Source organism: Manis pentadactyla, chromosome Y, assembly GCF_030020395.1.
Source record: "Manis pentadactyla isolate mManPen7 chromosome Y, mManPen7.hap1, whole genome shotgun sequence".
NCBI classification, from domain to species: Eukaryota; Metazoa; Chordata; class Mammalia; order Pholidota; family Manidae; genus Manis; species Manis pentadactyla.
Window position 1 is genome coordinate 2796071 of NC_080039.1, and position 144179 is coordinate 2940249.

Here is a 144179-nt window from a genome sequence, read left to right on the forward strand (position 1 = left end):
TCTTGTTGAACTGCGCACTTCATCATTATGTAATGTCCTCCTTTATCTTTTTTTTTTTCTTTCTTTTTTTAAAATTTTTTGTGCTTTATATATGATTTGTATGTTTATCCCACTTTTCCCGTTATTCTGTTTATAATTGTTATTAATTTTTTTTAATATAAAGGTGAAGTGGTTGGTAGATGCAAGATAAAAGTAGAATACACGGTTTAGTGTTGTAAGAGAGCACATGTAGATGATCAGGTGTGTGCCTGTAGACTAAGTGTTAGTCCAAGCTAGACAAGGGCAATAAAACATCCACGGATGCAGAGATCCCTCAAAACAAGGACATTGAGGTTTTAAGCCTCACCTCTGTAGATTCCCAATTTCTCACCTGATGGCCGCCCTGCGACTGTGCCTCTCTTATGTTGTTCCTCCCTTGAGGAATCTACCCATCTCTGGCTAACCAGTCATCTTATGGGACCATACAGGGAAGTTTAAATTTGATAAGTGAGATAGAAGAAATATTGTTTGAAAGGGTTAGCTTTTTACTTCTTTGCAGTTTTATGCCATGTGGTTTCTGTGCCCAGCATTTTTCAGGAAGTATCTTTACCACTTGGAAGAATTATCTTACTTGGTAAATTATATATGGGGGACGACTTCTATTTCAGGGATGTAATTAGCAAGGAAGAAGAAAAGCTATAGAAGTAGCAGACGGACGAAATCATGGGAAGATTGTTTATTTCTTTGAAATATCTTCTTGTAGAGTAACTTAAGCATGTGTAGGTTTTAAACTACTAATTAAATTGCGCACACACATTAACATAGAAGGAATACACGTACATAACCAAAGCAGAACTACAATTACCAGCCATCTCCAGTGAAACCAAGAAAAACCAGTTAGGCATCCTAGGCATTTGTGAAAATTTATCTACCATATGATGGATATTGTCCAACTGAACTTGAACGGTCTGAGAGAAATCAGACAAATTAAAACATCCGATTCCTGGGAACTGTTCACATCCCATATGCTCTATTAACAGTAGATAATTTGTAGTTGTAATATTTTGGAGTGCTACAACTTGCACTTCTCCTAATTCTTGGTTGAGTTCCAAAAGTATAGACACAGTCAAATTGATGTTTTACTCTATGCACAGGCCAGCTTAGATATTTCCTTCTCTGTTTAGTTGACAAGTACAGGAACTGGTGAGACGAATGCAGCTCCAACTGTAGCAGTGCCTGAATCTTTGTTGAGGTTTTTTGATGATCTTCTTCTGGAATGACTCTTCCAGAGTTTGCTGATGTGGGAAGTTCTTCTTCATATCGTGTCTTAGTTCATTTTGTGGTTAGCCCAATTAGGCTTTGATCCTCTATATAAGCACAAAGAGACCTTTTTCCCCTCCTATTTTTATGCCAATTATACCATTGTGTAGAACTCAATGGATGTCAACACATAGGAACTGCTCTTTTATCAATAGAGAGGAATATTATCAGAAAACAGTACCTCCACACCGATCATCTGCAAATCTTTAACTGATCAAAATTAAGGATATTTTAGGCATGACTTAATCCTTGATGTACAGTTAACTTTATTCTATCAGGGAGTTATCCCCCTTTTCTTTCTTTATTTTCTTTTTCTTTTTCTTTCTCGTTATCATTAATCTAAACTTACATGAAGAATATTCTGTTTACTAGTCTCTCCCCTATAGCTGGTCCCCACTATTAACCCCTTTCCAGTCACTGTCATTCAGCAGAGCAAAATGTTGTAGAATCACTACTTGTCTTCTCTGTGTTGTACAGCCTACCCCTTTCTCCCACCCACCCCCATTAGCATGCTAATCTTAATATCCTCCTTCTACTTCCCCCCTTATCCCTCCCTAACCACCCATCTTCCCCACTCCCTTTACCTTTGGTACCTGTTACTCCATTCTTGCGTTCTGTGAATACGCTTCTGCTTTGTTCGTTCAGTATTTCCTTCATTCTTACACTCCACAGATCAGTGAAATCATTTGGTATTTCTCTTTCTCTTCTTGGCTTTTTCACTGAACATAATTCCCTCCAGCCCCTTCCATGGTGCTGCCAATGGTAGGATTTGCCCTTTTCTTATGTCTGAGTAATATACTATTTTGTATATGTACCACATCTTCTTTATCCATTCATCTACCAGTGGACATTTAGGTTGCTTCCAGTTCTTTGCTATACTAAACAGTGCTGCAATAATCATCGGGGTGCATCTGTCTTTTTCAAACTGGATTGCTGCTCTCCTGGTATATATTCCTTAAAATGGAATTCCTGGGTCCAGTGGTGAATCTTTTCTGAGCATTTTGAGGAACCTCCATACTCCTTTCCACAAAGGTTGAACTAATTTACATTCCCACCAGCAGTGTAGGAGGGTTCCCCTTTCTCCACAGCCGCAACAACATTTGTTGTTGTTTGTCTCTTGAATGATAGCTATCCTTTGTGGAGTGAGGTGATAACTCATTGTAGTTTTCATTTGCCTTTCTCTGATAAAAAGAGATGTGGAGCATCTTTTCATGTGTCTGTTGGCCATCTGTATTTGTTATTTGGAGAACCGTCTTTTCAGTTCCTCTGCCCATTTTTAATTGGATTATTTGTTTTTAGTTTGTTGAGGCATGTGAGCTATTTATATATTTTGGGCGTCAAGCCTTTATCGGATGTGTCATTTACAAATATATTTTCCCATCCCGTAGGGCTCCTTTCTGCTGTATTGTTGGTGTCTACTGCTCTACAGAAGCTTTTCACCTTAATATATTCCCACTTTTCATTTTTGCTGTTGTTTTCCTTACCCGGGAGATATTGTCAAGAAGAGGTCACTCATGTTTATGTCTAAGAGGTTTCTGCCTATGTTTTCTTCCAAGAGTTTAATGGTTTCATGACTTACCTTCCGGTCTTTGATACATTTTGGATTTACTTTTGTATATGGGGTTAGAACGCAGTGCAGTTTCATTCTCCTTCATGTAGCTGTCCAGATTTGCCATCACAATCTGTTGAAGAGACTGTCATTTCGCCATTGTATGTCCATGGCTCCTTTATCAAATATTAATTGTCCACATATATTTGGGTTAATGTCTGGAGTGTCTAGTCTGTTCCACTGGTGTGTGGCTCTGTTCTTGTGCCAGTACCATATTGTCTTGATTACTATGGCTTTATAGTAGTGCGTGAAGTTGGTGAGTGAGATCACCCCTACGTTATTCTTCTCTCTCAGCATTGCTATGGCTATTCGGTGTCTTTGGTGTTTCCGTGTGAATTTTTCATTTATTTGTTCCAATTCATTGAAGAATGTTGCTGATGATTTCATAGGAAAACTTCAAATCTGTATATTGCTTTGCTCAGGATGGCCATTTTCATGATATTAATTCTTCCTAGCCTCGTGAATGTGTGAGTTTCCATTTGTTAGTGTCGCCTTTAATTTCTCTTAAGTGTGACTTGTTGTTTCCTGAGTATATGTCTATCACCTCTTTGCTTAGGTTTATTCCTAGGTATTTTATCCTTTCTGCTGCAATTGTGAACGGAATTTTTTTCCAGATTTCTCTTTCTACTGGTTCATTGTTCGTGTACAGTAAAGCTACAGATTTCTGTGTGTTAATTTTCTATCGTGCGACTTTGCTGTATCCCGATATGAGCTCTAGTAGTTTTGGTGTGGAGTCTTTAGGGTTTTTTATGTACAATTTCATGTCATCTGCAAATAGAGACAGTTTAACTTCTTGTCTACCAATATGGATTCCTTGTGTTTCTTTGTTTTGTCTAATTGCTGTGGCCAAGACCTCCAGTACTGTGTTGAATAACATTGGGGAGAGTGGCATCCCTGTCTTGTATCCAATCGCAGAAGGAAAGCTTTCAGCTTCTCGCTGTTCACTATGATGTTGGCTGCGGTTTTATCATATGTGGGCTTTATTATGTTGAGGTACTTGCCCTCTATACACATTTTGTTGAGAGTGTTTATCATGAATGGTTGTAGAACTATGTCAAACGATTTTTCAGCATCTATGGAGATGATCATGTGGTTTTGTCTGTCTTTATGTTGATGTGCTGGATGATGTTGATGGATTATCAAATGTCGTACTATCCTTGCATCCCTGGGATGAATCCCACTTTGTCATGGGGTATCATCCTTTGGATGTATTTTTGAATTCGTTTTGCTAATACGTTGTTTTGTATTTTTACATCTACGTTCATCAGGGATAATCGTCTGTAGTGTTTCTTTCTTTGGTGCCATCTTTATCTGGCTTTTCCATTAGAGTGATATCGGTTTCATAGAGTGAGTTTGGGAGAAATCCCTCCTCTTCTATTTTTTGGAAAAGTTTATGGAGTATGGGTATTATGTCTGATCTGTATGTCTGTTAAAATTCCGAGGAAAATCCATCTGTCCCGGGAATTTGTTCTTTTTTAGTTTTTCGCTTACTGATTCAATTCCGTTGCTGGTAATTGGTGTGTTAAGATTTTATGTTTTTTTCTGGGTCAGCCATGGAAGGTTTTATTCTCCTAGGAATTTGTCCATTTCTCCTTGGTTTCCCAGCTTATCATCGCATAGGTTTTCATAGTACTCTCTTATAATTCTTTGGATTTCTGTGGTGTCCGTCGTGGTTTTTCCTTTTTTATTTCTGATTCTGTTGATGTGTGTTTTAACTCTCATTTCCTCTTAATATGTCTGGCAAGACGCTTATCTATATTGTTTATTTTCCCGAAGAAAGAGCTTTTGCTTTCGTTGACATTTGCTAATGTTTTCTTCTCAACATTATTTATTTCTTCTCTGGTCTTTATTTATTCCATCGTTCTGCTGACCTTAGGCCACATTTGTTCTCCTTTTTCCAACTTCGATAATTGAGACTTTAGACCATTCATTTGGGATTTTTCTTCCTTCTTTACATGTGACTGGATTGCTATATATTTAACTCTTAAGACTGCTTTTGCCATACCCACAGTAGTTTTAGCTTTCTGTTGTTGTCATTTGTTTAAATATAATGCTGAATCTCCATTTTAATTTGGTCTTTGAGTAATTGATTATTTAGGAGCATGTTGTTAAGCCTCCAAGTGTTTGTGAGCCTTTTTGCTTTCTTTGTCCTATTTATTTGTAGTTCTAAGCATTTGTGGTCTGAAAAGTTGGTTGATAGGATTTCAATCTCTTGGAATTTACTGAGACTCTTTTTGTTGCCTACTATGTGGTCTACTCTGGAGAATATTTCATGTGCACGTGAGAAGAATGTGTGTCCTGTTGCTTTTGGAGGTAGAATTGTGTAGATATCTAATAGGGCCATCTGTTCTAGTGTGTTGTTCAGTGCCTCTGTGTCCTTACTTCTTTTCTGTCTCTTGGATCTGTCCTTTGGAGTGAGTGGTGGGTTGAAGTCTCCCAATGTGTATGCATTGCATTCTATTTCCTACTTTAATTCTGTTAGTATTTGTTTCACATATGCTGGTGCTCCTGTGTTGTATTCATATATACTCATAAAGGTTATATCCTCTTGTTGAACTGCGCACTTCATCATTATGTAATGTCCTCCTTTATCTTTTTTTTTTTCTTTCTTTTTTTAAAATTTTTTGTGCTTTATATATGATTTGTATGTTTATCCCACTTTTCCCGTTATTCTGTTTATAATTGTTATTAATTTTTTTTAATATAAAGGTGAAGTGGTTGGTAGATGCAAGATAAAAGTAGAATACACGGTTTAGTGTTGTAAGAGAGCACATGTAGATGATCAGGTGTGTGCCTGTAGACTAAGTGTTAGTCCAAGCTAGACAAGGGCAATAAAACATCCACGGATGCAGAGATCCCTCAAAACAAGGACATTGAGGTTTTAAGCCTCACCTCTGTAGATTCCCAATTTCTCACCTGATGGCCGCCCTGCGACTGTGCCTCTCTTATGTTGTTCCTCCCTTGAGGAATCTACCCATCTCTGGCTAACCAGTCATCTTATGGGACCATACAGGGAAGTTTAAATTTGATAAGTGAGATAGAAGAAATATTGTTTGAAAGGGTTAGCTTTTTACTTCTTTGCAGTTTTATGCCATGTGGTTTCTGTGCCCAGCATTTTTCAGGAAGTATCTTTACCACTTGGAAGAATTATCTTACTTGGTAAATTATATATGGGGGACGACTTCTATTTCAGGGATGTAATTAGCAAGGAAGAAGAAAAGCTATAGAAGTAGCAGACGGACGAAATCATGGGAAGATTGTTTATTTCTTTGAAATATCTTCTTGTAGAGTAACTTAAGCATGTGTAGGTTTTAAACTACTAATTAAATTGCGCACACACATTAACATAGAAGGAATACACGTACATAACCAAAGCAGAACTACAATTACCAGCCATCTCCAGTGAAACCAAGAAAAACCAGTTAGGCATCCTAGGCATTTGTGAAAATTTATCTACCATATGATGGATATTGTCCAACTGAACTTGAACGGTCTGAGAGAAATCAGACAAATTAAAACATCCGATTCCTGGGAACTGTTCACATCCCATATGCTCTATTAACAGTAGATAATTTGTAGTTGTAAGATTTTGGAGTGCTACAACTTGCACTTCTCCTAATTCTTGGTTGAGTTCCAAAAGTATAGACACAGTCAAATTGATGTTTTACTCTATGCACAGGCCAGCTTAGATATTTCCTTCTCTGTTTAGTTGACAAGTACAGGAACTGGTGAGACGAATGCAGCTCCAACTGTAGCAGTGCCTGAATCTTTGTTGAGGATTTTTGATGATCTTCTTCTGGAATGACTCTTCCAGAGTTTGCTGATGTGGGAAGTTCTTCTTCATATCGTGTCTTAGTTCATTTTGTGGTTAGCCCAATTAGGCTTTGATCCTCTATATAAGCACAAAGAGACCTTTTTCCCCTCCTATTTTTATGCCAATTATACCATTGTGTAGAACTCAATGGATGTCAACACATAGGAACTGCTCTTTTATCAATAGAGAGGAATATTATCAGAAAACAGTACCTCCACACCGATCATCTGCAAATCTTTAACTGATCAAAATTAAGGATATTTTAGGCATGACTTAATCCTTGATGTACAGTTAACTTTATTCTATCAGGGAGTTATCCCCCTTTTCTTTCTTTATTTTCTTTTTCTTTTTCTTTCTCGTTATCATTAATCTAAACTTACATGAAGAATATTCTGTTTACTAGTCTCTCCCCTATAGCTGGTCCCCACTATTAACCCCTTTCCAGTCACTGTCATTCAGCAGAGCAAAATGTTGTAGAATCATTACTTGTCTTCTCTGTGTTGTACAGCCTACCCCTTTCTCCCAATCACCCCCATTAGCATGCTAATCTTAATATCCTCCTTCTACTTCCCCCCTTATCCCTCCCTATCCACCCATCTTCCCCACTCCCTTTACCTTTGGTACCTGTTACTCCATTCTTGCGTTCTGTGAATACGCTTCTGCTTTGTTCGTTCAGTATTTCCTTCATTCTTACACTCCACAGATCAGTGAAATCATTTGGTATTTCTCTTTCTCTTCTTGGCTTTTTCACTGAACATAATTCCCTCCAGCCCCTTCCATGGTGCTGCCAATGGTAGGATTTGCCCTTTTCTTATGTCTGAGTAATATACTATTTTGTATATGTACCACATCTTCTTTATCCATTCATCTACCAGTGGACATTTAGGTTGCTTCCAGTTCTTTGCTATACTAAACAGTGCTGCAATAAACATCGGGGTGCATCTGTCTTTTTCAAACTGGATTGCTGCTCTCCTGGTATATATTCCTTAAAATGGAATACCTGGGTCCAGTGGTGAATCTTTTCTGAGCATTTTGAGGAACCTCCATACTTCTTTCCACAAAGGTTGAACTAATTTACATTCCCACCAGCAGTGTAGGAGGGTTCCCCTTTCTCCACAGCCGCAACAACATTTGTTGTTGTTTGTCTCTTGAATGATAGCTATCCTTTGTGGAGTGAGGTGATAACTCATTGTAGTTTTCATTTGCCTTTCTCTGATAAAAAGAGATGTGGAGCATCTTTTCATGTGTCTGTTGGCCATCTGTATTTGTTATTTGGAGAACCGTCTGTTCAGTTCCTCTGCCCATTTTTAATTGGATTATTTGTTTTTAGTTTGTTGAGGCATGTGAGCTATTTATATATTTTGGGCGTCAAGCCTTTATCGGATGTGTCATTTACAAATATATTTTCCCATCCCGTAGGGCTCCTTTCTGCTGTATTGTTGGTGTCTACTGCTCTACAGAAGCTTTTCACCTTAATATATTCCCACTTTTCATTTTTGCTGTTGTTTTCCTTACCCGGGAGATATTGTCAAGAAGAGGTCACTCATGTTTATGTCTAAGAGGTTTCTGCCTATGTTTTCTTCCAAGAGTTTAATGGTTTCATGACTTACCTTCCGGTCTTTGATACATTTTGGATTTACTTTTGTATATGGGGTTAGAACGCAGTGCAGTTTCATTCTCCTTCATGTAGCTGTCCAGATTTGCCATCACAATCTGTTGAAGAGACTGTCATTTCGCCATTGTATGTCCATGGCTCCTTTATCAAATATTAATTGACCACATATATTTGGGTTAATGTCTGGAGTGTCTAGTCTGTTCCACTGGTGTGTGGCTCTGTTCTTGTGCCAGTACCATATTGTCTTGATTACTATGGCTTTATAGTAGAGCGTGAAGTTGGTGAGTGAGATCACCCCTACGTTATTCTTCTCTCTCAGCATTGCTATGGCTATTCGGTGTCTTTGGTGTTTCCGTGTGAATTTTTCATTTATTTGTTCCAATTCATTGAAGAATGTTGCTGATGATTTCATAGGAAAACTTCAAATCTGTATATTGCTTTGCTCAGGATGGCCATTTTCATGATATTAATTCTTCCTAGCCTCGTGAATGGGTGAGTTTCCATTTGTTAGTGTCGCCTTTAATTTCTCTTAAGTGTGACTTGTTGTTTCCTGAGTATATGTCTATCACCTCTTTGCTTAGGTTTATTCCTAGGTATTTTATCCTTTCTGCTGCAATTGTGAACGGAATTGTTTTCCAGATTTCTCTTTCTACTGGTTCATTGTTCGTGTACAGTAAAGCTACAGATTTCTGTGTGTTAATTTTCTATCGTGCGACTTTGCTGTATCCCGATATGAGCTCTAGTAGTTTTGGTGTGGAGTCTTTAGGGTTTTTTATGTACAATTTCATGTCATCTGCAAATAGAGACAGTTTAACTTCTTGTCTACCAATATGGATTCCTTGTGTTTCTTTGTTTTGTCTAATTGCTGTGGCCAAGACCTCCAGTACTGTGTTGAATAACATTGGGGAGAGTGGCATCCCTGTCTTGTATCCAATCGCAGAAGGAAAGCTTTCAGCTTCTCGCTGTTCACTATGATGTTGGCTGCGGTTTTATCATATGTGGGCTTTATTATGTTGAGGTACTTGCCCTCTATACACATTTTGTTGAGAGTGTTTATCATGAATGGTTGTAGAACTATGTCAAACGATTTTTCAGCATCTATGGAGATGATCATGTGGTTTTGTCTGTCTTTATGTTGATGTGCTGGATGATGTTAATGGATTATCAAATGTCGTACTATCCTTGCATCCCTGGGATGAATCCCACTTTGTCATGGGGTATCATCCTTTGGATGTATTTTTGAATTCGTTTTGCTAATACGTTGTTTTGTATTTTTACATCTACGTTCATCAGGGATAATCGTCTGTAGTGTTTCTTTCTTTGGTGCCATCGTTATCTGGCTTTTCCATTAGAGTGATATCGGTTTCATAGAGTGAGTTTGGGAGAAATCCCTCCTCTTCTATTTTTTGGAAAAGTTTATGGAGTATGGGTATTATGTCTGATCTGTATGTCTGTTAAAATTCCGAGGAAAATCCATCTGTCCCGGGAATTTGTTCTTTTTAGTTTTTCGCTTACTGATTCAATTCCTTTGCTGGTAATTGGTGTGTTAAGATTTTATGTTTTTTTCTGGGTCAGCCATGGAAGGTTTTATTCTCCTAGGAATTTGTCCATTTCTCCTTGGTTTCCCAGCTTATCATCGCATAGGTTTTCATAGTACTCTCTTATAATTCTTTGGATTTCTGTGGTGTCCGTCGTGGTTTTTCCTTTTTTATTTCTGATTCTGTTGATGTGTGTTTTAACTCTCATTTCCTCTTAATATGTCTGGCAAGACGCTTATCTATATTGTTTATTTTCCCGAAGAAAGAGCTTTTGCTTTCGTTGACATTTGCTAATGTTTTCTTCTCAACATTATTTATTTCTTCTCTGGTCTTTATTTATTCCATCGTTCTGCTGACCTTAGGCCACATTTGTTCTCCTTTTTCCAACTTCGATAATTGAGACTTTAGACCATTCATTTGGGATTTTTCTTCCTTCTTTACATGTGACTGGATTGCTATATATTTTCCTCTTAAGACTGCTTTTGCCATAGCCACAGTAGTTTTAGCTTTCTGTTGTTGTCATTTGTTTAAATATAATGCTGAATCTCCATTTTAATTTGGTCTTTGAGTAATTGATTATTTAGGAGCATGTTGTTAAGCCTCCATGTGTTTGTGAGCCTTTTTGCTTTCTTTGTTCAATTTATTTGTAGTTCTAAGCATTTGTGGTCTGAAAAGTTGGTTGATAGGATTTCAATCTCTTGGAATTTACTGAGGCTCTTTTTGTTGCCTACTATGTGGTCTACTCTGGAGAATATTTCATGTGCACGTGAGAAGAATGTGTGTCCTGTTGCTTTTGGAGGTAGAATTGTGTAGATATCTAATAGGGCCATCTGTTCTAGTGTGTTGTTCAGTGCCTCTGTGTCCTTACTTCTTTTCTGTCTCTTGGATCTGTCCTTTGGAGTGAGTGGTGGGTTGAAGTCTCCCAATGTGTATGCATTGCATTCTATTTCCTACTTTAATTCTGTTAGTATTTGTTTCACATATGCTGGTGCTCCTGTGTTGTATTCATATATACTCATAAAGGTTATATCCTCTTGTTGAACTGCGCACTTCATCATTATGTAATGTCCTCCTTTATCTTTTTTTTTTCTTTCTTTTTTTAAAATTTTTTGTGCTTTATATATGATTTGTATGTTTATCCCACTTTTCCCGTTATTCTGTTTATAATTGTTATTAATTTTTTTTAATATAAAGGTGAAGTGGTTGGTAGATGCAAGATAAAAGTAGAATACACGGTTTAGTGTTGTAAGAGAGCACATGTAGATGATCAGGTGTGTGCCTGTAGACTAAGTGTTAGTCCAAGCTAGACAAGGGCAATAAAACATCCACGGATGCAGAGATCCCTCAAAACAAGGACATTGAGGTTTTAAGCCTCACCTCTGTAGATTCCCAATTTCTCACCTGATGGCCGCCCTGCGACTGTGCCTCTCTTATGTTGTTCCTCCCTTGAGGAATCTACCCATCTCTGGCTAACCAGTCATCTTATGGGACCATACAGGGAAGTATAATTTGATAAGTGAGATAGAAGAAATATTGTTTGAAAGGGTTAGCTTTTTACTTCTTTGCAGTTTTATGCCATGTGGTTTCTGTGCCCAGCATTTTTCAGGAAGTATCTTTACCACTTGGAAGAATTATCTTACTTGGTAAATTATATATGGGGGACGACTTCTATTTCAGGGATGTAATTAGCAAGGAAGAAGAAAAGCTATAGAAGTAGCAGACGGACGAAATCATGGGAAGATTGTTTATTTCTTTGAAATATCTTCTTGTAGAGTAACTTAAGCATGTGTAGGTTTTAAACTACTAATTAAATTGCGCACACACATTAACATAGAAGGAATACACGTACATAACCAAAGCAGAACTACAATTACCAGCCATCTCCAGTGAAACCAAGAAAAACCAGTTAGGCATCCTAGGCATTTGTGAAAATTTATCTACCATATGATGGATATTGTCCAACTGAACTTGAACGGTCTGAGAGAAATCAGACAAATTAAAACATCCGATTCCTGGGAACTGTTCACATCCCATATGCTCTATTAACAGTAGATAATTTGTAGTTGTAAGATTTTGGAGTGCTACAACTTGCACTTCTCCTAATTCTTGGTTGAGTTCCAAAAGTATAGACACAGTCAAATTGATGTTTTACTCTATGCACAGGCCAGCTTAGATATTTCCTTCTCTGTTTAGTTGACAAGTACAGGAACTGGTGAGACGAATGCAGCTCCTACTGTAGCAGTGCCTGAATCTTTGTTGAGGTTTTTTGATGATCTTCTTCTGGAATGACTCTTCCAGAGTTTGCTGATGTGGGAAGTTCTTCTTCATATCGTGTTTTAGTTCATTTTGTGGTTAGCCCAATTAGGCTTTGATCCTCTATATAAGCACAAAGAGACCTTTTTCCCCTCCTATTTTTATGCCAATTATACCATTGTGTAGAACTCAATGGATGTCAACACATAGGAACTGCTCTTTTATCAATAGAGAGGAATATTATCAGAAAACAGTACCTCCACACCGATCATCTGCAAATCTTTAACTGATCAAAATTAAGGATATTTTAGGCATGACTTAATCCTTGATGTACAGTTAACTTTATTCTATCAGGGAGTTATCCCCCTTTTCTTTCTTTATTTTCTTTTTCTTTTTCTTTCTCGTTATCATTAATCTAAACTTACATGAAGAATATTCTGTTTACTAGTCTCTCCCCTATAGCTGGTCCCCACTATTAACCCCTTTCCAGTCACTGTCATTCAGCAGAGCAAAATGTTGTAGAATCACTACTTGTCTTCTCTGTGTTGTACAGCTTACCCCTTTCTCCCACCCACCCCCATTAGCATGCTAAACTTAATATCCTCCTTCTACTTCCCCCCTTATCCCTACCTAACCACCCATCTTCCCCACTCCCTTTCCCTTTGGTACCTGTTACTCCATTCTTGCTTTCTGTGAATCCGCTTCTGCTTTGTTCGTTCAGTTTTTCCTTCATTCTTACACTCCACAGATCAGTGAAATCATTTGGTATTTCTCTTTCTCTTCTTGGCTTTTTCACTGAACATAATTCCCTCCAGCTCCTTCCATGGTGCTGCCAATGGTAGGATTTGCCCTTTTCTTATGTCTGAGTAATATACCATTTTGTATATGTACCACATCTTCTTTATCCATTCATCTACCAGTGGACATTTAGGTTGCTTCCAGTTCTTTGCTATACTAAACAGTGCTGCAATAATCATCGGGGTGCATCTGTCTTTTTCAAACTGGATTGCTGCTCTCCTGGTATATATTCCTTAAAATGGAATTCCTGGGTCCAGTGGTGAATCTTTTCTGAGCATTTTGAGGAACCTCCATACTCCTTTCCACAAAGGTTGAACTAATTTACATTCCCACCAGCAGTGTAGGAGGGTTCCCCTTTCTCCACAGCCGCAACAACATTTGTTGTTGTTTGTCTCTTGAATGATAGCTATCCTTTGTGGAGTGAGGTGATAACTCATTGTAGTTTTCATTTGCCTTTCTCTGATAAAAAGAGATGTGGAGCATCTTTTCATGTGTCTGTTGGCCATCTGTATTTGTTATTTGGAGAACCGTCTGTTCAGTTCCTCTGCCCATTTTTAATTGGATTATTTGTTTTTAGTTTGTTGAGGCATGTGAGCTATTTATATATTTTGGGCGTCAAGCCTTTATCGGATGTGTCATTTACAAATATATTTTCCCATCCCGTAGGGCTCCTTTCTGCTGTATTGTTGGTGTCTACTGCTCTACAGAAGCTTTTCACCTTAATATATTCCCACTTTTCATTTTTGCTGTTGTTTTCCTTACCCGGGAGATATTGTCAAGAAAAGGTCACTCATGTTTATGTCTAAGAGGTTTCTGCCTATGTTTTCTTCCAAGAGTTTAATGGTTTCATGACTTACCTTCCGGTCTTTGATACATTTTGGATTTACTTTTGTATATGGGGTTAGAACGCAGTGCAGTTTCATTCTCCTTCATGTAGCTTTCCAGATTTGCCATCACAATCTGTTGAAGAGACTGTCATTTCGCCATTGTATGTCCATGGCTCCTTTATCAAATATTAATTGACCACATATATTTGGGTTAATGTCTGGAGTGTCTCGTCTGTTCCACTGGTGTGTGGCTCTGTTCTTGTGCCAGTACCATATTGTCTTGATTACTATGGCTTTATAGTAAAGCGTGAAGTTGGTGAGTGAGATCACCCCTACGTTATTCTTCTCTCTCAGCATTGCTATGGCTATTCGGTGTCTTTGGTGTTTCCGTGTGAATTTTTCATTTATTTGTTCCAATTTATTGAAGACTGTTGCTGATGATTTCATAGGAAAACTTCAAATCTGTATATTGCTTTGCTCAGGATGGCCATTTTCATGATATTAATTCTTCCTAGCCTCGTGAATGGGTGAGTTTCCATTTGTTAGTGTCGCCTTTAATTTCTCTTAAGTGTGACTTGTTGTTTCCTGAGTATATGTCTATCACTTCTTTGCTTAGGTTTATTCCTAGGTATTTTATCCTTTCTGCTGCAATTGTGAACGGAATTGTTTTCCAGATTTCTCTTTCTACTGGTTCATTGTTCGTGTACAGTAAAGCTACAGATTTCTGTGTGTTAATTTTCTATCGTGCGACTTTGCTGTATCCCGATATGAGCTCTAGTAGTTTTGGTGTGGAGTCTTTAGGGTTTTTATGTACAATTTCATGTCATCTGCAAATAGAGACAGTTTAACTTCTTGTCTACCAATATGGATTCCTTGTGTTTCTTTGTTTTGTCTAATTGCTGTGGCCAAGACCTCCAGTACTGTGTTGAATAACATTGGGGAGAGTGGCATCCCTGTCTTGTATCCAATCGCAGAAAGAAAGCTTTCAGCTTCTCGCTGTTCACTATGATGTTGGCTGCGGTTTTATCATATGTGGGCTTTATTATGTTGAGGTACTTGCCCTCTATACACATTTTGTTGAGAGTGTTTATCATGAATGTTTGTAGAACTATGTCAAACGCTTTTTCAGCATCTACGGAGATGATCATGTGGTTTTGTCTGTCTTTATGTTGATGTGCTTTATGATGTTGATGGATTATCAAATGTCGTACTATCCTTGCATCCCTGGGATGAATCCCACTTTGTCATGGGGTATCATCCTTTGGATGTATTTTTGAATTCGTTTTGCTAATACGTTGTTTTGTATTTTTACATCTACATTTTTTCATCAGGGATAATCGTCTGTAGTGTTTCTTTCTTTGGTGCCATCTTTATCTGGCTTTTCCATTAGAGTGATATCGGTTTCATAGAGTGAGTTTGGGAGTAATCCCTCCTCTTCTATTTTTTGGAAAAGTTTATGGAGTATGGGTATTATGTCTGATCTGTAGGTCTGTTAAAATTCCGAGGAAAATCCATCTGTCCCGGGAATTTGTTCTTTTTTAGTTTTTCGCTTACTGATACAATTCCGTTGCTGGTAATTGGTGTGTTAAGATTTTATGTTTTTTTTCTGGGTCAGCCATGGAAGGTTTTATTCTCCTAGGAATTTGTCCATTTCTCCTTGGTTTCCCAGCTTATCATCGCATAGGTTTTCATAGTACTCTCTTATAATTCTTTGTATTTCTGTGGTGTCCGTCGTGGTTTTTCCTTTTTTATTTCTGATTCTGTTGATGTGTGTTTTAACTCTCATTTCCTCTTAATATGTCTGGCAAGACGCTTATCTATATTGTTTATTTTCCCGAAGAAAGAGCTTTTGCTTTCGTTGACATTTGCTAATGTTTTCTTCTCAACATTATTTATTTCTTCTCTGGTCTTTATTTATTCCATCTTTCTGCTGACCTTAGGCCACATTTGTTCTCCTTTTTCCAACTTCGATAATTGAGACTTTAGACCATTCATTTGGGATTTTTCTTCCTTCTTTACATGTGACTGGATTGCTATATATTTTCCTCTTAAGACTGCTTTTGCCATACCCACAGTAGTTTTAGCTTTCTGTTGTTGTCATTTGTTTAAATATAATGCTGAATCTCCATTTTAATTTGGTCTTTGAGTAATTGATTATTTAGGAGCATGTTGTTAAGCCTCCATGTGTTTGTGAGTCTTTTTGCTTTCTTTGTCCAATTTATTTGTAGTTCTAAGCATTTGGGGTCTGAAAAGTTGGTTGATAGGATTTCAATCTCTTGGAATTTACTGAGGCTCTTTTTGTTGCCTACTATGTGGTCTACTCTGGCGAATATTTCATGTGCACGTGAGAAGAATGTGTGTCCTGTTGCTTTTGGAGGTAGAATTGTGTAGATATCTAATAGGGCCATCTGTTCTAGTGTGTTGTTCAGTGCCTCTGTGTCCTTACTTCTTTTCTGTCTCTTGGTTCTGTCCTTTGGAGTGAGTGGTGGGTTGAAGTCTCCCAATGTGTATGCATTGCATTCTATTTCCTCCTTTAATTCTGTTAGTATTTGTTTCACATATGCTGGTGCTCCTGTGTTGTATTCATATATACTCATAAAGGTTATATCCTCTTGTTGAACTGCGCACTTCATCATTATGTAATGTCCTCCTTTATCTTTTTTTTTTTCTTTCTTTTTTTAAAATTTTTTGTGCTTTATATATGATTTGTATGTTTATCCCACTTTTCCCGTTATTCTGTTTATAATTGTTATTAATTTTTTTTAATATAATGGTGAAGTGGTTGGTAGATGCAAGATAAAAGTAGAATACACGGTTTAGTGTTGTAAGAGAGCACATGTAGATGATCAGGTGTGTGCCTGTAGACTAAGTGTTAGTCCAAGCTAGACAAGGGCAATAAAACATCCACGGATGCAGAGATCCCTCAAAACAAGGACATTGAGGTTTTAAGCCTCACCTCTGTAGATTCCCAATTTCTCACCTGATGGCCGCCCTGCGACTGTGCCTCTCTTATGTTGTTCCTCCCTTGAGGAATCTACCCATCTCTGGCTAACCAGTCATCTTATGGGACCATACAGGGAAGTTTAAATTTGATAAGTGAGATAGAAGAAATATTGTTTGAAAGGGTTAGCTTTTTACTTCTTTGCAGTTTTATGCCATGTGGTTTCTGTGCCCAGCATTTTTCAGGAAGTATCTTTACCACTTGGAAGAATTATCTTACTTGGTAAATTATATATGGGGGACGACTTCTATTTCAGGGATGTAATTAGCAAGGAAGAAGAAAAGCTATAGAAGTAGCAGACGGACGAAATCATGGGAAGATTGTTTATTTCTTTGAAATATCTTCTTGTAGAGTAACTTAAGCATGTGTAGGTTTTAAACTACTAATTAAATTGCGCACACACATTAACATAGAAGGAATACACGTACATAACCAAAGCAGAACTACAATTACCAGCCATCTCCAGTGAAACCAAGAAAAACCAGTTAGGCATCCTAGGCATTTGTGAAAATTTATCTACCATATGATGGATATTGTCCAACTGAACTTGAACGGTCTGAGAGAAATCAGACAAATTAAAACATCCGATTCCTGGGAACTGTTCACATCCCATATGCTCTATTAACAGTAGATAATTTGTAGTTGTAAGATTTTGGAGTGCTACAACTTGCACTTCTCCTAATTCTTGGTTGAGTTCCAAAAGTATAGACACAGTCAAATTGATGTTTTACTCTATGCACAGGCCAGCTTAGATATTTCCTTCTCTGTTTAGTTGACAAGTACAGGAACTGGTGAGACGAATGCAGCTCCTACTGTAGCAGTGCCTGAATCTTTGTTGAGGTTTTTTGATGATCTTCTTCTGGAATGACTCTTCCAGAGTTTGCTGATGTGGGAAGTTCTTCTTCATATCGTGTCTTAGTTCATTTTGTGGTTAGCCCAATTAGGCTTTGATCCTCTATATAAGCACAAAGAGACCTTTTTCCCCTCCTATTTTTATGCCAATTATACCATTGTGTAGAACTCAATGGATGTCAACACATAGGAACTGCTCTTTTATCAATAGAGAGGAATATTATCAGAAAACAGTACCTCCACACCGATCATCTGCAAATCTTTAACTGATCAAAATTAAGGATATTTTAGGCATGACTTAATCCTTGATGTACAGTTAACTTTATTCTATCAGGGAGTTATCCCCCTTTTCTTTCTTTATATTCTTTTTCTTTTTCTTTCTCGTTATCATTAATCCAAACTTACATGAAGAATATTCTGTTTAGTAGACTCTCCCCTATAGCTGGTCCCCACTATTAACCCCTTTCCAGTCACTGTCATTCAGCAGAGCAAAATGTTGTAGAATCACTACTTGTCTTCTCTGTGTTGTACAGCCTACCCCTTTCTCCCACCCACCCCCATTAGCATGCTAAACTTAATATCCTCCTTCTACTTCCCCCCTTATCCCTACCTAACCACCCATCTTCCCCACTCCCTTTCCCTTTGGTACCTGTTACTCCATTCTTGCGTTCTGTGAATCCGCTTCTGCTTTGTTCGTTCAGTTTTTCCTTCATTCTTACACTCCACAGATCAGTGAAATCATTTGGTATTTCTCTTTCTCTTCTTGGCTTTTTCACTGAGCATAATACCCTCCAGCTCCTTCCACGGTGCTGCCAATGGTAGGATTTGCCCTCTTCTTTTGTCTGTGTAATATACCATTTTTTATATGTACCACATCTTCTTTATCCATTCATCTACCAGTGGACATTTAGGTTGCTTCCAGTTCTTTGCTATACTAAACAGTGCTGCAATAAACATCGGGGTGCATCTGTCTTTTTCAAACTTGATTGCTGCTCTCCTGGTATATATTCCTTAAAATGGAATTCCTGGGTCCAGTGGTGAATCTTTTCTGAGCATTTTGAGGAACCTCCATACTCCTTTCCACAAAGGTTGAACTAATTTACATTCCCACCAGCAGTGTAGGAGGGTTCCCCTTTATCCACAGCCGCAACAACATTTGTTGTTGTTTGTCTCTTGAATGATAGCTATCCTTTGTGGAGTGAGGTGATAACTCATTGTAGTTTTCATTTGCCTTTCTCTGATAAAAAGAGATGTGGAGCATCTTTTCATGTGTCTGTTGGCCATCTGTATTTGTTATTTGGAGAACCGTCTGTTCAGTTCCTCTGCCCATTTTTAATTGGATTATTTGTTTTTAGTTTGTTGAGGCATGTGAGCTATTTATATATTTTGGGCGTCAAGCCTTTATCGGATGTGTCATTTACAAATATATTTTCCCATCCCGTAGGGCTCCTTTCTGCTGTATTGTTGGTGTCTACTGCTCTACAGAAGCTTTTCACCTTAATATATTCCCACTTTTCATTTTTGCTGTTGTTTTCCTTACCCGGGAGATATTGTCAAGAAGAGGTCACTCATGTTTATGTCTAAGAGGTTTCTGCCTATGTTTTCTTCCAAGAGTTTAATGGTTTCATGACTTACCTTCCGGTCTTTGATACATTTTGGATTTACTTTTGTATATGGGGTTAGAACACAGTGCAGTTTTTATTCTCCTTCATGTAGCTGTCCAGATTTGCCATCACAATCTGTTGAAGAGACTGTCATTTCGCCATTGTATGTCCATGGCTCCTTTATCAAATATTAATTGACCACATATATTTGGGTTAATGTCTGGAGTGTCTAGTCTGTTCCAATGGTGTGTGGCTCTGTTCTTGTGCCAGTACCATATTGTCTTGATTATTATGGCTTTATAGTAGAGCGTGAAGTTGGTGAGTGAGATCACCCCTACGTTATTCTTCTCTCTCAGCATTGCTATGGCTATTCGGTGTCTTTGGTGTTTCCGTGTGAATTTTTCATTTATTTGTTCCAATTTATTGAAGAATGTTGCTGATGATTTCATAGGAAAACTTCAAATCTGTATATTGCTTTGCTCAGGATGGCCATTTTCATGATATTAATTCTTCCTAGCCTCGTGAATGGGTGAGTTTCCATTTGTTAGTGTCGCCTTTAATTTCTCTTAAGTGTGACTTGTTGTTTCCTGAGTATATGTCTATCACTTCTTTGCTTAGGTTTATTCCTAGGTATTTTATCCTTTCTGCTGCAATTGTGAACGGAATTGTTTTCCAGATTTCTCTTTCTACTGGTTCATTGTTCGTGTACAGTAAAGCTACAGATTTCTGTGTGTTAATTTTCTATCGTGCGACTTTGCTGTATCCCGATATGAGCTCTAGTAGTTTTGGTGTGGAGTCTTTAGGGTTTTTATGTACAATTTCATGACATCTGCAAATAGAGACAGTTTAACTTCTTGTCTACCAATATGGATTCCTTGTGTTTCTTTGTTTTGTCTAATTGCTGTGGCCAAGACCTCCAGTACTGTGTTGAATAACATTGGGGAGAGTGGCATCCCTGTCTTGTATCCAATCGCAGAAGGAAAGCTTTCAGCTTCTCGCTGTTCACTATGATGTTGGCTGCGGTTTTATCATATGTGGGCTTTATTATGTTGAGGTACTTGCCCTCTATACACATTTTGTTGAGAGTGTTTATCATGAATGTTTGTAGAACTATGTCAAACGCTTTTTCAGCATCTATGGAGATGATCATGTGGTTTTGTCTGTCTTTATGTTGATGTGCTGGATGATGTTGATGGATTATCAAATGTCGTACTATCCTTGCATCCCTGGGATGAATCCCACTTTGTCATGGGGTATCATCCTTTGGATGTATTTTTGAATTCGTTTTGCTAATACGTTGTTTTGTATTTTTACATCTACGTTCATCAGGGATAATCGTCTGTAGTGTTTCTTTCTTTGGTGCCATCTTTATCTGGCTTTTCCATTAGAGTGATATCGGTTTCATAGAGTGAGTTTGGGAGTAATCCCTCCTCTTCTATTTTTTGGAAAAGTTTATGGAGTATGGGTATTATGTCTGATCTGTAGGTCTGTTAAAATTCCGAGGAAAATCCATCTGTCCCGGGAATTTGTTCTTTTTTAGTTTTTCGCTTACTGATTCAATTCCGTTGCTGGTAATTGGTGTGTTAAGATTTTATGTTTTTTTTCTGGGTCAGCCATGGAAGGTTTTATTCTCCTAGGAATTTGTCCATTTCTCCTTGGTTTCCCAGCTTATCATCGCATAGGTTTTCATAGTACTCTCTTATAATTCTTTGTATTTCTGTGGTGTCCGTCGTGGTTTTTCCTTTTATATTTCTGATTCTGTTGATGTGTGTTTTAACTCTCATTTCCTCTTAATATGTCTGGCAAGACGCTTATCTATATTGTTTATTTTCCCGAAGAAAGAGCTTTTGCTTTCGTTGACATTTGCTAATGTTTTCTTCTCAACATTATTTATTTCTTCTCTGGTCTTTATTTATTCCATCTTTCTGCTGACCTTAGGCCACATTTGTTCTCCTTTTTCCAACTTCGATAATTGAGACTTTAGACCATTCATTTGGGATTTTTCTTCCTTCTTTACATGTGACTGGATTGCTATATATTTTCCTCTTAAGACTGCTTTTGCCATACCCACAGTAGTTTTAGCTTTCTGTTGTTGTCATTTGTTTAAATATAATGCTGAATCTCCATTTTAATTTGGTCTTTGAGTAATTGATTATTTAGGAGCATGTTGTTAAGCCTCCATGTGTTTGTGAGCCTTTTTGCTTTCTTTGTCCAATTTATTTGTAGTTCTAAGCATTTGTGGTCTGAAAAGTTGGTTGATAGGATTTCAATCTCTTGGAATTTACTGAGGCTCTTTTTGTTGCCTACTATGTGGTCTACTCTGGAGAATATTTCATGTGCACGTGAGAAGAATGTGTGTCCTGTTGCTTTTGGAGGTAGAATTGTGTAGATATCTAATAGGGCCATCTGTTCTAGTGTGTTGTTCAGTGCCTCTGTGTCCTTACTTCTTTTCTGTCTCTTGGATCTGTCCTTTGGAGTGAGTGGTGGGTTGAAGTCTCCCAATGTGTATGCATTGCATTCTATTTCCTACTTTAATTCTGTTAGTATTTGTTTCACATATGCTGGTGCTCCTGTGTTGTATTCATATATACTCATAAAGGTTATATCCTCTTGTTGAACTGCGCACTTCATCATTATGTAATGTCCTCCTTTATCTTTTTTTTTTTCTTTCTTTTTTTAAAATTTTTTGTGCTTTATATATGATTTGTAAGTTTATCCCACTTTTCCCGTTATTCTGTTTATAATTGTTATTAATTTTTTTTAATATAAAGGTGAAGTGGTTTGTAGATGCAAGATAAAAGTAGAATACACGGTTTAGTGTTGTAAGAGAACACATGTAGATGATCAGGTGTGTGCCTGTAGACTAAGTGTTAGTCCAAGCTAGACAAGGGCAATAAAACATCCACGGATGCAGAGATCCCTCAAAACAAGGACATTGAGGTTTTAAGCCTCACCTCTGTAGATTCCCAATTTCTCACCTGATGGCCGCCCTGCGACTGTGCCTCTCTTATGTTGTTCCTCCCTTGAGGAATCTACCCATCTCTGGCTAACCAGTCATCTTATGGGACCATACAGGGAAGTTTAAATTTGATAAGTGAGATAGAAGAAATATTGTTTGAAAGGGTTAGCTTTTTACTTCTTTGCAGTTTTATGCCATGTGGTTTCTGTGCCCAGCATTTTTCAGGAAGTATCTTTACCACTTGGAAGAATTATCTTACTTGGTAAATTATATATGGGGGACGACTTCTATTTCAGGGATGTAATTAGCAAGGAAGAAGAAAAGCTATAGAAGTAGCAGACGGACGAAATCATGGGAAGATTGTTTATTTCTTTGAAATATCTTCTTGTAGAGTAACTTAAGCATGTGTAGGTTTTAAACTACTAATTAAATTGCGCACACACATTAACATAGAAGGAATACACGTACATAACCAAAGCAGAACTACAATTACCAGCCATCTCCAGTGAAACCAAGAAAAACCAGTTAGGCATCCTAGGCATTTGTGAAAATTTATCTACCATATGATGGATATTGTCCAACTGAACTTGAACGGTCTGAGAGAAATCAGACAAATTAAAACATCCGATTCCTGGGAACTGTTCACATCCCATATGCTCTATTAACAGTAGATAATTTGTAGTTGTAAGATTTTGGAGTGCTACAACTTGCACTTCTCCTAATTCTTGGTTGAGTTCCAAAAGTATAGACACAGTCAAATTGATGTTTTACTCTATGCACAGGCCAGCTTAGATATTTCCTTCTCTGTTTAGTTGACAAGTACAGGAACTGGTGAGACGAATGCAGCTCCTACTGTAGCAGTGCCTGAATCTTTGTTGAGGTTTTTTGATGATCTTCTTCTGGAATGACTCTTCCAGAGTTTGCTGATGTGGGAAGTTCTTCTTCATATCGTGTCTTAGTTCATTTTGTGGTTAGCCCAATTAGGCTTTGATCCTCTATATAAGCACAAAGAGACCTTTTTCCCCTCCTATTTTTATGCCAATTATATCATTGTGTAGAACTCAATGGATGTCAACACATAGGAACTGCTCTTTTATCAATAGAGAGGAATATTATCAGAAAACAGTACCTCCACACCGATCATCTGCAAATCTTTAACTGATCAAAATTAAGGATATTTTAGGCATGACTTAATCCTTGATGTACAGTTAACTTTATTCTATCAGGGAGTTATCCCCCTTTTCTTTCTTTATATTCTTTTTCTTTTTCTTTCTCGTTATCATTAATCTAAACTTACATGAAGAATATTCTGTTTAGTAGACTCTCCCCTATAGCTGGTCCCCACTATTAACCCCTTTCCAGTCACTGTCATTCAGCAGAGCAAAATGTTGTAGAATCACTACTTGTCTTCTCTGTGTTGTACAGCCTACCCCTTTCTCCCACCCACCCCCATTAGCATGCTAAACTTAATATCCTCCTTCTACTTCCCCCCTTATCCCTACCTAACCACCCATCTTCCCCACTCCCTTTCCCTTTGGTACCTGTTACTCCATTCTTGCTTTCTGTGAATCCGCTTCTGCTTTGTTCGTTCAGTTTTTCCTTCATTCTTACACTCCACAGATCAGTGAAATCATTTGGTATTTCTCTTTCTCTTCTTGGCTTTTTCACTGAACATAATTCCCTCCAGCTCCTTCCATGGTGCTGCCAATGGTAGGATTTGCCCTTTTCTTATGTCTGAGTAATATACCATTTTGTATATGTACCACATCTTCTTTATCCATTCATCTACCAGTGGACATTTAGGTTGCTTCCAGTTCTTTGCTATACTAAACAGTGCTGCAATAAACATCGGTGTGCATCTGTCTTTTTCAAACTGGATTGCTGCTCTCCTGGTATATATTCCTTAAAATGGAATTCCTGGGTCCAGTGGTGAATCTTTTCTGAGCATTTTGAGGAACCTCCATACTCCTTTCCACAAAGGTTGAACTAATTTACATTCCCACCAGCAGTGTAGGAGGGTTCCCCTTTATCCACAGCCGCAACAACATTTGTTGTTGTTTGTCTCTTGAATGATAGCTATCCTTTGTGGAGTGAGGTGATAACTCATTGTAGTTTTCATTTGCCTTTCTCTGATAAAAAGAGATGTGGAGCATCTTTTCATGTGTCTGTTGGCCATCTGTATTTGTTATTTGGAGAACCGTCTGTTCAGTTCCTCTGCCCATTTTTAATTGGATTATTTGTTTTTAGTTTGTTGAGGCATGTGAGCTATTTATATATTTTGGGCGTCAAGCCTTTATCGGATGTGTCATTTACAAATATATTTTCCCATCCTGTAGGGCTCCTTTCTGCTGTATTGTTGGTGTCTACTGCTCTACAGAAGCTTTTCACCTTAATATATTCCCACTTTTCATTTTTGCTGTTGTTTTCCTTACCCGGGAGATATTGTCAAGAAGAGGTCACTCATGTTTATGTCTAAGAGGTTTCTGCCTATGTTTTCTTCCAAGAGTTTAATGGTTTCATGACTTACCTTCCGGTCTTTGATACATTTTGGATTTACTTTTGTATATGGGGTTAGAACGCAGTGCAGTTTCATTCTCCTTCATGTAGCTGTCCAGATTTGCCATCACAATCTGTTGAAGAGACTGTCATTTCGCCATTGTATGTCCATGGCTCCTTTATCAAATATTAATTGACCACATATATTTGGGTTAATGTCTGGAGTGTCTCGTCTGTTCCACTGGTGTGTGGCTCTGTTCTTGTGCCAGTACCATATTGTCTTGATTACTATGGCTTTATAGTAAAGCGTGAAGTTGGTGAGTGAGATCACCCCTACGTTATTCTTCTCTCTCAGCATTGCTATGGCTATTCGGTGTCTTTGGTGTTTCCGTGTGAATTTTTCATTTATTTGTTCCAATTTATTGAAGACTGTTGCTGATGATTTCATAGGAAAACTTCAAATCTGTATATTGCTTTGCTCAGGATGGCCATTTTCATGATATTAATTCTTCCTAGCCTCGTGAATGGGTGAGTTTCCATTTGTTAGTGTCGCCTTTAATTTCTCTTAAGTGTGACTTGTTGTTTCCTGAGTATATGTCTATCACTTCTTTGCTTAGGTTTATTCCTAGGTATTTTATCCTTTCTGCTGCAATTGTGAACGGAATTGTTTTCCAGATTTCTCTTTCTACTGGTTCATTGTTCGTGTACAGTAAAGCTACAGATTTCTGTGTGTTAATTTTCTATCGTGCGACTTTGCTGTATCCCGATATGAGCTCTAGTAGTTTTGGTGTGGAGTCTTTAGGGTTTTTATGTACAATTTCATGACATCTGCAAATAGAGACAGTTTAACTTCTTGTCTACCAATATGGATTCCTTGTGTTTCTTTGTTTTGTCTAATTGCTGTGGCCAAGACCTCCAGTACTGTGTTGAATAACATTGGGGAGAGTGGCATCCCTGTCTTGTATCCAATCGCAGAAAGAAAGCTTTCAGCTTCTCGCTGTTCACTATGATGTTGGCTGCGGTTTTATCATATGTGGGCTTTATTATGTTGAGGTACTTGCCCTCTATACACATTTTGTTGAGAGTGTTTATCATGAATGTTTGTAGAACTATGTCAAACGCTTTTTCAGCATCTACGGAGATGATCATGTGGTTTTGTCTGTCTTTATGTTGATGTGCTTTATGATGTTGATGGATTATCAAATGTCGTACTATCCTTGCATCCCTGGGATGAATCCCACTTTGTCATGGGGTATCATCCTTTGGATGTATTTTTGAATTCGTTTTGCTAATACGTTGTTTTGTATTTTTACATCTACATTTTTTCATCAGGGATAATCGTCTGTAGTGTTTCTTTCTTTGGTGCCATCTTTATCTGGCTTTTCCATTAGAGTGATATCGGTTTCATAGAGTGAGTTTGGGAGTAATCCCTCCTCTTCTATTTTTTGGAAAAGTTTATGGAGTATGGGTATTATGTCTGATCTGTAGGTCTGTTAAAATTCCGAGGAAAATCCATCTGTCCCGGGAATTTGTTCTTTTTTAGTTTTTCGCTTACTGATTCAATTCCGTTGCTGGTAATTGGTGTGTTAAGATTTTATGTTTTTTTTCTGGGTCAGCCATGGAAGGTTTTATTCTCCTAGGAATTTGTCCATTTCTCCTTGGTTTCCCAGCTTATCATCGCATAGGTTTTCATAGTACTCTCTTATAATTCTTTGTATTTCTGTGGTGTCCGTCGTGGTTTCTCCTTTTTTATTTCTGATTCTGTTGATGTGTGTTTTAACTCTCATTTCCTCTTAATATGTCTGGCAAGACGCTTATCTATATTGTTTATTTTCCCGAAGAAAGAGCTTTTGCTTTCGTTGACATTTGCTAATGTTTTCTTCTCAACATTATTTATTTCTTCTCTGGTCTTTATTTATTCCATCTTTCTGCTGACCTTAGGCCACATTTGTTCTCCTTTTTCCAACTTCGATAATTGAGACTTTAGACCATTCATTTGGGATTTTTCTTCCTTCTTTACATGTGACTGGATTGCTATATATTTTCCTCTTAAGACTGCTTTTGCCATACCCACAGTAGTTTTAGCTTTCTGTTGTTGTCATTTGTTTAAATATAATGCTGAATCTCCATTTTAATTTGGTCTTTGAGTAATTGATTATTTAGGAGCATGTTGTTAAGCCTCCATGTGTTTGTGAGTCTTTTTGCTTTCTTTGTCCAATTTATTTGTAGTTCTAAGCATTTGGGGTCTGAAAAGTTGGTTGATAGGATTTCAATCTCTTGGAATTTACTGAGGCTCTTTTTGTTGCCTACTATGTGGTCTACTCTGGCGAATATTTCATGTGCACGTGAGAAGAATGTGTGTCCTGTTGCTTTTGGAGGTAGAATTGTGTAGATATCTAATAGGGCCATCTGTTCTAGTGTGTTGTTCAGTGCCTCTGTGTCCTTACTTCTTTTCTGTCTCTTGGATCTGTCCTTTGGAGTGAGTGGTGGGTTGAAGTCTCCCAATGTGTATGCATTGCATTCTATTTCCTCCTTTAATTCTGTTAGTATTTGTTTCACATATGCTGGTGCTCCTGTGTTGTATTCATATATACTCATAAAGGTTATATCCTCTTGTTGAACTGCGCACTTCATCATTATGTAATGTCCTCCTTTATCTTTTTTTTTTTCTTTCTTTTTTTAAAATTTTTTGTGCTTTATATATGATTTGTATGTTTATCCCACTTTTCCCGTTATTCTGTTTATAATTGTTATTAATTTTTTTAAATATAATGGTGAAGTGGTTGGTAGATGCAAGATAAAAGTAGAATACACGGTTTAGTGTTGTAAGAGAGCACATGTAGATGATCAGGTGTGTGCCTGTAGACTAAGTGTTAGTCCAAGCTAGACAAGGGCAATAAAACATCCACGGATGCAGAGATCCCTCAAAACAAGGACATTGAGGTTTTAAGCCTCACCTCTGTAGATTCCCAATTTCTCACCTGATGGCCGCCCTGCGACTGTGCCTCTCTTATGTTGTTCCTCCCTTGAGGAATCTACCCATCTCTGGCTAACCAGTCATCTTATGGGACCATACAGGGAAGTTTAAATTTGATAAGTGAGATAGAAGAAATATTGTTTGAAAGGGTTAGCTTTTTACTTCTTTGCAGTTTTATGCCATGTGGTTTCTGTGCCCAGCATTTTTCAGGAAGTATCTTTACCACTTGGAAGAATTATCTTACTTGGTAAATTATATATGGGGGACGACTTCTATTTCAGGGATGTAATTAGCAAGGAAGAAGAAAAGCTATAGAAGTAGCAGACGGACGAAATCATGGGAAGATTGTTTATTTCTTTGAAATATCTTCTTGTAGAGTAACTTAAGCATGTGTAGGTTTTAAACTACTAATTAAATTGCGCACACACATTAACATAGAAGGAATACACGTACATAACCAAAGCAGAACTACAATTACCAGCCATCTCCAGTGAAACCAAGAAAAACCAGTTAGGCATCCTAGGCATTTGTGAAAATTTATCTACCATATGATGGATATTGTCCAACTGAACTTGAACGGTCTGAGAGAAATCAGACAAATTAAAACATCCGATTCCTGGGAACTGTTCACATCCCATATGCTCTATTAACAGTAGATAATTTGTAGTTGTAAGATTTTGGAGTGCTACAACTTGCACTTCTCCTAATTCTTGGTTGAGTTCCAAAAGTATAGACACAGTCAAATTGATGTTTTACTCTATGCACAGGCCAGCTTAGATATTTCCTTCTCTGTTTAGTTGACAAGTACAGGAACTGGTGAGACGAATGCAGCTCCTACTGTAGCAGTGCCTGAATCTTTGTTGAGGTTTTTTGATGATCTTCTTCTGGAATGACTCTTCCAGAGTTTGCTGATGTGGGAAGTTCTTCTTCATATCGTGTCTTAGTTCATTTTGTGGTTAGCCCAATTAGGCTTTGATCCTCTATATAAGCACAAAGAGACCTTTTTCCCCTCCTATTTTTATGCCAATTATACCATTGTGTAGAACTCAATGGATGTCAACACATAGGAACTGCTCTTTTATCAATAGAGAGGAATATTATCAGAAAACAGTACCTCCACACCGATCATCTGCAAATCTTTAACTGATCAAAATTAAGGATATTTTAGGCATGACTTAATCCTTGATGTACAGTTAACTTTATTCTATCAGGGAGTTATCCCCCTTTTCTTTCTTTATATTCTTTTTCTTTTTCTTTCTCGTTATCATTAATCTAAACTTACATGAAGAATATTCTGTTTAGTAGACTCTCCCCTATAGCTGGTCCCCACTATTAACCCCTTTCCAGTCACTGTCATTCAGCAGAGCAAAATGTTGTAGAATCACTACTTGTCTTCTCTGTGTTGTACAGCCTACCCCTTTCTCCCACCCACCCCCATTAGCATGCTAAACTTAATATCCTCCTTCTACTTCCCCCCTTATCCCTACCTAACCACCCATCTTCCCCACTCCCTTTCCCTTTGGTACCTGTTACTCCATTCTTGCGTTCTGTGAATCCGCTTCTGCTTTGTTCGTTCAGTTTTTCCTTCATTCTTACACTCCACAGATCAGTGAAATCATTTGGTATTTCTCTTTCTCTTCTTGGCTTTTTCACTGAGCATAATACCCTCCAGCTCCTTCCACGGTGCTGCCAATGGTAGGATTTGCCCTCTTCTTTTGTCTGTGTAATATACCATTTTTTATATGTACCACATCTTCTTTATCCATTCATCTACCAGTGGACATTTAGGTTGCTTCCAGTTCTTTGCTATACTAAACAGTGCTGCAATAAACATCGGGGTGCATCTGTCTTTTTCAAACTTGATTGCTGCTCTCCTGGTATATATTCCTTAAAATGGAATTCCTGGGTCCAGTGGTGAATCTTTTCTGAGCATTTTGAGGAACCTCCATACTCCTTTCCACAAAGGTTGAACTAATTTACATTCCCACCAGCAGTGTAGGAGGGTTCCCCTTTATCCACAGCCGCAACAACATTTGTTGTTGTTTGTCTCTTGAATGATAGCTATCCTTTGTGGAGTGAGGTGATAACTCATTGTAGTTTTCATTTGCCTTTCTCTGATAAAAAGAGATGTGGAGCATCTTTTCATGTGTCTGTTGGCCATCTGTATTTGTTATTTGGAGAACCGTCTGTTCAGTTCCTCTGCCCATTTTTAATTGGATTATTTGTTTTTAGTTTGTTGAGGCATGTGAGCTATTTATATATTTTGGGCGTCAAGCCTTTATCGGATGTGTCATTTACAAATATATTTTCCCATCCCGTAGGGCTCCTTTCTGCTGTATTGTTGGTGTCTACTGCTCTACAGAAGCTTTTCACCTTAATATATTCCCACTTTTCATTTTTGCTGTTGTTTTCCTTACCCGGGAGATATTGTCAAGAAGAGGTCACTCATGTTTATGTCTAAGAGGTTTCTGCCTATGTTTTCTTCCAAGAGTTTAATGGTTTCATGACTTACCTTCCGGTCTTTGATACATTTTGGATTTACTTTTGTATATGGGGTTAGAACACAGTGCAGTTTTTATTCTCCTTCATGTAGCTGTCCAGATTTGCCATCACAATCTGTTGAAGAGACTGTCATTTCGCCATTGTATGTCCATGGCTCCTTTATCAAATATTAATTGACCACATATATTTGGGTTAATGTCTGGAGTGTCTAGTCTGTTCCAATGGTGTGTGGCTCTGTTCTTGTGCCAGTACCATATTGTCTTGATTATTATGGCTTTATAGTAGAGCGTGAAGTTGGTGAGTGAGATCACCCCTACGTTATTCTTCTCTCTCAGCATTGCTATGGCTATTCGGTGTCTTTGGTGTTTCCGTGTGAATTTTTCATTTATTTGTTCCAATTTATTGAAGAATGTTGCTGATGATTTCATAGGAAAACTTCAAATCTGTATATTGCTTTGCTCAGGATGGCCATTTTCATGATATTAATTCTTCCTAGCCTCGTGAATGGGTGAGTTTCCATTTGTTAGTGTCGCCTTTAATTTCTCTTAAGTGTGACTTGTTGTTTCCTGAGTATATGTCTATCACTTCTTTGCTTAGGTTTATTCCTAGGTATTTTATCCTTTCTGCTGCAATTGTGAACGGAATTGTTTTCCAGATTTCTCTTTCTACTGGTTCATTGTTCGTGTACAGTAAAGCTACAGATTTCTGTGTGTTAATTTTCTATCGTGCGACTTTGCTGTATCCCGATATGAGCTCTAGTAGTTTTGGTGTGGAGTCTTTAGGGTTTTTATGTACAATTTCATGTCATCTGCAAATAGAGACAGTTTAACTTCTTGTCTACCAATATGGATTCCTTGTGTTTCTTTGTTTTGTCTAATTGCTGTGGCCAAGACCTCCAGTACTGTGTTGAATAACATTGGGGAGAGTGGCATCCCTGTCTTGTATCCAATCGCAGAAGGAAAGCTTTCAGCTTCTCGCTGTTCACTATGATGTTGGCTGCGGTTTTATCATATGTGGGCTTTATTATGTTGAGGTACTTGCCCTCTATACACATTTTGTTGAGAGTGTTTATCATGAATGTTTGTAGAACTATGTCAAACGCTTTTTCAGCATCTATGGAGATGATCATGTGGTTTTGTCTGTCTTTATGTTGATGTGCTGGATGATGTTGATGGATTATCAAATGTCGTACTATCCTTGCATCCCTGGGATGAATCCCACTTTGTCATGGGGTATCATCCTTTGGATGTATTTTTGAATTCGTTTTGCTAATACGTTGTTTTGTATTTTTACATCTACGTTCATCAGGGATAATCGTCTGTAGTGTTTCTTTCTTTGGTGCCATCTTTATCTTTCTTTTCCATTAGAGTGATATCGGTTTCATAGAGTGAGTTTGGGAGTAATCCCTCCTCTTCTATTTTTTGGAAAAGTTTATGGAGTATGGGTATTATGTCTGATCTGTAGATCTGTTAAAATTCCGAGGAAAATCCATCTGTCCCGGGAATTTGTTCTTTTTTAGTTTTTCGCTTACTGATTCAATTCCGTTGCTGGTAATTGGTGTGTTAAGATTTTATGTTTTTTTTCTGGGTCAGCCATGGAAGGTTTTATTCTCCTAGGAATTTGTCCATTTCTCCTTGGTTTCCCAGCTTATCATCGCATAGGTTTTCATAGTACTCTCTTATAATTCTTTGTATTTCTGTGGTGTCCGTCGTGGTTTTTCCTTTTATATTTCTGATTCTGTTGATGTGTGTTTTAACTCTCATTTCCTCTTAATATGTCTGGCAAGACGCTTATCTATATTGTTTATTTTCCCGAAGAAAGAGCTTTTGCTTTCGTTGACATTTGCTAATGTTTTCTTCTCAACATTATTTATTTCTTCTCTGGTCTTTATTTATTCCATCTTTCTGCTGACCTTAGGCCACATTTGTTCTCCTTTTTCCAACTTCGATAATTGAGACTTTAGACCATTCATTTGGGATTTTTCTTCCTTCTTTACATGTGACTGGATTGCTATATATTTTCCTCTTAAGACTGCTTTTGCCATACCCACAGTAGTTTTAGCTTTCTGTTGTTGTCATTTGTTTAAATATAATGCTGAATCTCCATTTTAATTTGGTCTTTGAGTAATTGATTATTTAGGAGCATGTTGTTAAGCCTCCATGTGTTTGTGAGCCTTTTTGCTTTCTTTGTCCAATTTATTTGTAGTTCTAAGCATTTGTGGTCTGAAAAGTTGGTTGATAGGATTTCAATCTCTTGGAATTTACTGAGGCTCTTTTTGTTGCCTACTATGTGGTCTACTCTGGAGAATATTTCATGTGCACGTGAGAAGAATGTGTGTCCTGTTGCTTTTGGAGGTAGAATTGTGTAGATATCTAATAGGGCCATCTGTTCTAGTGTGTTGTTCAGTGCCTCTGTGTCCTTACTTCTTTTCTGTCTCTTGGATCTGTCCTTTGGAGTGAGTGGTGGGTTGAAGTCTCCCAATGTGTATGCATTGCATTCTATTTCCTACTTTAATTCTGTTAGTATTTGTTTCACATATGCTGGTGCTCCTGTGTTGTATTCATATATACTCATAAAGGTTATATCCTCTTGTTGAACTGCGCACTTCATCATTATGTAATGTCCTCCTTTATCTTTTTTTTTTTCTTTCTTTTTTTAAAATTTTTTGTGCTTTATATATGATTTGTATGTTTATCCCACTTTTCCCGTTATTCTGTTTATAATTGTTATTAATTTTTTTTAATATAAAGGTGAAGTGGTTTGTAGATGCAAGATAAAAGTAGAATACACGGTTTAGTGTTGTAAGAGAACACATGTAGATGATCAGGTGTGTGCCTGTAGACTAAGTGTTAGTCCAAGCTAGACAAGGGCAATAAAACATCCACGGATGCAGAGATCCCTCAAAACAAGGACATTGAGGTTTTAAGCCTCACCTCTGTAGATTCCCAATTTCTCACCTGATGGCCGCCCTGCGACTGTGCCTCTCTTATGTTGTTCCTCCCTTGAGGAATCTACCCATCTCTGGCTAACCAGTCATCTTATGGGACCATACAGGGAAGTTTAAATTTGATAAGTGAGATAGAAGAAATATTGTTTGAAAGGGTTAGCTTTTTACTTCTTTGCAGTTTTATGCCATGTGGTTTCTGTGCCCAGCATTTTTCAGGAAGTATCTTTACCACTTGGAAGAATTATCTTACTTGGTAAATTATATATGGGGGACGACTTCTATTTCAGGGATGTAATTAGCAAGGAAGAAGAAAAGCTATAGAAGTAGCAGACGGACGAAATCATGGGAAGATTGTTTATTTCTTTGAAATATCTTCTTGTAGAGTAACTTAAGCATGTGTAGGTTTTAAACTACTAATTAAATTGCGCACACACATTAACATAGAAGGAATACACGTACATAACCAAAGCAGAACTACAATTACCAGCCATCTCCATTGAAACCAAGAAAAACCAGTTAGGCATCCTAGGCATTTGTGAAAATTTATCTACCATATGATGGATATTGTCCAACTGAACTTGAACGGTCTGAGAGAAATCAGACAAATTAAAACATCCGATTCCTGGGAACTGTTCACATCCCATATGCTCTATTAACAGTAGATAATTTGTAGTTGTAAGATTTTGGAGTGCTACAACTTGCACTTCTCCTAATTCTTGGTTGAGTTCCAAAAGTATAGACACAGTCAAATTGATGTTTTACTCTATGCACAGGCCAGCTTAGATATTTCCTTCTCTGTTTAGTTGACAAGTACAGGAACTGGTGAGACGAATGCAGCTCCAACTGTAGCAGTGCCTGAATCTTTGTTGAGGATTTTTGATGATCTTCTTCTGGAATGACTCTTCCAGAGTTTGCTGATGTGGGAAGTTCTTCTTCATATCGTGTCTTAGTTCATTTTGTGGTTAGCCCAATTAGGCTTTGATCCTCTATATAAGCACAAAGAGACCTTTTTCCTCTCCTATTTTTATGCCAATTATACCATTGTGTAGAACTCAATGGATGTCAACACATAGCAACTGCTCTTTTATCAATAGAGAGGAATATTATCAGAAAACAGTACCTCCACACCGATCATCTGCAAATCTTTAACTGATCAAAATTAAGGATATTTTAGGCATGACTTAATCCTTGATGTACAGTTAACTTTATTCTATCAGGGAGTTATCCCCCTTTTCTTTCTTTATTTTCTTTTTCTTTTTCTTTCTCGTTATCATTAATCTAAACTTACATGAAGAATATTCTGTTTACTAGTCTCTCCCCTATAGCTGGTCCCCACTATTAACCCCTTTCCAGTCACTGTCATTCAGCAGAGCAAAATGTTGTAGAATCACTACTTGTCTTCTCTGTGTTGTACAGCCTACCCCTTTCTCCCACCCACCCCCATTAGCATGCTAATCTTAATATCCTCCTTCTACTTCCCCCCTTATCCCTCCCTAACCACCCATCTTCCCCACTCCCTTTCCCTTTGGTACCTGTTACTCCATTCTTGCGTTCTGTGAATCCGCTTCTGCTTTGTTCGTTCAGTTTTTCCTTCATTCTTACACTCCACAGATCAGTGAAATCATTTGGTATTTCTCTTTCTCTTCTTGGCTTTTTCACTGAACATAATTCCCTCCAGCTCCTTCCATGGTGCTGCCAATGGTAGGATTTGCCCTTTTCTTATGTCTGAGTAATATACCATTTTGTATATGTACCACATCTTCTTTATCCATTCATCTACCAGTGGACATTTAGGTTGCTTCCAGTTCTTTGCTATACTAAACAGTGCTGCAATAAACATCGGTGTGCATCTGTCTTTTTCAAACTGGATTGCTGCTCTCCTGGTATATATTCCTTAAAATGGAATTCCTGGGTCCAGTGGTGAATCTTTTCTGAGCATTTTGAGGAACCTCCATACTCCTTTCCACAAAGGTTGAACTAATTTACATTCCCACCAGTAGTGTAGGAGGGTTCCCCTTTCTCCACAGCCGCAACAACATTTGTGGTTGTTTGTCTCTTGAATGATAGCTATCCTTTGTGGAGTGAGGTGATAACTCATTGTAGTTTTCATTTGCCTTTCTCTGATAAAAAGAGATGTGGAGCATCTTTTCATGTGTCTGTTGGCCATCTGTATTTGTTATTTGGAGAACCGTCTGTTCAGTTCCTCTGCCCATTTTTAATTGGATTATTTGTTTTTAGTTTGTTGAGGCATGTGAGCTATTTATATATTTTGGGCGTCAAGCCTTTATCGGATGTGTCATTTACATAATTATTTTCCCATCCTGTAGGGCTCCTTTCTGCTGTATTGTTGGTGTCTACTGCTCTACAGAAGCTTTTCACCTTAATATATTCCCACTTTTCATTTTTGCTGTTGTTTTCCTTACCCGGGAGATATTGTCAAGAAGAGGTCACTCATGTTTATGTCTAAGAGGTTTCTGCCTATGTTTTCTTCCAAGAGTTTAATGGTTTCATGACTTACCTTCCGGTCTTTGATACATTTTGGATTTACTTTTGTATATGGGGTTAGAACGCAGTGCAGTTTCATTCTCCTTCATGTAGCTGTCCAGATTTGCCATCACAATCTGTTGAAGAGACTGTCATTTCGCCATTGTATGTCCATGGCTCCTTTATCAAATATTAATTGACCACATATATTTGGGTTAATGTCTGGAGTGTCTCGTCTGTTCCACTGGTGTGTGGCTCTGTTCTTGTGCCAGTACCATATTTTCTTGATTACTATGGCTTTATAGTAGAGCGTGAAGTTGGTGAGTGAGATCACCACTACGTTATTCTTCTCTCTCAGCATTGCTATGGCTATTCGGTGTCTTTGGTGTTTCCGTTTGAATTTTTCATTTATTTGTTCCAATTCATTGAAGAATGTTGCTGATGATTTCATAGGAAAACTTCAAATCTGTATATTGCTTTGCTCAGGATGGCCATTTTCATGATATTAATTCTTCCTAGCCTCGTGAATGGGTGAGTTTCCATTTGTTAGTGTCGCCTTTAATTTCTCTTAAGTGTGACTTGTTGTTTCCTGAGTATATGTCTATCACTTCTTTGCTTAGGTTTATTCCTAGGTATTTTATCCTTTCTGCTGCAATTGTGAACGGAATTGTTTTCCAGATTTCTCTTTCTACTGGTTCATTGTTCGTGTACAGTAAAGCTACAGATTTCTGTGTGTTAATTTTCTATCGTGCGACTTTGCTGTATCCCGATATGAGCTCTAGTAGTTTTGGTGTGGAGTCTTTAGGGTTTTTATGTACAATTTCATGACATCTGCAAATAGAGACAGTTTAACTTCTTGTCTACCAATATGGATTCCTTGTGTTTCTTTGTTTTGTCTAATTGCTGTGGCCAAGACCTCCAGTACTGTGTTGAATAACATTGGGGAGAGTGGCATCCCTGTCTTGTATCCAATCGCAGAAGGAAAGCTTTCAGCTTCTCGCTGTTCACTATGATGTTGGCTGCGGTTTTATCATATGTGGGCTTTATTATGTTGAGGTACTTGCCCTCTATACACATTTTGTTGAGAGTGTTTATCATGAATGTTTGTAGAACTATGTCAAACGCTTTTTCAGCATCTATGGAGATGATCATGTGGTTTTGTCTGTCTTTATGTTGATGTGCTGGATGATGTTGATGGATTATCAAATGTCGTACTATCCTTGCATCCCTGGGATGCATCCCACTTTGTCATGGGGTATCATCCTTTGGATGTATTTTTGAATTCGTTTTGCTAATACGTTGTTTTGTATTTTTACATCTACGTTCATCAGGGATAATCGTCTGTAGTGTTTCTTTCTTTGGTGCCATCTTTATCTGGCTTTTCCATTAGAGTGATATCGGTTTCATAGAGTGAGTTTGGGAGTAATCCCTCCTCTTCTATTTTTTGGAAAAGTTTATGGAGTATGGGTATTATGTCTGATCTGTATGTCTGTTAAAATTCCGAGGAAAATCCATCTGTCCCGGGAATTTGTTCTTTTTTAGTTTTTCGCTTACTGATTCAATTCCGTTGCTGGTAATTGGTGTGTTAAGATTTTATGTTTTTTTCTGGGTCAGCCATGGAAGGTTTTATTCTCCTAGGAATTTGTCCATTTCTCCTTGGTTTCCCAGCTTATCATCGCATAGGTTTTCATAGTACTCTCTTATAATTCTTTGTATTTCTGTGGTGTCCGTCGTGGTTTTTCCTTTTTTATTTCTGATTCTGTTGATGTGTGTTTTAACTCTCATTTCCTCTTAATATGTCTGGCAAGACGCTTATCTATATTGTTTATGTTCCCGAAGAAAGAGCTTTTGCTTTCTTTGACATTTGCTAATGTTTTCTTCTCAACATTATTTATTTCTTCTCTGGTCTTTATTTATTCCAACGTTCTGCTGACCTTAGGCCACATTTGTTCTCCTTTTTCCAACTTCGATAATTGAGACTTTAGACCATTCATTTGGGATTTTTCTTCCTTCTTTACATGTGACTGGATTGCTATATATTTTCCTCTTAAGACTGCTTTTGCCATACCCACAGTAGTTTTAGCTTTCTGTTGTTGTCATTTGTTTAAATATAATGCTGAATCTCCATTTTAATTTGGTCTTTGAGTAATTGATTATTTAGGAGCATGTTGTTAAGCCTCCATGTGTTTGTGAGTCTTTTTGCTTTCTTTGTCCAATTTATTTGTAGTTCTAAGCATTTGGGGTCTGAAAAGTTGGTTGATAGGATTTCAATCTCTTGGAATTTACTGAGGCTCTTTTTGTTGCCTACTATGTGGTCTACTCTGGCGAATATTTCATGTGCACGTGAGAAGAATGTGTGTCCTGTTGCTTTTGGAGGTAGAATTGTGTAGATATCTAATAGGGCCATCTGTTCTAGTGTGTTGTTCAGTGCCTCTGTGTCCTTACTTCTTTTCTGTCTCTTGGATCTGTCCTTTGGAGTGAGTGGTGGGTTGAAGTCTCCCAATGTGTATGCATTGCATTCTATTTCCTACTTTAATTCTGTTAGTATTTGTTTCACATATGCTGGTGCTCCTGTGTTGTATTCATATATACTCATAAAGGTTATATCCTCTTGTTGAACTGCGCACTTCATCATTATGTAATGTCCTCCTTTATCTTTTTTTTTCTTTCTTTTTTTAAAATTTTTTGTGCTTTATATATGATTTGTATGTTTATCCCACTTTTCCCGTTATTCTGTTTATAATTGTTATTAATTTTTTTTAATATAAAGGTGAAGTGGTTGGTAGATGCAAGATAAAAGTAGAATACACGGTTTAGTGTTGTAAGAGAGCACATGTAGATGATCAGGTGTGTGCCTGTAGACTAAGTGTTAGTCCCAGCTAGACAAGGGCAATAAAACATCCACGGATGCAGAGATCCCTCAAAACAAGGACATTGAGGTTTTAAGCCTCACCTCTGTAGATTCCCAATTTCTCACCTGATGGCCGCCCTGCGACTGTGCCTCTCTTATGTTGTTCCTCCCTTGAGGAATCTACCCATCTCTGGCTAACCAGTCATCTTATGGGACCATACAGGGAAGTTTAAATTTGATAAGTGAGATAGAAGAAATATTGTTTGAAAGGGTTAGCTTTTTACTTCTTTGCAGTTTTATGCCATGTGGTTTCTGTGCCCAGCATTTTTCAGGAAGTATCTTTACCACTTGGAAGAATTATCTTACTTGGTAAATTATATATGGGGGACGACTTCTATTTCAGGGATGTAATTAGCAAGGAAGAAGAAAAGCTATAGAAGTAGCAGACGGACGAAATCATGGGAAGATTGTTTATTTCTTTGAAATATCTTCTTGTAGAGTAACTTAAGCATGTGTAGGTTTTAAACTACTAATTAAATTGCGCACACACATTAACATTGAAGGAATACACGTACATAACCAAAGCAGAACTACAATTACCAGCCATCTCCAGTGAAACCAAGAAAAACCAGTTAGGCATCCTAGGCATTTGTGAAAATTTATCTACCATATGATGGATATTGTCCAACTGAACTTCAACGGTCTGAGAGAAATCAGACAAATTAAAACATCCGATTCCTGGGAACTGTTCACATCCCATATGCTCTATTAACAGTAGATAATTTGTAGTTGTAAGATTTTGGAGTGCTACAACTTGCACTTCTCCTAATTCTTGGTTGAGTTCCAAAAGTATAGACACAGTCAAATTGATGTTTTACTCTATGCACAGGCCAGCTTAGATATTTCCTTCTCTGTTTAGTTGACAAGTACAGGAACTGGTGAGACGAATGCAGCTCCAACTGTAGCAGTGCCTGAATCTTTGTTGAGGATTTTTGATGATCTTCTTCTGGAATGACTCTTCCAGAGTTTGCTGATGTGGGAAGTTCTTCTTCATATCGTGTCTTAGTTCATTTTGTGGTTAGCCCAATTAGGCTTTGATCCTCTATATAAGCACAAAGAGATCTTTTTCCCCTCCTATTTTTATGCCAATTATACCATTGTGTAGAACTCAATGGATGTCAACACATAGGAACTGCTCTTTTATCAATAGAGAGGAATATTATCAGAAAACAGTACCTCCACACCGATCATCTGCAAATCTTTAACTGATCAAAATTAAGGATATTTTAGGCATGACTTAATCCTTGATGTACAGTTAACTTTATTCTATCAGGGAGTTATCCCCCTTTTCTTTCTTTATTTTCTTTTTCTTTTTCTTTCTCGTTATCATTAATCTAAACTTACATGAAGAATATTCTGTTTACTAGTCTCTCCCCTATAGCTGGTCCCCACTATTAACCCCTTTCCAGTCACTGTCATTCAGCAGAGCAAAATGTTGTAGAATCACTACTTGTCTTCTCTGTGTTGTACAGCCTACCCCTTTCTCCCACCCACCCCCATTAGCATGCTAATCTTAATATCCTCCTTCTACTTCCCCCCTTATCCCTCCCTAACCACCCATCTTCCCCACTCCCTTTCCCTTTGGTACCTGTTACTCCATTCTTGCGTTCTGTGAATCCGCTTCTGCTTTGTTCGTTCAGTTTTTCCTTCATTCTTACACTCCACAGATCAGTGAAATCATTTGGTATTTCTCTTTCTCTTCTTGGCTTTTTCACTGAACATAATTCCCTCCAGCTCCTTCCATGGTGCTGCCAATGGTAGGATTTGCCCTTTTCTTATGTCTGAGTAATATACCATTTTGTATATGTACCACATCTTCTTTATCCATTCATCTACCAGTGGACATTTAGGTTGCTTCCAGTTCTTTGCTATACTAAACAGTGCTGCAATAAACATCGGGGTGCATCTGTCTTTTTCAAACTGGATTGCTGCTCTCCTGGTATATATTCCTTAAAATGGAATTCCTGGGTCCAGTGGTGAATCTTTTCTGAGCATTTTGAGGAACCTCCATACTCCTTTCCATAAAGGTTGAACTAATTTACATTCCCACCAGCAGTGTAGGAGGGTTCCCCTTTCTCCACAGCCGCAACAACATTTGTTGTTGTTTGTCTCTTGAATGATAGCTATCCTTTGTGGAGTGAGGTGATAACTCATTGTAGTTTTCATTTGCCTTTCTCTGATAAAAAGAGATGTGGAGCATCTTTTCATGTGTCTGTTGACCATCTGTATTTGTTATTTGGAGAACCGTCTGTTCAGTTCCTCTGCCCATTTTTAATTGGATTATTTGTTTTTAGTTTGTTGAGGCATGTGAGCTATTTATATATTTTGGGCGTCAAGCCTTTATCGGATGTGTCATTTACAAATATATTTTCCCATCCTGTAGGGCTCCTTTCTGCTGTATTGTTGGTGTCTACTGCTCTACAGAAGCTTTTCACCTTAATATATTCCCACTTTTCATTTTTGCTGTTGTTTTCCTTACCCGGGAGATATTGTCAAGAAGAGGTCACTCATGTTTATGTCTAAGAGGTTTCTGCCTATGTTTTCTTCCAAGAGTTTAATGGTTTCATGACTTACCTTCCGGTCTTTGATACATTTTGGATTTACTTTTGTATATGGGGTTAGAACGCAGTGCAGTTTCATTCTCCTTCATGTAGCTGTCCAGATTTGCCATCACAATCTGTTGAAGAGACTGTCATTTCGCCATTGTATGTCCATGGCTCCTTTATCAAATATTAATTGACCACATATATTTGGTTTAATGTCTAGAGTGTCTAGTCTGTTCCACTGGTGTGTGGCTCTGTTCTTGTGCCAGTACCATATTGTCTTGATTACTATGGCTTTATAGTAGAGCGTGAAGTTGGTGAGTGAGATCACCTTTACGTTATTCTTCTCTCTCAGCATTGCTATGGCTATTCGGTGTCTTTGGTGTTTCCGTGTGAATTTTTCATTTATTTGTTCCAATTCATTGAAGAATGTTGCTGATGATTTCATAGGAAAACTTCAAATCTGTATATTGCTTTGCTCAGGATGGCCATTTTCATGATATTAATTCTTCCTAGCCTCGTGAATGGGTGAGTTTCCATTTGTTAGTGTCGCCTTTAATTTCTCTTAAGTGTGACTTGTTGTTTCCTGAGTATATGTCTATCACTTCTTTGCTTAGGTTTATTCCTAGGTATTTTATCCTTTCTGCTGCAATTGTGAACGGAATTGTTTTCCAGATTTCTCTTTCTACTGGTTCATTGTTCGTGTACAGTAAAGCTACAGATTTCTGTGTGTTAATTTTCTATCGTGCGCCTTTGCTGTATCCCGATATGAGCTCTAGTAGTTTTGGTGTGGATTCTTTAGGGTTTTTTATGTACAATTTCATGACATCTGCAAATAGAGACAGTTTAACTTCTTGTCTACCAATATGGATTCCTTGTGTTTCTTTGTTTTGTCTAATTGCTGTGGCCAAGACCTCCACTACTGTGTTGAATAACATTGGGGAGAGTGGCATCCCTGTCTTGTATCCAAACGCAGAAGGAAAGCTTTCAGCTTCTCGCTGTTCACTATGATGTTGTCTGCGGTTTTATCATATATGGGCTTTATTATGTTGAGGTACTTGCCCTCTATACACATTTTGTTGAGAGTGTTTATCATGAATGGTTGTAGAACTATGCAAAACGCTTTTTCAGCATCTATGGAGATGATCATGTGTTTTTGTCTGTCTTTATCTTGATGTGCTGGATGATGTTGATGGATTATCAAATGTCGTACTATCCTTGCATCCCTGGGATGAATCCCACTTGGTCATGGGGTATCATCCTTTGGATGTATTTTTGAATTCGTTTTGCTAATACGTTGTTTTGTATTTTTACATCTACGTTCATCAGGGATAATCGTCTGTAGTGTTTCTTTCTTTGGTGCCATCTTTATCTGGCTTTTCCATTAGAGTGATATCGGTTTCATAGAGTGAGTTTGGGAGTAATCCCTCCTCTTCTATTTTTTGGAAAAGTTTAAGGAGTATGGGTATTATGTCTGATCTGTATGTCTGTTAAAATTCCGAGGAAAATCCTTCTGTCCCGGGGATTTGTTTTTTGGTAGTTTTTAGCTTACTGATTCAATTCCGTTGCTGGTAATTTTTGTGTTAAGATTTTATGTTTTTTCCTGGGTCAGCCATGGAAGGTTTTATTCTCCTAGGAATTTGTCCATTTCTCCTTGGTTTCCCAGCTTATCATCGTATAGGTTTTCATAGTACTCTCTTATAATTCTTTGTATTTCTGTGGTGTCCGTCGTGGTTTTTCCTTTTTTATTTCTGATTCTGTTGTTGTGTGTTGACTCTCTTTTCCTCTTAATATGTCTGGCAAGAGGCTTATCTATATTGTTTATTTCCCGAAGAAACAGCTTTTGCTTTCTTTGACATTTGCTAATGTTTTCTTCTCAACATTATTTATTTCTTCTCTGGTCTTTATTTATTCCATCGTTCTGCTCACCTTAGGCCACATTTGTACTCCTTTTTCCAACTTCGATAAATGAGACTTTAGACAATTCATTTGGGATTTTTCTTCCTTCTTTACATGTGACTGGATTGCTATATATTTTCCTCTTAAGAGTGCTTTTGCCGTACCACAGTAGTTTTAGATTTCTGTTGTTGTCATTTGTTTAGATATAATGCTGAATCTCCATTTTAATTTGGTCTTTGAGTAATTGATTATTTAGGAACTTCTTGTTAAGCCTCCATGTGTTTGTGAGCCTTTTTGCTTTCTTTGTCCAATTTATTTGTAGTTCTAAGCATTTGTGGTCTGAAAAGTTGGTTGATAGGATTTCAATCTCTTGGAATTTACTGAGGCTCTTTTTGTTGCCTACTTTGTGGTCTACTCTGGAGAATGTTTCATGTGCACGTGAGAAGAATGTGTGTCCTGTTGCTTTTGGATGTAGAATTGTGTAGATATCTAATAGGGCCATCTGTTCTAGTGTGTTGTTCAGTGCCTCTGTGTCCTTACTTATTTTCTGTCTCTTGGATCTGTCCTTTGGAGTCAGTGGTGGGTTGAAGTCTCCCAAAGTGTATGCATTGCATTCTATTTCCTCCTTTAATTCTGTTAGTATTTGTTTCACATATGCTGGTGCTCCTGTGTTGTATTCATATATACTCATAAAGGTTATATCCTCTTGTTGAACTGCGCACTTCATCATTATGTAATGTCCTCCTTTATCTTTTTTTTTCTTTCTTTTTTTAAAATTTTTTGTGCTTTATATATGATTTGTATGTTTATCCCACTTTTCCCGTTATTCTGTTTATAATTATTATTTTTTTTAATATAAAGGTGAAGTGGTTGGTAGATGCAAGATAAAAGTAGAATACACGGTTTAGTGTTGTAAGAGAGCACATGTAGATGATCAGGTGTGTGCCTGTAGACTAAGTGTTAGTCCAAGCTAGACAAGGGCAATAAAACATCCACGGATGCAGAGATCCCTCAAAACAAGGACATTGAGGTTGTAAGCCCCACCTCTGTAGATTCCCAATTTCTCACCTGATGGCCGCCCTGTGACTGTGCCTCTCTTATGTTGTTCCTCCCTTGAGGAATCTACCCATCTCTGGGTAACCAGTCATCTTATGGGACCATACAGGGAAGTTTAAATTTGATAAGTGAGATAGAAGAAATATTGTTTGAAAGGGTTAGCTTTTTACTTCTTTGCAGTTTTATGCCATGTGGTTTCTGAGCCCAGCATTTTTCAGGAAGTATCTTTACCACTTGGAAGAATTATCTTACTTGGTAAATTATATATGAGGGACGACTTCTATTTCAGGGATGTAATTAGCAAGGAAGAAGAAAAGCTATAGAAGTAGCAGACGGACAAAATCATGGGAAGATTGTTTATTTCTTTGAAATATCTTCTTGTAGAGTAACTTAAGCATGTGTAGGTTTTAAACTACTAATTAAATTGCGCACACACATTAACATAGAAGGAATACACGTACATAACCAAAGCAGAACTATAATTACCAGCCATCTCCAGTGAAACCAAGAAAAACCAGTTAGGCATCCTAGGCATTTGTGAAAATTTATCTACGATATGATGGATATTGTCCAACTGAACTTGAACGGTCTGAGAGAAATCAGTCAAATTAAATCATCTGATTCCTGGGAACTGTTCACATCCCATATGCTCTATTAACAGTAGATAATTTGTAGTTGTAAGATTTTGGAGTGCTACAACTTGCAGTTCTCCTAATTCTTGGTTGAGTTCCAAAAGTATAGACACAGTCAAATTGATGTTTTACTCTATGCACAGGCCAGCTTAGATATTTCCTTCTCTGTTTACTTGACAAGTACAGGAACTGGTGAGACGAATGCAGCTCCAACTGTATCAGTGCCTGGATCTTTGTTGAGGTTTTTTGATGATCATCTTCTGGAATGACTCTTCCAGAGTTTGCTGATGTGGGAAGTACTTCTTCATATCGTGTCTTAGTTCATTTTGTGGTTAGCCCAATTAGGCTTTGATCCTCTATATAAGCACAAAGAGACCTTTTTCCCCTCCTATTTTTATGCCCTTGATACCATTGTGTAGAACGCAATGGATGTCAACACATAGGAACTGCTCTTTTATCAATAGAGAGGAATATTATCAGAAAACAGTACCTCCACACCGATCATCTGCAAATCTTTAACTGATCAAAATTAAGGATATTTTAGGCATGACTTAATCCTTGATGTACAGTTAACTTTATTCTATCAGGGAGTTATCCCCCTTTTCTTTCTTTATTTTCTTTTTCTTTTTCTTTCTCGTTATCATTAATCTAAAATTACATGAAGAATATTCTGTTTACTAGTCTCTCCCCTATAGCTGGTCCCCACTATTAACCCCTTTCCAGTCACTGTCATTCAGCAGAGCAAAATGTTGTAGAATCACTACTTGTCTTCTCTGTGTTGTACAGCCTACCCCTTTCTCCGACCCACCCCCATTAGCATGCTAATCTTAATATCCTCCTTCTACTTCCCCCCTTATCCCTCCCTAACCACCCATCTTCCCCACTCCCTTTACCTTTGGTACCTGTTACTCCATTCTTGCGTTCTGTGAATCCGCTTCTGTTTTGTTCGTTCCGTTTTTCCTTCATTCTTACACTCCACAGATCAGTGAAATCATTTGGTATTTCTCTTTCTCTTCTTGGCTTTTTCACTGAGCATAATACCCTACAGCTCGTTCCATGGTGCTGCCAATGGTAGGATTTGCCCTCTTCTTATGTCTGTGTAATATACCATTTTTTATATGTACCACATCGTCTTTATCCATTCATCTACCAGTGGACATTTAGGTTGCTTCCAGTTCTTTGCTATACTAAACAGTGCTGCAATAAACATCGGGGTGCATCTTTCTTTTTCAAACTTGATTGCTGCTCTCCTGGTATATATTCCTTAAAATTGAATTCCTGGGTCCAGTGGTGAATCTTTTCTGAGCATTTTGAGGAACCTCCATACTCCTTTCCACAATGGTTGAACTAATTTACATTCCCACCAGCAGTGTAGGAGGGTTCCCCTTTCTCCACAGCCGCAGCAACATTTGTTGTTGTTTGTCTCTTGAATGATAGCTATCCTTTGTGGAGTGAGGTGATAACTCATTGTAGTTTTCATTTGCCTTTCTCTGATAAAAAGAGATGTGGAACATCTTTTCATGTGTCTGTTGGCCATCTGTATTTGTTATTTGGAGAACCGTCTGTTCAGTTCCTCTGCCCATTTTTAATTGGATTATTTGTTATTAGTTTGTTGAGGCATGTGAGCTCTTTATATATTTTGGGCGTCAAGCCTTTATCTTATGTGTCTTTTACAAATATATATTCCCATCCTGTAGGGCTCCTTTCTGCTGTATTGTTGGTGTCTACTGATCTACAGAAGCTTTTCACCTTAATATATTAACACTTTTCATTTTTGCTGTTGTTTTCCTTACCCAGGAGATATTGTCAAGAAGAGGTCACTCATGTTTATGTCTAAGAGGTTTCTGCCTATGTTTTCTTCCAAGAGTTTAATGGTTTCATGACTTACCTTCCGGTCTTTGATACATTTTGGATTTACTTTTGTATATGGGGTTAGAACACAGTGCAGTTTCATTCTCCTTCATGTAGCTGTCCAGATTTGCCATCACAATCTGTTGAAGAGACTGTCATTTCGCCATTGTATGTCCATGGCTCCTTTTATTAAATAGTAATTGACCACATATATTTGGGTTAATGTCTGGAGTGTCTAGTCTGTTCCACTGGTGTGTGGCTCTGTTCTTGTGCCAGTACCATATTGTCTTGATTACTATGGCTTTATAGTAGAGCGTGAAGTTGGTGAGTGAGATCACCCCTACGTTATTCTTCTCTCTCAGCATTGCTATGGCTATTCGGTGTCTTTGGTGTTTCCGTGTGAATTTTTCATTTATTTGTTCCAATTCATTGAAGAATGTTGCTGATGATTTCATAGAAAAACGTCAAATCTGTATATTGCTTTGCTCAGGATGGCTATTTTCATGATATTAATTCTTCCTAGCCTCGTGAATGGGTGAGTTTCCATTTGTTAGTGTCGCCTTTAATTTCTCTTAAGTGTGACTTGTTGTTTCCTGAGTATATGTCTATCACTTCTTTGCTTAGGTTTATTCCTAGGTATTTTATCCTTTCTGCTGCAATTGTGAACGGAATTGTTTTCCAGATTTCTCTTTCTACTGGTTCATTGTTCGTGTACAGTAAAGCTACAGATTTCTGTGTGTTAATTTTCTATCGTGCGACTTTGCTGTATCCCGATATGAGCTCTAGTAGTTTTGGTGTGGAATCTTTAGGGTTTTTTATGTACAATTTCATGTCATCTGCAAATAGAGACAGTTTAACTTCTTGTCTAGCAATATGGATTCTTTGTGTTTCTTTGTTTTGTCTAATTGTTGTGGCCAAGACCTCCAGTACTGTGTTGAATAACATTGGGGAGAGTGGGCATCCCTGTCTTGTATCCAATCGCAGAAGAAAACCTTTCAGCTTCTCGCTGTTTCCTATGACGTTGGCTGCGGTTTCATCATTTATGGGCTTTATTATGTTGAGGTACTTGCCCTCTATACACATTTAGTTGAGAGTGGTTATCATGGTTCGTTGTAGAACTATGTCAAACGCTTTTTCAGTATCTATGGAGATGATCATGTGGTTTTGTCTGTCTTTATGTTGATGTGCTGGATGATGTTGATGGATTATCAAATGTCGTACTATCCTTGCATCCCTGGGATGAATCCCACTTGGTCATGGGGTATCATCCTTTGGATGTATTTTTGAATTCGTTTTCCTAATACGTTGTTTTGTATTTTTACATCTACGTTCATCAGGGATAATCGTCTGTAGTGTTTCTTTCTTTGGGGCCATCTTTATCTGGCTTTTCCATTAGAGTGATATTGGTTTCATAGAGTGAGTTTGGGAGTAATCCCTCTTCTTCTATTTTTTGGAAAACTTTAAGGAGTATGGGTATTATGTCTGATCTGTATGTCTGTTAAAATTCCGAGGAAAATCCATCTGTCCCGGGGATTTGTTTTTTGTAGTTTTTTGCTTACTGATTCAATTCCGTTGCTGGTAATTGGTGTGTTAAGATTTTATGTTTTTTCCTGGGTCAGCCATGGAAGGTTTTATTCTAATAGGAATTTGTCCATTTCTCCTTGGTTTCCCAGCTTATCATCGTATAGGTTTTCATAGTACTATCTAATAATTCTTTGTATTTCTGTGGTGTCCGTCGTGGTTTTTCCTTTTTTATTTCTGATTCTGTTGATGTGTGTTGACTCTCTTTTCCTCTTAATATATCTGGCAAGAGGCTTATCTATATTGTTTATTTTCCCGAAGAAACAGCTCTTGCTTTCTTTGACATTTGCTAATGTTTTCTTCTCAACATTATTTATTTCTTCTCTGGTCTTTATTTATTCCATCGTTCTGCTGACTTTAGGCCACATTTGTTCTCCTTTTTCCAACTTCGATAATTGAGACTTTAGACCATTCATTTGGGATTTTTCTTCCTTCTTTACATGTGACTGGATTGCTATATATTTTCCTCTTAAGACTGCTTTTGCCGTACCCACAGTAGTTTTACTTTCTGTTGTTGTCATTTGTTTAAATATAATGCTGAATCTTCATTTTAATTTGCTCTTTGAGTAATTGATTATTTAGGAGCATGTTGTTAAGCCTCCATGTGTTTGTGAGCCTTTTTGCTTTCTTTGTCCAATTTATTTGTAGTTCTTTGCATTTGTGGTCTGAAAAGTTGGTTGATAGGATTTCAATCTCTTGGAATTTACTGAGGCTCTTTTTTTTGCCTACTATGTGGTCTACTCTGGAGAATGTTTCATGTGCACGTGAGAAGAATGTGTGTCCTGTTGCTTTTGGATGTAGAATTGTGTAGATATCTAATAGGGCCATCTGTTCTAGTGTGTTGTTCAGTGCCTCTGTGTCCTTACTTATTTTCTGTCTCTTGGATCTGTCCTTTGGAGTGAGTGGTGGGTTGAAGACTCCCAATGTGTATGCATTGCATTCTATTTCCTCCTTTAATTCTGTTAGTATTTGTTTCACATATGCTGGTGCTCCTGTGTTGTATTCATATATACTCATAAAGGTTATATCCTCTTGTTGAACTGCGCCCTTCATCATTATGTAATGTCCTCCTTTATCTTTTATTTTATATTTTTTCTTTCTTTTTTTAAAATTTTTTTGCTTTTTATATGATTTGTTTGTTTATCCCACTTTCCCCGTTATTATGTTTATAATTGTTACTAATTTCTTTTAATATAAATGTGAAGTGGTTGGTAGATGCAAGATAAAAGTAGAATACACGGTTTAGTGTTGAAAGAGAGCACATGTAGATGATCAGGTGTGTGCCTGTAGAATAAGTGTTAGTAGAAGCTAGACAAGGTCAATAAAACATCCACGGATGCAGAGATCCCTCAAAACAAGGGCATTGAGGTTTTAAGCCTCACCTCTGTAGATTCCCAATTTCTCACCCGATGGCCGCCCTGTGACTGTGCCTCTCTTATGTTGTTCCTCCCTTGAGGAATCTACCCATCTCTGGCTAACCAGTCATCTTCCGGGACCATACAGGGAAGTTTAAATTTGATAAGTGAGATAGAAGAAATATTGTTTGAAAGGGTTAGCTTTTTACTTCTTTGCAGTTTTTTGCCATGTGGATTCTGTGCCCAGCATTTTTCAGGAAATATCTTTACCACTTGGAAGAATTATCTTACTCGGTAAATTATATATGAGGGACGACTTCTATTTCAGGGATGTAATTAGCAAGGAAGAAGAAAAGCTATAGAAGTAGCAGACGGACAAAATCATGGGAAGATTGTTTATTTCTTTGAAATATCTTCTTCTAGAGTAACTTAAGCATGTGTAGGTTTTAAACTACTAATTAAATTGCGCACACACATTAACATAGAAGGAATACACGTACATAACCAAAGCAGAACTATAATTACCAGCCATCTCCAGTGAAACCAAGAAAAACCAGTTAGGCATCCTAGGCATTTGTGAAAATTTATCTACCATATGATGGATATTGTCCAACTGAACATGAACGGTCTGAGAGAAATCAGACAAATTAAAACATCCGATTCCTGGGAACTGTTCACATCCCATATGCTCTTTTAACAGTAGATAATTTGTAGTTGTAAGATTTTGGAGAGCTACAACTTGCACTTCTCCTAACTCTTGGATGAGTTCCAAAAGTATAGACACAGTCAAATTGATGTTTTACTCTATGCACAGGCCAGCTTAGATATTTCCTTCTCCGTTTACTTGACAAGTACAGGAACTGGTGAGACGAATTCAGCCCCAACTGTAGCAGTGCCTGGATCTTTGTTGAGGTTTTTGATGATCATCTTCTGGAATGACTCTTCCAGAGATTGCTGATGTGGGAAGTTCTTCTTCATATCGTGTCTTAGTTCATTTTGTGGTTAGCCCAATTAGGCTTTGATCCTCTATATAAGCACAAAGAGACCTTTTTCCCCTCCTATTTTTATGCCCTTTATACCATTGTGTAGAACTCAATGGATGTCAACACATAGGAACTGCTCTTTTATCAATAGAGAGGAATATTATCAGAAAACAGTACCTCCACACCGATGATCTGCAAATCTTTAACTGATCAAAATTAAGGATATTTTAGGCATGACTTAATCCTTGATTTACAGTTAACTTTATTCTATCAGGGAGTTATCCCCCTTTTCTTTCTTTATTTTCTTTTTCTTTTTCTTTCTCGTTATTATTAATCTAAACTTACATGAAGAATATTCTGTTTACTAGTCTCTCCCCTATAGCTGGTCCCCACTATTAACCCCTTTCCAGTCACTGTCATTCAGCAGAGCAAAATGTTGTAGAATCACTACTTGTCTTCTCTGTGTTGTACAGCCCACCCCTTTCTCCCACCCACCCCATTAGCATGCTAATCTTAATATCCTCCTTCTACTTCTCGCCTTATCCCTCCCAATCCACCCATTCTCCCCACTCCCTTTCCCTTTGGTACCTGTTACTCCATTCTTGCGTTCTGTGAATCCGCTTCTGCTTTGTTCGTTCAGTTTTTCCTTCATTCTTACACTCCACAGATCAGTGAAATCATTTGGTATTTCTCTTTCTCTTCTTGGCTTTTTCACTGAGCATAATACCCTCCAGCTCCTTCCACGGTGCTGCCAATGGTAGGATTTGCCCTCTTCTTTTGTCTGTGTAATATACCATTTTTTATATGTACCACATCTTCTTTATCCATTCATCTACCAGTGGACATTTAGGTTGCTTCCAGTTCTTTGCTATACTAAACAGTGCTGCAATAAACATCGGGGTGCATCTGTCTTTTTCAAACTTGATTGCTGCTCTCCTGGTATATATTCCTTAAAATGGAATTCCTGGGTCCAGTGGTGAATCTTTTCTGAGCATTTTGAGGAACCTCCATACTCCTTTCCACAATGGTTGAACTAATTTACATTCCCACCAGCAGTGTAGGAGGGTTCCCCTTTCTCCACAGCCGCAACAACATTTGTTGTTGTTTGTCTCTTGAATGATAGCTATCCTTTGTGGAGTGAGGTGATAACTCATTGTAGATTTCATTTGCATTTCTCTGATAAAAAGAGATGTGGAGCATCTTTTCATGTGTCTGTTGGCCATCTGTATTTGTTATTTGGAGAACCGTCTGTTCACTTCCTCTGCCCATTTTTAATTGGATTATTGGTTTTTAGTTTGTTGAGGCATGTGAGCTCTTTATATATTTTGGGCGTCAAGCCTTTATCGGATGTGTCATTTACAAATATATTTTCCCATCCTGTAGGGCTCCTTTCTGTTGTATTGATGGTGTCTTCTGCTCTACAGAAGCTTTTCAAATTAATATATTCCCACTTTTCATTTTTGCTGTTGTTTTCCTTACCCGGGAGATATTTTCAAGAAGAGGTCACTCATGTTTATGTCTAAGAGGTTTCTGCCTATGTTTTCTTCCAAGAGTTTAATGGTTTCATGACTTACCTTCCGGTCTTTGATACATTTTGGATTTACTTTTATATATGGGGTTAGAAGACAGTGCAGTTTATTCTCCTTCATGTAGCTGTCCAGATTTGCCATCACAATCTGTTGAAGAGACTGTCATTTCGCTATTGTATGTCCATGGCTCCTTTTATTAAATAGTAATTGACCACATATATTTGGGTTAAAGTCTGGAGAGTCTAGTCTGTTCCACTGGTGTGTGGCTCTGTTCTTGTGCCAGTACCATATTGTCTTGATTACTATGGCTTTATAGTAGAGCGTGAAGTTGGTGAGTGAGATCACCCCTACGTTATTCTTCTCTCTCTGCATTGCTATGGCTATTCAGTGTCTTTGGTGTTTCCGTGTGAATTTTTCATTTATTTGTTCCAATTCATTGAAGAATGTTGCTGATGATTTCATAGGAAAACGTCAAATCTGTATATTGCTTTGCTCAGGATGGCTATTTTCATGATATTAATTCTTCCTAGCCTCGTGAATGGGTGAGTTTCCATTTGTTAGTGTCGCCTTTAATTTCTCTTAAGTGTGACTTGTTGTTTCCTGAGTATATGTCTATCACTTCTTTGCTTAGGTTTATTCCTAGGTATTTTATCCTTTGTGCTGCAATTGTGAACGGAAATGTTTTCCAGATTTCTCTTTCTACTGGTTCATTGTTCGTGTACAGTAAAGCTACAGATTTCTGTGTGTTAATTTTCTATCGTGCGACTTTGCTGTATCCTGATACGAGCTCTAGTAGTTTTGGTGTGGAATCTTTAGGGTTTTTTATGTACAATTTCATGTCATCTGCAAATAGAGACAGTTTAACTTCTTGTCTACCAATATGGATTCTTTGTGTTTCTTTGTTTTGTCTAATTGCTGTGGCCAAGACCTCCAGTACTGTGTTGAATAACATTGGGGAGAGTGGGCATCCCTGTCTTGTATCCAATCGCAGAAGAAAACCTTTCAGCTTCTCGCTGTTCACTATGACGTTGGCTGCGGTTTTATCATATATGGGCTTAATTATGTTGAGGTACTTGCCCTCTATACACATTTAGTTGAGAGTGGTTATCATGGTTCGTTGTAGAACTATGTCAAACGCTTTTTCAGTATCTATGGAGATGATCATGTGGTTTTGTCTGTCTTTATGTTGATGTGCTGGATGATGTTGATGGATTATCAAATGTCGTACTGTCCTTGCATCCCTGGGATGAATCCCACTTGGTCATGGTGTATCATCCTTTGGATGTATTTTTGAATTCGTTTTGCTAATACGTTGTTTTGTATTTTTACATCTACGTTCATCAGGGATAATCGTCTGTAGTGTTTCTTTCTTTGGTGCCATCTTTATCTGGCTTTTCCATTAGAGTGATATCGGTTTCATAGAGTGAGTTTGGGAGTAATCCCTCCTCTTCTATTTTTTGGAAAACTTTAAGGAGTATGGGTATTATGTCTGATCTGTATGTCTGTTAAAATTCCGAGGAAAATCCATCTGTCCCGGGGATTTGTTTTTTGGTAGTTTTTTGCTTACTGATTCAATTCCGTTGCTGGTAATTGGTGTGTTAAGATTTTATGTTTTTCCTGGGTCAGCCTTGGAAGGTTTTATTCTAATAGGAATTTGTCCATTTCTCCTTGGTTTCCCAACTTATCATCGTATAGGTTTTCATACTACTCTCTAATAATTCTTTGTATTTCTGTGGTGTCCGTCGTGGTTTTTCCTTTTTTATTTCTGATTCTGTTGATGTGTGTTGACTCTCTTTTCCTCTTAATATATCTGGCAAGAGGCTTATCTTTATTGTTTATTTTCCCGAAGAAACAGCTCTTGCTTTCTTTGACATTTGCTAATGTTTTCTTCTCAACATTATTTATTTCTTCTCTGGTCTTTATTTATTCCATCGTTCTGCTGACTTTAGGCCACATTTGTTCTCCTTTTTCCAACTTCGATAATTGAGACTTTAGACCATTCATTTGGGATTTTTCTTCCTTCTTTACATGTGACTGGATTGCTATATATTTTCCTCTTAAGACTGCTTTTGCCGTACCCACAGTAGTTTTAGCTCTCTGTTGTTGTCATTTGTTTAAATATAATGCTGAATCTCCATTTTAATTTGGTCTTTGAGTAATTGATTATTTAGGAGCATGTTGTTAAGCCTGTATGTGTTTGTGAGCCTTTTTGCTTTCTTTGTCCAATTTATTTCTAGTTCTAAGCATTTGTGGTCTGAAAAGTTGGTTGATAGGATTTCAATCACTTGGAATTTACTGAGGCTCTTTTTGTTGCCTACTATGTGGTCTACTCTGGAGAATGTTTCATGTGCACGTGAGAAGAATGTGTGTCCTGTTGCTTTTGGATGTAGAATTGTGTAGATATCTAATAGGGCCATCTGTTCTAGTGTGTTGTTCAGTGCCTCTGTGTCCTTACTTATTTTCTGTCTCTTGGATCTGTCCTTTGGAGTGAGTGGTGGGTTGAAGTCTCCCAATGTGAATGCATTGCATTCTATTTCCTCCTTAAATTCTGTTAGTATTTGTTTCACATATGCTGGTGCTCCTGTGTTGTATTCATATATACTCATAAAGGTTATATCCTCTTGTTGAACTGCGCCCTTCATCATTATGTAATGTCCTCCTTTATCATTTATTTCATATTTTTTCTTTCTTTTTTTAAAATTTTTTTGCTTTTTATATGATTTGTTTGTTTATCCCACTTTCCCCATTATTATGTTTATAATTGTTATTAATTTCTTTTAATATAAATGTGAAGTGGTTGGTAAATGCAAGATAAAAGTAGAATACACGGTTTAGTGTTGAAAGAGAGCACATGTAGATGATCAGTTTTGTGCCTGTAGACTATGTGTTAGTAGAAGCTAGACAAGGTCAATAAAACACCACGGATGCAGAGATCCGTCAAAACAAGGGCATTGAGGTTTTAAGCCTCACCTCTGTAGATTCCCAATTTCTCACCCGATATCCGCCCTGCGACTGTGACTCTCTTATGTTGTTCCTGCCTTGAGGAATCTACCCATCTCTGGCTAACCAGTCATCTTCCGGGACCATACAGGGAATTTTAAATTTGATAAGTGAGATAGAAGAAATATTGTTTGAAAGGGTTAGCTTTTTAATTCTTTGCAGTTTTTTGCCATGTGGATTCTGTGCCCAGCATTTTTCAGGAAATATCTTTACCACTTGGAAGAATTATCTTACTCGGTAAATTATATATGAGGGACGACTTCTATTTCAGGGCTGTAATTAGCAAGGAAGAAGAAAAGCTATAGAAGTAGCAGACGGACAAAATCATGGGAAGATTGTTTATTTCTTTGAAATATCTTCTTGTAGAGTAACTTAAGCATGTGTAGGTTTTAAACTGCTAATTAAATTGCGCACACACATTAACATAGAAGGAATACACGTACATAACCAAAGCAGAACTATAATTAAAAGCCATCTCCAGTGAAACCAAGAAAAACCAGTTAGGCATCCTAGGCATTTGTGAAAATTTATCTACCATATGATGGATATTGTCCAACTGAACATGAACGGTCTGAGAGAAATCAGACAAATTAAAACATCCGATTCCTGGGAGCTGTTCACATCCCATATGCTCTTTTAACAGTAGATAATTTGTAGTTGTAAGATTTTGGAGAGCTACAACTTGCACTTCTCCTAATTCTTGGATGAGATCCAAAAGTATAGACACAGTCAAATTGATGTTTTACTCTATGCACAGGCCAGCTTAGATATTTCCTTCTCCGTTTACTTGTCAAGTACAGGAACTGGTGAGACGAATGCAGCTCCAACTGTAGCAGTGCCTGGATCTTTGTTGAGGTTTTTGATGATCATCTTCTGGAATGACTCTTCCAGAGATTGCTGATGTGGGAAGTTCTTCTTCATATCGTGTCTTAGTTCATTTTGTGGTTAGCCCAATTAGGCTTTGATCCTCTATATAAGCACAAAGAGACCTTTTTCCCCTCCTATTTTTATGCCCTTTATACCATTGTGTAGAACTCAATGGATGTCAACACAAAGGAACTGCTCTTTTATCAATAGAGAGGAATATTATCAGAAAACAGTACCTCCACACCGATGATCTGCAAATCTTTAACTGATCAAAATTAAGGATATTTTAGGCATGACTTAATCCTTGATGTACAGTTAAGTTTATTCTATCAGGGAGTTATCCCCCTTTTCTTTCTTTATTTTCTTTTTCTTTTTCTTTCTCGTTATCATTAATCTAAACTTACATGAAGAATATTCGGTTTACTAGTCTCGCCCCTATAGCTGGTCCCCACTATTAACCCCTTTCCAGTCACTGTCATTCAGCAGAGCAAAATTCTGTAGAATGACTACTTGTCTTCTCTGTGTTGTACAGCCCACTCCTTTCTCCCACCCACCCCCATTAGCATGCTAATCTTAATATCCTCCTTCTACTTCCCCCCTTATCCCTCCCAATCCACTCATCCTCCCCACTCCCTTTCCCTTTCGTACCTGTTACTCCATTCTTGCGTTCTGTGAATCCGCTTCTGCTTTGTTCGTTCAGTTTTTCCTTCATTCTTACACTCCACAGATCAGTGAAATCATTTGGTATTTCTCTTTCTATTCTTGGCTTTTTCACTGAGCATAATACCCTCCAGCGCCTTCCATGGTGCTGCCAATGGTAGGATTTGCCCTCTTCTTATGTCTGTGTAATATACCATTTTTTATATGTACCACATCGTCTTTATCCATTCATCTACCAGTGGACATTTAGGTTGCTTCCAGTTCTTTGCTATACTAAACAGTGCTGCAATAAACATCGGGGTGCATCTGTCTTTTTCAAACTTGATTGCTGCTCTCCTGGTATATATTCCTTAAAATGGAATTCCTGGGTCCAGTGGTGAATCTTTTCTGAGCATTTTGAGGAACCTCCAAACTCCTTTTCACAATGGTTGAACTAATTTACATTCCCACCAGCAGTGTAGGAGGGTTCCCCTTTCTCCACAGCCGCAACAACATTTGTTGTTGTTTGTCTCTTGAATGATAGCTATCCTTTGTGGAGTGAGGTGATAACTCATTGTAGATTTCATTTGCATTTCTCTGATAAAAAGAGATGTGGAGCATCTTTTCATGTGTCTGTTGGCCATCTGTATTTGTTATTTGGAGAACCGTCTGTTCAGTTCCTCTGCCCATTTTTAATTGGATTATTTGTTTTTAGTTTGTTGAGGCATGTGAGCTCTTTATATACTTAGGGCGTCAAGCCTTTATCGGATGTGTCATTTACAAATATATTTAACCATCCTGTAGGGCTCCTTTCTGTTGTGTTGATGGTGTCTACTGCTCTACAGAAGCTTTTCACCTTAATATATTCCCACTTTTCATTTTTGCTGTTGTTTTCCTTACCCGGGAGATATTTTCAAGAAGAGGTCACTCATGTTTATGTCTAAGAGGTTTCTGCCTATGTTTTCTTCCAAGAGTTTAATGGTTTCATGACTTACCTTCCGGTCTTTGATACATTTTGGATTTACTTTTGTATATGGGGTTAGAACACAGTGCAGTTTCATTCTCCTTCATGTAGCTGTCCAGATTTGCCATCTCAATCTGTTGAAGAGACTGTCATTTCGCTATTGTATGTCCATGGCTCCTTTTATGAAATAGTAATTGACCACATATTTTGGGTTAATGTCTGGAGAGTCTAGTCTGTTCCACTGGTGTGTGGCTCTGTTCTTGTGCCAGTAGTATATTGTCTTGATTACTATGGCTTTATAGTAGAGCGTGAAGTTGGTGAGTGAGATCACCCCTACGTTATTCTTCTCTCTCAGCATTGCTATGGCTATTCGGTGTCTTTGGTGTTTCCGTGTGAATTTTTCATTTATTTGTTCCAATTCATTGAAGAATGTTGCTGATGATTTCATAGGAAAACGTCAAATCTGTATATTGCTTTGCTCAGGATGGCTATTTTCATGATATTAATTCTTCCTAGCCTCGTGAATGGGTGAGTTTCCATTTGTTAGTGTCGCCTTTAATTTCTCTTAAGTGTGACTTGTTGTTTCCTGAGTATATGTCTTTCACTTCTTTGCTTAGGTTTATTCCTAGGTATTTTATCCTTTGTGCTGCAATTGTGAACGGAAATGTTTTCCAGATTTCTCTTTCTACTGGTTCATTGTTCGTGTACAGTAAAGCTACAGAATTCTGTGTGTTAATTTTCTATCGTGCGACTTTGCTGTATCCCGATATGAGCTCTAGTAGTTTTGGTGTGGAATCTTTAGGGTTTTTTTATGTACAATTTCATGTCATCTGCAAATAGAGACAGTTTAACTTCTTGTCTACCAATATGGATTCTTTGTGTTTCTTTGTTTTGTCTAATTGCTGTGGCCAAGACCTCCAGTACTGTGTTGAATAACATTGGGGAGAGTGGGCATCCCTGTCTTGTATCCAATCGCAGAAGAAAACCTTTCAGCTTCTCGCTGTTCACTATGACGTTGGCTGCAGTTTTATCATATATGGGCTTTATTATGATGAGGTACTTGCCCTCTATACACATTTAGTTGAGAGTGGTTATCATGGTTCGTTGTAGAACTATGTCAAACGCTTTTTCAGTATCTATGGAGATGATCATGTGGTTTTGTCTGTCTTTATGTTGATGTGCTGGATGATGTTGATGGATTATCAAATGTCGTACTATCCTTGCATCCCTGGGATGAATCCCACTTGGTCATGGGGTGTCATCCTTTGGATGTATTTTTGAATTCGTTTTGCTAATACGTTGTTTTGTATTTTTACATCTACGTTCATCAGGGATAATCGTCTGTAGTGTTTCTTTCTTTGGTGCCATCTTTATCTGGCTTTTCCATTAGAGTGATATCGGTTTCATTGAGTGAGTTTGGGAGTAATCCCTCCTCTTCTATTTTTTGGAAAACTTTAAGGAGTATGGGTATTATGTCTGATCTGTATGTCTGTTAAAATTCCGAGGAAAATCCATCTGTCCCGGGGATTTGTTTTTTGGTAGTGTTTTGCTTACTGATTCAATTCCGTTGCTGGTAATTGGTGTGTTAAGATTTTATGTTTTTCCTGGGTCAGCCTTGGAAGGTTTTATTCTAATAGGAATTTGTCCATTTCTCCTTGGTTTCCCAGCTTATCATCGTATAGGTTTTCATAGTACTCTCTAATAATTCTTTGTATTTCTGTGGTGTCCGTCGTGGTTTTTCCTTTTTTATTTCTGATTCTGTTGATGTGTGTTGACTCTCTTTTCCTCTTAATATATCTGGCAAGAGGCTTATCTTTATTGTTTATTTTCCCGAAGAAACAGCTCTTGCTTTCTTTGACATTTGCTAATGTTTTCTTCTCAACATTATTTATTTCTTCTCTGGTCTTTATTTATTCCATCTTTCTGCTGACTTTAGGCCACATTTGTTCTCCTTTTTCCAACTTCGATAATTGAGACTTTAGACCATTCATTTGGGATTTTTCTTCCTTCTTTACATGTGACTGGATTGCTATATATTTTCCTCTTAAGACTGCTTTTGCCGTACCCACAGTAGTTTTAGCTCTCTGTTGTTGTCATTTGTTTAAATATAATGCTGAATCTCCATTTTAATTTGGTCTTTGAGTAATTGATTATTTAGGAGCATGTTGTTAAGCCTCCATGTGTTTGTGAGCCTTTTTGCTTTTTTGTCCAATTTATTTCTAGTTCTAAGCATTTGTGGTCTGAAAAGTTGGTTGATAGGATTTCAATCACTTGGAATTTACTGAGGCTCTTTTTGTTGCCTACTATGTGGTCTACTCTGGAGAATGTTTCATGTGCACGTGAGAAGAATGTGTGTCCTGTTGCTTTTGGAGGTAGAATTGTGTAGATATCTAATAGGGCCATCTGTTCTAGTGTGTTGTTCAGTGCCTCTGTGTCCTTACTTCTTTTCTGTCTCTTGGATCTGTCCTTTGGAGTGAGTGGTGGGTTGAAGTCTCCCAATGTGTATGCATTGCATTCTATTTCCTCCTTTAATTCTGTTAGTATTTGTTTCACATATGCTGGTGCTCCTGTGTTGTATTCATATATACTCATAAAGGTTATATCCTCTTGTTGAACTGCGCCCTTCATCATTATGTAATGTCCTCCTTTATCATTTATTTCATATTTTTTCTTTCTTTTTTTAAAATTTTTTTGCTTTTTATATGATTTGTTTGTTTATCCCACTTTCCCCGTTATTATGTTTATAATTGTTATTAATTTCTTTTAATATAAATGTGAAGTGGTTGGTAAATGCAAGATAAAAGTAGAATACACGGTTTAGTGTTGAAAGAGAGCACATGTAGATGATCAGTTTTGTGCCTGTAGACTATGTGTTAGTAGAAGCTAGACAAGGTCAATAAAACACCACGGATGCAGAGATCCCTCAAAACAAGGGCATTGAGGTTTTAAGCCTCACCTCTGTAGATTCCCAATTTCTCACCCGATATCCGCCCTGCGACTGTGACTCTCTTATGTTGTTCCTGCCTTGAGGAATCTACCCATCTCTGGCTAACCAGTCATCTTCCGGGACCATACAGGGAAGTTTAAATTTGATAAGTGATATAGAAGAAATATTGTTTGAAAGGGTTAGCTTTTTACTTCTTTGCAGTTTTTTGCCATGTGGATTCTGTGCCCAGCATTTTTCAGGAAATATCTTTACCACTTGGAAGAATTATCTTACTCGGTAAATTATATATGAGGGACGACTTCTATTTCAGGGCTGTAATTAGCAAGGAAGAAGAAAAGCTATAGAAGTAGCAGACGGACAAAATCATGGGAAGATTGTTTATTTCTTTGAAATATCTTCTTGTAGAGTAACTTAAGCATGTGTAGGTTTTAAACTACTAATTAAATTGCGCACACACATTAACATAGAAGGAATACACGTACATAACCAAAGCAGAACTATAATTACCAGCCATCTCCAGTGAAACCAAGAAAAACCAGTTAGGCATCCTAGGCATTGTGAAAATTTATCTACCATATGATGGATATTGTCCAACTGAACATGAACGGTCTGAGAGAAATCAGACAAATTAAAACATCCGATTCCTGGGAGCTGTTCACATCCCATATGCTCTTTTAACAGTAGATAATTTGTAGTTGTAAGATTTTGGAGAGCTACAACTTGCACTTCTCCTAATTCTTGGATGAGTTCCAAAAGTATAGACACAGTCAAATTGATGTTTTACTCTATGCACAGGCCAGCTTAGATATTTCCTTCTCCGTTTACTTGTCAAGTACAGGAACTGGTGAGACGAATGCAGCTCCAACTGTAGCAGTGCCTGGATCTTTGTTGAGGTTTTTGATGATCATCTTCTGGAATGACTCTTCCAGAGATTGCTGATGTGGGAAGTTCTTCTTCATATCGTGTCTTAGTTCATTTTGTAGTTAGCCCAATTAGGCTTTGATCCTCTATATAAGCACAAAGAGACCTTTTTCCCCTCCTATTTTTATGCACTTTATAAAATTGTGTAGAACTCAATGGATGTCAACACATAGGAACTGCTCTTTTATCAATAGAGAGGAATATTATCAGAAATCAGTACCTCCACACCGATGATCTGCAAATCTTTAACTGATCAAAATTAAGGATATTTTAGGCATGACTTAATCCTTGATTTACAGTTAACTTTATTCTATCAGGGAGTTATCCCCCTTTTCTTTCTTTATTTTCTTTTTCTTTTTCTTTCTCGTTATCATTAATCTAAACTTACATGAAGAATATTCTGTTTACTAGTCTCTCCCCTATAGCTGGTCCCCACTATTAACCCCTTTCCAGTCACTGTCATTCAGCAGAGCAAAATGTTGTAGAATCACTACTTGTCTTCTCTGTGTTGTACAGCCCACCCCTTTCTCCCACCCACCCCCATTAGCATGCTAATCTTAATATTCTCCTTCTACTTCCCCCCTTATCCCTCCCAATCCATCCATCCTCCCCACTCCCTTTCCCTTTGGTACCTGTTACTCCATTCTTGCGTTCTGTGAATCCGCTTCTGCTTTGTTCGTTCAGTTTTTCCTTCATTCTTACACTCCAGAGATCAGTGAAATCATTTGGTATTTCTCTTTCTCTTCTTGGCTTTTTCACTGAGCATAATTCCCTCCAGCTCCTTCCATGGTGCTGCCAATGGTAGGATTTGCCCTCTTCTTATGTCTGTGTAATATACCATATTTTATATGTACCACATCGTCTTTATCCATTCATCTACCATTGGACATTTAGGTTGCTTCCAGTTCTTTGCTATACTAAACAGTGCTGCAATAAACATCGGGGTGCATCTGTCTTTTTCAAACTTGATTGCTGCTCTCCTGGTATATATTCCTTAAAATGGAATTCCTGGGTCCAGTGGTGAATCTTTTCTGAGCATTTTGAGGAACCTCCATACTCCTTTCCACAATGGTTGAACTAATTTACATTCCCACCAGCAGTGTTGGAGGGTTCCCCTTTCTCCACAGCCGCAACAACATTTGTTGTTGTTTGTCTCTTGAATGATAGCTATCCTTTGTGGAGTGAGGTGATAACTCATTGTAGTTTTCATTTGCATTTCTCTGATAAAAAGAGATGTGGAGCATCTTTTCATGTGTCTGCTGGCCATCTGTATTTGTTATTTGGAGTACCGTCTGTTCAGTTCCTCTGCCCATTTTTAATTGGATTATTTGTTTTTAGTTTGTTGAGGCATGTGAGCTCTTAATATATTTTGGGCGTCAAGCCTTTATCGGATGTGTCATTTACAAATATATTTAACCATCCTGTAGGGCTCCTTTCTGTTGTGTTGATGGTGTCTACTGCTCTACAGAAGCTTTTCACCTTAATATATTCCCACTTTTCATTTTTGCTGTTGTTTTCCTTACCCGGGAGATATTTTCAAGAAGAGGTCACTCATGTTTATGTCTAAGAGGTTTCTGCCTATGTTTTCTTCCAAGAGTTTAATGGTTTCATGACTTACCTTCCGGTCTTTGATACATTTTGGATTTACTTTTGTATATGGGGTTAGAACACAGTGCAGTTTCATTCTCCTTCATGTAGCTGTCCAGATTTGCCATCTCAATCTGTTGAAGAGACTGTCATTTCGCTATTGTATGTCCATGGCTCCTTTTATTAAATAGTAATTGACCACATATATTTGGGTTAAAGTCTGGAGAGTCTAGTCTGTTCCACTGGTGTGTGGCTCTGTTCTTGTGCCAGTACCATATTGTCTTGATTACTATGGCTTTATAGTAGAGCGTGAAGTTGGTGAGTGAGATCACCCGTACGTTATTCTTCTCTCTCAGCATTGCTATGGCTATTCGGTGTCTTTGGTGTTTCCGTGTGAATTTTTCATTTATTTGTTCCAATTCATTGAAGAATGTTGCTGATGATTTCATAGGAAAACGTCAAATCTGTATATTGCTTTGCTCAGGATGGCTATTTTCATGATATTAATTCTTCCTAGCCTCGTGAATGGGTGAGTTTCCATTTGTTAGTGTCGCCTTTAATTTCTCTTAAGTGTGACTTGTTGTTTCCTGATTATATGTATATCACTTCTTTGCTTAGTTTTATTCCTAGGTATTTTATCCTTTCTGCTGCAATTGTGAACGGAATTGTTTTCCAGATTTCTCTTTCTACTGGTTCATTGTTCGAGTACAGTAAAGCTACAGATTTCTGTTTGTTAATTTTCTATCGTGCGACTTTGCTGTATCCCGATATGAGCTCTAGTAGTTTTGGTGTGGAATCTTTAGGGTTTTTTATGTACAATTTCATGTCATCTGCAAATAGAGACAGTTTAACTTCTTGTCTACCAATATGAATTCCTTGTGTTTCTTTGTTTTGTCTAATTGCTGTGGCCAAGACCTCCACTACTGGGTTGAATAACATTGGGGAGAGTGGCATCCCTGTCTTGTATCCAACCGCAGAAGGAAAGCTTTCAGCTTCTCGCTGTTCACTATGATGTTGGCTGCGGTTTTATCATATATGGGCTTTATTATGTTGAGGTACTTGCCCTCTATACACATTTTGTTGAGAGTGTTTAACATGAATGGTTGTAGAACTATGTCAAACGCTTTTTCAGCATCTATGGAGATGATCATGTGGCTTTGTCTGTCTTTATGTTGATGTGCTGGATGATGTTGATGGATTATCAAATGTCGTACTATCCTTGCATCCCTGGGATGAATCCCACTTGGTCATGGGGTATCATCCTTTGGATGTATTTTTGAATTCGTTTTGCTAATACGTTGTTTTGTATTTTTACATCTACGTTCATCAGGGATAATCGTCTGTAGTGTTTCTTTCTTTGGTGCCATCTTTATCTGGCTTTTCCATTAGAGTGATATCGGTTTCATAGAGTGAGTTTGGGAGTAATCCCTCCTCTTCTATTTTTTGGAAAACTTTAAGGAGTATGGGTATTATGTCTGATCTGTATGTCTGTTAAAATTCCGAGGAAAATCCATCTGTCCCGGGGATTTGTTTTTTGGTAGTTTTTTGCTTACTGATTCAATTCCGTTGCTGGTAATTGGTGTGTTAAGATTTTATGTTTTATCCTGGGTCAGCCATGGAAGATTTTATTTTCCTAGGAATTTGTCCATTTCTCCTTGGTTTCCCAGCTTATCATCGTATAGGTTTTCATAGTACTCTCTAATAATTCTTTGTATTTCTGTGGTGTCCGTCGTGGTTTTCCTTTTTTATTTCTGATTCTGTTGATGTGTGTTGACTCTCTTTTCCTCTTAATATATCTGGCAAGAGGCTTATCTATATTGTTTATTTTCCCGAAGAAACAGCTCTTGCTTTCATTGACATTTGCTAATGTTTTCTTCTCAACATTATTTATTTCTTCTCTGGTCTTTATTTATTCCATCGTTCTGCTGAGCTTAGGCCACATTTGTTCTCCTTTTTCCATCTTCGATAATTGAGACTTTAGACCATTCATTTGGGATTTTTCTTCCTTCTTTACATGTGACTGGATTGCTATATATTTTCCTCTTAAGACTGCTTTTGCCGTACCCACAGTAGTTTTAGCTTTCTGTTGTTGTCATTTGTTTAAATATAATGCTGAATCTCCATTTTAATTTGGTCTTTGAGTAATTGATTATTTAGGAGCATGTTGTTAAGCCTCCATGTGTTTGTGAGCCTTTTTGCTTTCTTTGTCCTATTTATTTGTAGTTCTAAGCATTTGTGGTCTGAAAAGTTGGTTGATAGGATTTCAATCTCTTGGAATTTACTGAGGCTCTTTTTGTTGCCTACTATGTGGTCTACTCTGGAGAATGTTTCATGTGCACGTGAGAAGAATGTGTGTCCTGTTGCTTTTGGATGTAGAATTGTGTAGATATCTAATAGGGCCATCTGTTCTAGTGTGTTGTTCAGTGCCTCTGTGTCCTTACTTATTTTCTGTCTCTTGGATCTGTCCTTTGGAGTGAGTGGTGGGTTGAAGTCTCCCAATGTGAATGCATTGCATTCTATTTCCTCCTTAAATTCTGTTAGTATTTGTTTCACATATGCTGGTGCTCCTGTGTTGTATTCATATATACTCATAAAGGTTATATCCTCTTGTTGAACTGCGCCCTTCATCATTATGTAATGTCCTCCTTTATCTTTTATTTCATTTTTTTCTTTCTTTTTTTAAAATTTTTTTGCTTTTTATATGATTTGTTCGTTTATCCCACTTTCCCCGTTATTATGTTTATAATTGTTATTAATTTCTTTTAATATAAATGTGAAGTGGTTGGTAGATGCAAGATAAAAGTAGAATACATGGTTTAGTGTTGAAAGAGAGCACATGTAGATGATCAGTTGTGTGCCTGTAGACTAAGTGTTAGTAGAAGCTAGACAAGGTCAATAAAACACCACGGATGCAGAGATCCCTCAAAACAAGGGCATTGAGGTTTTAAGCCTCACCTCTGTAGATTCCCAATTTCTCACCCGATGGCCGCCCTGCGACTGTGCCTCTCTTATGTTGTTCCTCCCTTGAGGAATCTACCCATCTCTGGCTAACCAGTCATCTTCCGGGACCATACAGGGAAGTTTAAATTTGATAAGTCAGATAGAAGAAATATTGTTTGAAAGGGTTAGCTTTTTATTTCTTTGCAGTTTTTTGCCATGTGGATTCTGTGCCCAGCATTTTTCAGGAAATATCTTTACCACTTGGAAGAATTATCTTACTCGGTAAATTATATATGAGGGACGACTTCTATTTCAGGGCTGTAATTAGCAAGGAAGAAGAAAAGCTATAGAAGTAGCAGACGGTCAAAATCATGGGAAGATTGTTTATTTCTTTGAAATATCTTCTTGTAGAGTAACTTAAGCATGTGTAGGTTTTAAACTACTAATTAAATTGCGCACACACATTAACATAGAAGGAATACACGGACATAACCAAAGCAGAAATATAATTACCAGCCATCTCCAGTGAAACCAAGAAAAACCAGTTAGGCATCCTAGGCATTTGTGAAAATTTATCTACCATATTATGGATATTGTCCAACTGAACATGAACGGTCTGAGAGAAATCAGACAAATTAAAACATCCGATTCCTGGGAACTGTTCACATCCCATATGCTCTTTTAACAGTAGATAATTTGTAGTTGTAAGATTTTGGAGAGCTACAACTTGCAATTATCCTAATGCTTGGATGAGTTCCAAAAGTATAGACACAGTCAAATTGATGTTTTACTCTACGCACAGGCCAACTTAGATATTTCCTTCTCCGTTTACTTGACAAGTACAGGAACTGGTGAGACGAATGCAGCTCCAACTGTAGCAGTGCCTGGATCTTTGTTGAGGTTTTTGATGATCATCTTCTGGAATGACTCTTCCAGAGATTGCTGATGTGGGAAGTTCTTCTTCATATCGTGTCTTAGTTCATTTTGTGGTTAGCCCAATTAGGCTTTGATCCTCTATATAAGCACAAAGAGACCTTTTTCCCCTCCTATTTTTATGCCCTTTATACCATTGTGTAGAACTCAATGGATGTCAACACATAGGAACTGCTCTTTTATCAATAGAGAGGAATATTATCAGAAAACAGTACCTCCACACCGATGATCTGCAAATCTTTAACTGATCAAAATTAAGGATATTTTAGGCATGACTTAATCCTTGATGTACAGTTAAGTTTATTCTATCAGGGAGTTATCCCCCTTTTCTTTCTTTATTTTCATTTTCTTTTTCTTTCTCGTTATCATTAATCTAAACTTACATGAAGAATATTCGGTTTACTAGTCTCTCCCCTATAGCTGGTCCCCACTGTTAACCCCTTTCCAGTCACTGTCATTCAGCAGAGCAAAATTCTGTAGAATCACTACTTGTCTTCTCTGTGTTGTACAGCCCACCCCTTTCTCCCACCCACCCCCATTAGCATGCTAATCTTAATATCCTCCTTCTACTTCCCCCCTTATCCCTCCCAATCCACCCATCCTCCCCACTCCCTTTCCCTTTCGTACCTGTTACTCCATTCTTGCGTTCTGTGAATCCACTTCTGCTTTGTTCGTTCAGTTTCTCCTTCATTCTTACACTCCACAGATCAGTGAAATCATTTGGTATTTCTCTTTCTATTCTTGGCTTTTTCACTGAGCATAATACCCTCCAGCGCCTTCCATGGTGCTGCCAATGGTAGGATTTGCCCTCTTCTTATGTCTGTGTAATATACCATTTTTTATATGTACCACATCGTCTTTATCCATTCATCTACCAGTGGACATTTAGGTTGCTTCCAGTTCTTTGCTATACTAAACAGTGCTGCAATAAACATCGGGGTGCATCTGTCTTTTTCAAACTTGATTGCTGCTCTCCTGGTATATATTCCTTAAAATGGAATTCCTGGGTCCAGTGGTGAATCTTTTCTGAGCATTTTGAGGAACCTCCAAACTCCTTTTCACAATGGTTGAACTAATTTACATTCCCACCAGCAGTGTAGGAGGGTTCCCCTTTCTAGACAGCCGCAACAACATTTGTTGTTGTTTGTCTCTTGAATGATAGCTATCCTTTGTGGAGTGAGGTGATAACTCATTGTAGATTTCATTTGCATTTCTCTGATAAAAAGAGATGTGGAGCATCTTCTCATGTGTCTGTTGGCCATCTGTATTTGTTATTTGGAGAACCGTCTGTTCAGTTCCTCTGCCCATTTTTAATTGGATTATTTGTTTTTAGTTTGTTGAGGCATGTGAGCTCTTTATATACTTAGGGCGTCAAGCCTTTATCGGATGTGTCATTTACAAATATATTTAACCATCCTGTAGGGCTCCTTTCTGTTGTGTTGATGGTGTCTACTGCTCTACAGAAGCTTTTCACCTTAATATATTCCCACTTTTCATTTTTGCTGTTGTTTTCCTTACCCGGGAGATATTTTCAAGAAGAGGTCACTCATGTTTATGTCTAAGAGGTTTCTGCCTATGTTTTCTTCCAAGAGTTTAATGGTTTCATGTCTTACCTTCCGGTCTTTGATACATTTTGGATTTACTTTTGTATATGGGGTTAGAACACAGTGCAGTTTCATTCTCCTTCATGTAGCTGTCCAGATTTGCCATCTCATTCTGTTGAAGAGACTGTCATTTCGCTATTGTATGTCCATGGCTCCTTTTATTAAATAGTAATTGACCACATATATTTGGGTTAAAGTCTGGAGAGTCTAGTCAGTTCCACTGGTGTGTGGCTCTGTTCTTGTGCCAGTACCATATTGTCTTGATTACTATGGCTTTATAGTAGAGCGTGAAGTTGGTGAGTGAGATCACCCCTACGTTATTCTTCTCTCTCAGCATTGCTATGGCTATTCGGTGTCTTTGGTGTTTCCGTGTGAATTTTTCATTTATTTGTTCCAATTCATTGAAGAATGTTGCTGATGATTTCATAGGAAAACGTCAAATCTGTATATTGCTTTGCTCAGGATGGCTATTTTCATGATATTAATTCTTCCTAGCCTCGTGAATGGGTGAGTTTCCATTTGTTAGTGTCGCCTTTAATTTCTCTTAAGTGTGACTTGTTGTTTCCTGAGTATATGTATATCACTTCTTTGCTTAGTTTTATTCCTAGGTATTTTATCCTTTCTGCTGCAATTGTGAACGGAATTGTTTTCCAGATTTCTCTTTCTACTGGTTCATTGTTCGAGTACAGTAAAGCTACAGATTTCTGTTTGTTAATTTTCTATCGTGCGACTTTGCTGTATCCCGATATGAGCTCTAGTAGTTTTGGTGTGGAATCTTTAGGGTTTTTTATGTACAATTTCATGTCATCTGCAAATAGAGACAGTTTAACTTCTTGTCTACCAATATGGATTCCTTGTGTTTCTTTGTTTTGTCTAATTGCTGTGGCCAAGACCTCCACTACTGGGTTGAATAACATTGGGGAGAGTGGCATCCCTGTCTTGTATCCAACCGCAGAAGGAAAGCTTTCAGCTTCTCGCTGTTCACTATGATGTTGGCTGCGGTTTTATCATATATGGGCTTTATTATGTTGAGGTACTTGCCCTCTATACACATTTTGTTGAGAGTGTTTAACATGAATGGTTGTAGAACTATGTCAAACGCTTTTTCAGCATCTATGGAGATGATCATGTGGCTTTGTCTGTCTTTATGTTGATGTGCTGGATGATGTTGATGGATTATCAAATGTCGTACTATCCTTGCATCCCTGGGATGAATCCCACTTGGTCATGGGGTATCATCCTTTGGATGTATTTTTGAATTCGTTTTGCTAATACGTTGTTTTGTATTTTTACATCTACGTTCATCAGGGATAATCGTCTGTAGTGTTTCTTTCTTTGGTGCCATCTTTATCTGGCTTTTCCATTAGAGTGATATCGGTTTCATAGAGTGAGTTTGGGAGTAATCCCTCCTCTTCTATTTTTTGGAAAACTTTAAGGAGTATGGGTATTATATCTGATCTGTATGTCTGTTAAAATTCCGAGGAAAATCCATCTGTCCCGGGGATTTGTTTTTTGGTACTTTTTTGCTTACTGATTCAATTCCGTTGCTGGTAATTGGTGTGTTAAGATTTTATGTTTTTCCTGGGTCAGCCTTGGAAGGTTTTATTCTAATAGGAATTTGTCCATTTCTCCTTGGTTTCCCAGCTTATCATCGTATAGGTTTTCATAGTACTCTCTAATAATTCTTTGTATTTCTGTGGTGTCCGTCTTGGTTTTTCCTTTTTTATTTCTGATTCTGTTGATATGTGTTGACTCTCTTTTCCTCTTAATATATCTGGCAAGAGGCTTATCTATATTGTTTATTTTCCCGAAGAAACAGCTCTTGCTTTCTTTGACATTTGCTAATGTTTTCTTCTCAACATTATTTATTTCTTCTCTGGTCTTTATTTATTCCATCGTTCTGCTGACTTTAGGCCACATTTTTTCTCCTTTTTCCAACTTCGATAATTGAGACTTTAGACCATTCATTTGGGATTTTTCTTCCTTCTTTACATGTGACTGGATTGCTATATATTTTCCTCTTAAGACTGCTTTTGCCGTACCCACAGTAGTTTTAACTTTCTGTTGTTGTCATTTGTTTAAATATAATGCTGAATCTCCATTTTAATTTGGTCTTTGAGTAATTGATTATTTAGGAGCATGTTGTTAAGCCTCCATGTGTTTGTGAGCCTTTTTGCTTTCTTTGTCCAATTTATTTCTAGTTCTAAGCATTTGTGGTCTGAAAAGTTGGTTGATAGGATTTCAATCACTTGGAATTTACTGAGGCTCTTTTTGTTGCCTACTATGTGGTCTACTCTGGAGAATGTTTCATGTGCACGTGAGAAGAATGTGTGTCCTGTTGCTTTTGGATGTAGAATTGTGTAGATATCTAATAGGGCCATCTGTTCTAGTGTGTTGTTCTGTGCCTCTGTGTCCTTACTTATTTTCTGTCTCTTGGATCTGTCCTTTGGAGTGAGTGGTGGGTTGAAGTCTCCCAATGTGTATGCATTGCATTCTATTTCCTCCTTTAATTCTGTTAGTATTTGTTTCACATATGCTGGTGCTCCTGTGTTGTATTCATATATACTCATAAAGGTTATATCCTCTTGTTGAACTGCGCCCTTCATCATTATGTAATGTCCTCCTTTATCATTTATTTCATATTTTTTCTTTCTTTTTTTAAAATTTTTTTGCTTTTTATATGATTTGTTTGTTTATCCCACTTTCCCCGTTATTATGTTTATAATTGTTATTAATTTCTTTTAATATAAATGTGAAGTGGTTGGTAAATGCAAGATAAAAGTATAATACACGGTTTAGTGTTGAAAGAGAGCACATGTAGATGATCAGTTTTGTGCCTGTAGACTATGTGTTAGTAGAAGCTAGACAAGGTCAATAAAACACCACGGATGCAGAGATCCCTCAAAACAAGGGCATTGAGGTTTTAAGCCTCACCTCTGTAGATTCCCAATTTCTCACCCGATATCCGCCCTGCGACTGTGACTCTCTTATGTTGTTCCTCCCTTGAGGAATCTACCCATCTCTGACTAACCAGTCATCTTCCGGGACCATACAGGGAAGTTTAAATTTGATAAGTGAGATAGAAGAAATATTGTTTGAAAGGGTTAGCTTTTTAATTCTTTGCAGTTTTTTGCCATGTGGATTCTGTGCCCAGCATTTTTCAGGAAATATCTTTACCACTTGGAAGAATTATCTTACTCGGTAAATTATATATGAGGGACGACTTCTATTTCATGGCTGTAATTAGCAAGGAAGAAGAAAAGCTATAGAAGTAGCAGACGGACAAAATCATGGGAAGATTGTTTATTTCTTTGAAATATCTTCTTGTAGAGTAACTTAAGCATGTGTAGGTTTTAAACTACTAATTAAATTGCGCACACACATTAACATAGAAGGAATACACGTACATAACCAAAGCAGAACTATAATTACCAGCCATCTCCAGTGAAACCAAGAAAAACCAGTTAGGCATCCTAGGCATTTGTGAAAATTTATCTACCATATGATGGATATTGTCCAACTGAACATGAACGGTCTGAGAGAAATCAGACAAATTAAAACATCCGATTCCTGGGAGCTGTTCACATCCCATATGCTCTTTTAACAGTAGATAATTTGTAGTTGTAAGATTTTGGAGAGCTACAACTTGCACTTCTCCTTTTTCTTGGATGAGTTCCAAAAGTATAGACACAGTCAAATTGATGTTTTACTCTATGCACAGGCCAGCTTAGATATTTCCTTCTCCATTTACTTGTCAAGTACAGGAACTGGTGAGACGAATGCAGCTCCAACTGTAGCAGTGCCTGGATCTTTGTTGAGGTTTTTGATGATCAACTTCTGGAATGACTCTTCCAGAGATTGCTGATGTGGGAAGTTCTTCTTCATATCGTGTCTTAGTTCATTTTGTGGTTAGCCCAATTAGGCTTTGATCCTCTATATAAGCACAAAGAGACCTTTTTCCCCTCCTATTTTTATGCCCTTTATACCATTGTGTAGAACTCAATGGATGTCAACACATAGGAACTGCTCTTTTATCAATAGAGAGGAATATTATCAGAAAACAGTACCTCCACACCGATGATCTGCAAATCTTTAACTGATCAAAATTAAGGATATTTTAGGCATGACTTAATCCTTGATTTACAGTTAACTTTATTCTATCAGGGAGTTATCCCCCTTTTCTTTCTTTATTTTCTTTTTCTTTTTCTTTCTCGTTATCATTAATCTAAACTTACATGAAGAATATTCTGTTTACTAGTCTCTCCCCTATAGCTGGTCCCCACTATTAACCCCTTTCCAGTCACTGTCATTCAGCAGAGCAAAATGTTGTAGAATCACTACTTGTCTTCTCTGTGTTGTACAGCCCACCCCTTTCTCCCACCCACCCCCATTAGCATGCTAATCTTAATATTCTCCTTCTACTTCCCCCCTTATCCCTCCCAATCCATCCCTCCTCCCCACTCCCTTTCCCTTTGGTACCTGTTACTCCATTCTTGCGTTCTGTGAATCCGCTTCTGCTTTGTTCGTTCAGTTTTTCCATCATTCTTACACTCCAGAGATCAGTGAAATCATTTGGTATTTCTCTTTCTCTTCTTGGCTTTTTCACTGAGCATAATTCCCTCCAGCTCCTTCCATGGTGCTGCCAATGGTAGGATTTGCCCTCTTCTTATGTCTGTGTAATATACCATATTTTATATGTACCACATCGTCTTTATCCATTCATCTACCAGTGGACATTTAGGTTGCTTCCAGTTCTTTGCTATACTAAACAGTGCTGCAATAAACATCGGTGTGCATCTGTCTTTTTCAAACTTGATTGCTGCTCTCCTGGTATATATTCCTTAAAATGGAATTCCTGGGTCCAGTGGTGAATCTTTTCTGAGCATTTTGAGGAACCTCCATACTCCTTTCCACAATGGTAGAACTAATTTACATTCCCACCAGCAGTGTTGGAGGGTTCCCCTTTCTCCACAGCCGCAACAACATTTGTTGTTGTTTGTCTCTTGAATGATAGCTATCCTTTGTGGAGTGAGGTGATAACTCATTGTAGTTTTCATTTGCATTTCTCTGATAAAAAGAGTTGTGGAGCATCTTTTCATGTGTCTGTTGGCCATCTGTATTTGTTATTTGGAGAACCGTCTGTTCAGTTCCTCTGCCCATTTTTAATTGGATTATTTGTTTTTAGTTTGTTGAGGCATGTGAGCTCTTAATATATTTTGGGCGTCAAGCCTTTATCGGATGTGTCATTTACAAATATATTTATCCATCCTGTAGGGCTCCTTTCTGTTGTGTTGATGGTGTCTACTGCTCTACAGAAGCTTTTCACCTTAATATATACCCACTTTTCATTTTTGCTGTTGTTTTCCTTACCCGGGAGATATTTTCAAGAAGAGGTCACTCATGTTTATGTCTAAGAGGTTTCTGCCTATGTTTTCTTCCAAGAGTTTAATGGTTTCATGACTTACCTTCCGGTCTTTGATACATTTTGGATTTACTTTTGTATATGGGGTTAGAACACAGTGCAGTTTCATTCTCCTTCATGTAGCTGTCCAGATTTGCCATCTCAATCTGTTGAAGAGACTGTCATTTCGCTATTGTATGTCCATGGCTCCTTTTATTAAATAGTAATTGACCACATATATTTGGGTTAAAGTCTGGAGAGTCTAGTCTGTTCCACTGGTGTGTGGCTCTGTTCTTGTGCCAGTACCATATTGTCTTGATTACTATGGCTTTATAGTAGAGCGTGAAGTTGGTGAGTGAGATCACCCCTACGTTATTCTTCTCTCTCAGCATTGCTATGGCTATTCGGTGTCTTTGGTGTTTCCGTGTGAATTTTTCATTTATTTGTTCCAATACATTGAAGAATGTTGCTGATGATTTCATAGGAAAACGTCAAATCTGTATATTGCTTTGCTCAGGATGGCTATTTTCATGATATTAATTCTTCCTAGCCTCGTGAATGGGTGAGTTTCCATTTGTTAGTGTCGCCTTTAATTTCTCTTAAGTGTGACTTGTTGTTTCCTGAGTATATGTATATCACTTCTTTGCTTAGTTTTATTCCTAGGTATTTTATCCTTTCTGCTGCAATTGTGAACGGAATTGTTTTCCAGATTTCTCTTTCTACTGGTTCATTGTTCGTGTACAGTAAAGCTACAGATTTCTGTTTGTTAATTTTCTATCGTGCGACTTTGCTGTATCCCGATATGAGCTCTAGTAGTTTTGGTGTGGAATCTTTAGGGTTTTTTATGTACAATTTCATGTCATCTGCAAATAGAGACAGTTTAACTTCTTGTCTACCAATATGGATTCCTTGTGTTTCTTTGTTTTGTCTAATTGCTGTGGCCAAGACCTCCACTACTGGGTTGAATAACATTGGGGAGAGTGGCATCCCTGTCTTGTATCCAACCGCAGAAGGAAAGCTTTCAGCTTCTCGCTGTTCACTATGATGTTGGCTGCGGTTTTATCATATATGGGCTTTATTATGTTGAGGTACTTGCCCTCTATACACATTTTGTTGAGAGTGTTTAACATGAATGGTTGTAGAACTATGTCAAACGCTTTTTCAGCATCTATGGAGATGATCATGTGGCTTTGCCTGTCTTTATGTTGATGTGCTGGATGATGTTGATGGATTATCAAATGTCGTACTATCCTTGCATCCCTGGGATGAATCCCACTTGGTCATGGGGTATCATCCATTGGATGTATTTTTGAATTCGTTTTGCTAATACGTTGTTTTGTATTTTTACATCTACGTTCATCAGGGATAATCGTCTGTAGTGTTTCTTTCTTTGGTGCCATCTTTATCTGGCTTTTCCATTAGAGTGATATCGGTTTCATAGAGTGAGTTTGGGAGTAATCCCTCCTCTTCTAATTTTTGGAAAACTTTAAGGAGTATGGGTATTATGTCTGATCTGTATGTCTGTTAAAATTCCGAGGAAAATCCATCTGTCCCGGGGATATGTTTTTTGGTAGTTTTTTGCTTACTGATTCAATTCCGTTGCTGGTAATTGGTGTGTTAAGATTTTATGTTTTTCCTGGGTCAGCCTTGGAAGGTTTTATTCTAATAGGAATTTGTCCATTTATCCTTGGTTTCCCAGCTTATCATCGTATAGGTTTTCATAGTACTCTCTAATAATTCTTTGTATTTCTGTGGTGTCCGTCGTGGTTTTTCCTTTTTTATTTCTGATTCTGTTGATGTGTGTTGACTCTCTTTTCCTCTTAATATATCTGGCAAGAGGCTTATCCATATTGTTTATTTTCCCGAAGAACCAGCTCTTGCTTTCTTTGACATTTGCTAATGTTTTCTTCTCAACATTATTTATTTCTTCTCTGGTCTTTATTTATTCCATCGTTCTGCTGACCTTAGGCCACATTTGTTCTCCTTTTTCCAACTTCGATAATTGAGACTTTAGACCATTCATTTAGGATTTTTCTTCCTTCTTTACATGTGACTGGATTGCTATATATTTTCCTCTTAAGACTGCTTTTGCCGTACCCACAGTAGTTTTAGCTTTCTGTTGTTGTCATTTGTTTAAATATAATGCTGAATCTATATTTTAATTTGGTCTTTGAGTAATTGATTATTTAGGAGCATGTTGTTAAGCCTCCATGTGTTTGTGAGCCTTTTTGCTTTCTTTGTCCAATTTATTTGTAGTTCTAAGCATTTGTGGTCTGAAAAGTTTTTGATAGGATTTCAATCTCTTGGAATTTACTGAGGCTCTTTTTGTTGTCTACTATGTGGTCTACTCTGGAGAATGTTTCATGTGCACGTGAGAAGAATGTGTGTCCTGTTGCTTTTGGATGTAGAATTGTGTAGATATCTAATAGGGCCATCTGTTCTAGTGTGTTGTTCAGTGCCTCTGTGTCCTTACTTATTTTCTGTCTCTTGGATCTGTCCTTTGGAGTGAGTGGTGGGTTGAAGTCTCCCAATGTGTATGCATTGCATTCTATTTCCTCCTTTAATTCTGTTAGTATTTGTTTCACATATGCTGGTGCTCCTGTGTTGTATTCATATATACTCATAAAGGTTATATCCTCTTGTTGAACTGCGCCCTTCATCATTATGTAATGTCCTCCTTTATCTTTTATTTCATATTTTTTCTTTCTTTTTTTAAAATTTTTTTGCTTTTTATATGATTTGTTTGTTTATCCCACTTTCCCCGTTATTATGTTTATAATTGTTATTAATATCTTTTAATATAAATGTGAAGTGGTTGGTAGCTGCAAGATAAAAGTAGAATACACGATTTAGTGTTGAAAGAGAGCACATGTAGATGATCAGTTGTGTGCCTGTAGACTAAGTGTTAGTAGAAGCTAGACAAGGTCAATAAAACACCACGGATGCAGAGATCCCTCAAAACAAGGGCTTTGAGGTTTTAAGCCTCACCTCTGTAGATTCCCAATTTCTCACCCGATATCCGCCCTGCGACTGTGCCTCTCTTATGTTGTTCCTCCCTTGAGGAATCTACCCATCTCTGGCTAACCAGTCATCTTCCGGGACCATATAGGGAAGTTTAAATTTGATAAGTGAGATAGAAGAAATATTGTTTGAAAGGGTTAGCTTTTTACTTCTTTGCAGTTTTTTGCCATGTGGATTCTGTGCCCAGCATTTTTCAGGAAATATCTTTACCACTTGGAAGAATTATCTTACTCGGTAAATTATATATGAGGGACGACTTCTATTTCAGGGCTGTAATTAGCAAGGAAGAAGAAAAGCTATAGAAGTAGCAGACGGACAAAATCATGGGAAGATTGTTTATTTCTTTGAAATATCTTCTTGTAGAGTAACTTAAGCATGTGTAGGTTTTAAACTACTAATTAAATTGCGCACACACATTAACATAGAAGGAGTACACGTACATAACCAAAGCAGAACTATAATTACCAGCCATCTCCAGTGAAACCAAGAAAAACCAGTTAGGCATCCTAGGCATTTGTGAAAATTTATCTACCATATGATGGATATTGTCCAACTGAACATGAACGGTCTGAGAGAAATCAGACAAATTAAAACATCCGATTCCTGGGAACTGTTCACATCCCATATGCTCTTTTAACAGTAGATAATTTGTAGTTGTAAGATTTTGGAGAGCTACAACTTGCACTTCTCCTAATTCTTGGATGAGTTCCAAAAGTATAGACACAGTCAAATTGATGTTTTACTCTACGCACAGGCCAGCTTAGATATTTCCTTCTCCGTTTACTTGACAAGTACAGGAACTGGTGAGACGAATGCAGCTCCAACTGTAGCAGTGCCTGGATCTTTGTTGAGGTTTTTGATGATCATCTTCTGGAATGACTCTTCCAGAGATTGCTGATGTGGGAAGTTCTTCTTCATATCGTGTCTTAGTTCATTTTGTGGTTAGCCCAATTAGGCTTTGATCCTCTATATAAGCACAAAGAGACCTTTTTCCCCTCCTATTTTTATGCCCTTTATACCATTGTGTAGAACTCAATGGATGTCAACACATAGGAACTGCTCTTTTATCAATAGAGAGGAATATTATCGGAAAACAGTACCTCCACACCGATGATCTGCAAATCTTTAACTGATCAAAATTAAGGATATTTTAGGCATGACTTAATCCTTGATGTACAGTTAACTTTATTCTATCAGGGAGTTATCCCCCTTTTCTTTCTTTATTTTCTTTTTCTTTTTCTTTCTCGTTATCATTAATCTAAACTTACATGAAGAATATTCTGTTTACTAGTCTCTCCCCTATCGCTGGTCCCCACTATTAACCCCTTTCCAGTCACTGTCATTCAGCAGAGCAAAATGTTGTAGAATCACTACTTGTCTTCTCTGTGTTGTACAGCCCACCCCTTTCTCCCACCCACCCCCATTAGCATGCTAATCTTAATATTCTCTTTCTACTTCCCCCCTTATCCCTCCCAATCCACCCATCCTCCCCACTCCCTTTCCCTTTGGTACCTGTTACTCCGTTCTTGCGTTCTATGAATCCGCTTCTGCTTTGTTCGTTCAGTTTTTCCTTCATTCTTACACACCACAGATCAGTGAAATCATTTGGTATTTCTCTTTCTCTTCTTGGCTTTTTCACTGAGCATAATTCCCTCCAGCTCCTTCCATGGTGCTGCCAATGGTAGGATTTGCCCTCTTCTTATGTCTGTGTAATATACCATATTTTATATGTACCACATCGTCTTTATCCATTCATCTACCAGTGGACATTTAGGTTGCTTCCAGTTCTTTGCTATACTAAACAGTGCTGCAATAAACATCGGGGTGCCTCTGTCTTTTTCAAACTTGATTGCTGCTCTCCTGGTATATACTCCTTAAAATGGAATTCCTGGGTCCAGTGGTGAATCTTTTCTGAGCATTTTGAGGAACCTCCATACTCCTTTCCACAATGGTTGAACTAATTTACATTCCCACCAGCAGTGTTGGAGGTTCCCCTTTCTCCACAGCCGCAACAACATTTGTTGTTGTTTGTCTCTTGAATGATAGCTATCCTTTGTGGAGTGAGGAGATAACTCATTGTAGTTTTCATTTGCATTTCTCTGATAAAAAGAGATGTGGAGCATCTTTTCATGTGTCTGTTGGCCATCTGTATTTGTTATTTGGAGAACCGTCTCTTCAGTTAATCTGCCCATTTTTAATTGGATTATTTGTTTTTAGTTTGTTGAGGCATGTGAGCTCTTTATATATTTTGGGCGTCAAGCCTTTATCGGATGTGTCATTTACAAATATATTTAACCATCCTGTAGGGCTCCTTTCTGTTGTGTTGATGGTGTCTACTGCTCTACAGAAGCTTTTCACCTTAATATATTCCCACTTTTCATTTTTGCTGTTGTTTTCCTTACCCGGGAGATATTTTCAAGAAGAGGTCACTCATGTTTATGTCTAAGAGTTTTCTGCCTATGTTTTCTTCCAAGAGTTTAATGGTTTCATGACTTACCTTCCGGTCTTTGATACATTTTGGATTTAATTTTGTATATGGGGTTAGAACACAGTGCAGTTTCATTCTCCTTCATGTAGCTGTCCAGATTTGCCATCACAATCTGTTGAAGAGACTGTCATTTCGTTATTGTATGTCCATGGCTCCTTTTATTAAATAGTAATTGACCATATATATTTGGGTTAAAGTCTGGAGAGTCTAGTCTGTTCCACTGGTGTGTGGCTCTGTTCTTGTGCCAGTACCATATTGTCTTGATTACTATGGCTTTATAGTAGAGCGTGAAGTTGGTGAGTGAGATCACCCCTACGTTATTCTTCTCTCTCAGCATTGCTATGGCTATTCGGTGTCTTTGGTGTTTCCGTGTGAATTTTTCATTTATTTGTTCCAATTCATTGAAGAATGTTGCTGATGATTTCATAGGAAAACGTCAAATCTGTATATTGCTTTGCTCAGGATGGCTATTTTCATGATATTAATTCTTCCAAGCCTCGTGAATTGGTGAGTTTCCATTTGTTAGTGTCGCCTTTAATTTCTCTTAAGTGTGACTTGTTGTTTCCTGAGTATATGTCTATCACTTCTTTGCTTAGGTTTATTCCTAGGTATTTTATCCTTTCTGCTGCAATTGTGAACGGAATTGTTTTCCAGATTTCTCTTTCTACTGGTTCATTGTTCGTGTACAGTAAAGCTACAGATTTCTGTGTGTTAATTTTCTATCGTGCGACATTGCTGTATCCCGATATGAGCTCTAGTAGTTTTGGTGTGGAATCTTTAGGGTTTTTTATGTACAATTTCATGTCATCTGCAAATAGAGACAGTTTAACTTCTTGTCTACCAATATGGATTCCTTGTGTTTCTTTGTTTTGTCTAATTGCTGTGGCCAAGACCTCCACTACTGGGTTGAATAACATTGGGGAGAGTGGCATCCCTGTCTTGTATCCAACCGCAGAAGGAAAGCTTTCAGCTTCTCGCTGTTCACTATGATGTTGGCTGCGGTTTTATCATATATGGGCTTTATTATGTTGAGGTACTTGCCCTCTATACACATTTTGTTGAGAGTGTTTAACATGAATGGTTGTAGAACTATGTCAAACGCTTTTTCAGCATCTATGGAGATGATCATGTGGCTTTGTCTGTCTTTATGTTGATGTGCTGGATGATGTTGATGGATTATCAAATGTCGTACTATCCTTGCATCCCTGGGATGAATCCCACTTGGTCATGGGGTATCATCCTTTGGATGTATTTTTGAATTCGTTTTGCTAATACGTTGTTTTGTATTTTTACATCTACGTTCATCAGGGATAATCGTCTGTAGTGTTTCTTTCTTTGGTGCCATCTTTATCTGGCTTTTCCATTAGAGTGATATCGGTTTCATAGAGTGAGTTTGGGAGTAATCCCTCCTCTTCTATTTTTTGGAAAAGTTAAAGGAGTATGGGTATTATGTCTGATCTGTATGTCTGTTAAAATTCCGAGGAAAATCCTTCTGCCCCGGGGATTTGTTCTTTGGTAGTTTTTTGCTTACTGATTCAATTCCGTTGCTGGTAATTGGTGTGTTAAGATTTTATGTTTTATCCTGGGTCAGCCATGGAAGATTTTATTTTCCTAGGAATTTGTCCATTTCTCCTTGGTTTCCCAGCTTATCATCGTATAGGTTTTCATAGTACTCTCTAATAATTCTTTGTATTTCTGTGGTGTCCGTCGTGGTTTTTCCTTTTTTATTTCTGATTCTGTTGATGTGTGTTGACTCTCTTTTCCTCTTAATATATCTGGCAAGAGGCTTATCTATATTGTTTATTTTCCCGAAGAAACAGCTCTTGCTTTCTTTGACATTTGCTAATGTTTTCTTCTCAACATTATTTATTTCTTCTCTGGTCTTTATTTATTCTATCGTTCTGCTGACCTTAGGCCACATTTGTTCTCCTTTTTCCAACTTCGATAATTGAGACTTTAGACCATTCCTTTGGGATTTTTCTTCCTTCTTTACATGTGACTGGATTGCTATATATTTTCCTCTTAAGACTGCTTTTGCCATACCCACAGTAGTTTTAGCTTTCTGTTGTTGTCATTTGTTTAAATATAATGCTGAATCTCCATTTTAATTTGGTCTTTGAGTAATTGATTATTTAGGAGCATGTTGTTAAGCCTCCATGTGTTTGTGAGCCTTTTTGCTTTCTTTGTTCTATTTATTTGTAGTTCTAAGCATTTGTGGTCTGAAAAGTTGGTTGATAGGATTTCAATCTCTTGGAATTTACTGAGGCTCTTTTTGTAGCCTACTATGTGGTCTAGTCTGGAGAATGTTTCATGTGCACGTGAGAAGAATGTGTGTCCTGTTGCTTTTAGTTGTAGAATTGTGTAGATATCTAATAGGGCCATCTGTTCTAGTGTGTTGTTCAGTGCCTCTGTGTCCTTACTTATTTTCTGTCTCTTGGATCTGTCCTTTGGAGTGAGTGGTGGGTTGAAGTCTCCGAATGTGTATGCATTGCATTCTATTTCCTCCTTTAATTCTGTTAGTATTTGTTTCACATATGCTGGTGCTCCTGTGTTGTGTTCATATATACTCATAAAGGTTATATCCTCTTGTTGAACTGCGCCCTTCATCATTATGTAATGTCCTCCTTTATCTTTTATTTCATTTTTTTTCTTTCTTTTTTTAAAATTTTTTTGCTTTTTATATGATTTGTTTGTTTATCCCACTTTCCCCGTTATTATGTTTATAATTGTTATTAATATCTTTTAATATAAATGTGAAGTGGTTGGTAGATGCAAGATAAAAGTAGAATACACGGTTTAGTGTTGAAAGAGAGCACATGTAGATGATCAGTTGTGTGCCTGTAGACTAAGTGTTAGTAGAAGCTAGACAAGGTCAATAAAACACCACGGATGCAGAGATCCCTCAAAACAAGGGCATTGAGGTTTTAAGCCTCACCTCTGTAGATTCCCAATTTCTCACCCGATGGCCGCCCTGCGACTGGGCCTCTCTTATGTTGTTCCTCCCTTGAGGAATCTACCCATCTCTGGCTAACCAGTCATCTTCCGGGACCATACAGGGAAGCTTAAATTTGATAAGTGAGATAGAAGAAATATTGTTTGAAAGGGTTAGCTGTTTACTTCTTTGCAGTTTTTTGCCATGTGGATTCTGTGCCCAGCATTTTTCAGGAAATATCTTTACCACTTGGAAGAATTATCTTACTCGGTAAATTATATATGAGGGACGACTTCTATTTCAGGGCTGTAATTAGCAAGGAAGAGGAAAAGGTATAGAAGTCGCAGACATACAAAATCATGGGAAGATTGTTTATTTCTTTGAAATATCTTCTTGTAGAGTAACTTAAGCATGTGTAGGTTTTAAACTACTAATTAAATTGCGCACACACATTAACATAGAAGGAATCCACGTACATAACCAAAGCAGAACTATAATTACCAGCCATCTCCAGTGAAACCAAGAAAAACCAGTTAGGCATCCTAGGCATTGTGAAAATTTATCTACCATATGATGGATATTGTCCAACTGAACATGAACGGTCTGAGAGAAATCAGACAAATTAAAACATCCGATTCCTGGGAACAGTTCACATCCCATATGCTCTTTTAACAGTAGATAATTTGTAGTTGTAAGATTTTGGAGAGCTACAACTTGCACTTCTCCTAATTCTTGGTTGAGTTCCAAAAGTATAGACACAGTCAAATTGATGTTTTACTCTATGCACAGGCCAGCTTAGATATTTCCTTCTCCGTTTACTTGACAAGTACAGGAACTGGTGAGACGAATGCAGCTCCAACTGTAGCAGTGCCTGGATCTTTGTTGAGGTTTTTGATGATCATCTTCTGGAATGACTCTTCCAGAGATTGCTGATGTGGGAAGTTCTTCTTCATATCGTGTCTTAGTTCATTTTGTGGTTAGCCCAATTAGGCTTTGATCCTCTATATAAGCACAAAGAGACCTTTTTCCCCTCCTATTTTTATGCCCTTTATACCATTGTGTAGAACTCAATGGATGTCAACACATAGGAACTGCTCTTTTATCAATAGAGATGAATATTATCAGAAAACAGTACTTCCACACCGATGATCTGCAAATCTTTAACTGATCAAAATTAAGGATATTTTAGGCATGACTTAATCCTTGATTTACAGTTAACTTTATTCTATCAGGGAGTTATCCCCCTTTTCTTTCTTTATTTTCTTTTTCTTTTTCTTTCTCGTTATCATTAATCTAAACTTACATGAAGAATATTCTGTTTACTAGTCTCTCCCCTCTAGCTGGTCCCCTCTATTAACCCCTTTCCAGTCACTGTCATTCAGCAGAGCAAAATGTTGTAGAATCACTACTTGTCTTCTCTGTGTTGTACAGCCCACCCCTTTCTCCCACCCACCCCCATTAGCATGCTAATCTTTATATTCTCCTTCTACTTCCCCCCTTATCCCTCCCAATCCACCCATCCTCCCCACTCCCTTTCCCTTTGGTACCTGTTACTCCATTCTTGCGTTCTGTGAATCCGCTTCTGCTTTGTTCGTTCAGTTTTTCCTTCATTCTTACACTCCACAGATCAGTGAAATCATTTGGTATTTCTCTTTCTCTTAAAGGATTTTTCACTGAGCATAATTACCTCCAGCTCCTTCCATGGTGCTGCCAATAGTAGGATTTGCCCTCTTCTTATGTCTGTGTAATATACCATATTTTATATGTACCACATCGTCTTTATCCATTCATCTACCAGTGGACATTTAGGTTGCTTCCAGTTCTTTGCTATACTAAACAGTGCTGCAATAAACATCGGGGTGCATCTGTCTTTTTCAAACTTGATTGCTGCTCTCCTGGTATATATTCCTTAAAATGGAATTCCTGGGTCCAGTGGTGAATCTTTTCTAAGCATTTTGAGGAATCTCCATACTCCTTTCCACAATGGTTGAACTAATTTACATTCCCACCAGCAGTGTTGGAGGGTTCCCCTTTCTCCACAGCCGCAACAACATTTGTTGTTGTTTGTCTCTTGAATGATAGCTATCCTTTGTGGAGTGAGGTGATAACTCATTGTAGTTTTCATTTGCATTTCTCTGATAAAAAGAGATGTGGAGCATCTTTTCATGTGTCTGTTGGCCATCTGTATTGTTATTTGGAGAACCGCCTGTTCAGTTCCTCTGCCCATTTTTAATTGGATTATTTGTTTTTAGTTTGTTGAGGCATGTGAGCTCTTTATATATTTTGTGCGTCAAGCCTTTATCGGATGTGTCATTTACAAATATATTTAACCATCCTGTAGGGCTCCTTTCTGTTGTGTTGATGGTGTCTACTGCTCTACAGAAGCTCTTCACCTTAATATATTCCCACTTTTCATTTTTGCTGTTGTTTTCCTTACCCGGGAGATATTTTCAAGAAGAGGTCACTCATGTTTACGTCTAAGAGGTTTCTGCCTATGTTTTCTTCCAAGAGTTTAATGGTTTCATGACTTACCTTCCGGTCTTTGATATATTTTGGATTTACTTTTGTATATGGGGTTAGAACACAGTGCAGTTTCATTCTCCTTCATGTAGCTGTCCAGATTTGCCATCTCAATCTGTTGAAGAGACTGTCATTTCGCTATTGTATGTCCATGGCTCCTTTTATTAAATAGTAATTGACCACATATATTTGGGTTAAAGTCTGGAGTGTCTAGTCTGTTCCACTGGTGTGTGGCTCTGTTCTTGTGCCAGTACCATATTGTCTTGATTACTATGGCTTTATAGTAGAGCGTGAAGTTGGTGAGTGAGATCACCCCTACGTTATTCTTCTCTCTCAGCATTGCTATGGCTATTCGGTGTCTTTGGTGTTTCCGTGTGAATTTTTCATTTATTTGTTCCAATTCATTGAAGAATGTTGCTGATGATTTCATAGGAAAACTTCAAATCTGTATATTGCTTTGCTCAGGATGGCCATTTTCATGATATTAATTCTTCCTAGCCTCGTGAATGGGTGATTTTCCATTTGTTATTGTCGCCTTTAATTCCTCTTAAGTGTGACTTGTTGTTTCCTGAGTATATGTCTATCACTTCTTTGCTTAGGTTTATTCCTAGGTATTTTATCCTTTATGCTGCAATTGTGAACGGAATTGTTTTCCAGATTTCTCTTTCTACTGGTTCATTGTTCGTGTATAGAAAAGCTACAGATTTCTGTGTGTTAATTTTCTATCGTGCGACTTTGCTGTATCCCGGTATGAGCTCTAGTAATTTTGGTGTGGAATCTTTACGGTTTTTTATGTACAATTTCATGTCATCGGCAAATAGAGACAGTTTAACTTCTTGTCTACCAATATGGATTCTTTGTGTTTCTTTGTTTTGTCTAATTGCTTTGTCCAAGACCTCCAGTACTCTGTTGAATAACATTGGGAAGAGTGGGCATCCCTGTCTTGTATCCAATCGCAGAAGAAAACCTTTCAGATTCTCGCTGTTCACTATGACGTTGGCTGCGGTTTAATCATATATATGGGCTTTATTATGTTGAGGTGCTTGTCCTCTATACACATTTAGTTGAGAGTGGTTATCATGGATCGTTGTAGAACTATGTCAAACGCTTTTTCAGTATCTATGGAGATGATCATGTGGTTTTTTCTGTCTTTATGTTGATGTGCTGGATGATGTTGATGGATTATCAAATGTCGTACTATCCTTGCATCCCTGGGATGAATCCCACTTGGTCATGGGGTATCATCCTTTGGATGTATTTTTGAATTCGTTTTGCTAATACGTTGTTTTGTATTTTTACATCTACGTTCATCAGGCATAATCGTCTGTAGTGTTTCTTTCTTTGGTGCCATCTTTATCTGGCTTTTCCATTAGAATGATATCGGTTTCATAGAGTCAGTTTGGGAGTAATCCCTCCTCTTCTATTTTTTGGAAAACTTTAAGGAGTATGGGTATTATGTCTGATCAGTATGTCTGTTAAAACTCCGAGGAAAAACCATCTGTCCCGGGGATTTGTTTTTTGGTAGTTTTTTGCTTACTGATTCAATTCCGATGCTGGTAATTGGTGTGTTAAGATTATATGTTTTTTCCTGGGTCAGCCATGGAAGGTTTTATTCTAATAGGAATTTGTCCATTTCTCCTTGGTTTCCCAGCTTATCATCGTATAGGTTTTCATAGTACTCTCTAATAATTCTTTGTATTTCTGTGGTGTCCGCCGTGGTTTTTCCTTTTTTATTTCTGATTCTGTTGATGTGTGTTGACTCTCTTTTCCTCTTAATATGTCTGGCAAAAGGCTTATCTATATTGTTTATTTTCCCGAAGAAACAGCTCTTGATTTCTTTGACATTTGCTAATGTTTTCTTCTCAACATTATTTATTTCTTCTCTGGTCTTTATTTATTCCATCGTTCTGCTGACCTTAGGCCACATTTTTTCTCCTTTTTCCAACTTCGAAAATTGAGACTTTAGACCATTCATTTGGGATTTTTCTTCCTTCTTTACATGTGACTGGATGGCTATATATTTTCCTCTTAAGACTGCTTTTGCCGTACCCACAGTAGTTTTAGCTTTCTGTTGTTGTCATTTGTTTAAATATAATGCTGAATCTCCATTTTAATTTGGTCTTTGAGTAATTGATTATTTAGGAGCATGTTGTTAAGCCTCCATGTGTTTGTGAGCCTTTTTGCTTTCTTTGTACTATTTATTTGTAGTTCTAAGCATTTGTGGTCTGAAAAGTTGGTTGATAGGATTTCAATCTCTTGGAATTTACTGAGGCTCTTTTTGTTGCCTACTATGTGGTCTAGTCTGGAGAATGTTTCATGTGCACGTGAGAAGAATGTGTGTCCTGTTGCTTTTAGTTGTAGAATTGTCTAGATATCTAATAGGGCCATCTGTTCTAGTGTGTTGTTCAGTGCCTCTGTGTCCTTACTTATTTTCTGTCTCTTGGATCTGTCCTTTGGAGTGAGTGGTGGGTTGAAGTCTCCCAATGTGTATGCATTGCATTCTATTTCCTCCTTTAATTCTGTTAGTATTTGTTTCACATATGCTGGTGCTCCTGAGTTGTATTCATATATACTCATAAAGGTTATATCCTCTTGTTGAACTGCGCCCTTCATCATTATGTAATGTCCTCCTTTATCTTTTATTTCATTTTTTTTCTTTCTTTTTTTAAATTTTTTTTGCTTTTTATATGATTTGTTTGTTTATCCCACTTTCCCCGTTATTATGTTTATAATTGTTATTAATTTTTTTTTAATATAAATGTGAAGTGGTTGGTAGATGCAAGATAAAAGTAGAATACACGGTTTAGTGTTGAAAGAGAGCACATGTAGATGATCAGTTGTGTGCCTGTAGACTAAGTGTTAGTAGAAGCTAGACAAGGTCAATAAAACACCACGGATGCAGAGATCCCTCAAAACAAGGGCATTGAGGTTTTAAGCCTCACCTCTGTAGATTCCCAATTTCTCACCCGATGGCCGCCCTGCGACTGTGACTCTCTTATGTTGTTCCTCCCTTGAGGAATCTACCCAACTCTGGCTAACCAGTCATCTTCCGGGACCATACAGGGAAGTTTAAATTTGATAAGTGAGATAGAAGAAATATTGTTTGAAAGGGTTAGCTTTTTACTTCTTTGCAGTTTTATGCCATGTGGTTTCTGTGCCCAGCATTTTTCAGGAAATATCTTTACCACTTGGAAGAATTATCTTACTCGGTAAATTATATATGAGGGACGACTTCTATTTCAGGGCTGTAATTAGCAAGGAAGAAGAAAAGCTATAGAAGTAGCAGACGGACAAAATCATGGGAAGATTGTTTATTTCTTTGAAATATCTTCTTGTAGAGTAACTTAAGCATGTGTAGGTTTTAAACTACTAATTAAATTGCGCACACACATTAACATAGAAGGAATACACGGACATAACCAAAGCAGAACTATAATTACCAGCCATCTCCAGTGAAACCAAGAAAAACCAGTTAGGCATCCTAGGCATTTGTGAAAATTTATCTACCATATGATGGATATTGTCCAACTGAACATGAACGGTCTGAGAGAAATCAGACAAATTAAAACATCCGATTCCTGGGAACTGTTCACATCCCATATGCTCTTTTAACTGTAGATAATTTGTAGTTGTAACATTTTGGAGAGCTACAGCTTGCACTTCTCCTAATTCTTGGTTGAGTTCCAAAAGTATAGACACAGTCAAATTGATGTTTTACTCTATGCACAGGCCAGCTTAGATATTTCCTTCTCCATTTACTTGACAAGTACAGGAACTGGTGAGACGAATGCAGCTCCAACTGTAGCAGTGCCTGGATCTTTGTTGAGGTTTTTGATGATCATCTTCTGGAATGACTCTTCCAGAGATTGCTGATGTGGGTAGTTCTTCTTCATATCGTGTCTTAGTTCATTTTGTGGTTAGCCCAATTAGGCTTTGATCCTCTATATAAGCACAAAGAGACGTTTTTCCCCTCCTCTTTTTATGCCCTTTATACCATTGTGTAGAACTCAATGGATGTCAACACATAGGAACTGCTCTTTTATCAATAGAGAGGAATATTATCAGAAAACAGTACCTCCACACCGATGATCTGCAAATTTTTAACTGATCAAAATTAAGGATATTTTAGGCATGACTTAATCCTTGATTTACAGTTAACTTTATTCTATCAGGGAGTTATCCCCCTTTTCTTTCTCTATTTCCTTTTTCTTTTTCTTTCTCGTTATCATTAATCTAAACTTACATGAAGAATATTCGGTTTACTAGTCTCTCCCCTATAGCTGGTCCCCACTATTATCCCCTTTCCAGTCACTGTCATTCAGCAGAGCAAAATGTTGTAGAATCACTACTTGTCTTCTCTGTGTTGTACAGCCCACCCCTTTCTCCCACCCACCCCCATTAGCATGCTAATCTTAATATCCTCCTTCTACTTCCCCCCATATCCCACCCAATCCACCCATCGTCCCCACTCCCTTTCCCTTTGGTAACTCTTACTCCATTCTTGCGTTCTGTGAATCCGCTTCTGCTTTGTTCGTTCAGTTTTTCCTTCATTCTTACACTCCACAGATCAGTGAAATCATTTGGTATTTCTCTTTCTCTTAAAGGATTTTTCACTGAGCATAATTCCCTCCAGCTCCTTCCATGGTGCTGCCAATGGTAGGATTTGCCCTCTTCTTATGTCTGAGTAATATACCATTTTTTATATATACCACATCTTCTTTATCCATTCATCTACCAGTGTACATTTAGGTTGAATCCAGTTCTTTGCTATACTAAACAGTGCTGCAATAAACATCGGGGTGCATCTGTCTTTTTCAAACTTGATTGCTGCTCTCCTGGTATATATTCCTTAAAATGGAATTCCTGGGTCCAGTGGAGAATCCTTTCTGAGCATTTTGAGGAACCTCCATACTCCTTTCCACAATGGTTAAACTAATTTACATTCCCACCAGCAGTGTAGGTGGGTTCACCTTTCTCTACAGCCGCAACAACATTTGTTGTTGTTTGTCTCTTGAATGATAGCTATCCTTTGTGGAGTGAGGTGATAACTCATTGTAGTTTTCATTTGCATTTCTCTGATAAAAAGAGATGTGGAGCATCTTTTCATGTGTCTGTTGGCCATCTGTATTTGTTATTTGGAGAACCGTCTGTTCAGTTCCTCTGCCCATTTTTAATTGGATTATTTGTTTTTAGTTTGTTGAGGCATGTGAGCTCTTTATATATTTTGGGCGTCAAGCCTTTATCGGATGTGTCATTTACAAATATATTTCCCCATCTTCCTGTAGGGCTCCTTTCTGTTGTATTGATGGTGTCTACTGCTCTACAGAAGCTTTTCACCTTAATATATTCCCACTTTTCATTTTTGCTGTTGTTTTCCTTACCCGGGAGATATTTTCAAGAAGAGGTCACTCATGTTTATGTCTAAGAGTTTTCTGCCTATGTTTTCTTCCAAGAGTTTAATGGTTTCATGACTTACCTTCCGGTCTTTGATACATTTTGGATTTAATTTTGTATATGGGGTTAGAACACAGTGCAGTTTCATTCTCCTTCATGTAGCTGTCCCGATTTGCCATCTCAATCTGTTGAAGAGACTGTCATTTCGCTATTGTCTGTCCATGGCTCCTTTTATGAAATAGTAATTGACCACATATATTTGGGTTAAAGTCTGGAGAGTCTAGTCTGTTCCACTGGTGTGTGGCTCTGTTCTTGTGCCAGTACCATATTGTCTTGATTACTATGGCTTTATAGTAGAGCGTGAAGTTGGTGAGTGAGATCACCCCTACGTTATTCTTCTCTCTCAGCATTGCTATGGCTATTCGGTGTCTTTGGTGTTTCCGTGTGAATTTTTCATTTATTTGTTCCAATTCATTGAAGAATGTTGCTGATGATTTCATAGGAAAACGTCAAATCTGTATATTGCTTTGCTCAGGATGGCTATTTTCATGATATTAATTCTTCCAAGCCTCGTGAATTGGTGAGTTTCCATTTGTTAGTGTCGCCTTTAATTTCTCTTAAGTGTGACTTGTTGTTTCCTGAGTATATGTCTATCACTTCTTTGCTTAGGTTTATTCCTAGGTATTTTATCCTTTCTGCTGCAATTGTGAACGGAATTGTTTTCCAGATTTCTCTTTCTACTGGTTCATTGTTCGTGTACAGTAAAGCTACAGATTTCTGTGTGTTAATTTTCTATCGTGCGACATTGCTGTATCCCGATATGAGCTCTAGTAGTTTTGGTGTGGAATCTTTAGGGTTTTTTATGTACAATTTCATGTCATCTGCAAATAGAGACAGTTTAACTTCTTGTCTACCAATATGGATTCCTTGTGTTTCTTTGTTTTGTCTAATTGCTGTGGCCAAGACCTCCACTACTGGGTTGAATAACATTGGGGAGAGTGGCATCCCTGTCTTGTATCCAACCGCAGAAGGAAAGCTTTCAGCTTCTCGCTGTTCACTATGATGTTGGCTGCGGTTTTATCATATATGGGCTTTATTATGTTGAGGTACTTGCCCTCTATACACATTTTGTTGAGAGTGTTTAACATGAATGGTTGTAGAACTATGTCAAACGCTTTTTCAGCATCTATGGAGATGATCATGTGGCTTTGTCTGTCTTTATGTTGATGTGCTGGATGATGTTGATGGATTATCAAATGTCGTACTATCCTTGCATCCCTGGGATGAATCCCACTTGGTCATGGGGTATCATCCTTTGGATGTATTTTTGAATTCGTTTTGCTAATACGTTGTTTTGTATTTTTACATCTACGTTCATCAGGGATAATCGTCTGTAGTGTTTCTTTCTTTGGTGCCATCTTTATCTGGCTTTTCCATTAGAGTGATATCGGTTTCATAGAGTGAGTTTGGGAGTAATCCCTCCTCTTCTATTTTTTGGAAAAGTTAAAGGAGTATGGGTATTATGTCTGATCTGTATGTCTGTTAAAATTCCGAGGAAAATCCTTCTGCCCCGGGGATTTGTTCTTTGGTAGTTTTTTGCTTACTGATTCAATTCCGTTGCTGGTAATTGGTGTGTTAAGATTTTATGTTTTATCCTGGGTCAGCCATGGAAGATTTTATTTTCCTAGGAATTTGTCCATTTCTCCTTGGTTTCCCAGCTTATCATCGTATAGGTTTTCATAGTACTCTCTAATAATTCTTTGTATTTCTGTGGTGTCCGTCGTGGTTTTTCCTTTTTTATTTCTGATTCTGTTGATGTGTGTTGACTCTCTTTTCCTCTTAATATATCTGGCAAGAGGCTTATCTATATTGTTTATTTTCCCGAAGAAACAGCTCTTGCTTTCTTTGACATTTGCTAATGTTTTCTTCTCAACATTATTTATTTCTTCTCTGGTCTTTATTTATTCTATCGTTCTGCTGACCTTAGGCCACATTTGTTCTCCTTTTTCCAACTTCGATAATTGAGACTTTAGACCATTCCTTTGGGATTTTTCTTCCTTCTTTACATGTGACTGGATTGCTATATATTTTCCTCTTAAGACTGCTTTTGCCATACCCACAGTAGTTTTAGCTTTCTGTTGTTGTCATTTGTTTAAATATAATGCTGAATCTCCATTTTAATTTGGTCTTTGAGTAATTGATTATTTAGGAGCATGTTGTTAAGCCTCCATGTGTTTGTGAGCCTTTTTGCTTTCTTTGTCCTATTTATTTGTAGTTCTAAGCATTTGTGGTCTGAAAAGTTGGTTGATAGGATTTCAATCTCTTGGAATTTACTGAGGCTCTTTTTGTAGCCTACTATGTGGTCTAGTCTGGAGAATGTTTCATGTGCACGTGAGAAGAATGTGTGTCCTGTTGCTTTTAGTTGTAGAATTGTGTAGATATCTAATAGGGCCATCTGTTCTAGTGTGTTGTTCAGTGCCTCTGTGTCCTTACTTATTTTCTGTCTCTTGGATCTGTCCTTTGGAGTGAGTGGTGGGTTGAAGTCTCCCAATGTGTATGCATTGCATTCTATTTCCTCCTTTAATTCTGTTAGTATTTGTTTCACATATGCTGGTGCTCCTGTGTTGTGTTCATATATACTCATAAAGGTTATATCCTCTTGTTGAACTGCGCCCTTCATCATTATGTAATGTCCTCCTTTATCTTTTATTTCATTTTTTTTCTTTCTTTTTTTAAAATTTTTTTGCTTTTTATATGATTTGTTTGTTTATCCCACTTTCCCCGTTATTATGTTTATAATTGTTATTAATATCTTTTAATATAAATGTGAAGTGGTTGGTAGATGCAAGATAAAAGTAGAATACACGGTTTAGTGTTGAAAGAGAGCACATGTAGATGATCAGTTGTGTGCCTGTAGACTAAGTGTTAGTAGAAGCTAGACAAGGTCAATAAAACACCACGGATGCAGAGATCCCTCAAAACAAGGGCATTGAGGTTTTAAGCCTCACCTCTGTAGATTCCCAATTTCTCACCCGATGGCCGCCCTGCGACTGGGCCTCTCTTATGTTGTTCCTCCCTTGAGGAATCTACCCATCTCTGGCTAACCAGTCATCTTCCGGGACCATACAGGGAAGCTTAAATTTGATAAGTGAGATAGAAGAAATATTGTTTGAAAGGGTTAGCTGTTTACTTCTTTGCAGTTTTTTGCCATGTGGATTCTGTGCCCAGCATTTTTCAGGAAATATCTTTACCACTTGGAAGAATTATCTTACTCGGTAAATTATATATGAGGGACGACTTCTATTTCAGGGCTGTAATTAGCAAGGAAGAGGAAAAGGTATAGAAGTCGCAGACATACAAAATCATGGGAAGATTGTTTATTTCTTTGAAATATCTTCTTGTAGAGTAACTTAAGCATGTGTAGGTTTTAAACTACTAATTAAATTGCGCACACACATTAACATAGAAGGAATCCACGTACATAACCAAAGCAGAACTATAATTACCAGCCATCTCCAGTGAAACCAAGAAAAACCAGTTAGGCATCCTAGGCATTGTGAAAATTTATCTACCATATGATGGATATTGTCCAACTGAACATGAACGGTCTGAGAGAAATCAGACAAATTAAAACATCCGATTCCTGGGAACAGTTCACATCCCATATGCTCTTTTAACAGTAGATAATTTGTAGTTGTAAGATTTTGGAGAGCTACAACTTGCACTTCTCCTAATTCTTGGTTGAGTTCCAAAAGTATAGACACAGTCAAATTGATGTTTTACTCTATGCACAGGCCAGCTTAGATATTTCCTTCTCCGTTTACTTGACAAGTACAGGAACTGGTGAGACGAATGCAGCTCCAACTGTAGCAGTGCCTGGATCTTTGTTGAGGTTTTTGATGATCATCTTCTGGAATGACTCTTCCAGAGATTGCTGATGTGGGAAGTTCTTCTTCATATCGTGTCTTAGTTCATTTTGTGGTTAGCCCAATTAGGCTTTGATCCTCTATATAAGCACAAAGAGACCTTTTTCCCCTCCTATTTTTATGCCCTTTATACCATTGTGTAGAACTCAATGGATGTCAACACATAGGAACTGCTCTTTTATCAATAGAGATGAATATTATCAGAAAACAGTACTTCCACACCGATGATCTGCAAATCTTTAACTGATCAAAATTAAGGATATTTTAGGCATGACTTAATCCTTGATTTACAGTTAACTTTATTCTATCAGAGAGTTATCCCCCTTTTCTTTCTTTATTTTCTTTTTCTTTTTCTTTCTCGTTATCATTAATCTAAACTTACATGAAGAATATTCTGTTTACTAGTCTCTCCCCTCTAGCTGGTCCCCTCTATTAACCCCTTTCCAGTCACTGTCATTCAGCAGAGCAAAATGTTGTAGAATCACTACTTGTCTTCTCTGTGTTGTACAGCCCACCCCTTTCTCCCACCCACCCCCATTAGCATGCTAATCTTTATATTCTCCTTCTACTTCCCCCCTTATCCCTCCCAATCCACCCATCCTCCCCACTCCCTTTCCCTTTGGTACCTGTTACTCCATTCTTGCGTTCTGTGAATCCGCTTCTGCTTTGTTCGTTCAGTTTTTCCTTCATTCTTACACTCCACAGATCAGTGAAATCATTTGGTATTTCTCTTTCTCTTAAAGGATTTTTCACTGAGCATAATTACCTCCAGCTCCTTCCATGGTGCTGCCAATAGTAGGATTTGCCCTCTTCTTATGTCTGTGTAATATACCATATTTTATATGTACCACATCGTCTTTATCCATTCATCTACCAGTGGACATTTAGGTTGCTTCCAGTTCTTTGCTATACTAAACAGTGCTGCAATAAACATCGGGGTGCATCTGTCTTTTTCAAACTTGATTGCTGCTCTCCTGGTATATATTCCTTAAAATGGAATTCCTGGGTCCAGTGGTGGATCTTTTCTAAGCATTTTGAGGAATCTCCATACTCCTTTCCACAATGGTTGAACTAATTTACATTCCCACCAGCAGTGTTGGAGGGTTCCCCTTTCTCCACAGCCGCAACAACATTTGTTGTTGTTTGTCTCTTGAATGATAGCTATCCTTTGTGGAGTGAGGTGATAACTCATTGTAGTTTTCATTTGCATTTCTCTGATAAAAAGAGATGTGGAGCATCTTTTCATGTGTCTGTTGGCCATCTGTATTGTTATTTGGAGAACCGCCTGTTCAGTTCCTCTGCCCATTTTTAATTGGATTATTTGTTTTTAGTTTGTTGAGGCATGTGAGCTCTTTATATATTTTGTGCGTCAAGCCTTTATCGGATGTGTCATTTACAAATATATTTAACCATCCTGTAGGGCTCCTTTCTGTTGTGTTGATGGTGTCTACTGCTCTACAGAAGCTCTTCACCTTAATATATTCCCACTTTTCATTTTTGCTGTTGTTTTCCTTACCCGGGAGATATTTTCAAGAAGAGGTCACTCATGTTTACGTCTAAGAGGTTTCTGCCTATGTTTTCTTCCAAGAGTTTAATGGTTTCATGACTTACCTTCCGGTCTTTGATATATTTTGGATTTACTTTTGTATATGGGGTTAGAACACAGTGCAGTTTCATTCTCCTTCATGTAGCTGTCCAGATTTGCCATCTCAATCTGTTGAAGAGACTGTCATTTCGCTATTGTATGTCCATGGCTCCTTTTATTAAATAGTAATTGACCACATATATTTGGGTTAAAGTCTGGAGTGTCTAGTCTGTTCCACTGGTGTGTGGCTCTGTTCTTGTGCCAGTACCATATTGTCTTGATTACTATGGCTTTATAGTAGAGCGTGAAGTTGGTGAGTGAGATCACCCCTACGTTATTCTTCTCTCTCAGCATTGCTATGGCTATTCGGTGTCTTTGGTGTTTCCGTGTGAATTTTTCATTTATTTGTTCCAATTCATTGAAGAATGTTGCTGATGATTTCATAGGAAAACTTCAAATCTGTATATTGCTTTGCTCAGGATGGCCATTTTCATGATATTAATTCTTCCTAGCCTCGTGAATGGGTGATTTTCCATTTGTTATTGTCGCCTTTAATTCCTCTTAAGTGTGACTTGTTGTTTCCTGAGTATATGTCTATCACTTCTTTGCTTAGGTTTATTCCTAGGTATTTTATCCTTTATGCTGCAATTGTGAACGGAATTGTTTTCCAGATTTCTCTTTCTACTGGTTCATTGTTCGTGTATAGAAAAGCTACAGATTTCTGTGTGTTAATTTTCTATCGTGCGACTTTGCTGTATCCCGGTATGAGCTCTAGTAATTTTGGTGTGGAATCTTTACGGTTTTTTATGTACAATTTCATGTCATCGGCAAATAGAGACAGTTTAACTTCTTGTCTACCAATATGGATTCTTTGTGTTTCTTTGTTTTGTCTAATTGCTTTGTCCAAGACCTCCAGTACTCTGTTGAATAACATTGGGAAGAGTGGGCATCCCTGTCTTGTATCCAATCGCAGAAGAAAACCTTTCAGATTCTCGCTGTTCACTATGACGTTGGCTGCGGTTTAATCATATATATGGGCTTTATTATGTTGAGGTGCTTGTCCTCTATACACATTTAGTTGAGAGTGGTTATCATGGATCGTTGTAGAACTATGTCAAACGCTTTTTCAGTATCTATGGAGATGATCATGTGGTTTTTTCTGTCTTTATGTTGATGTGCTGGATGATGTTGATGGATTATCAAATGTCGTACTATCCTTGCATCCCTGGGATGAATCCCACTTGGTCATGGGGTATCATCCTTTGGATGTATTTTTGAATTCGTTTTGCTAATACGTTGTTTTGTATTTTTACATCTACGTTCATCAGGCATAATCGTCTGTAGTGTTTCTTTCTTTGGTGCCATCTTTATCTGGCTTTTCCATTAGAATGATATCGGTTTCATAGAGTCAGTTTGGGAGTAATCCCTCCTCTTCTATTTTTTGGAAAACTTTAAGGAGTATGGGTATTATGTCTGATCAGTATGTCTGTTAAAACTCCGAGGAAAAACCATCTGTCCCGGGGATTTGTTTTTTGGTAGTTTTTTGCTTACTGATTCAATTCCGATGCTGGTAATTGGTGTGTTAAGATTATATGTTTTTTCCTGGGTCAGCCATGGAAGGTTTTATTCTAATAGGAATTTGTCCATTTCTCCTTGGTTTCCCAGCTTATCATCGTATAGGTTTTCATAGTACTCTCTAATAATTCTTTGTATTTCTGTGGTGTCCGTCGTGGTTTTTCCTTTTTTATTTCTGATTCTGTTGATGTGTGTTGACTCTCTTTTCCTCTTAATATGTCTGGCAAAAGGCTTATCTATATTGTTTATTTTCCCGAAGAAACAGCTCTTGATTTCTTTGACATTTGCTAATGTTTTCTTCTCAACATTATTTATTTCTTCTCTGGTCTTTATTTATTCCATCGTTCTGCTGACCTTAGGCCACATTTTTTCTCCTTTTTCCAACTTCGAAAATTGAGACTTTAGACCATTCATTTGGGATTTTTCTTCCTTCTTTACATGTGACTGGATGGCTATATATTTTCCTCTTAAGACTGCTTTTGCCGTACCCACAGTAGTTTTAGCTTTCTGTTGTTGTCATTTGTTTAAATATAATGCTGAATCTCCATTTTAATTTGGTCTTTGAGTAATTGATTATTTAGGAGCATGTTGTTAAGCCTCCATGTGTTTGTGAGCCTTTTTGCTTTCTTTGTACTATTTATTTGTAGTTCTAAGCATTTGTGGTCTGAAAAGTTGGTTGATAGGATTTCAATCTCTTGGAATTTACTGAGGCTCTTTTTGTTGCCTACTATGTGGTCTAGTCTGGAGAATGTTTCATGTGCACGTGAGAAGAATGTGTGTCCTGTTGCTTTTAGTTGTAGAATTGTCTAGATATCTAATAGGGCCATCTGTTCTAGTGTGTTGTTCAGTGCCTCTGTGTCCTTACTTATTTTCTGTCTCTTGGATCTGTCCTTTGGAGTGAGTGGTGGGTTGAAGTCTCCCAATGTGTATGCATTGCATTCTATTTCCTCCTTTAATTCTGTTAGTATTTGTTTCACATATGCTGGTGCTCCTGAGTTGTATTCATATATACTCATAAAGGTTATATCCTCTTGTTGAACTGCGCCCTTCATCATTATGTAATGTCCTCCTTTATCTTTTATTTCATTTTTTTTCTTTCTTTTTTTAAATTTTTTTTGCTTTTTATATGATTTGTTTGTTTATCCCACTTTCCCCGTTATTATGTTTATAATTGTTATTAATTTTTTTTTAATATAAATGTGAAGTGGTTGGTAGATGCAAGATAAAAGTAGAATACACGGTTTAGTGTTGAAAGAGAGCACATGTAGATGATCAGTTGTGTGCCTGTAGACTAAGTGTTAGTAGAAGCTAGACAAGGTCAATAAAACACCACGGATGCAGAGATCCCTCAAAACAAGGGCATTGAGGTTTTAAGCCTCACCTCTGTAGATTCCCAATTTCTCACCCGATGGCCGCCCTGCGACTGTGACTCTCTTATGTTGTTCCTCCCTTGAGGAATCTACCCAACTCTGGCTAACCAGTCATCTTCCGGGACCATACAGGGAAGTTTAAATTTGATAAGTGAGATAGAAGAAATATTGTTTGAAAGGGTTAGCTTTTTACTTCTTTGCAGTTTTATGCCATGTGGTTTCTGTGCCCAGCATTTTTCAGGAAATATCTTTACCACTTGGAAGAATTATCTTACTCGGTAAATTATATATGAGGGACGACTTCTATTTCAGGGCTGTAATTAGCAAGGAAGAAGAAAAGCTATAGAAGTAGCAGACGGACAAAATCATGGGAAGATTGTTTATTTCTTTGAAATATCTTCTTGTAGAGTAACTTAAGCATGTGTAGGTTTTAAACTACTAATTAAATTGCGCACACACATTAACATAGAAGGAATACACGGACATAACCAAAGCAGAACTATAATTACCAGCCATCTCCAGTGAAACCAAGAAAAACCAGTTAGGCATCCTAGGCATTTGTGAAAATTTATCTACCATATGATGGATATTGTCCAACTGAACATGAACGGTCTGAGAGAAATCAGACAAATTAAAACATCCGATTCCTGGGAACTGTTCACATCCCATATGCTCTTTTAACTGTAGATAATTTGTAGTTGTAACATTTTGGAGAGCTACAGCTTGCACTTCTCCTAATTCTTGGTTGAGTTCCAAAAGTATAGACACAGTCAAATTGATGTTTTACTCTATGCACAGGCCAGCTTAGATATTTCCTTCTCCATTTACTTGACAAGTACAGGAACTGGTGAGACGAATGCAGCTCCAACTGTAGCAGTGCCTGGATCTTTGTTGAGGTTTTTGATGATCATCTTCTGGAATGACTCTTCCAGAGATTGCTGATGTGGGTAGTTCTTCTTCATATCGTGTCTTAGTTCATTTTGTGGTTAGCCCAATTAGGCTTTGATCCTCTATATAAGCACAAAGAGACGTTTTTCCCCTCCTCTTTTTATGCCCTTTATACCATTGTGTAGAACTCAATGGATGTCAACACATAGGAACTGCTCTTTTATCAATAGAGAGGAATATTATCAGAAAACAGTACCTCCACACCGATGATCTGCAAATTTTTAACTGATCAAAATTAAGGATATTTTAGGCATGACTTAATCCTTGATTTACAGTTAACTTTATTCTATCAGGGAGTTATCCCCCTTTTCTTTCTCTATTTCCTTTTTCTTTTTCTTTCTCGTTATCATTAATCTAAACTTACATGAAGAATATTCGGTTTACTAGTCTCTCCCCTATAGCTGGTCCCCACTATTATCCCCTTTCCAGTCACTGTCATTCAGCAGAGCAAAATGTTGTAGAATCACTACTTGTCTTCTCTGTGTTGTACAGCCCACCCCTTTCTCCCACCCACCCCCATTAGCATGCTAATCTTAATATCCTCCTTCTACTTCCCCCCATATCCCACCCAATCCACCCATCGTCCCCACTCCCTTTCCCTTTGGTAACTCTTACTCCATTCTTGCGTTCTGTGAATCCGCTTCTGCTTTGTTCGTTCAGTTTTTCCTTCATTCTTACACTCCACAGATCAGTGAAATCATTTGGTATTTCTCTTTCTCTTAAAGGATTTTTCACTGAGCATAATTCCCTCCAGCTCCTTCCATGGTGCTGCCAATGGTAGGATTTGCCCTCTTCTTATGTCTGAGTAATATACCATTTTTTATATATACCACATCTTCTTTATCCATTCATCTACCAGTGTACATTTAGGTTGAATCCAGTTCTTTGCTATACTAAACAGTGCTGCAATAAACATCGGGGTGCATCTGTCTTTTTCAAACTTGATTGCTGCTCTCCTGGTATATATTCCTTAAAATGGAATTCCTGGGTCCAGTGGAGAATCCTTTCTGAGCATTTTGAGGAACCTCCATACTCCTTTCCACAATGGTTAAACTAATTTACATTCCCACCAGCAGTGTAGGAGGGTTCACCTTTCTCTACAGCCGCAACAACATTTGTTGTTGTTTGTCTCTTGAATGATAGCTATCCTTTGTGGAGTGAGGTGATAACTCATTGTAGTTTTCATTTGCATTTCTCTGCTAAAAAGAGATGTGGAGTATCTTTTCATGTGTCTGTTGGCCATCTGTATTTGTTATTTGGAGAACCGTCTGTTCAGTTCCTCTGCCCATTTTTAATTGGATTATTTGTTTTTAGTTTGTTGAGGCATGTGAGCTCTTTATATATTTTGGGCGTCAAGCCTTTATCGGATGTGTCATTTACAAATATATTTAACCATCCTGTAGGGCTCCTTTCTGTTGTGTTGATGGTGTCTACTGCTCTACAGAAGCTTTTCACCTTAATATATTCCCACTTTTCATTTTTGCTGTTGTTTTCCTTACCCGGGAGATATTTTCAAGAAGAGGTCACTCATGTTTATGTCTAAGAGGTTTCTGCCTATGTTTTCTTCCAAGAGTTTAATGGTTTCATGACTTACCTTCCGGTCTTTGATACATTTTGGATTTACTTTTGTATATGGGGTTAGAACACAGTGCAGTTTCATTCTCCTTCATGTAGCTGTCCAGATTTGCCATCACAATCTGTTGAAGAGACTGTCATTTCGCCATTGTATGTCCATGGCTCCTTTTATTAAATAGTAATTGACCACATATATTTGGGTTAATGTCTGGAGTGTCTAGTCTGTTCCACTGGTGTGTGGCTCTGTTCTTGTGCCAGTACCATATTGTCTTGATTACTATGGCTTTATAGTAGAGCGTGAAGTTGGTGAGTGAGATCACCCCTACGTTATTCTTCTCTCTCAGCATTGCTATGGCTATTCGGTGTCTTTGGTGTTTCCGTGTGAATTTTTCATTTATTTGTTCCAATTCATTGAAGAATGTTGCTGATGATTTCATAGGAAAACGTCAAATCTGTATATTGGTTTGCTCAGGATGGCCATTTTCATGATATTAATTCTTCCTAGCCTCGTGAATGGGTGAGTTTCCATTTGTTAGTGTCGCCTTTAATTTCTCTTAAGTGTGACTTGTTGTTTCCTGAGTATATGTCTATCACTTCTTTGCTTAGGTTTATTCCTAGGTATTTTATCCTTTCTGCTGCAATTGTGAACGGAATTATTTTCCAGATTTCTCTTTCTACTGTTTCATTGTTCGTGTACAGAAAAGCTACAGATTTCTGTGTGTTAATTTTCTATCGTGCGACTTTGCTGTATCCCGATATGAGCTCTAGTAATTTTGGTGTGGAATCTTTAGGGTTTTTTATGTACAATTTCATGTCATCTGCAAATAGAGACAGTTTAACTTCTTGCCTACCAATATGGATTCCTTGTGTTTCTTTGTTTTGTCTAATTGCTGTGGCCAAGACCTGCAGTACTGTGTTGAATAACATTGGGGAGAGTGGGCATTCCTGTCTTGTATCCAATCGCAGAAGAAATGCTTTCAGCTTCTCGCTGTTCACTATGATGTTGGCTGCGATTTTATCATATATGGGCTTTATTATGTTGAGGTACTTGCCCTCTATACACATTTAGTTGAGAGTGGTTTTCATGAATGGTTCTAGAACTATGTCAAACGCTTTTTCAGTATCTATGGAGATGATCATGTGGTTTTGTCTGTCTTTATGTTGATGTGCAGGATAATGTTGATGGATTATCAAATGTCGTACTATCCTTGCATCCCTGGGATGAATCCCACTTGGTCATGGGGTATCATCCTTTGGATGTATTTTTGAATTCGTTTTGCTAATACGTTGTTTTGTATTTTTACATCTACGTTCATCAGGCATAATCGTCTGTAGTGTTTCTTTCTTTGGTGCCGTCTTTATCTGGCTTTTCCATTAGAGTGATATCGGTTTCATAGAGTGAGTTTGGGAGTAATCCCTCCTCTTCTATTTTTTGGAAAACGTTAAGGAGTATGGGTACTATGTCTGAACTGTATGTCTGTTAAAATTCCGAGGAAAATCCATCTGTACCGGGGATTTGTTCTTTGGTAGTATTTTGCTTACTGATTCAATTCCGTTGTTGGTTATTGGTGTGTTAAATTTTATGTTTTTTCCTGGGTCAGCCATGGAAGGTTTTATTCTAATAGGAATTTGTCCATTTCTCCTTGGTTTCCCAGCTTATCATCGTATAGGTTTTCATAGTACTCTCTAATAATTCTTTGTATTTCTTTGGTGTCCGTCGTGGTTTTTCCTTTTTTATTTCTGATTCTGTTGATGTGTGTTGACTCTCTTTTCCTCTTAATATGTCTGGCAAGAGGCTTATCTATATTGTTTATTTTCCCGAAGAAACAGCTCTTGCTTTCTTTGACATTTGCTAATGTTTTCTTCTCAACATTATTTATTTCGTCTCTGGTCTTTATTTATTCCATCGTTCTGCTGACCTTAGGCCACATTTGTTCTCCTTTTTCCAACTTCGATAATTGAGACTTTAGACCATTCATTTGGGATTTTTCTTCCTTCTTTACATGTGACTGGATTGCTATATATTTTCCTCTTAAGAGTGCTTTTGCCGTACCACAGTAGTTTTAGCTTTCTGTTGTCATTTGTTTAGATATAATGCTGAATCTCCATTTTAATTTGGTCTTTGAGTAATTGTTTATTTAGGAGCTTCTTGTTAAGCCTCCATGTGTTTGTGAGCCTTTTTGATTTCTTTGTCCAATTTATTTGTAGTTCTAAGCATTTGTGGTCTGAAAAGTTGGTTGATAGGATTTCAATCTCTTGGAATTTACTGAGGCTCTTTTTGTTGCCTACTATGTGGTCTACTCTGGAGAATGTTTCATGTGCACGTGAGAAGAATGTGTGTCCTGTTGCTTTTGGATGTAGAATTGTGTAGATATCTAATAGGGCCATCTGTTCTAGTGTGTTGTTCAGTGCCTCTGTGTCCTTACTTATTTTCTGTCTCTTGGATCTGTCCTTTGGAGTGAGTGGTGGGTTGAAGTCTCCCAATGTGTATGCATTGCATTCTATTTCCTCCTTTAATTCTGTTAGTATTTGTTTCACATATGCTGGTGCTCCTGTGTTGTATTCATATATACTCATAAAGGTTATATCCTCTTGTTGAACTGCGCACTTCATCATTATGTAATGTCCTCCTTTATCTTTTTTTTTTTCTTTCTTTTTTTAAAATTTTTTGTGCTTTATATATGATTTGTATGTTTATCCCACTTTTCCCGTTATTCTGTTTATAATTGTTAATATTTTTTTTAACATAAAGGTGAAGTGGTTGGTAGATGCAAGATAAAAGTAGAATACACGGTTTAGTGTTGAAAGAGAGCACATGTAGATGATCAGGTGTGTGCCTGTAGACTAAGTGTTAGTAGAAGCTAGACAAGGGCAATAAAACATCCACGGATGCAGAGATCCCTCAAAACAAGGGCATTGAGGTTTTAAGCCTCACCTCTGTAGATTCCCAATTTCTCACCCGATGGCCGCCCTGCGACTGTGCCTCTCTTATGTTGTTCCTCCCTTGAGGAATCTACCCATCTCTGGCTAACCAGTCATCTTCCGGGACCATACAGGGAAGTTTAAATTTGATAAGTGAGATAGAAGAAATATTGTTTGAAAGGGTTAGCTTTTTACTTCTTTGCAGTTTTATGCCATGTGGTTTCTGTGCCCAGCATTTTTCAGGATATATCTTTACCACTTGGAAGAATTATCTTACTCGGTAAATTATATATGAGGGACGACTTCTATTTCAGGGCTGTAATTAGCAAGGAAGAAGAAAAGCTATAGAAGTAGCAGACGGACAAAATCATGGGAAGATTGTTTATTTCTTTGAAATATCTTCTTGTAGAGTAACTTAAGCATGTGTAGGTTTTAAACTACTAATTAAATTGCGCACACACATTAACATAGAAGGAATACACGGACATAACCAAAGCAGAACTATAATTACCAGCCATCTCCAGTGAAACCAAGAAAAACCAGTTAGGCATCCTAGGCATTTGTGAAAATTTATCTACCATATGATGGATATTGTCCAACTGAACATGAACGGTCTGAGAGAAATCAGACAAATTAAAACATCCGATTCCTGGGAACTGTTCACATCCCATATGCTCTTTTAACTGTAGATAATTTGTAGTTGTAACATTTTGGAGAGCTACAGCTTGCACTTCTCCTAATTCTTGGTTGAGTTCCAAAAGTATAGACACAGTCAAATTGATGTTTTACTCTATGCACAGGCCAGCTTAGATATTTCCTTCTCCATTTACTTGACAAGTACAGGAACTGGTGAGACGAATGCAGCTCCAACTGTAGCAGTGCCTGGATCTTTGTTGAGGTTTTTGATGATCATCTTCTGGAATGACTCTTCCAGAGATTGCTGATGTGGGTAGTTCTTCTTCATATCGTGTCTTAGTTCATTTTGTGGTTAGCCCAATTAGGCTTTGATCCTCTATATAAGCACAAAGAGACGTTTTTCCCCTCCTCTTTTTATGCCCTTTATACCATTGTGTAGAACTCAATGGATGTCAACACATAGGAACTGCTCTTTTATCAATAGAGAGGAATATTATCAGAAAACAGTACCTCCACACCGATGATCTGCAAATTTTTAAATGATCAAAATTAAGGATATTTTAGGCATGACTTAATCCTTGATTTACAGTTAACTTTATTCTATCAGGGAGTTATCCCCCTTTTCTTTCTCTATTTCCTTTTTCTTTTTCTTTCTCGTTATCATTAATCTAAACTTACATGAAGAATATTCGGTTTACTAGTCTCTCCCCTATAGCTGGTCCCCACTATTATCCCCTTTCCAGTCACTGTCATTCAGCAGAGCAAAATGTTGTAGAATCACTACTTGTCTTCTCTGTGTTGTACAGCCCACCCCTTTCTCCCACCCACCCCCATTAGCATGCTAATCTTAATATCCTCCTTCTACTTCCCCCCATATCCCACCCAATCCACCCATCGTCCCCACTCCCTTTCCCTTTGGTAACTCTTACTCCATTCTTGCTTTCTGTGAATCCGCTTCTGCTTTGTTCGTTCAGTTTTTCCTTCATTCTTACACTCCACAGATCAGTGAAATCATTTGGTATTTCTCTTTCTCTTAAAGGATTTTTCACTGAGCATAATTCCCTCCAGCTCCTTCCATGGTGCTGCCAATGGTAGGATTTGCCCTCTTCTTATGTCTGAGTAATATACCATTTTTTATATATACCACATCTTCTTTATCCATTCATCTACCAGTGTACATTTAGGTTGATTCCAGTTCTTTGCTATACTAAACAGTGCTGCAATAAACATCGGGGTGCATCTGTCTTTTTCAAACTTGATTGCTGCTCTCCTGGTATATATTCCTTAAAATGGAATTCCTGGGTCCAGTGGAGAATCCTTTCTGAGCATTTTGAGGAACCTCCATACTCCTTTCCACAATGGTTAAACTAATTTACATTCCCACCAGCAGTGTAGGAGGGTTCACCTTTCTCTACAGCCGCAACAACATTTGTTGTTGTTTGTCTCTTGAATGATAGCTATCCTTTGTGGAGTGAGGTGATAACTCATTGTAGTTTTCATTTGCATTTCTCTGCTAAAAAGAGATGTGGAGCATCTTTTCATGTGTCTGTTGGCCATCTGTATTTGTTATTTGGAGAACCGTCTGTTCAGTTCCTCTGCCCATTTTTAATTGGATTATTTGTTTTTAGTTTGTTGAGGCATGTGAGCTCTTTATATATTTTGGGCGTCAAGCCTTTATCGGATGTGTCATTTACAAATATATTTAACCATCCTGTAGGGCTCCTTTCTGTTGTGTTGATGGTGTCTACTGCTCTACAGAAGCTTTTCACCTTAATATATTCCCACTTTTCATTTTTGCTGTTGTTTTCCTTACCCGGGAGATATTTTCAAGAAGAGGTCACTCATGTTTATGTCTAAGATGTTTCTGCCTATGTTTTCTTCCAAGAGTTTAATGGTTTCATGACTTACCTTCCGGTCTTTGATACATTTTGGATTTACTTTTGTATATGGGGTTAGAACACAGTGCAGTTTCATTCTCCTTCATGTAGCTGTCCAGATTTGCCATCACAATCTGTTGAAGAGACTGTCATTTCGCCATTGTATGTCCATGGCTCCTTTTATTAAATAGTAATTGACCACATATATTTGGGTTAATGTCTGGAGTGTCTAGTCTGTTCCACTGGTGTGTGGCTCTGTTCTTGTGCCAGTACCATATTGTCTTGATTACTATGGCTTTATAGTAGAGCGTGAAGTTGGTGAGTGAGATCACCCCTACGTTATTCTTCTCTCTCAGCATTGCTATGGCTATTCGGTGTCTTTGGTGTTTCCGTGTGAATTTTTCATTTATTTGTTCCAATTCATTGAAGAATGTTGCTGATGATTTCATAGGAAAACGTCAAATCTGTATATTGGTTTGCTCAGGATGGCCATTTTCATGATATTAATTCTTCCTAGCCTCGTGAATGGGTGAGTTTCCATTTGTTAGTGTCGCCTTTAATTTCTCTTAAGTGTGACTTGTTGTTTCCTGAGTATATGTCTATCACTTCTTTGCTTAGGTTTATTCCTAGGTATTTTATCCTTTCTGCTGCAATTGTGAACGGAATTATTTTCCAGATTTCTCTTTCTACTGTTTCATTGTTCGTGTACAGAAAAGCTACAGATTTCTGTGTGTTAATTTTCTATCGTGCGACTTTGCTGTATCCCGATATGAGCTCTAGTAATTTTGGTGTGGAATCTTTAGGGTTTTTTATGTACAATTTCATGTCATCTGCAAATAGAGACAGTTTAACTTCTTGCCTACCAATATGGATTCCTTGTGTTTCTTTGTTTTGTCTAATTGCTGTGGCCAAGACCTGCAGTACTGTGTTGAATAACATTGGGGAGAGTGGGCATTCCTGTCTTGTATCCAATCGCAGAAGAAAAGCTTTCAGCTTCTCGCTGTTCACTATGATGTTGGCTGCGATTTTATCATATATGGGCTTTATTATGTTGAGGTACTTGCCCTCTATACACATTTAGTTGAGAGTGGTTTTCATGAATGGTTCTAGAACTATGTCAAACGCTTTTTCAGTATCTATGGAGATGATCATGTGGTTTTGTCTGTCTTTATGTTGATGTGCAGGATAATGTTGATGGATTATCAAATGTCGTACTATCCTTGCATCCCTGGGATGAATCCCACTTGGTCATGGGGTATCATCCTTTGGATGTATTTTTGAATTCGTTTTGCTAATACGTTGTTTTGTATTTTTACATCTACGTTCATCAGGCATAATCGTCTGTAGTGTTTCTTTCTTTGGTGCCGTCTTTATCTGGCTTTTCCATTAGAGTGATATCGGTTTCATAGAGTGAGTTTGGGAGTAATCCCTCCTCTTCTATTTTTTGGAAAACGTTAAGGAGTATGGGTACTATGTCTGAACTGTATGTCTGTTAAAATTCCGAGGAAAATCCATCTGTACCGGGGATTTGTTCTTTGGTAGTATTTTGCTTACTGATTCAATTCCGTTGTTGGTTATTGGTGTGTTAAATTTTATGTTTTTTCCTGGGTCAGCCATGGAAGGTTTTATTCTAATAGGAATTTGTCCATTTCTCCTTGGTTTCCCAGCTTATCATCGTATAGGTTTTCATAGTACTCTCTAATAATTCTTTGTATTTCTTTGGTGTCCGTCGTGGTTTTTCCTTTTTTATTTCTGATTCTGTTGATGTGTGTTGACTCTCTTTTCCTCTTAATATGTCTGGCAAGAGGCTTATCTATATTGTTTATTTTCCCGAAGAAACAGCTCTTGCTTTCTTTGACATTTGCTAATGTTTTCTTCTCAACATTATTTATTTCGTCTCTGGTCTTTATTTATTCCATCGTTCTGCTGACCTTAGGCCACATTTGTTCTCCTTTTTCCAACTTCGATAATTGAGACTTTAGACCATTCATTTGGGATTTTTCTTCCTTCTTTACATGTGACTGGATTGCTATATATTTTCCTCTTAAGAGTGCTTTTGCCGTACCACAGTAGTTTTAGCTTTCTGTTGTCATTTGTTTAGATATAATGCTGAATCTCCATTTTAATTTGGTCTTTGAGTAATTGTTTATTTAGGAGCTTCTTGTTAAGCCTCCATGTGTTTGTGAGCCTTTTTGATTTCTTTGTCCAATTTATTTGTAGTTCTAAGCATTTGTGGTCTGAAAAGTTGGTTGATAGGATTTCAATCTCTTGGAATTTACTGAGGCTCTTTTTGTTGCCTACTATGTGGTCTACTCTGGAGAATGTTTCATGTGCACGTGAGAAGAATGTGTGTCCTGTTGCTTTTGGATGTAGAATTGTGTAGATATCTAATAGGGCCATCTGTTCTAGTGTGTTGTTCAGTGCCTCTGTGTCCTTACTTATTTTCTGTCTCTTGGATCTGTCCTTTGGAGTGAGTGGTGGGTTGAAGTCTCCCAATGTGTATGCATTGCATTCTATTTCCTCCTTTAATTCTGTTAGTATTTGTTTCACATATGCTGGTGCTCCTGTGTTGTATTCATATATACTCATAAAGGTTATATCCTCTTGTTGAACTGCGCACTTCATCATTATGTAATGTCCTCCTTTATCTTTTTTTTTTTCTTTCTTTTTTTAAAATTTTTTGTGCTTTATATATGATTTGTATGTTTATCCCACTTTTCCCGTTATTCTGTTTATAATTGTTAATATTTTTTTTAACATAAAGGTGAAGTGGTTGGTAGATGCAAGATAAAAGTAGAATACACGGTTTAGTGTTGAAAGAGAGCACATGTAGATGATCAGGTGTGTGCCTGTAGACTAAGTGTTAGTAGAAGCTAGACAAGGGCAATAAAACATCCACGGATGCAGAGATCCCTCAAAACAAGGGCATTGAGGTTTTAAGCCTCACCTCTGTAGATTCCCAATTTCTCACCCGATGGCCGCCCTGCGACTGTGCCTCTCTTATGTTGTTCCTCCCTTGAGGAATCTACCCATCTCTGGCTAACCAGTCATCTTCCGGGACCATACAGGGAAGTTTAAATTTGATAAGTGAGATAGAAGAAATATTGTTTGAAAGGGTTAGCTTTTTACTTCTTTGCAGTTTTATGCCATGTGGTTTCTGTGCCCAGCATTTTTCAGGATATATCTTTACCACTTGGAAGAATTATCTTACTCGGTAAATTATATATGAGGGACGACTTCTATTTCAGGGCTGTAATTAGCAAGGAAGAAGAAAAGCTATAGAAGTAGCAGACGGACAAAATCATGGGAAGATTGTTTATTTCTTTGAAATATCTTCTTGTAGAGTAACTTAAGCATGTGTAGGTTTTAAACTACTAATTAAATTGCGCACACACATTAACATAGAAGGAATACACGGACATAACCAAAGCAGAACTATAATTACCAGCCATCTCCAGTGAAACCAAGAAAAACCAGTTAGGCATACTGGGCATTTGTGAAAATTTATCTACCATATGATGGATATTGTCCAACTGAACATGAACGGTCTGAGAGAAATCAGACAAATTAAAACATCCGATTCCTGGGAACTGTTCACATCCCATATGCTCTTTTAACTGTAGATAATTTGTAGTTGTAAGATTTTGGAGAGCTACAACTTGCACTTCTCCTAATTCTTGGTTGAGTTCCAAAAGTATAGACACAGTCAAATTGATGTTTTACTCTATGCACAGGCCAGCTTAGATATTTCCTTCTCCATTTACTTGACAAGTACAGGAACTGGTGAGACGAATGCAGCTCCAACTGTAGCAGTGCCTGGATCTTTGTTGAGGTTTTTGATGATCATCTTCTGGAATGACTCTTCCAGAGATTGCTGATGTGGGTAGTTCTTCTTCATATCGTGTCTTAGTTCATTTTGTGGTTAGCCCAATTAGGCTTTGATCCTCTATATAAGCACAAAGAGACGTTTTTCGCCTCCTCTTTTTATGCCCTTTATACCATTGTGTAGAACTCAATGGATGTCAACACATAGGAACTGCTCTTTTATCAATAGAGAGGAATATTATCAGAAAACAGTACCTCCACACCGATGATCTGCAAATTTTTAACTGATCAAAATTAAGGATATTTTAGGCATGACTTAATCCTTGATTTACAGTTAACTTTATTCTATCAGGGAGTTATCCCCCTTTTCTTTCTTTATTTCCTTTTTCTTTTTCTTTCTCGTTATCATTAATCTAAACTTACATGAAGAATATTCGGTTTACTAGTCTCTCCCCTATAGCTGGTCCCCACTATTATCCCCTTTCCAGTCACTGTCATTCAGCAGAGCAAAATGTTGTAGAATCACTACTTGTCTTCTCTGTGTTGTACAGCCCACCCTTTTCTCCCACCCACCCCCATTAGCATGCTAATCTTAATATCCTCCTTCTACTTCCCCCCATATCCCACCCAATCCACCCATCGTCCCCACTCCCTTTCCCTTTTGTACCTCTTACTCCATTCTTGCGTTCTGTGAATCCGCTTCTGCTTTGTTCGTTCAGTTTTTCCTTCATTCTTACACTCCACAGATCAGTGAAATCATTTGGTATTTCTCTTTCTCTTCTTGGCTTTTTCACTGAGCATAATTCCCTCCAGCTCCTTCCATGGTGCTGCCAATGGTAGGATTTGCCCTCTTCTTATGTCTGAGTAATATACCATTTTTTATATGTACCACATCTTCTTTATCCTTTCATCTACCAGTGTACATTTAGGTTGCTTCCAGTTCTTTGCTATACTAAACAGTGCTGCAATAAACATCGGGGTGCATCTGTCTTTTTCAAACTTGATTGCTGCTCTCCTGGTATATATTCCTTAAAATGGAATTCCTGGGTCCAGTGGAGAATCCTTTCTGAGCATTTTGAAGAACCTCCATACTCCTTTCCACAATGGTTAAACTAATTTACATTCCCACCAGCAGTGTAGGAGGGTTCCCCTTTCTCCACAGCCGCAACAACATTTGTTGTTGTTTGTCTCTTGAATGATAGCTATCCTTTGTGGAGTGAGGTGATAACTCATTGTAGTTTTCATTTGCATTTCTCTGCTAAAAAGAGATGTGGAGCATCTTTTCATGTGTCTGTTGGCCATCTGTATTTGTTATTTGGAGAACCGTCTGTTCAGTTCCTCTGCCCATTTTTAATTGGATTATTTGTTTTTAGTTTGTTGAGGCATGTGAGCTCTTTATATATTTTGGGCGTCAAGCCTTTATCGGATGTGTCATTTACAAATATATTTAACCATCCTGTAGGGCTCCTTTCTGTTGTGTTGATGGTGTCTACTGCTCTACAGAAGCTTTTCACCTTAATATATTCCCACTTTTCATTTTTGCTGTTGTTTTCCTTACCCGGGAGATATTTTCAAGAAGAGGTCACTCATGTTTATGTCTAAGAGGTTTCTGCCTATGTTTTCTTCCAAGAGTTTAATGGTTTCATGACTTACCTTCCGGTCTTTGATACATTTTGGATTTACTTTTGTATATGGGGTTAGAACACAGTGCAGTTTCATTCTCCTTCATGTAGCTGTCCAGATTTGCCATCACAATCTGTTGAAGAGACTGTCATTTCGCCATTGTATGTCCATGGCTCCTTTTATTAAATAGTAATTGACCACATATATTTGGGTTAATGTCTGGAGTGTCTAGTCTGTTCCACTGGTGTGTGGCTCTGTTCTTGTGCCAGTACCATATTGTCTTGATTACTATGGCTTTATAGTAGAGCGTGAAGTTGGTGAGTGAGATCACCCCTACGTTATTCTTCTCTCTCAGCATTGCTATGGCTATTCGGTGTCTTTGGTGTTTCCGTGTGAATTTTTCATTTATTTGTTCCAATTCATTGAAGAATGTTGCTGATGATTTCATAGGAAAACGTCAAATCTGTATATTGGTTTGCTCAGGATGGCCATTTTCATGATATTAATTCTTCCTAGCCTCGTGAATGGGTGAGTTTCCATTTGTTAGTGTCGCCTTTAATTTCTCTTAAGTGTGACTTGTTGTTTCCTGAATATATGTCTATCACTTCTTTGCTTAGGTTTATTCCTAGGTATTTTATCCTTTCTGCTGCAATTGTGAACGTAATTATTTTCCAGATTTCTCTTTCTACTGGTTCATTGTTCGTGTACAGTAAAGCTACAGATTTCTGTGTGTTAATTTTCTATCGTGCGACTTTGCTGTATCCCGATATGAGCTCTAGTAATTTTGGTGTGGAATCTTTAGGGTTTTTTATGTACAATTTCATGTCATCTGCAAATAGAGACAGTTTAACTTCTTGCCTACCAATATGGATTCCTTGTGTTTCTTTGTTTTGTCTAATTGCTGTGGCCAAGACCTGCAGTACTGTGTTGAATAACATTGGGCAGAGTGGGCATCCCTGTCTTGTATCCAATCGCAGAAGAAAAGCTTTCAGCTTCTCGCTGTTCACTATGATGTTGGCTGCGATTTTATCATATATGGGCTTTATTATGTTGAGGTACTTGCCCTCTATACACATTTAGTTGAGAGTGGTTTTTATGAATGGTTCTAGAACTATGTCAAACGCTTTTTCAGTATCTATGGAGATGATCATGTGGTTTTGTCTGTCTTTATGTTGATGTGCTGGATAATGTTGATGGATTATCAAATGTCGTACTATCCTTGCATCCCTGGGATGAATCCCACTTGGTCATGGGGTATCATCCTTTGGATGTATTTTTGAATTCGTTTTGCTAATACGTTGTTTTGTATTTTTACATCTACGTTCATCAGGCATAATCGTCTGTAGTGTTTCTTTCTTTGGTGCCGTCTTTATCTGGCTTTTCCATTAGAGTGATATCGGTTTCATAGAGTGAGTTTGGGAGTAATCCCTCCTCTTCTATTTTTTGGAAAACGTTAAGGAGTATGGGTTCTATGTCTGAACTGTATGTCTGTTAAAATTCCGAGGAAAATCCATCTGTCCCGGGGATTTGTTCTTTGGTAGTTTTTTGCTTACTGATTCAATTCCGTTGTTGGTTATTGGTGTGTTAAATTTTATGTTTTTTCCTGGGTCAGCCATGGAAGGTTTTATTCTAATAGGAATTTGTCCATTTCTCCTTTTTTTCCCAGCTTATCATCGTATAGGTTTTCATAGTACTCTCTAATAATTCTTTGTATTTCTGTGGTGTCCGTCGTGGTTTTTCCTTTTTTATTTCTGATTCTGTTGATGTGTGTTGACTCTCTTTTCCTCTTAATATGTCTGGCAAGAGGCTTATCTATATTGTTTATTTTCCCGAAGAAACAGCTCTTGCTTTCTTTGACATTTGCTAATGTTTTCTTCTCAACATTATTTATTTCGTCTCTGGTCTTTATTTATTCCATCGTTCTGCTGACCTTAGGCCACATTTGTTCTCCTTTTTCCAACTTCGATAATTGAGACTTTAGACCATTCATTTGGGATTTTTCTTCCTTCTTTACATGTGACTGGATTGCTATATATTTTCCTCTTAAGAGTGCTTTTGCCGTACCACAGTAGTTTTAGCTTTCTGTTGTTGTCATTTGTTTAGATATAATGCTGAATCTCCATTTTAATTTGGTCTTTGAGTAATTGTTTATTTAGGAGCTTCTTGTTAAGCCTCCATGTGTTTGTGAGCCTTTTTGCTTTCTTTGTCCAATTTATTTGTAGTTCTAAGCATTTGTGGTCTGAAAAGTTGGTTGATAGGATTTCAATCTCTTGGAATTTACTGAGGCTCTTTTTGTTGCCTACTATGTGGTCTACTCTGGAGAATGTTTCATGTGCACGTGAGAAGAATGTGTGTCCTGTTGCTTTTGGATGTAGAATTGTGTAGATATCTATTAGGGCCATCTGTTCTAGTGGGTTGTTCAGTGCCTCTGTGTCCTTACTTATTTTCTGTCTCTTGGATCTGTCCTTTGGAGTGAGTTTTGGGTTGAAGTCTCCCAATGTGTATGCATTGCATTCTATTTCCTCCTTTAATTCTGTTAGTATTTGTTTCACATATGCTGGTGCTCCTGTGTTGTATTCATATATACTCATAAAGGTTATATCCTCTTGTTGAACTGCGCACTTCATCATTATGTAATGTCCTCCTTTATCTTTTTTTTTTCTTTCTTTTTTTAAAATTTTTTGTGCTTTATATATGATTTGTATGTTTATCCCACTTTTCCCGTTATTCTGTTTATAATTGTTATTATTTTTTTTAACATAAAGGTGAAGTGGTTGGTAGATGCAAGATAAAAGTAGAATACACGGTTTAGTGTTGAAAGAGAGCACATGTAGATGATCAGGTGTGTGCCTGTAGACTAAGTGTTAGTAGAAGCTAGACATGGGCAATAAAACATCCACGGATGCAGAGATCCCTCAAAACAAGGGCATTGAGGTTTTAAGCCTCACCTCTGTAGATTCCCAATTTCTCACCCGATGGCCGCCCTGCGACTGTGCCTCTCTTATGTTGTTCCTCCTTTGAGGAATCTACCCATCTCTCGCTAACCAGTCATCTTCCGGGACCATACAGGGAATTTTAAATTTGATAAGTGAGATAGAAGAAATATTGTTTGAAAGGGTTAGCTTTTTACTTCTTTGCAGTTTTATGCCATGTGGTTTCTGTGCCCAGCATTTTTCAGGAAATATCTTTACCACTTGGAAGAATTATCTTACTCGGTAAATTATATATGAGGGACGACTTCTATTTCAGGGCTGTAATTAGCAAGGAAGAAGAAAAGCTATAGAAGTAGCAGACGGACAAAATCATGGGAAGATTGTTTATTTCTTTGAAATATCTTCTTGTAGAGTAACTTAAGCATGTGTAGGTTTTAAACTACTAATTAAATTGCGCACACACATTAACATAGAAGGAATACACGGACATAACCAAAGCAGAACTATAATTACCAGCCATCTCCAGTGAAACCAAGAAAAACCAGTTAGGCATCCTAGGCATTTGTGAAAATTTATCTACCATATGATGGATATTGTCCAACTGAACATGAACGGTCTGAGAGAAATCAGACAAATTAAAACATCCGATTCCTGGGAACTGTTCACATCCCATATGCTCTTTTAACTGTAGATAATTTGTAGTTTTAAGATTTTGGAGAGCTACAACTTGCACTTCTCCTAATTCTTGGTTGAGTTCCAAAAGTATAGACACAGTCAAATTGATGTTTTACTCTATGCACAGGCCAGCTTAGATATTTCCTTCTCCATTTACTTGACAAGTACAGGAACTGGTGAGACGAATGCAGCTCCAACTGTAGCAGTGCCTGGATCTTTGTTGAGGTTTTTGATGATCATCTTCTGGAATGACTCTTCCAGAGATTGCTGATGTGGGTAGTTCTTCTTCATATCGTGTCTTAGTTCATTTTGTGGTTAGCCCAATTAGGCTTTGATCCTCTATATAAGCACAAAGAGACGTTTTTCCCCTCCTCTTTTTATGCCCTTTATACCATTGTGTAGAACTCAATGGATGTCAACACATAGGAACTGCTCTTTTATCAATAGAGAGGAATATTATCAGAAAACAGTACCTCCACACAGATGATCTGCAAATTTTTAAATGATCAAAATTAAGGATATTTTAGGCATGACTTAATCCTTGATTTACAGTTAACTTTATTCTATCAGGGAGTTATCCCCCTTTTCTTTCTTTATTTCCTTTTTCTTTTTCTTTCTCGTTATCATTAATCTAAACTTACATGAAGAATATTCGGTTTACTAGTCTCTCCCCTATAGCTGGTCCCCACTATTATCCCCTTTCCAGTCACTGTCATTCAGCAGAGCAAAATGTTGTAGAATCACTACTTGTCTTCTCTGTGTTGTACAGCCCACCCTTTTCTCCCACCCACCCCCATTAGCATGCTAATCTTAATATCCTCCTTCTACTTCCCCCCATATCCCACCCAATCCACCCATCGTCCCCACTCCCTTTCCCTTTGGTACCTCTTACTCCATTCTTGCGTTCTGTGAATCCGCTTCTGCTTTGTTCGTTCAGTTTTTCCTTCATTCTTACACTCCACAGATCAGTGAAATCATTTGGTATTTCTCTTTCTCTTCTTGGCTTTTTCACTGAGCATAATTCCCTCCAGCTCCTTCCATGGTGCTGCCAATGGTAGGATTTGCCCTCTTCTTATGTCTGAGTAATATACCATTTTTTATATGTACCACATCTTCTTTATCCATTCATCTACCAGTGTACATTTAGGTTGCTTCCATTTCTTTGCTATACTAAACAGTGCTGCAATAAACATCGGGGTGCATCTGTCTTTTTCAAACTTGATTGCTGCTCTCCTGGTATATATTCCTTAAAATGGAATTCCTGGGTCCAGTGGAGAATCCTTTCTGAGCATTTTGAGGAACCTCCATACTCCTTTCCACAATGGTTAAACTAATTTACATTCCCACCAGCAGTGTAGGAGGGTTCCCCTTTCTCCACAGCCGCAACAACATTTGTTGTTGTTTGTCTCTTGAATGATAGCTATCCTTTGTGGAGTGAGGTGATAACTCATTGTAGTTTTCATTTGCATTTCTCTGCTAAAAAGAGATGTGGAGCATCTTTTCATGTGTCTGTTGGCCATCTGTATTTGTTATTTGGAGAACCGTCTGTTCAGTTCCTCTGCCCATTTTTAATTGGATTATTTGTTTTTAGTTTGTTGAGGCATGTGAGCTCTTTATATATTTTGGGCGTCAAGCCTTTATCGGATGTGTCATTTACAAATATATTTAACCATCCTGTAGGGCTCCTTTCTGTTGTGTTGATGGTGTCTACTGCTCTACAGAAGCTTTTCACCTTAATATATTCCCACTTTTCATTTTTGCTGTTGTTTTCCTTACCCGGGAGATATTTTCAAGAAGAGGTCACTCATGTTTATGTCTAAGAGGTTTCTGCCTATGTTTTCTTCCAAGAGTTTAATGGTTTCATGACTTACCTTCCGGTCTTTGATACATTTTGGATTTACTTTTGTATATGGGGTTAGAACACAGTGCAGTTTCATTCTCCTTCATGTAGCTGTCCAGATTTGCCATCACAATCTGTTGAAGAGACTGTCATTTCGCCATTGTATGTCCATGGCTCCTTTTATTAAATAGTAATTGACCACATATATTTGGGTTAATGTCTGGAGTGTCTAGTCTGTTCCACTGGTGTGTGGCTCTGTTCTTGTGCCAGTACCATATTGTCTTGATTACTATGGCTTTATAGTAGAGCGTGAAGTTGGTGAGTGAGATCACCCCTACGTTATTCTTCTCTCTCAGCATTGCTATGGCTATTCGGTGTCTTTGGTGTTTCCGTGTGAATTTTTCATTTATTTGTTCCAATTCATTGAAGAATGTTGCTGATGATTTCATAGGAAAACGTCAAATCTGTATATTGGTTTGCTCAGGATGGCCATTTTCATGATATTAATTCTTCCTAGCCTCGTGAATGGGTGAGTTTCCATTTGTTAGTGTCGCCTTTAATTTCTCTTAAGTGTGACTTGTTGTTTCCTGAGTATATGTCTATCACTTCTTTGCTTAGGTTTATTCCTAGGTATTTTATCCTTTCTGCTGCAATTGTGAACGGAATTATTTTCCAGATTTCTCTTTCTACTGTTTCATTGTTCGTGTACAGAAAAGCTACAGATTTCTGTGTGTTAATTTTCTATCGTGCGACTTTGCTGTATCCCGATATGAGCTCTAGTAATTTTGGTGTGGAATCTTTAGGGTTTTTTATGTACAATTTCATGTCATCTGCAAATAGAGACAGTTTAACTTCTTGCCTACCAATATGGATTCCTTGTGTTTCTTTGTTTTGTCTAATTGCTGTGGCCAAGACCTGCAGTACTGTGTTGAATAACATTGGGGAGAGTGGGCATTCCTGTCTTGTATCCAATCGCAGAAGAAAAGCTTTCAGCTTCTCGCTGTTCACTATGATGTTGGCTGCGATTTTATCATATATGGGCTTTATTATGTTGAGGTACTTGCCCTCTATACACATTTAGTTGAGAGTGGTTTTCATGAATGGTTCTAGAACTATGTCAAAAGCTTTTTCAGTATCTATGGAGATGATCATGTGGTTTTGTCTGTCTTTATGTTGATGTGCTGGATGATGTTGATGGATTATCAAATGTCGTACTATCCTTGCATCCCTGGGATGAATCCCACTTGGTCATGGGGTATCATCCTTTGGATGTATTTTTGAATTCGTTTTGCTAATACGTTGTTTTGCATTTTTACATCTACGTTCATCAGGCATAATCGTCTGTAGTGTTTCTTTCTTTGGTGCCGTCTTTATCTGGCTTTTCCATTAGAGTGATATCGGTTTCATAGAGTGAGTTTGGGAGTAATCCCTCCTCTTCTATTTTTTGGAAAACGTTAAGGAGTATGGGTACTATGTCTGAACTGTATGTCTGTTAAAATTCCGAGGAAAATCCATCTGTACCGGGGATTTGTTCTTTGGTAGTATTTTGCTTACTGATTCAATTCCGTTGTTGGTTATTGGTGTGTTAAATTTTATGTTTTTTCCTGGGTCAGCCATGGAAGGTTTTATTCTAATAGGAATTTGTCCATTTCTCCTTGGTTTCCCAGCTTATCATCGTATAGGTTTTCATAGTACTCTCTAATAATTCTTTGTATTTCTTTGGTGTCCGTCGTGGTTTTTCCTTTTTTATTTCTGATTCTGTTGATGTGTGTTGACTCTCTTTTCCTCTTAATATGTCTGGCAAGAGGCTTATCTATATTGTTTATTTTCCCGAAGAAACAGCTCTTGCTTTCTTTGACATTTGCTAATGTTTTCTTCTCAACATTATTTATTTCGTCTCTGGTCTTTATTTATTCCATCGTTCTGCTGACCTTAGGCCACATTTGTTCTCCTTTTTCCAACTTCGATAATTGAGACTTTAGACCATTCATTTGGGATTTTTCTTCCTTCTTTACATGTGACTGGATTGCTATATATTTTCCTCTTAAGAGTGCTTTTGCCGTACCACAGTAGTTTTAGCTTTCTGTTGTCATTTGTTTAGATATAATGCTGAATCTCCATTTTAATTTGGTCTTTGAGTAATTGTTTATTTAGGAGCTTCTTGTTAAGCCTCCATGTGTTTGTGAGCCTTTTTGATTTCTTTGTCCAATTTATTTGTAGTTCTAAGCATTTGTGGTCTGAAAAGTTGGTTGATAGGATTTCAATCTCTTGGAATTTACTGAGGCTCTTTTTGTTGCCTACTATGTGGTCTACTCTGGAGAATGTTTCATGTGCACGTGAGAAGAATGTGTGTCCTGTTGCTTTTGGATGTAGAATTGTGTAGATATCTAATAGGGCCATCTGTTCTAGTGTGTTGTTCAGTGCCTCTGTGTCCTTACTTATTTTCTGTCTCTTGGATCTGTCCTTTGGAGTGAGTGGTGGGTTGAAGTCTCCCAATGTGTATGCATTGCATTCTATTTCCTCCTTTAATTCTGTTAGTATTTGTTTCACATATGCTGGTGCTCCTGTGTTGTATTCATATATACTCATAAAGGTTATATCCTCTTGTTGAACTGCGCACTTCATCATTATGTAATGTCCTCCTTTATCTTTTTTTTTTCTTTCTTTTTTTAAAATTTTTTGTGCTTTATATATGATTTGTATGTTTATCCCACTTTTCCCGTTATTCTGTTTATAATTGTTATTATTTTTTTTAACATAAAGGTGAAGTGGTTGGTAGATGCAAGATAAAAGTAGAATACACGGTTTAGTGTTGAAAGAGAGCACATGTAGATGATCAGGTGTGTGCCTGTAGACTAAGTGTTAGTAGAAGCTAGACAAGGGCAATAAAACATCCACGGATGCAGAGATCCCTCAAAACAAGGGCATTGAGGTTTTAAGCCTCACCTCTGTAGATTCCCAATTTCTCACCCGATGGCCGCCCTGCGACTGTGCCTCTCTTATGTTGTTCCTCCTTTGAGGAATCTACCCATCTCTGGCTAACCAGTCATTTTCCGGGACCATACAGGGAAGTTTAAATTTGATAAGTGAGATAGAAGAAATATTGTTTGAAAGGGTTAGCTTTTTACTTCTTTGCAGTTTTATGCCATGTGGTTTCTGTGCCCAGCATTTTTCAGGAAATATCTTTACCACTTGGAAGAATTATCTTACTCGGTAAATTATATATGAGGGACGACTTCTATTTCAGGGCTGTAATTAGCAAGGAAGAAGAAAAGCTATAGAAGTAGCAGACGGACAAAATCATGGGAAGATTGTTTATTTCTTTGAAATATCTTCTTGTAGAGTAACTTAAGCATGTGTAGGTTTTAAACTACTAATTAAATTGCGCACACACATTAACATAGAAGGAATACACGGACATAACCAAAGCAGAACTATAATTATCAGCCATCTCCAGTGAAACCAAGAAAAACCAGTTAGGCATCCTAGGCATTTGTGAAAATTTATCTACCATATGATGGATATTGTCCAACTGAACATGAACGGTCTGAGAGAAATCAGACAAATTAAAACATCCGATTCCTGGGAACTGTTCACATCCCATATGCTCTTTTAACTGTAGATAATTTGTAGTTGTAACATTTTGGAGAGCTACAGCTTGCACTTCTCCTAATTCTTGGTTGAGTTCCAAAAGTATAGACACAGTCAAATTGATGTTTTACTCTATGCACAGGCCAGCTTAGATATTTCCTTCTCCATTTACTTGACAAGTACAGGAACTGGTGAGACGAATGCAGCTCCAACTGTAGCAGTGCCTGGATCTTTGTTGAGGTTTTTGATGATCATCTTCTGGAATGACTCTTCCAGAGATTGCTGATGTGGGTAGTTCTTCTTCATATCATGTCTTAGTTCATTTTGTGGTTAGCCCAATTAGGCTTTGATCCTCTATATAAGCACAAAGAGACGTTTTTCCCCTCCTCTTTTTATGCCCTTTATACCATTGTGTAGAACTCAATGGATGTCAACACATAGGAACTGCTCTTTTATCAATAGAGAGGAATATTATCAGAAAACAGTACCTCCACACCGATGATCTGCAAATTTTTAACTGATCAAAATTAAGGATATTTTAGGCATGACTTAATCCTTGATTTACAGTTAACTTTATTCTATCAGGGAGTTATCCCCCTTTTCTTTCTTTATTTCCTTTTTCTTTTTCTTTCTCGTTATCATTAATCTAAACTTACATGAAGAATATTCGGTTTACTAGTCTCTCCCCTATAGCTGGTCCCCACTATTATCCCCTTTCCAGTCACTGTCATTCAGCAGAGCAAAATGTTGTAGAATCACTACTTGTCTTCTCTGTGTTGTACAGCCCACCCTTTTCTCCCACCCACCCCCATTAGCATGCTAATCTTAATATCCTCCTTCTACTTCCCCCCATATCCCACCCAATCCACCCATCGTCCCCACTCCCTTTCCCTTTTGTACCTCTTACTCCATTCTTGCGTTCTGTGAATCCGCTTCTGCTTTGTTCGTTCAGTTTTTCCTTCATTCTTACACTCCACAGATCAGTGAAATCATTTGGTATTTCTCTTTCTCTTCTTGGCTTTTTCACTGAGCATAATTCCCTCCAGCTCCTTCCATGGTGCTGCCAATGGTAGTATTTGCCCTCTTCTTATGTCTGAGTAATATACCATTTTTTATATGTACCACATCTTCTTTATCCATTCATCTACCAGTGTACATTTAGGTTGCTTCCATTTCTTTGCTATACTAAACAGTGCTGCAATAAACATCGGGGTGCATCTGTCTTTTTCAAACTTGATTGCTGCTCTCCTGGTATATATTCCTTAAAATGGAATTCCTGGGTCCAGTGGTGAATCCTTTCTGAGCATTTTGAGGAACCTCCACACTCCTTTCCACAATGGTTAAACTAATTTACATTCCCACCAGCAGTGTAGGAGGGTTCCCCTTTCTCCACAGCCGCAACAACATTTGTTGTTGTTTGTCTCTTGAATGATAGCTATCCTTTGTGGAGTGAGGTGATAACTCATTGTAGTTTTCATTTGCATTTCTCTGCTAAAAAGAGATGTGGAGCATCTTTTCATGTGTCTGTTGGCCATCTGTATTTGTTATTTGGAGAACCGTCTGTTCAGTTCCTCTGCCCATTTTTAATTGGATTATTTGTTTTTAGTTTGTTGAGGCATGTGAGCTCTTTATATATTTTGGGCGTCAAGCCTTTATCGGATGTGTCATTTACAAATATATTTAACCATCCTGTAGGGCTCCTTTCTGTTGTGTTGATGGTGTCTACTGCTCTACAGAAGCTTTTCACCTTAATATATTCCCACTTTTCATTTTTGCTGTTGTTTTCCTTACCCGGGAGATATTTTCAAGAAGAGGTCACTCATGTTTATGTCTAAGAGGTTTCTGCCTATGTTTTCTTCCAAGAGTTTAATGGTTTCATGACTTACCTTCCGGTCTTTGATACATTTTGGATTTACTTTTGTATATGGGGTTAGAACACAGTGCAGTTTCATTCTCCTTCATGTAGCTGTCCAGATTTGCCATCACAATCTGTTGAAGAGACTGTCATTTCGCCATTGTATGTCCATGGCTCCTTTTATTAAATAGTAATTGACCACATATATTTGGGTTAATGTCTGGAGTGTCTAGTCTGTTCCACTGGTGTGTGGCTCTGTTCTTGTGCCAGTACCATATTGTCTTGATTACTATGGCTTTATAGTAGAGCGTGAAGTTGGTGAGTGAGATCACCCCTACGTTATTCTTCTCTCTCAGCATTGCTATGGCTATTCGGTGTCTTTGGTGTTTCCGTGTGAATTTTTCATTTATTTGTTCCAATTCATTGAAGAATGTTGCTGATGATTTCATAGGAAAACGTCAAATCTGTATATTGGTTTGCTCAGGATGGCCATTTTCATGATATTAATTCTTCCTAGCCTCGTGAATGGGTGAGTTTCCATTTGTTAGTGTCGCCTTTAATTTCTCTTAAGTGTGACTTGTTGTTTCCTGAGTATATGTCTATCACTTCTTTGCTTAGGTTTATTCCTAGGTATTTTATCCTTTCTGCTGCAATTGTGAACGGAATTATTTTCCAGATTTCTCTTTCTACTGGTTCATTGTTCGTGTACAGAAAAGCTACAGATTTCTGTGTGTTAATTTTCTATCGTGCGATTTTGCTGTATCCCGATATGAGCTCTAGTAATTTTGGTGTGGAATCTTTAGGGTTTTTTATGTACAATTTCATGTCATCTGCAAATAGAGACAGTTTAACTTCTTGCCTACCAATATGGATTCCTTGTGTTTCTTTGTTTTGTCTAATTGCTGTGGCCAAGACCTGCAGTACTGTGTTGAATAACATTGGGGAGAGTGGGCATCCCTGTCTTGTATCCAATCGCAGAAGAAAAGCTTTCAGCTTCTTGCTGTTCACTATGATGTTGGCTGCGATTTTATCATATATGGGCTTTATTATGTTGAGGTACTTGCCCTCTATACACATTTAGTTGAGAGTGGTTTTCATGAATGGTTCTAGAACTATGTCAAAAGCTTTTTCAGTATCTATGGAGATGATCATGTGGTTTTGTCTGTCTTTATGTTGATGTGCTGGATGATGTTGATGGATTATCAAATGTCGTACTATCCTTGCATCCCTGGGATGAATCCCACTTGGTCATGGGGTATCATCCTTTGGATGTATTTTTGAATTCGTTTTGCTAATACGTTGTTTTGTATTTTTACATCTACGTTCATCAGGCATAATCGTCTGTAGTGTTTCTTTCTTTGGTGCCGTCTTTATCTGGCTTTTCCATTAGAGTGATATCGGTTTCATAGAGTGAGTTTGGGAGTAATCCCTCCTCTTCTAATTTTTGGAAAACGTTAAGGAGTATGGGTACTATGTCTGAACTGTATGTCTGTTAAAATTCCGAGGAAAATCCATCTGTACCGGGGATTTGTTCTTTGGTATTTTTTTGCTTACTGATTCAATTCCGTTGTTGGTTATTGGTGTGTTAAATTTTATGTTTTTTCCTGGGTCAGCCATGGAAGGTTTTATTCTAATAGGAATTTGTCCATTTCTCCTTGGTTTCCCAGCTTATCATCGTATAGGTTTTCATAGTACTCTCTAATAATTCTTTGTATTTCTGTGGTGTCCGTCGTGGTTTTTCCTTTTTTATTTCTGATTCTGTTGATGTGTGTTGACTCTCTTTTCCTCTTAATATGTCTGGCAAGAGGCTTATCTATATTGTTTATTTCCCCGAAGAAACAGCTCTTGCTTTCTTTGACATTTGCTAATGTTTTCTTCTCAACATTATTTATTTCGTCTCTGGTCTTTATTTATTCCATCGTTCTGCTGACCTTAGGCCACATTTGTTCTCCTTTTTCCAACTTCGATAATTGAGACTTTAGACCATTCATTTGGGATTTTTCTTCCTTCTTTACATGTGACTGGATTGCTATATATTTTCCTCTTAAGAGTGCTTTTGCCGTACCACAGTAGTTTTAGCTTTCTGTTGTTGTCATTTGTTTAGATATAATGCTGAATCTCCATTTTAATTTGGTCTTTGAGTAATTGTTTATTTAGGAGCTTCTTGTTAAGCCTCCATGTGTTTGTGAGCCTTTTTGCTTTCTTTGTCCAATTTATTTGTAGTTCTAAGCATTTGTGGTCTGAAAAGTTGGTTGATAGGATTTCAATCTCTTGGAATTTACTGAGGCTCTTTTTGTTGCCTACTATGTGGTCTAGTCTGGAGAATGTTTCATGTGCACGTGAGAAGAATGTGTGTCCTGTTGCTTTTGGATGTAGAATTGTGTAGATATCTAATAGGGCCATCTGTTCTAGTGTGTTGTTCAGTGCCTCTGTGTCCTTACTTATTTTCTGTCTCTTGGATCTGTCCTTTGGAGTGAGTGGTGGGTTGAAGTCTCCCAATGTGTATGCATTGCATTCTATTTCCTCCTTTAATTCTGTTAGTATTTGTTTCACATATGCTGGTGCTCCTGTGTTGTATTCATATATACTCATAAAGGTTATATCCTCTTGTTGAACTGCGCACTTCATCATTATGTAATGTCCTCCTTTATCTTTTTTTTTTCTTTCTTTTTTTAAAATTTTTTGTGCTTTATATATGATTTGTATGTTTATCCCACTTTTCCCGTTATTCTGTTTATAATTGTTATTATTTTTTTTAACATAAAGGTGAAGTGGTTGGTAGATGCAAGATAAAAGTAGAATACACGGTTTAGTGTTGTAAGAGAGCACATGTAGATGATCAGGTGTGTGCCTGTAGACTAAGTGTTAGTAGAAGCTAGACAAGGGCAATAAAACATCCACGGATGCAGAGATCCCTCAAAACAAGGGCATTGAGGTTTTAAGCCTCACCTCTGTAGATTCCCAATTTCTCACCCGATGGCCGCCCTGCGACTGTGCCTCTCTTATGTTGTTCCTCCTTTGAGGAATATACCCATCTCTGGCTAACCAGTCATCTTCCGGGACCATACAGGGAAGTTTAAATTTGATAAGTGAGATAGAAGAAATATTGTTTGAAAGGGTTAGCTTTTTACTTCTTTGCAGTTTTATGCCATGTGGTTTCTGTGCCCAGCATTTTTCAGGAAATATCTTTACCACTTGGAAGAATTATCTTACTCGGTAAATTATATATGAGGGACGACTTCTATTTCAGGGCTGTAATTAGCAAGGAAGAAGAAAAGCTATAGAAGTAGCAGACGGACAAAATCATGGGAAGATTGTTTATTTCTTTGAAATATCTTCTTGTAGAGTAACTTAAGCATGTGTAGGTTTTAAACTACTAATTAAATTGCGCACACACATTAACATAGAAGGAATACAAGGACATAACCAAAGCAGAACTATAATTACCAGCCATCTCCAGTGAAACCAAGAAAAACCAGTTAGGCATCCTAGGCATTTGTGAAAATTTATCTACCATATGATGGATATTGTCCAACTGAACTTGAACGGTCTGAGAGAAATCAGACAAATTAAAACATCCGATTCCTGGGAACTGTTCACATCCCATATGCTCTTTAAACTGTAGATAATTTGTAGTTGTAAGATTTTGGAGAGCTACAACTTGCACTTCTCATAATTCTTGGTTGAGTTCCAAAAGTATAGACACAGTCAAATTGATGTTTTACTCTATGCACAGGCCAGCTTAGATGTTTCCTTCTCCATTTACTTGACAAGTACAGGAACTGGTGAGACGAATGCAGCTCCAACTGTAGCAGTGCCTGGATCTTTGTTGAGGTTTTTGATGATCATCTTCTGGAATGACTCTTCCAGAGATTGCTGATGTGGGTAGTTCTTCTTCATATCGTGTCTTAGTTCATTTTGTGGTTAGCCCAATTAGGCTTTGATCCTCTATATAAGCACAAAGAGACGTTTTTCCCCTCCTCTTTTTATGCCCTTTATACCATTGTGTAGAACTCAATGGAAGTCAACACATAGGAACTGCTCTTTTATCAATAGAGAGGAATATTATCAGAAAACAGTACCTCCACACCGATGATCTGCAAATTTTTAACTGATCAAAATTAAGGATATTTTAGGCATGACTTAATCCTTGATTTACAGTTAACTTTATTCTATCAGGGAGTTATCCCCCTTTTCTTTCTTTATTTCCTTTTTCTTTTTCTTTCTCGTTATCATTAATCTAAACTTACATGAAGAATATTCGGTTTACTAGTCTCTCCCCTATAGCTGGTCCCCACTATTATCCCCTTTCCAGTCACTGTCATTCAGCAGAGCAAAATGTTGTAGAATCACTACTTGTCTTCTCTGTGTTGTACAGCCCACCCCTTTCTCCCACCCACCCCCATTAGCATGCTAATCTTAATATCCTCCTTCTACTTCCCCCCATATCCCACCCAATCCACCCATCGTCCCCACTCCCTTTCCCTTTGGTACCTCTTACTCCATTCTTGCGTTCTGTGAATCCGCTTCTGCTTTGTTCGTTCAGTTTTTCCTTCATTCTTACACTCCACAGATCAGTGAAATCATTTGGTATTTCTCTTTCTCTTCTTGGCTTTTTCACTGAGCATAATTCCCTCCAGCTCCTTCCATGGTGCTGCCAATGGTAGGATTTGCCCTCTTCTTATGTCTGAGTAATATACCATTTTTTATATGTACCACATCTTCTTTATCCATTCATCTACCAGTGTACATTTAGGTTGCTTCCAGTTCTTTGCTATACTAAACAGTGCTGCAATAAACATCGGGGTGCATCTGTCTTTTTCAAACTTGATTGCTGCTCTCCTGGTATATATTCCTTAAAATGGAATTCCTGGGTCCAGTGGTGAATCCTTTCTGAGCATTTTGAGGAACCTCCATACTCCTTTCCACAATGGTTAAACTAATTTACATTCCCACCAGCAGTGTAGGAGGGTTCCCCTTTCTCCACAGCCGCAACAACATTTGTTGTTGTTTGTCTCTTGAATGATAGCTATCCTTTGTGGAGTGAGGTGATAACTCATTGTAGTTTTCATTTGCATTTCTCTGCTAAAAAGAGATGTGGAGCATCTTTTCATGTGTCTGTTGGCCATCTGTATTTGTTATTTGGAGAACCGTCTGTTCAGTTCCTCTGCCCATTTTTAATTGGATTATTTGTTTTTAGTTTGTTGAGGCATGTGAGCTCTTTATATATTTTGGGCGTCAAGCCTTTATCGAATGTGTCATTTACAAATATATTTAACCATCCTGTAGGGCTCCTTTCTGTTGTGTTGATGGTGTCTACTGTTCTACAGAAGCTTTTCACAATAATATATTCCCACTTTTCATTTTTGCTGTTGTTTTCCTTACCCGGGAGATATTTTCAAGAAGAGGTCACTCATGTTTATGTCTAAGAGGTTTCTGCCTATGTTTTCTTCCAAGAGTTTAATGGTTTCATGACTTACCTTCCGGTCTTTGATACATTTTGGATTTACTTTTGTATATGGGGTTAGAACACAGTGCAGTTTCATTCTCCTTCATGTAGCTGTCCAGATTTGCCATCACAATCTGTTGAAGAGACTGTCATTTCGCCATTGTATGTCCATGGCTCCTTTTATTAAATAGTAATTGACCACATATATTTGGGTTAATGTCTGGAGTGTCTAGTCTGTTCCACTGGTGTGTGGCTCTGTTCTTGTGCCAGTACCATATTGTCTTGATTACTATGGCTTTATAGTAGAGCGTGAAGTTGGTGAGTGAGATCACCCCTACGTTATTCTTCTCTCTCAGCATTGCTATGGCTATTCGGTGTCTTTGGTGTTTCCGTGTGAATTTTTCATTTACTTGTTCCAATTCATTGAAGAATGTTGCTGATGATTTCATAGGAAAACGTCAAATCTGTATATTGGTTTGCTCAGGATGGCCATTTTCATGATATTAATTCTTCCTAGCCTCGTGAATGGGTGAGTTTCCATTTGTTAGTGTCGCCTTTAATTTCTCTTAAGTGTGACTTGTTGTTTCCTGAGTATATGTCTATCACTTCTTTGCTTAGGTTTATTCCTAGGTATTTTATCCTTTCTGCTGCAATTGTGAACGGAATTATTTTCCAGATTTCTCTTTCTACTGGTTCATTGTTCGTGTACAGAAAAGCTACAGATTTCTGTGTGTTAATTTTCTATCGTGCGATTTTGCTGTATCCCGATATGAGCTCTAGTAATTTTGGTGTGGAATCTTTAGGGTTTTTTATGTACAATTTCATGTCATCTGCAAATAGAGACAGTTTAACTTCTTGCCTACCAATATGGATTCCTTGTGTTTCTTTGTTTTGTCTAATTGCTGTGGCCAAGACCTGCAGTACTGTGTTGAATAACATTGGGGAGAGTGGGCATCCCTGTCTTGTATCCAATCGCAGAAGAAAAGCTTTCAGCTTCTCGCTGTTCACTATGATGTTGGCTGCGATTTTATCATATATGGGCTTTATTATGTTGAGGTACTTGCCCTCTATACACATTTAGTTGAGAGTGGTTTTCATGAATGGTTCTAGAACTATGTCAAACGCTTTTTCAGTATCTATGGAGATGATCATGTGGTTTTGTCTGTCTTTATGTTGATGTGCTGGATAATGTTGATGGATTATCAAATGTCGTACTATCCTTGCATCCCTGGGATGAATCCCACTTGGTCATGGGGTATCATCCTTTGGATGTATTTTTGAATTCGTTTTGCTAATACGTTGTTTTGTATTTTTACATCTACGTTCATCAGGCATAATCGTCTGTAGTGTTTCTTTTTTGGTGCCGTCTTTATCTGGCTTTTCCATTAGAGTGATATCGGTTTCATAGAGTGAGTTTGGGAGTAATCCCTCCTCTTCTATTTTTTGGAAAACGTTAAGGAGTATGGGTACTATGTCTGAACTGTATGTCTGTTAAAATTCCGAGGAAAATCCATCTGTACCGGGGATTTGTTCTTTGGTAGTTTTTTGCTTACTGATTCAATTCCGTTGTTGGTTATTGGTGTGTTAAATTTTATGTTTTTTCCTGGGTCAGCCATGGAAGGATTTATTCTAATAGGAATTTGTCCATTTCTCCTTGGTTTCCCAGCTTATCATCGTATAGGTTTTCATAGTACTCTCTAATAATTCTTTGTATTTCTGTGGTGTCCGTCGTGGTTTTTCCTTTTTTATTTCTGATTCTGTTGATGTGTGTTGACTCTCTTTTCCTCTTAATATGTCTGGCAAGAGGCTTATCTATATTGTTTATTTTCCCGAAGAAACAGCTCTTGCTTTCTTTGACATTTGCTAATGTTTTCTTCTCAACATTATTTATTTCGTCTCTGGTCTTTATTTATTCCATCGTTCTGCTGACCTTAGGCCACATTTGTTCTCCTTTTTCCAACTTCGATAATTGAGACTTTAGACCATTCATTTGGGATTTTTCTTCCTTCTTTACATGTGACTGGATTGCTATATATTTTCCTCTTAAGAGTGCTTTTGCCGTACCACAGTAGTTTTAGCTTTCTGTTGTTGTCATTTGTTTGATATAATGCTGAATCTCCATTTTAATTTGGTCTTTGAGTAATTGTTTATTTAGGAGCTTCTTGTTAAGCCTCCATGTGTTTGTGAGCCTTTTTGCTTTCTTTGTCCAATTTATTTGTAGTTCTAAGCATTTGTGGTCTGAAAAGTTGTTTGATAGGATTTCATTCTCTTGGAATTTACTGAGGCTCTTTTTGTTGCCTACTATGTGGTCTACTCTGGAGAATGTTTCATGTGCACGTGAGAAGAATGTGTGTCCTGTTGCTTTTGGATGTAGAATTGTGTAGATATCTAATAGGGCCATCTGTTCTAGTGTGTTGTTCAGTGCCTCTGTGTCCTTACTTATTTTCTGTCTCTTGGATCTGTCCTTTGGAGTGAGTGGTGGGTTGAAGTCTCCCAATGTGTATGTATTGCATTCTATTTCCTCCTTTAATTCTGTTAGTATTTGTTTCACATATGCTGGTGCTCCTGTGTTGTATTCATATATACTCATAAAGGTTATATCCTCTTGTTGAACTGCGCACTTCATCATTATGTAATGTCCTCCTTTATCTTTTTTTTTTCTTTCTTTTTTTAAAATTTTTTGTGCTTATATATGATTTGTATGTTTATCCCACTTTTCCCGTTATTCTGTTTATAATTGTTATTATTTTTTTTAACGTAAAGGTAAAGTGGTTGGTAGATGCAAGATAAAAGTAGAAAACACGGTTTAGTGTTGAAAGAGAGCACATGTAGATGATCAGGTGTGTGCCTGTAGACTAAGTGTTAGTAGAAGCTAGACAAGGGCAATAAAACATCCACGGATGCAGAGATCCCTCAAAACAAGGGCATTGAGGTTTTAAGCCTCACCTCTGTAGATTCCCAGTTTCTCACCCGATGGCCGCCCTGCGACTGTGCCTCTCTTATGTTGTTCCTCCTTTGAGGAATCTACCCATCTCTGGCTAACCAGTCATCTTCCGGGACCATACAGGGAAGTTTAAATTTGATAAGTGAGATAGAAGAAATATTGTTTGAAAGGGTTAGCTTTTTACTTCTTTGCAGTTTTATGCCATGTGGTTTCTGTGCCCAGCATTTTTCAGGAAATATCTTTACCACTTGGAAGAATTATCTTACTCGGTAAATTATATATGAGGGACGACTTCTATTTCAGGGCTGTAATTAGCAAGGAAGAAGAAAAGCTATAGAAGTAGCAGACGGACAAAATCATGGGAAGATTGTTTATTTCTTTGAAATATCTTCTTGTAGAGTAACTTAAGCATGTGTAGGTTTTAAACTACTAATTAAATTGCGCACACACATTAACATAGAAGGAATACACGGACATAACCAAAGCAGAACTATAATTACCAGCCATCTCCAGTGAAACCAAGAAAAACCAGTTAGGCATCCTAGGCATTTGTGAAAATTTATCTACCATATGATGGATATTGTCCAACTGAACATGAACGGTCGGAGAGAAATCAGACAAATTAAAACATCCGATTCCTGGGAACTGTTCACATCCCATATGCTCTTTAAACTGTAGATAATTTGTAGTTGTAAGATTTTGGAGAGCTACAACTTGCACTTCTCCTAATTCTTGGTTGAGTTCCAAAAGTATAGACACAGTCAAATTGATGTTTTACTCTATGCACAGGCCAGCTAAGATGTTTCCTTCTCCATTTACTTGACAAGTACAGGAACTGGTGAGACGAATGCAGCTCCAACTGTAGCAGTGCCTGGATCTTTGTTGAGGTTTTTGATGATCATCTTCTGGAATGACTCTTCCAGAGATTGCTGATGTGGGTAGTTCTTCTTCATATCGTGTCTTAGTTCATTTTGTGGTTAGCCCAATTAGGCTTTGATCCTCTATATAAGCACAAAGAGACGTTTTTCGCCTCCTCTTTTTATGCCCTTTATACCATTGTGTAGAACTCAATGAATGTCAACACATAGGAACTGCTCTTTTATCAATAGAGAGGAATATTTTCAGAAAACAGTACCTCCAAACCGATCATCTGCAAATCTTTAACTGATCAAAATTAAGGATATTTTAGGCATGACTTAATCCTTGATTTACAGTTAACTTTATTCTATCAGGGAGTTATCCTCCTTTTCTTAATTTATTTTCTTTTTCTTTTTTTTTCTCGTTATCATTAATCTAAACTTACATGAAGAATATTCTGTTTACTAGTCTCTCCCCTATACCTGGTCCCCACTATTAACCCCTTTCCAGTCACTGTCATTCAGCAGAGCAAAATATTGTAGAATCACTACTTGTCTTCTCTGTGTTGTACAGCCGACCCCTTTCTCCCACCCACCCCAATTAGCATGCTAATCTTAATATCCTCCTTCTACTTCCCCCCTCATCCCTCCCTATCCACCCATCTTCCCCACTCCCTTTCCCTTTGGTACCTGTTACTCCATTCTTGCGTTCTGTGAATCCGCTTCTGCTTTGTTCCTTCAGTTTTTCCTTCATTCTTACACTCCACAGATCAGTGAAATCATTTGGTATTTCTCTTTCTCTTCTTGGCTTTTTCACTGAGCATAATTCCCTCCAGCTCCTTCCATGGTGCTGCCAATGGTAGGATTTGCCCTCTTCTTATGTCTGAGTAATATACCATTTTGTATATGTACCACATCTTCTTTATCCATTCATCTACCAGTGGACATTTAGGTTGCTTCAGTTCTTTGCTATACTAAACAGTGCTGCAACAAACATCGGGGTGCATCTGTCTTTTTCAAACTTGATTGCTGCTCTCCTGGTATATATTCCTTAAAATGGAATTCCTGGGTCCAGTGGTGAATCCTTTCTGAGCATTTTGAAGAACCTCCATACTCCTTTCCACAATGGTTGAACTAATTTACATTCCCACCAGCAGTGTAGGAGGGTTCCCCTTTCTGCACAGCCGCAACAACATTTGTTGTTGTTTGTCTCTTGAATGATAGCTATCCTTTGTGGAGTGAGGTGATAACTCATTGTAGTTTTCATTTGCATTTCTCTGATAAAAAGAGATGTGGAGCATCTTTTCATGTGTCTGTTGGCCATCTGTATTTGTTATTTGGAGAACCGTCTGTTCAGTTCCTCTGCCCATTTTTAATTGGATTATTTGTTTTTAGTTTGTTGAGGCATGTGAGCTCTTTATATATTTTGGGCGTCAAGCCTTTATCGGATGTGTCATTTACAAATATATTTAACCATCCTGTAGGGCTCCTTTCTGTTGTGTTGATGGTGTCTACTGCTCTACAGAAGCTTTTCACCTTAATATATTCCCACTTTTCATTTTTGCTGTTGTTTTCCTTACCCGGGAGATATTTTCAAGAAGAGGTCACTCATGTTTATGTCTAAGAGGTTTCTGCCTATGTTTTCTTCCAAGAGTTTTATGGTTTCATGACTTAACTTCCGGTCTTTGATACATTTTGGATTTACTTTTGTATATGGGGTTAGAACACAGTGCAGTTTCATTCTCCTTCATGTAGCTGTCCAGATTTGCCATCTCAATCTGTTGAAGAGACTGTCATTTCGCTATTGTATGTCCATGGCTCCTTTTATGAAATAGTAATTGACCACATATATTTGGGTTAATGTCTGGAGTGTCTAGTCTGTTCCACTGGTGTGTGGCTCTGTTCTTGTGCCAGTACCATATTGTCTTGATTACTATGGCTTTATAGTAGAGCGTGAAGTTGGTGAGTGAGATCACCCCTACGTTATTCTTCTCTCTCAGCATTGCTATGGCTATTCGGTGTCTTTGGTGTTTACGTGTGAATTTTTCATTTATTTGTTCCAATTCATTGAAGAATGTTGCTGATGATTTCATAGGAAAACGTCAAATCTGTATATTGGTTTGCTCAGGATGGCTATTTTCATGATATTAATTCTTCCTAGCCTCGTAAATTGGTGAGTTTCCATTTGTTAGTGTCGCCTTTAATTTCTCTTAAGTGTGACTTGTTGTTTCCTGAGTATATGTCTATCACTTCTTTGCTTAGGTTTATTCCTATGTATTTTATCCTTTCTGCTGCATTTGTGAACGGAATTGTTTTCCAGATTTCTCTTTCTACTGGTTCATTGTTCGTGTACAGAAAAGCTACAGATTTCTGTGTGTTAATTTTCTATCGTGCCACTTTACTGTATCCCGATATGAGTTCTAGTAATTTTGGTGTGGAATCTTTAGGGTTTTTTATGTACAATTTCATGTCATCTGCAAATAGAGACAGTTTAACTTCTTGCCTACCAATATGGATTCCTTGTGTTTCTTTGTTTTGTCTAATTGCTGTAGCCAAGACCTCCAGTACTGTGTTGAATATCATTGGGGAGAGTGGGCATCCCTATCTTGTATCCAATCGCAGAAGAAAAGCTTTCAGCTTCTCGCTGTTCACTATGATGTTGGCTGCGGTTTTATCATATATGGGCTTTATTATGTTGAGGTACTTGCCCTCTATACACATTTAGTTGAGAGTGGTTATCATGAATGTTTGTAGAACTATGTCAAACGATTTTTCAGTATCTATGGAGATGATCATGTGGCTTTGTCTGTCTTTATGTTGATGTGCTGGATGATGTTGATGGATTATCAAATGTCGTACTATCCTTGCATCCCTGGGATGAATCCCACTTGGTCATGGGGTATCATCCTTTGGATGTATTTTTGAATTCGTTTTGCTAATACGTTGTTTTGTATTTTTACATCTACGTTCATCAGGCATAATCGTCTGTAGTGTTTCTTTCTTTGGTGCCGTCTTTATCTGGCTTTTCCATTAGAGGGATATCTGTTTCATAGAGTGAGTTTGGGAGTAATCCCTCCTCTTCTATTTTTTGGAAAACGTTAAGGAGTATGGGTAGTATGTCTGATCTGTATGTCTGTTAAAATTCCGAGGAAAATCCATCTGTACCGGGTATTTGTTCTTTGGTAGTTTTTTGCTTACTGATTCAATTCCGTTGTTTTTTATTGGTGTGTTAAAATTTTATGTTTTTTCCTGGGTCAGCCATGGAAGGTTTTATTCTAATAGGAATTTGTCCATTTCTCCTTGGTTTACCAGCTTATCATCGTATAGGTTTTCATAGTACTCTCTAATAATTCTTTGTATTTCTGTGGTGTCCGTCGTGGTTTTTCCTTTTTTTATTTCTGATTCTGTTGATGAGTGTTGACTCTCTTTTCCTCTTAATATGTCTGGCAAGAGGCTTATCTATATTGTTTATTTTCCCGAAGAAACAGCTCTTGCTTTCTTTGACATTTGCTAATGTTTTCTTCTCAACATTATTTATTTCGTCTCTGGTCTTTATTTATTCCATCGTTCTGCTGACCTTATGCCACATTTGTTCTCCTTTTTCCAACTTCGATAATTGAGACTTTAGACCATTCATTTGGGATTTTTCTTCCTTCATTGCATGTGACTGTATTGCTATATATTTTCCTCTTAAGAGTGCTTTTGCCGTACCACAGTAGTTTTAGCTTTCTATTGTTGTCATTTTTTAGATATAATGCAGAATCTCCATTTTAATTTGGTCTTTGAGTAATTGATTATTTAGGAGCATGTTGTTAAGCCTCCATGTGTTTGTGAGCCTTTTTGCTTTCTTTGTCCAATTTATTTGTAGTTCTAAGCATTTGTGATCTGAAAAGTTGGTTGATAGGATTTCAATCTCTTGGAATTTACTGAGGCTCTTTTTGTTGCCTACTATGTGGTCTAGTCTGGAGAATGTTTCATGTGCACGTGAGAAGAATGTGTGTCCTGTTACTTTTGGATGTAGAATTGTGTAGATATCTATTAGGGCCATCTGTTCTAGTGTGTTGTTCAGTGCCTCTGTGTCCTTAATTATTTTCTGTCTCTTGGATCTGTCCTTTGGAGTGAGTGGTGGGTTGAAGACTCCCAATGTGTATGCATTGCATTCTATTTCCTCCTTTAATTCTGTTAGTATTTGTTTCACATATGCTGGTGCTCCTGTGTTGTATTCATATATACTCATAAAGGTTATATCCTCTTGTTGAACTGCGCCCTTCAACATTATGTAATGTCCACCTTTACCTTTTATTTTTTTTTCTTACTTTTTTAAAATTTTTTGTGCTTTATATATGATTTGTATGTTTATCACACTTTTCCCGTTATTCTGTTTATATTTGTTATTAATTTTTTTTATATAAAGGTGAAGTGGTTGGTAGATGCAAGATAAAAGTAGAATACACGGTTTAGTGTTGTAAGAGAGCACATGTAGATGATCAGGTGTGTGCCTGTAGACTAAGTGTCAGCCCAAGCTAGACAAGGGCAATAAAACATCCACGGATGCAGAGATCCCTCAAAACAAGGGCATTTATGTTTTAAGCCGCACCTCTGTAGATTCCCAATTTCTCACCTGATGGCCGCCCTGCGACTGTGCCTCTCTTATGTTGTTCCTCCCTTGAGGAATCTACCCATCTCTGGCTAACCAGTCATCTTCCGGGACCATACAGGGAAGTTTAAATTTGATAAGTGAGATAGAAGAAATATTGTTTGAAAGGGTTAGCTTTTTACTTCTTTGCAGTTTTATGCCATGTGGTTTCTGTGCCCAGCATTTTTCAGGAAGTATCTTTACCACTTGGAAGAATTATCTTACTTGGTAAATTATATATGAGGGACGACTTCTATTTCAGGGCTGTAATTAGCAAGGAAGAAGAAAAGCTATAGAAGTAGCAGACGGACGAAATCATGGGAAGATTGTTTATTTCTTTGAAATATCTTCTTGTAGAGTAACTTAAGCATGTGTAGGTTTTAAATTACTAATTAAATAGCGCTCACACATTAATAGAAGAAATACACGGACATAACCAAAGCAGAACTATAATTACCAGCCATCTCCAGTGAAACCAAGAAAAACCAGTTAGGCATCCTAGGCATTTGTGAAAATTTATCTACCATATGATGGATATTGTCCAACTGAACTTGAACGGTCTGAGAGAAATCAGACAAATTAAAACATCCGATTCCTGGGAACTGTTCACATCCCATATGCTCTTTTAACAGTAGATAATTTGTAGTTGTAAGATTTTGGAGTGCTACAACTTGCACTTCTCCTAATTCTTGGTTGAATTCCAAAAGTATAGACACAGTCAAATTGATGTTTTACACTCTGCACAGGCCAGCTTAGATATTTCCTTCTCCGTTTACTGGACAAGTACAGGAACTGGTGAGACGAATGCAGCTCCAACTGTAGCAGTGCCTTGATCTTTGTTGAGGTTTTTTGATGATCATCTTCTGGAATGCCTCTTCCAGAGATTGCTGATGAGGGAAGTTCTTCTTCATATCGTATCTTAGTTCATTTTGTGGTTAGCCCAATGAGGCTTTGATCCTCTATATAAGCACAAAGAGACCTTTTTCCCCTCCTATTTTTATGCCCTTTATACCATTGTGTAGAACTCAATATATGTCAACACATAGGAACTGCTCTTTTATCAATAGAGAGGAATATTTTCAGAAAACAGTACCTCCAAACCGATCATCTGCAAATCTTTAACTGATCAAAATTAAGGATATTTTAGGCATGACTTAATCCTTGATTTACAGTTAACTTTATTCTATCAGGGAGTTATCCCCCTTTTCTTAATTTATTTTCTTTTTCTTTTTCTTTCTCGTTATCATTAATCTAAACTTACATGAAGAATACTCTGTTTACTAGTCTCTCCCCTATACCTGGTCCCCACTATTAACCCCTTTCCAGTCACTGTCATTCAGCAGAGCAAAATATTGTAGAATCACTACTTGTCTTCTCTGTGTTGTACAGCCCACCCCTTTCTCCCACCCACCCCAATTAGCATGCTAATCTTAATATCCTCCTTCTACTTCCCCCCTCATCCCTCCCTATCCACCCATCCTCCCCACTCCCTTTCCCTTTGGTACCTGTTACTCCATTCTTGCGTTCTGTGAATCCGCTTCTGCTTTGTTCGTTCAGTTTTTCCTTCATTCTTACACTCCACAGATCAGTGAAATCATTTGGTATTTCTCTTTCTCTTCTTGGCTTTTTCACTGAGCATAATTCCCTCCAGCTCCTTCCATGGTGCTGCCAATGGTAGGATTTGCCCTCTTCTTATGTCTGTGTAATATACCATTTTTTATATGTACCACATATTCTTTATCCATTCATCTACCAGTGGACATTTAGGTTGCTTCCAGTTCTTTGCTATACTAAACAGTGCTGCAATAAACATCGAGGTGCATCTGTCTTTTTCAAACTTGATTGCTGCTCTCCTGGTATATATTCCTTAAAATGGAATTCCTGGGTCCAGTGGTGAATCTTTTCTGAGCATTTTGAGGAACCTCCATACTCCTTTCCACAATGGTTGAACTAATTTACATTCCCACCAGCACTGTAGGAGGGTTCCCCTTTCTCCACAGCCGCAACAACATTTGTTGTTGTTTGTCTCTTGAATGATAGCTATCCTTTGTGGAGTGAGGTGATAACTCATTGTAGTTTTCATTTGCATTTCTCTGATAAAAAGAGATGTGGAGCATCTTTTCATGTGTCTGTTGGCCATCTGTATTTGTTATTTGGAGAACCGTCTGTTCAGTTCCTCTGCCCATTTTTAATTGGATTATTTGTTTTTAGTTTTTTGAGGCATGTGAGCTCTTTATATATTTTGGGCGTCAAGCCTTTATCGGATGTGTCATTTACAAATATATTTATCCATCCTGTAGGGCTCCTTTCTGTTGTGTTGATGGTGTCTACTGCTCTACAGAAGCATTTCACCTTAATATATTCCCACTTTTCATTTTTGCTGTTGTTTTCCTTACCCGGGAGATATTTTCAAGAAGAGGTCACTCATGTTTATGTCTAAGAGGTTTCTGCCTATGTTTTCTTCCAAGAGTTTAATGGTTTCATGACTTACCTTCCGGTCTTTGATACATTTTGGATTTACTTTTGTATATGGGGTTAGAACACAGTGCAGTTTCATTCTCCTTCATGTAGCTGTCCAGATTTGCCATCTCAATCTGTTGAAGAGACTGTCATTTCGCTATTGTATGTCCATGGCTCCTTTTATTAAATAGTAATTGACCACATATATTTGGGTTAAAGTCTGGAGTGTCTAGTCTGTTCCACTGGTGTGTGGCTCTGTTCTTGTGCCAGTACCATATTGTCTTGATTACTATGGCTTTATAGTAGAGCGTGAAGTTGGTGAGTGAGATCACCCCTACGTTATTGTTCTCTCTCAGCATTGCTATGGCTATTCGGTGTCTTTGGTGTTTCCGTGTGAATTTTTCATTTATTTGTTCCAATTCATTGAAGAATGTTGCTGATGATTTCATAGGAAAACGTCAAATCTGTATATTGCTTTGCTCAGGATGGCTATTTTCATGATATTAATTCTTCCTAGCCTCGTGAATTGGTGAGTTTCCATTTGTTAGTGTCGCCTTTAATTTCTCTTAAGTGTGACTTGTTGTTTCCTGAGTATATGTCTATCACTTCTTTGCTTAGGTTTATTCCTATGTATTTTATCCTTTCTGCTGCAATTGTGAACGGAATTGTTTTCCAGATTTCTCTTTCTACTGGTTCATTGTTCGTGTACAGAAAAGCTACAGATTTCTGTGTGTTAATTTTCTATCGTGCGACTTTGCTGTATCCCGATATGAGCTCTAGTAATTTTGGTGTGGAATCTTTAGGGTTTTTTATGTACAATTTCATGTCATCTGCAAATAGAGACAGTTTAACTTCTTGTCTACCAATATGGATTCTTTGTGTTTCTTTGTTTTGTCTAATTGCTTTGTCCAAGACCTCCAGTACTGTGTTGAATAACATTGGGGAGAGTGGGCATCCCTGTCTTGTATCCAATCGCAGAAGAAAACCTTTCAGCTTCTCGCTGTTCACTATGACGTTGGCTGCGGTTTTATCATATATGGGCTTTATTATGTTGAGGTACTTGCCCTCTATACACATTTAGTTGAGAGTGGTTATCATGGATCGTTGTAGAACTATGTCAAACGCTTTTTCAGTATCTATGGAGATGATCATGTGGTTTTGTCTGTCTTTATGTTGATGTGCTGGATGATGTTGATGGATTATCAAATGTCGTACTATCCTTGCATCCCTGGGATGAATCCCACTTGGTCATGGGGTATCATCCTTTGGATGTATTTTTGAATTCGTTTTGCTAATACGTTGTTTTGTATTTTTACATCTACGTTCATCAGGCATAATCGTCTGTAGTGTTTCTTTCTTTGGTGCCGTCTTTATCTGGCTTTTCCATTAGAGTGATATCGGTTTCATAGAGTGAGTTTGGGAGTAATCCCTCCTCTTCTATTTTTTGGAAAACTTTAAGGAGTATGGGTACTATGTCTGATCTGTATGTCTGTTAAAATTCCGAGGAAAATCCATCTGTACCGGGGATTTGTTCTTTGGTAGTTTTTTGCTTACTGATTCAATTCCGTTGCTGGTAATTGGTGTGTTAAGATTTTATGTTTTTTCCTGGGTCAGCCATGGAAGGTTTTATTCTCCTAGGAATTTGTCCATTTCTCCTTGGTTTCCCAGCTTATCATCGTATAGGTTTTCATAGTACTCTCTAATAATTCTTTGTATTTCTGTGGTGTCCGTCGTGGTTTTTCCTTTTTTTATTTCTGATTCTGTTGATGAGTGTTGACTCTCTTTTCCTCTTAATATGTCTGGCAAGAGGCTTATCTATATTGTTTATTTTCCCGAAGAAACAGCTCTTGCTTTCTTTGACATTTGCTAATGTTTTCTTCTCAACATTATTTATTTCGTCTCTGGTCTTTATTTATTCCATCGTTCTGCTGACCTTAGGCCACATTTGTTCTCCTTTTTCCAACTTCGATAATTGAGACTTTAGACCATTCATTTGGGATTTTTCTTCCTTCTTTACATGTGACTGGATGGCTATATATTTTCCTCTTAAGAGTGCTTTTGCCGTACCACAGTAGTTTTAGCTTTCTATTGTTGTCATTTGTTTAGATATAATGCAGAATCTCCATTTTAATTTGGTCTTTGAGTAATTGATTATTTAGGAGCATGTTGTTAAGCCTCCATGTGTTTGTGAGCCTTTTTGCTTTCTTTGTCCAATTTATTTGTAGTTCTAAGCATTTGTGGTCTGAAAAGTTGGTTGATAGGATTTCAATCTCTTGGAATTTACTGAGGCTCTTTTTGTTGCCTACTATGTGGTCTAGTCTGGAGAATGTTTCATGTGCACGTGAGAAGAATGTGTGTCCTGTTGGTTTTGGATGTAGAATTGTGTAGAAATCTATTAGGGCCATCTGTTCTAGTGTGTTGTTCAGTGCCTCTGTGTCCTTACTTATTTTCTGTCTCTTGGATCTGTCCTTTGGAGTGAGTGGTGGGCTGAAGTCTCCCAATGTGTATGCATTGCATTCTATTTCCTCCTTTAATTCTGATAGTATTAGTTTCACATATGCTGGTGCTCCTGTGTTGTATTCATATATACTCATAAAGGTTATATCCTCTTGTTGAACTGCGCCCTTCAACATTATGTAATGTCCTCCTTTACCTTTTATTTTTTTTTCTTTCTTTTTTTAAAATTTTTTGTGCTTTATATATGATTTGTATGTTTATCCCACTTTTCCCGTTATTCTGTTTATAATTGTTATTAATTTTTTTAAATATAAAGGTGAAGTGGTTGGTAGATGCAAGATAAAAGTAGAATACACGGTTTAGTGTTGTAAGAGAGCACATGTAGATGATCAGGTGTGTGCCTGTAGACTAAGTGTCAGTCCAAGGTAGACAAGGGCAATAAAACATCCACGGATGCAGAGATCCCTCAAAACAAGGGCATTGAGGTTTTAAGCCGCACCTCTGTAGATTCCCAATTTCTCACCAGATGGCCGCCCTGCGACTGTGCCTCTCTTATGTTGTTCCTCCCTTGAGGAATCTACCCATCTCTGGCTAACCAGCCATCTTCCTGGACCATACAGGGATGTTTAAATTTGATAAGTGAGATAGAAGAAATATTGTTTGAAAGGGTTAGCTTTTTACTTCTTTGCAGTTTTATGCCATGTGGTTTCTGTGCCCAGCATTTTTCAGGAAGTATCTTTACCACTTGGAAGAATTATCTTACTCGGTAAATTATATATGAGGGACGACTTCTATTTCAGGGATGTAATTAGCAAGGAAGAAGAAAAGCTATAGAAGTAGCAGACGGACGAAATCATGGGAAGATTGTTTATTTCTTTGAAATATCTTCTTGTAGAGTAACTTAAGCATGTGTAGGTTTTAAACTACTAATTAAATTGCGCACACACATTAACATAGAAGGAATACACGGACATAACCAAAGCAGAACTATAATTACCAGCCATCCTCAGTGAAACCAAGAAAAACCAGTTAGGCATCCTAGGCATTTGTGAAAATTTATCTACCATATGATGGATATTGTCCAACTGAACTTGAACGGTCTGAGAGAAATCAGACAAATTAAAACATCCGATTCCTGGGAACTGTTCACATCCCATATGCTCTTTTAACAGTAGATAATTTGTAGTTGTAAGATTTTGGAGTGCTACAACTTGCACTTCTCCTAATTCTTGGTTGAATTCCAAAAGTATAGACACAGTCAAATTGATGTTTTACTCTATGCACAGGCCAGCTTAGATATTTCCTTCTCTGTTTACTTGACAAGTACAGGAACTGGTGAGACGAATGCAGCTCCAACTGTAGCAGTGCCTGGATCTTTGTTGAGGTTTTTTGATGATCATCTTCTGGAATGACTCTTCCAGAGATTGCTGATGTGGGAAGTTCTTCTTCATATCGTATCTTAGTTCATTTTGTGGTTAGCCCAATTAGGCTTTGATCGTCTATATAAGCACAAAGAGACCTTTTTCCCCTCCTATTTTTATGCCCTTTATACCATTGTGTAGAACTCAATATATGTCAACACATAGGAACTGCTCTTTTATCAATAGAGAGGAATATTTTCAGAAAACAGTACCTCCAAACCGATCATCTGCAAATCTTTAACTGATCAAAATTAAGGATATTTTAGGCATGACTTAATCCTTGATTTACAGTTAACTTTATTCTATCAGGGAGTTATCCCCCTTTTCTTAATTTATTTTCTTTTTCTTTTTCTTTCTCGTTATCATTAATCTAAACTTCCATGAAGAATACTCTGTTTACTAGTCTCTCCCCTATACCTGGTCCCCACTATTAACCCCTTTCCAGTCACTGTCATTCAGCAGAGCAAAATATTGTAGAATCACTACTTGTCTTCTCTGTGTTGTACAGCCCACCCCTTTCTCCCACCCACCCCAATTAGCATGCTAATCTTAATATCCTCCTTCTACTTCACCCCTCATCCCTCCCTGTCCACCCATCCTCCCCACTCCCTTTCCCTTTGGTACCAGTTACTCCATTCTTGCGTTCTGTGAATCCGCTTCTGCTTTGTTCGTTCAGTTTTTCCTTCATTCTTATACTCCACAGATCAGTGAAATCATTTGGTATTTCTCTTTCTCTTCTTGGCTTTTTCACTGAGCATAATTCCCTCCAGCTCCTTCCATGGTGCTGCCAATGGTAGGATTTGCCCTCTTCTTATGTCTGTGTAATATACCATTTTTATATGTACCACATATTCTTTATCCATTCATCTACCAGTGGACATTTAGGTTGCTTCCAGTTCTTTGCTATACTAAACAGTGCTGCAATAAACATCGAGGTGCATCTGTCTTTTTCAAACTTGATTGCTGCTCTCCTGGTATATATTACTTAAAATGGAATTCCTGGGTCCAGTGGTGAATCTTTTCTGAGCATTTTGAGGAACCTCCATACTCCTTTCCACAATGGTTGAACTAATTTACATTCCCACCAGCAGTTTAGGAGGGTTCCCCTTTCTCCACAGCCGCAACA